We start from the raw sequence: 110,344 nt of genomic DNA, 5'->3' as shown, positions 1-110,344 counted from the left end.
CACCGGCGGTGGGCATTCGGGCAGCAAGGCGAGGGGTGCGGGGCAGCGCCAGCGCCTGGCTGGTACCGAGAGTCCCGCTTGGCCCCCCTCAGGACAAAGCTTTTTCCCGCCGCCGCGTGCTCTGTCACCACAGCTGCATGGGAGTCTTTGGGCTGCTGAGGTGCAAACCTGCATAATTCTGTGGAGCTGACCCGATGGGCATGTTTAGTAGCGAACTAATGAATAAGGACATCCTTGGGCTGGTATATTTCTTGTCCAATGAAAAATACAGTGTTGCAAGGTGTGTTAGATTGGTATAGAGGGTGATGCGGTTATGATACACAGCAAATGTAAAAAAAATAGGGTAGGAGGCTGCTAATAAGTAAGATCCCAGCTCAGAGCTTGCTGGTATCAGGGGAGAGCTCTTGGGCAGGATGGGGCTTCAGCCGGGGTCCTGGTGCTCTGAGTGCACCAGGAGTACGGGGCAGGAGGAGACTGCTGCTGGGTTTGTTGCCCGTATTAGGGAGGCATTCTGCAAGGCTGAGCAGCAAAAAACCGGCATGACTTAGCTGCACCGCTAACTTCGGCAACAGTCTTTTGTAAAATTCACATCTCTGGGTATCTAAAGAGAGGGTAAGGCATGCTCTGTGCTTCGCAGTTGTTTACAGGCTTCCTCCCCGAGCTCCGCGGCACAGCCAGGTTTTATTTACCTAATTGCTGTCTGCGGGGACAGGCTGTGGAGCTGATACACTTAAGGCAGGAGCGTGTACCTGTAGTCAGGCTGCAGAGTCAGCTGCAGGAGTATGGATTTGGGCTAGGACGGTTAACACAATGCTGGTTACACACACCTACCCAAATAAAAAGATAAGGAGCAGCTGAAAACAGTGCAGGGGTATGCCTGCCTCTGTAAGACAGGGCAAGGAGTCGGCGGTGCTCAGTGGCTGCTTTTACAAAGTACCTGAAACACCCCCTCCAGCTGAGCCTGTGGGGCGTGAATTTACACTTGGTGCATCTTACATCTGGAGACAAGCGGCGTGTGGCTCGTGTGCTGGATCTGTGCCAGGGTTAAGCCCCCAGTAGTCGAAGCTGGATCCCTGGTAGCACTCATGATGGGAGGTCAGGCGCAATGAAAGAGCCCTAGTAGTTTGAGAAGGAACACACCAGCACCTCTCCTGATGGGAGGTCAGGCACAGTGAGCAGGAGGGCCCCCCTCGTGCTGGCAGCTCCGTTCCAGTGTTTGGCCAGACTCCAGAAGATTAAAATAGAGCCTTAGACTGTCCCCTCGGCAGCACTGCCAGCCAGAGCCCTGACAATTCTGGGGTTGTACTCAAACGTGAGTCCCTCGGGAGCGTGGGCTTTACCCTAACAGCTGAGGCACTGAGTAGGTCGAAGCAGGCAGGGTTATTGCTCCTGTGACTCAGACTCGAGGAAGAGAGGGATCAGGATGGAGCCACCAGAGAGCAGGGGATCAGAACAAAACCACAAGGCACGTAAGGGGGACGGAGCAAGTGTGCCCCAGAAGAAAGCTTGAAAAAATCCTTGTTCTGCTGGGGCTGGGTTCAAAGCACATGCAGCCATGAGAATCGGGCATTAAAACTATTCAAGCCCAAGTTCTGATTTAGCTCCTTTCTGCGACCATTTCAGGAAAAAAGAAGATAAGCAAAAAAAAAAAAAAAGCGCAACATTTTCCTTTCTCAAACATTTAAAAAACCGATATGGGAAAAGGCAAAGGCCACGCAGGTTGTTGTGAAGAACCTCCACGTAGGTGGCAAAATCTTTTGTGGTCCAGAAATGATCACAGCTGAGGGGAACCAGAGCCACGTTCTCATATGTGTGTGACTAATACTGAGTGCTTAAACAAAACGCCTGATTTTCAGAAGTGAGGAGCACTCCCAAGCACCACTAAAATCAACAACAGTGGCAGATGTCGGCATTTCTTACCGAAGGGTGTTTCAACCCAGTCATCTATTAGGGATTTTTTTATCACCACTTAATGAAGGCATCCACACTTGAAATGTTTTGCTTCAGGATTTTCAGAAAGTGATTACAAACAGTGCTGGACAAAACATTTTGGCATTGCCTTTTTTCCACCTGAAAGATGAATTTTAGTTGAAATTTTAAAATAATTTAATTTTAATTTGGAAAAGATCACATCGATTCAGTAAAAAAAAAGCCCGTATCAGCAGTCTGGGGAAGAAAGCAGCAAAGCTTATTAATAAAGTTTTGTTGTCTGTTTGCAAAACAAACAAAAAACCCCGATCAAACCCAAAGCTTTTATTTAAAGACAGACTTAAAAAATAAGTTAATAGTTTGCTCAGAGAGATGACAGTTTATATAAGTTAACACATTCGAATGGAATAGCGAAATGGTTATCTTTTGCTGTCAGAAGAATGAGTCAAAAACATGCCTATAAGAGTTTGTTAACTTCTTTCCGGTCGGTTTAAAAGCATTTCAGTAAAACAGCATAGAACACAGAGGCAATTATAAAACAGCACTGTCCTTCAAGAAACCATGGCAGACTTGTTATAAAGGTCTGTAAGAATTGCACTGTTCCCCTACTTATCTTCTTGTACAAAGAAGAGATCTCAGCTCGGGGCAAGCAAAACATACGAACAACCAGGCCCTAAAAAACGCATGGTACATGCAAAAATGCACCGGAGTAATTTAAGTACATGCACACAAAAATCCTTCTGTTTTGTGGTGGTTTTTCTAGTTAATTTCTTAGGTTACTGTACATGACTAATTACTTGCATTTGTTTTTTTTATTTTTCTTTTACTTACTTACTAAATGTGGTAACAATCTTAATGTTCTGAAATTAAAAATCAAGGAAGCAGAAATGACTGACAGTCACGTTTTATCTTGCATTTTAAGAGTTATTTTGCTCTGCTGCTTAACTCCACTTTGGCTGTGTTTTGGTTAAAATATTTTCCATGTGTGAAAATATCCATGGATACTCCAGTAAGATGCTGTTATTCTGAAGCTTGCAACGAGTTGGCATGTCATGGCTGAAATACAGACATTTGTCAACATTTACATTACCATATATACTTGTGCACAAGCTATGGATAAGTGATGATGTTGTAAGGATGCTAACCAGAAAATTGTGTCCCTGCTCTGTCACAAGCTCTCTGTGTGACCTTGGGCATGTCACTTATTCCAACGATGGCATTATCTGCACAAAAGGGAGAACAGCACATGAAATGTTGAGAGGCTCAGCCAGTATGGTAGTTAAAATTATGAAATAGCAACCTGTCCCTCTTTGAAACAAGGTAAACAGTGACCCAAAGCAGAATCCTTCCAGTTTCACTTCAGCATTCAAAATGGAGTTGTTCTTACTTCTCTTGCGCAAATACAGTAACCCAACTTTATACTACGTTAGAAATGTTCCCATGCTTTTCTTTTGTGTGTACAAGAACATGTGAAAAACAGAGGAATCGCATCAGAAGAGCGTATTTCACGTTTATAAGGTAATTCCCTCAGTAGGGAATGATCTGGGCTGTTTCTCGACTACAAGCAGATTATACATACCCACAATACAGCACGTTTACAACGTGGCTTGAAAGCACGGATTCACACCAGAAATGCACAGTGGATTCTGCCTGGCTGTCATTGTACATGCACAGCTGAAAGCTGCAGAGCCTGCACGACAGCCCCCAGGCCTGGAGAAAGAGGGCTCAGTCCGTCAGCCTGCGAGATCTTCGTGCTGTTCACTGCTTTGATGCAAAGATGCTTGCATGCCAGCAACTTCTGCAGTTGTAACACACAGGTTAGAAGGTGCCACTTCAAATCTGACTGCCCAGATATCACTTCTGTATTAAGGCATTCACATTTACGTAAATTACGTTTCAATTTCTGTTGAGTTTGATGGGAGGTTATTTTTGCCCACTAACTCTGGAAGCCATGCCTATTTCATTTAGGTTCCTGAATATGTAGACCAAAAAGAAATTTGGAGACCATATTTGAAAGCCTGGCCTTAGAAAAAAGTCACTGTCCATAAAAATAAAAGAATTCAGAGAAAAACACAAACTACATTCAGATTTCCATGGATTGGAAAGCTTACATACATGGGTACCTGATGATGGTCAGATAGAACATATTTCAAAAAATTACAGTGTGAAGTCATTATACACAGGTACACATGGTGTTTAGGATTCTGGGAATGTACACACTAGCATGTTTTTGTTAATGAGGGAGAAGACTTGAAGGGCATAATTTTAGAAGATCACAGGAGTTGTAAGAATGCAAGAGCACTTCAAGTCTTCCAAATCTTAAAAGAGCTAGGTTTCTATGATATTAGATCAAACAAAAAAATCTATGTTAAGAACATTTTTATGACAATGATTCACTTGAATAAACCTAAGATTTCTTTTACCAACCAATCTTTTTTCCAAAATAGTATTTAATATCTGAAGTTATAAAAAATATTTGTAGTCTTGAAAATTATTTTTATTGTCTATTTTATGTACTATACATGCCTCTTTCAGGAATTATTAAAGAAGCATGAGTCATACGGCACTCATTTACTCTTGGCTCATGGCCATCCTCAATATATATTTTGCTATTTTCAAACCATTTTCAGGTACATATGCATGAAAATATTGTTGTGTCAAGTCCCAAGATCACAGTTAGCACAGCATACATTGTTCATCTATATATTTACAAAGTTTTAAAGCACATAAAATTGTGCATTATTACGTACCAAAGTTTAAACTTTAACATACGCTTGGTTGCATATATAGCAACAAGTTACAATAAAAATCTGAACAAAGACAACCAATAAACAGCCAAATTGCTATGTACAAACAAGGCAGGAAGCAATTAAACACTGCCTTGCACATTTCACTTAAATTACTTTTTCTCTGAGGGGAAAAAAACAAACAACCCCTCTTCCCCTCCCCCAAGTCCCCAATAACCCTAAACAGTCTTCATTTTTATCAGCGAAATAACTGGAACTGCCATTGCATTCAGTAGGGGATTCATTTGCATAATATGGGAGAGAAATTTGGTCCCTGTTCTAAAATGTAGCAATACATTACGCAGCCTGTATTTCCCCCCGGTAACACAGCAGCATGGTGGGCTCGCTCTCTGAGCCCAGCTCTGACAATGGTCCCCATGACCTCTAGGGGAATATTCCATGAGATAAACCCCCTTTTGTCTTCCTTACACGTAGCGTTTTTCACAGGAGCATAAATGTGTGGTTTTCAGGATGACTCTACTAATCCAGATCCTCAGCTGGTTTGAGCCAGCCTTACGAGCGAGCGGAGGTATGCTGATTTATACACGGTGATACCTGACTCAGCTTCAGTGGAACTACTCTTCATTTACACTGGTGCAAAAGAACCTGGAATGAGGTCCCAAGGCAGCAGGATTGGGCTCAAACTGACCTTTGTATAAAGTAAAACACGAGAAGTCTGTGCGTTTAGCTTAAAATCTGCTTAATAAATTACTACAGTTCACAGTAATAAGGTAGATTAGTGCTACACCAATCACTTTCTCCAATGTTAGATCAATTTCACACAGCTTTTCCAAGAGAAAAAATGAAAATAACAATAAACATGAAAAATCTATTCGTATTATTTGACCGGCAAAATAGGAGGTTTTCTGTAGCCTAGTGACAGACATGCTTAGTGACACATTACCCTATTACAGGATGACTGGTTTAAAGGCTAAATCTTGCCCAAGATGCTGTGGTACGAGAAGGCTGAGGAAGGCATTCTAGCGTGGCTCTTGTTTCACCCCAAGAGCCCAGTATGAGGGACAGCTTGCTGGGTCGGAGCTCATAGATGGCAGTACGGAGGCGGGGTGATCTCTGAGCTAGTAGGGTCTGCACCGCTTGCAGCAATACATGGGGCCTGCTCCAAAGCCCTGTCAAATCCACAAAATCACTCCTAGTGACTTTGCCAGTGCTGACTGGGCAGAAGAGAGGGCTGTAGCTGGGGCCTGCACAGAGGAGGAGAGCCACTGGCCAAAGCACGCTTCCAGGGTACAGCTCTCAGCCCACCCTGGGGAACATTGCCCTTCATTTTTGCAAAGAATATACTGGGCCAACAGCTCTGCTTCTCACTTCTGGGCATGATTTAGCCTTATGAATTCTACTTCATGGAATCAAAAGATAAATTATACTTACAAATAAAGTATTCTAGCTATTTAATATTTTTCTGGAGTGGAAAAATCAGAGACCCAACCTGATGAAATCTCCGTTGTCTGAAAATTCAAGGCCTCTTTACTAAATATACTTTTTGCTGATGGCAAAGTTCAACACCTCAGAGAAACTCAGAGTAAGTTTCCAAGCTGTATACCATATTTTCAAATACACTATACCCTTGTTGTAAGGCTGTATTGAAGTTTTACATAACAGTCATGAGCCATGCATTTAAACACCTTAAAAGAGTTGACCAGCAACTTAATGCATTTCTTTATACCATATAGAATTTAAAGATGCACCATCTCTTTCCTAAACACTCTAAACAAAAATGTTCAGGGTAAAATATTCCATCTTCCCCCTCCCCCTTTAATGTCTATATTTAAAAATATTAATTTACATAGATTTCTCTGTGTGTGCTCTTACTGTATAGAAAATCCAATTGTTATTCAATATCTAAAGGCAAAGAAAAAAATTAATACAAGGATGGGAAATAAATGCTTGAGCCACAGGTTTCTTGAGGCAAACTGTCCATGGGCAGACAGCCTTCTTGCAGATGCAAGGAATTTTGAGTGTAAACCTTGGAGTTCACCTATATCTCACTTCCTACCAGCAGAAACAGGAAAGTTTTAGATCATAGAGTTATGGTGTCCTGTCGTCCCCCCCCGTCCTCCCCCCCTTTTTTTTGTGGAGTCATAATATTAAAGTACTATATTCTTTTCTAGCCAGCCCAAGTCATGCCTAGAAACAGGAAGGACTGGGTTCAGCCCAGGTGAAAATGTACTCCCCCAAAAATGCAGGACAAAGGTTCTGTGGCAAGATATATGAGTAAGAGAGAGAGATACCCAGAAGTTTGCAAAGCCGGAGTACCGATTTCAGAGCAGAGCTTCAGCTGATACAAAGTGGGTACAGACTCCTTTGAACGAGCTGCCTGCTGGCTAATGAAGTTGTAGTATGCTGTGGGCTCTGAGCCACAGTGTTTCCCATTTCTGTACAAGAATCCTTGGAGGGACACTAGCTCAACCTGGAGAAAGGGTTCCTAGTAATTCAAGCAAAGGTCTGAGTTCCTAATTTTAATTTGATTCTTGACTGTGAGCCTTTACTCTAAGCTCTACTCAGAAGAGTCACTCGTGCCTTTATGGAGTGGGGATAACAGTGCTGTATTTTGCAGGATTCTTCTGAATTGCTGTAGTTGCTTGTGAAATGTTTGAGTGCTCTTCCTAAGAGAACCGCAGAAGTATTATGACTAGTATTATGACAGTACTTGAAAGGCACCACTTTCTACTGCTTATTTATCTCTGTGTGTTCATTACTATTTTTTTAAGGAGCTGCTTTACTCAGTCACCCATTGAATAGGCAGGGATAGCAATTTTGAACAAAGAACACACATTTCTACCAAAAGATAACTCAGTGCTTTATAACCAGAAGTATTTAAAGTCAGAACTACTGAAAAAAAAAATCAGTATTAAAGTATGTGGAAGAACCTCAGTCTGGAGGTAATAGGATCAGGGAAGTATGCCCTTTGGACATCAAGCAAACCCTACTTCCCTGTAAAAATCAGATGGGGTAGACTGTGGCTGGCATTTGCACTCCCAGAGTCAAATTCCATTTTAGCACAGAAGATTACGAGAAGTCAAGCCCTTTCTACCAGTAAAGAATCCATCTCTTTATTAGATACATGACTACTTCTGGAAAAGTCCAGCAGCAGGAGTAGGTAACGGAGATTTTTACATCCTTATCTAACCAGCAGTGTGTACCTGTTCTGTTGTAGATTTTGCTACTTCTTGCCCTCGCTGTTCCTGGAGAGCCAAAGCAAAGCAAGGTGGGTTTAATTTAGGAACATCTTCTTGTATCTCGTCACTTCCTGCAAAAACATATGGCCTCAGCATATCGTTATTTTTATTATTTAATAGACAGGTTTATGGTAGTTTTACTTAGTGACTAAACAGATTAGGGGAGCCTGGGCTAGGTGCTGTATACTAGAAAACAATGTAAATTATTTTGACTTCTGAATACGAGCATTACGTTGTTTTGGCTCTCCCTGGTAAAAAGCCTTCTGCTAATGAACATAATCTAATGTGACAAGCTGTACTGCCTTCAATGACAGTAAAACATCACTGTTTGGTTCTATGGTGTGTGAGTCAGGTTTTCCCCGTGCAGTTCCATGTGGCATAAAACACACAATGTATGTCCTTCTAGCTGCAAATTGGCACTGACACTTCTGCTCCCCCCTGCATCTTCTCACCCACAGGAATTTTCAGTATGGGTCTCATGCAAAGCCTGTGGAAGTGAATGGAAATCTTTCCATCCTCATTGAGCTTTGGATCAGGTAATGAATGAATATTTTTGGTGCAAAAAGTTAACTTCCCTCTCCCCAAAAGAGAAGTTACAAATGTAAATCCCTTATAGAAATTTTTTGCCCTTATATCACTGCAAAGGCTCTTCTTGGCTTCCACACACTGACCAAGCATAAAATAGTGAATAACATTTATTTTTGAATTTATGGATTGAGTTCACAGGGATTTTAATAGCACTGGGGTTATGGAAGTGCTATTTTAATAAGGACCACAGATCATGGGCCCAAATCCTTACCTTTACCTCAAGGACTTGTAAACTCAACTATTTAACTCAAATATCTTTATTGGAGGCCTTAGACTGTATCCACCTGGAGGCTGAAAAATTGAAAGGTAGAAGGCTGCGCAAACATGGAGTGAGGGAATTTAACCAGCAGGAATGTGGCCTATAAAATTAAACTTCAAGAACTGTTTAAGAAAAATTAAAGCTTGTGCAACAGCTGGGTTTTCTCTCCACATTAGTTCATTTCTTAGTGACTCAAATGTTATGCTTCTCATTAATATAGATTTCATTTTTGAGATCATCTTCTGAAGTACTGTAAGTCTTATTCTGGTTGCAAAGGACAAAATCATGACTCACTGTGATCTGCCGTTAGACAAAGACAGCATGCTAAAGCACCTCCCGCCCTCCTTCTAATATTAATATTTATTGGTGGCCCAAATAAAAAAATCTTAGATTCAAACCGTGCTCCAAATTTCCCTAATCTGAATTGCCAGAATATCTCCATTTCAGACATGCCCCTGAAGTTTACAGTGAATATTCAGGAACAAAAGTAGGGGCATTTCTTTCTAATGGGTGTTTGGGAGTGCCTCCATCATAAAGAAATGCACTCTTGTGTGGTGGGCAGAAGAAAAGACCAAGCTTTGCTTCAATCTCACTTAGACCCTTCATATTATTCCTTCAGAACTTGGCCTCATTCTGCCTGCTCTTGGCCTCAAAGGTTCACCTCCTAAGCTTTTAAAATAACTCGATACTTACATAACTTGAAATCTAAGCTCCTGAAAAAAAACCATTGTGATAATTACGTCCGGCTCTGACAGCATTCAGAGATGGTGTTGACTGCATTTTCTAGACATTGAAAGAATTTTCATTTCTCTGTAAGTGGTCAGAGACTCTGGGTTAACCGTGTTGCTAGACCAGTTAGCACTTTAGTTACATGCAACCTAAATCCATTCAAGAAGGCTGAGAAGTAGAAAAATTTATAGGAAATGGTGGAAAACAGGTTAATAGAAGTTCAGGACACAGTCCTAACAGGAGGACACCAAGGATGTTGGAGTTTCTGCTAACTTGCAGGCAGACCCAGTCATGCTTAAAATTTTGCATGCTCAGAGATACAAGGAAATCAAGAGAACTGCAAAAACCTGATTACTAGATTTGCAGCCGCAGATTGTTCTGTTATGTGGTGACCATGATGACTCTACCTGCAAAACTGCAGATGCCAATAATAATGCTTGCATGATGACAGATACCCCTGTAAGACCAGAAATCTGGTGATGAAGTCAAAAGATTAGCATTCTTTTGAGTGGCACAAGATGCCATTTCAGGAGCTGGATTTTTACAAGTAGTTTTGAAAGTATGGCCCTGGATGCATAATGCTCACTATCTCATTGTGGAGTGATGGGAAGCAATGCAGAAGTCTGGGGTTAAAGTGTGCTGCTGAAGACTTCTGAGACAGCAGAGCCCGCCTGGTCATCTGGACCCATTATCTGTTGCATAGCATTGTGCACATCCCTATGTTCTACAGATTGTGTGCTTGTTGCCCAGGACTTGCCCTCTTCACCCAGAAATGTTGTTTTATAAGGCTCCACAAGTATCCTATGGACATTCTGCCTTGATTCCTCATATTTGCCTTTCCCATCTTCTGGAAGGCTGGATGCGTGAGGTAAGAAAGTGCTCCGAGACCCATCGATGGGAATCTTTAACTGCTCACTGGAGGTAGGTTCCTGAGACAAATCTGAAGATCTCATGAGATGCTGAGTATACACGCCTTCAGACAGAGAGCCAGACTGTGTCTCACTGTGTACACGCAGCCAACGATGATGCCGGCTGAAGTAGCTGTAATGTTGATGTTTCCCTAGCTTTTTTTTTCCTAAAAAGCTCAGTGGCTGCTTGGAACTAGAGGACTTGTCCATGCTTTTCGATGTAAGCCCCGACATTGTTAGATTGCTCATATACTCTGTGCAACATTCAGCATTAGTATCAAAGGCACTACGCTCTGTCAGGCCTTCTTTCAATGTTAGGCAAGGCTTCATGTCATGGACTTGGAGAACGTCAGGTGCACTGCCACCGAGGCCACTGCCTGCCTGCTGGGATATGTCATGTGAGGAGGAGTAAATCAGGTCTAATTCTCTGGGGCTTAATGCATCACTGGAGTCATAGTCACTGTCTGTTGGAAGGAATACTTCAGAGCAGCCTTCTTCATCTGAGCAGGGCTGGGAATCTGCAAAGAGAACTGATTAACACTAAGAAGACAAGCACGGGGGAGAAATCACTTAACTGTCAGTTATGCATTTTTTTTCTTAATTTAGAATCAAATCTACAGTACTGAAAATGTATGTGTGTTTCCTCTGTGGAATTGTCCATGGGCCTAGGTGACAGCAAAGACAGTAGTCAGGGTGGATTTACAGATGTGTTAGAGAGGTGGTGGTAGAATTAGGAAAACCAAAAAGGATTCATTTATTATATTAAGTATAGGGAACAATTTGAATTTTAATTGGGACTAAGTTCTGAAAAGATCTGTTTTCTTTTATCTTGTCACCAAATTTCATAGAGGTGGAGATTTGGGAGAGAGGGAAACTCTAATCCAGGTTCTGCTTCTACTAAAGATGGCAGTTGAGTTACTCCAGATTTATATCTCTGTGAGTAAGGTGTAACTGTATGTGTGTGTAAGAGGCTTGAGGCAAGACATGGAGGTAGATGAACCATCAGGTGCATTATGTGTGTTCAAATACAAAGCAGACACACTTAATTCAAAAGTGAATTTGTTGCCCAAAACTCACACTGGCACTGAAATCACTGCTGTCTTTTGGCTACAGAAGGATCAATAACATAATAAATAGTGGCATCTGTGATAGAATGGATTGATGCTACACTGCCCTGGGTAGTTTGTATTAGATGCAAGGAAAAAAATGCAGATTTTATGCAGTGCTGACTGTTCACTTTGACCTAGTGTAAATTACCACATAGCACAGCAATAATGAATCAAGCCCATGCAGGACAAGATAATGCTCTAGGTTACATGGTGCCAGAGCTAAGGATTATTCTGCCTTCATGGACTGTAATATAGGGAAAAAATTAGCTTAGGGAGAGATGCTGAGAAAAAATGCCACTGTGTAATGGAGCGAATCAAAGCACCATCATCTTTGGGTTTCTTTTCTTTTAACCTAATCTAATCAGAGTAGATTTATTCATTTTTCTTAACTGTATAAAACTGCCAGTTTGAAAAAACAAATTATTATTACCAAAATGGTCGTGACAGTTGTTTGACACAGCATCTGTTGCTTTTGTTTCTACTGTTTCATTTACTCGTTGCTTAAAAACAGCTCAGCAGAATGATGGTTTACATTTTTCTCTAAAGTCCTTATTCTGTTAGTAAATTAGGTGTTACTGTTTAATTTGCTTCATCTGTATTTGCTGTGATCTGTTGCTTTCATCAGTTTAATTTTCCAGCTGTTCAGAGAAGCAATAATGGTCAATGAGGTGGGTACTTACTTGTGTAATTCTGTGTTTTAAAGTGCTTGTCTATAACACTGAGAACACTGAGGTATGTGAAAACGACTGTTAAATCACACTGGACTATTGGCACTAAAATTTGCTCTATCAAAACAAAGCAAGAGGAGCATAAGAGAATTGCTGCAAAGCAGAGGAACAGTCAAAGCATGGAAAGAAAATGGCTGTAATATCAGAGAAACAGGTGACAAATGGAGACTATGGAAAAATCTGACTTAGATGCTGGACAACTTACTGGAAACTGTGGTGAAGAATAGATAGATACATGAGTGATGAGAAAGGGTCAATAGCTTTTGCTTAGTATTTAATTTCTCACCAGTCTAATACAACTCTGAACACGTGCACAATTAATACACAGGCATCCTTAGATTTCTGAAGAGCTTTTGACAAGGTTCTTTACCACAGGATCTGAAGAAACGAAGCTGTAATTGAGATAAAGGGAACGTTCCCTCCATATATTAATAGTAGATTGTTGGTGTAGATAACAAATGAAGTAGTCAGCTTTCACTGTGGATGGATTTTACTAATTCTGGACATCATGGAGGAGTCAGTGATAGCACTTGTCTCTTCCAACCTGTTCATTAAATGATCTGGGACAGTGAGGTGACAAAGTTGGCTGATGATGAGTGATTATTCTGAGTAGTTGAAACTAAAAAATTATTGTAAAGATTGTAGAAGAATCTCAGCGTATTGAGTGGCAAATAATTGGCAAAATGATTCTTAGATTACCTTGGAAGGTATGGGAAAAAATGTACTGTTATAAAAAGATATATAAGAACTGTTACAATTAAAAGTGAGCTCAAAGATTTTGCTTGATGAACAAAGAAAAATTCTCTTACCACTCACAGCTTTTCTCCTCTGGATTCTAGCCTCAGGTGAAGGGGGAGGTGAAGGAAGACAATCTAGGTGTGAAGAGGTTGAACTGATTTTCTTTTGTGAGTGTTCTTCTGAAAGATCGACGAGCTTCTTTATGGGTAGGCCAGCTGCTGGCTGCTTGTATCTTGCATACTGCAGTGCTTCTGTGATCCATCTCATTTCTCTCCAGATCTCATCAATTTGCTGTACAGAAAAAAATGGTGAAAAGGTACAGTTAAGTCCGTGCATTAATTTTACCGAAGTGTGTATTTTCTTCAAGTGCCCAAGTAGGTGTGTAGTCACTGCCAACAGAGAGAAGCAGGATCCCCTGACAGGACACTTCAGATTTAGGTGGTCTGAATTGCCTTTGGTTAGGTGCTTATTCTCCTCCACCACTGCAGAGGCTGCTTGGGGCCACCAGATTCTCAGATTAGGTGCCTCAGTTAAGAACCTGTAGTTAGGGGTGAATCCAGGCCTAAACTCTGATATGGAAAGAAGATGAAAATTGTCTTTTGATGGAATAAGAAAATTGTCAATTTTGTAGCACACTTGAAAGTGGTTTCATTCTGTACTGGAATGAAAGCAAGACTTCTTGAGCATCCTTGCAAACCCAGGATTATGTTCAAAAGCAGAGTGCTCAGATCAAGCCTAGTTTTTAACTGAAGAAGAATATACATACATGTGGAAGAGTATATACAAATGGAGGGTTGAAGCACAGCTATGAGCCAAACTGCAGGTTTTTTCCCTTATCATAATTTTGGTCTGCATGCATTTTACTAGTATAAATCTACACTAAGACAGTTCTAACACATGCCTGTTGATGGCAATAAGAGACAAGTGCCTAAATCAATAGCAGGGTATAGCTTTAAGTATCTATGCAGAGAGGAAAGATGCTGTTTAATGTGGGCCTTGAGAGTCTTTTGATAATGGAACACTTTTAATATCTTCAAGCAATTCAAGACCTTTGATGACTGAGCAAATGTTGCTGCAACCAGCAAATGACAGTAGCTGTGAGTATAATATCCTTCCGCTGCAATATCCTTTCTAGAGCTTCCCTTGTACTTCTTTTCCTACAGAAGACTCTTCATTTAAAGAAGTGAGCCTTCATATTAATATTGCAGTGTTTAAGGGAAACTGCAGTTACACAAGCTACATTCTGCAAGAATGCAGAATGAGAGCCCTGGGTCAGTAAATGGATAGATGAAAGTGGGTGGTACTTTGTGAACTGAGTAGTATTAAATAGGGAAGCAACAGAGGGACCAGTGAAAAGGAGACTGCAGACTGATACATTCTAAAATGAGTTCTCCAGCAAATACTCTTAGCTAGAGATACTTCTTCACAAAATGCACATTCAAAGTGTGAAATTTATTACAACAGGATACTGCAGTTGCCAGATTAGCTAGGGTAGTTCTTGATGAGCCATGTTAGAGACAGGATAGCTGGGTACATGAATTTTGTTTTGACCTAGTATGGCCATTTTTATGTAAAGGTGAAATCCCGACTCCAATGATGTCAGTGCAAGCCTTGCCACTGAGTTAATTTGAGCTAAGAATATACACTGATAAGAATAGTAAATGGTTGAGAGATTAATTCATAATCCTACATCATTTCAGGACTTCAGTGTAGCTCCATGAAGAGAATGCCAGTTAGCAAACGTCTCACCTATTTGATTTTAGAGAATTTATATTTCCTTTCTGTGATCCTTCCTCAACACCAAACAAAAATCATACTGCATGCAGTTTAGTAAAATGCAAATCCTGTCGTTTTTCTCTGTGATGCCATTCTGCAGTGTCTCCTGGGATAATGGACCAGTCATTTTAATGAACTGTGGTTCTTTTACAATTTAGGAACGTTTGAAGCATTATGCTATATAAATTACAGCTTCAGTTTTAGTTTCAGAGTTTCAGTGTCTGTAGATTTCTTTTCTTGCTGTGTAATGTTCTGGTAAAGACTCCAAGTACCTTATCTGCCGGGTTGTTTTTTTTTTTATTTTTACTTTTCAGTTGCCCTCTGACTCCTTTTCAGAACTGCATTTATATAGACTCCCTTGCTCTTTACAATGTTTGGTTTGTGTAGTGACTTCAACACTGTCTTAGATCTAGGATCACACAAATGCTCTTGCGGTTTTGTGGTCACCACTGAAGATTGCGGTATGTGGTGGGCTGAGATATTTTTGCCAATAGGTGGAATACAGCTGGTTTTCATTTGAGAGGAAACCTAACAAGGCTAATACACTGTCACAATAATTCAGCACAAAACACTGAAGTATAAAATGCTCTCCCATATTTTCCCAGCGTATATATGTGACTCAAACACTTTGGAGAAGAGGAACACAGAACTGTCTATACTGTGCATGCATATTAATATACATATACTTATTTTTGATGTGAAGGATAAAAATTTTCCAAATGCTCCTGCATGCTGGGAAAAAGCTAGATTTTCTGAGCGTGAGAAGGGGAAGATGAGAAGGAAGGAGATGACTGATTGGTGAAAGTACAATGGAACATTCCTCTCTGCTGCCCTGCAGGTTGCCAAAAACTCCGAAGTGGACAAGGCAAAAGGGAATCTGAATTCAGAGCAAAGAGGAACAGAAATATTATCATCTTGTTCATAATGATGGAGGGCCAAACATATTATCAATGGGATAAAGGTTGTCTTGGCCCCTATTCCAACAGAAGGTCGCTTAAATATTAAGAATATAGAGCTGTAAACTTATCTGCACCTCACTTGGAGAAAGACAGATCAACCATGTCCATAGAGGCACTCTGCAAAGGTCATGAGTTTTATCTATGAATAACCAATTGCCCAAATGGTTTGCAAAAGGGCAGGCCTTGCTATGCTGCACAGTGGGGTGTAGTTTGAAGATCTCTAAGCTGAGTAGATAAAGTCCTGATCTGGGAATAGTATAGGAAAATCAGTGTGAGAGACAGAAAATAAGCAAGATAGACAAGTGTGATAACACTTGTGATCCTTCTTCATTGGGGGACTGAAGCAGTTTTACTGCATGGTGCTGGACAGACTTACAGATACTTTTAGGGCTAGCCTGCCATCTTAAATGCGGAGCTGCTTTCTTCACTGTGATATTGTTGATGAATATTGTCTCCACAACCTAGTCTGAATTTTCATTTTATTTTTTTTTTAATTGGCAATTTATCATAGTGAAAAATGTCCTCAGTTCACAAAGACAGAGAAAAACTATTACACAAACGAATGCCCAAGCATGGTACCAACTTACCTCACATTAGATGGGAGTGAGTTTTACAAGCAGACTGACACATTTCTTTATAACAGTCTAGTATAACTGTCATTTGATTTTACCCATAAAAATCCTTGTATAAAAGCAACAACTAAGGAAATCATGTTCTGGGTTTGAATTTCATAAAAACAGAATTGCACTTTTGATACAACTGCTCTTTTTATGATGTCTGTGAATAATTCTCCATTTAGATTTCAAATTACAGCCCTATGCAATTTTTAAGAAAGCCACCTTAAAATCTCCTTGGAATAGTCAGAAACAGACTATTACCTGTATGTAGTCTATAACTTGCTGGTGTCTTTGTTTGGCTGCAGCGACTTCACTGTCTGAAATTGCTTCCCTTAGGGATTGCTGGGTTTTCAGAGAGTCCAGCTCTATGACAGCAGAAAGGCGGCAATACAGGCTTATAAATTTTTCCTTGTAACAGCAAAAATGAACTGTGAAAAGACCAAGTGCAAAGGAAACACTGTTATATTCTGGTTATGAAATATGAAATCCTTAGGTTTCAGAACACAAATTTTATTAAATACAATTACTAACTCTCTGGATGGGTTACTTTAAGCTAGAAATAAATAACACAGGCTCTAATTCTCCTCTCCTTTACACTGGATTTACTCTGTAACTTCACTGATTTCAAAAGCGTCATTTCTAATTTATATCTAAGTGAAGGGATAATCAGGTCCTTAGTATGCAGCTCCAGAGGCTATTTTGCCCTTGATAGCTTTAATCAGAAAGGCTGTTTCTGAGGCTTTTATAGCTCATCACTTCTTTTATCAAGAAAGTAGTGACATGACTGTAAAACAGAACTCATCTTTTATTTTTTTAATTGAGTGTTTCAGAAGGAAAGTTTCATTTTGAGGAATGATAACTTTCTTTTGGGCTAGGCTAACAAATCAGTAAGTTAAATGTAAATGACTTAGCAGTAAAAGCATTTCAGTGGTATCACAGTTTGTGTGAAACAATTAGAACTCTTCGGTGTTATCACACATCACCCTCTGAGCTCTCATGCAGAACGGTAACACAAAGTTCAGAAATGACCTCTTGCTTTGTGCAATTTGACTTCAGAGTAGCACCAAAGTGAGCTACCTGTGAAAGAGGTAACTAGATAACAGCGACAGGGACACTGCAGCGCCATGGAGCTTCACAAATGTTTATTTATCTGGCCTCCTAAAGCTGCCTTCTTCCAGAACCTGCAATTGCTCAGGCAAAGTTTACCAGTTACCTCTGCAGACTGTAGTACAGACATACCAAAACTTGCTGAGGGAGAACAGGTTTCAGAAATACTTCCCCATTCATTGGTGCTTCAATAAATGCAAGCATACAGCATGATCTTGTTATAGCAGCGAGTGCCAGTTGCCTTACTACGGCTACCTTTCTGGATTGTGGCATGATATTTTTCAGGGTGTCTCAGTGTAAATTGCATATATTATTCTTATCATAAATATTAAAACAGAAACGAAAAGTGTCACGTATCTACTTATCCCTTGAAAACACCATGATAAGAATAACTGAGAAGAATTACTCAAAGTAAGAAATCCAATCACAGAAACATCATTAGCGTAACAATAAAGGCCTAATCTGAACACAGAAATGCCACAAAAAAGAGTGAAAGGAAGAATTCTACCTTCTGGTTTCCCAATGATGCCTAGATATTGCAGGGATCTAGTCTGAATAGTGTGTGGTCTTACAGTATATATGCCATATGTGGTGGACTCTTGAGTGAATTACAGCCGCGGTTTCAGCTTCAGTGCTGAAGTTTCTAGCCTTTGTGGTTTTAAGTCAGACCCTTTAATGTTACTTTAACAAATGTTACTTCAACATAGTCTTTTGTGGTTATGCAATTATATAGTTGGTAGCCACCAGCTAATGGGGAATGGAAGCTTCTAATATTTGAGATGTGAATCACAGTCACTTTATAGAACATCAGGGATACATATATAATAAGTCATATAGAAATGTCATCTGCCTTTGGCCAGATGCTTGCTTACTTAAAAAAAATACTCAAAAGTAAAATTCAGCTTTCCATACTGTTTTGTCCACCTTGAACTGCTTTCCCAATGCAGCAACTTTGCTAAACAGAGGTCTGCACCCAGAATGCCTTTTGAGCGATTACTCTGTTGCATGTTTATCTGCACCACATCATCCTGTTCAGTGTCTATTGCTTTGTCAGCCCATTGCAATCTATGTTGCACAAGTGAGAATGACTCCTGCCCCCGGCCTGTGTGCCACATAACCTGCAAAACCACTAGTGCAGAGATTAATTTCACATATGCTTCATGTGTTAATTTGCACAGTGAATACCGCAGTCGCCTCTCATATGGAGAAATCTTATGCTCGATACACAGAGTCTAACTGTAGACTTCAGGGTTGTGTGTCAAGAAGCCAGTAAGTCAGGCTTTAGGGCACTATAGCCATGGCCATATGACCCGAAGCACTGAACTAACTCTTCTAGTTCAATTATGTTAGTTTTCTCTTGAAGGGCTAACTTTTCCTTTGCAGACTACACCGGCTCATTTATTGTCTGTCTGTGCCACTCATAATTTTATGGCAGCTCAGCTGTTATCTGTCCTCCTGCAACCGGCATAAAAACCTAAAGTTGTCACTGGCACCAGTTTCTGTGCTCTGGCTGATGTGGCATAAACACAATTGCATATTCCTGCCTGATCCAAATGAAGTTTGTGTTGCTGGATGATGGTAGGTCATTGATCTATTGTGACTGCGGAAATGTAGTCTCAGTAAGACCCTCCATCAACATCTAATATATCTAATACATCTACCAGCTCCTACATTAGTGACTCTAATGGCACTTAGCAATGATATATATAGGAGATAGGATGGTGCTGGTAACGGTGTCGCATAATCACCTGCGAGAGATACCACTGAGGACACAGTTACTGCTAGAGACCTATTCTGTAGTCGCTTCTTGTGTACTGACCATCAGTTTTGGCTCATATCTTTCTCTCTTCTCCAAGGCAGAGGAAAGAAAGATATCCAGTTTTACAGGCCAGAAGGAAACAGAGCAGGCTAATGTGTAAAGCTCAGCAGTCTCCATACTTACAATACACTTTCTAAAAAGAACTGTTAAGTCTTTATGAGCTGCTTTTATGTGGAACCTTTCTCTTTGTGGACCAAAGAAGAAATGAGAAATAGAGGACCTTGAAGCTAAAGCATCTTATGCTTTCTGTAAGACAGCTGGAAAACTCTGTTTTGGGGAATTCTTACCCAGTCAGCAATGCAGTGGAACAAGAGGGCTGAATCTGCTACAGCACAGGTTTGCTCCCTAAAGAAATAGATTAAAGTCCAGTGCTTTGGCATTTTTCACAATAAAAGGCTTTTCCTGCACTTTTCTGTGAATTAGAAGGAAAAAGATGACCTTCATGTGGGAAACTCCACTCAGACCTTTCACAACGTTGTGAGGGAGTCAAATCTTGAGCAGGACTGTCTGCAGTCAGGAACTGCAAAAATTCTCCCCTACAAAACTGGTGATTATTCTTGTGACAATTTAGAGGGATTTTTTTTTTTTTTATTTGCATCGTCTTTCACACTCCAGCCTTGCTATGTTGTGTGTAATTTTTTGGTTCTGTTTTTTAAAGAACATCGTCTTCCAAATAAGCTTATAGACACATACTGGATAACTGTGGGCTTTGCTCTATGCTTTGCATTTCAATAACGATTGCTACAGTATATGCTTTAACCGCTCTGCTCCCTCTATAACTTGTACACAGTTATAGGTAGTGTTGTTGCCAAAGCCATCATGTGATTTATTGACTCTCCACTGGGACAAGGGGGAAAACAGATACAACTTTGTGATTTTATTATAAGGAGACTGGGTTAATATTTCTAGGTGAAGCAAGCTACTATACCAAGTTCAAACATCTGAAGAGGGAGGTTAAGAAATCCTGAGTGTGGGGTGTAAGGATTATTCTGTCCTGGGGCAGTGCAGACGTCGTCTGAGGCGGGGAGCAGGAGAAGAAAGGAGACATTGTGACCCAGTTCCAACACCTCCTGTGTATACAGACGGAAGTGCTTAGCCTGTAGAGGGACACGCGCGGGGGAAGAAATAGGAGAGAATTACAACATGGCACTTATATAAACAACACCCCAAATGATATAAAACATTAAAGAAAATTTGCACAACATCAAGCTTGGAATTTTTATAAAACATAAATATTTGGGGGGGGGGGCTAAATGTGGGTTCATGTCACTACATAAAATAAAGATTTAAAGCTGCAATGTTCCACATTAAAACAACACACACAGGCACAACCCCCCTGAAAACAACATTTATGTTTCTTATTAGGCAGAAAATGATCACATGCCATGTGCTTTTCAAGATTATGATTGCATAATTATGTGAAAACATGAAAATGGATTCAATTAAAAACCTTTAAGATTCAATTTAGGGTTGGTTAAGAGAAATATGCAGCTCTCCCTCAACACAGCACCGAAAAGATTTAACAAGTGCTGCAGCAAGAGAAAATGGCACACACAGGAGCTGGCCTGAGGCTGCTATAGAGCTGCTGTGTGCGGCACTGCATTTTACCCTGGGTATGCACCAGTGCCACTGTCCGTGATTCTGTTTACCACACGAATAATAAAAATACATAAATATTTCTTTGGAATTAAAAATTCAATTCATTAACATAGAAGTTTGGTCCTGAGTCATCAAAACATTTACAACTGTCTTTAACTGCAAGGTTATGTTTATGTCTATCCGCACAATAGGTGAGCTTAAATGCTTGGCTGAACTGCAGCCCAAGGAACATACTGCACAGCAATTTAAATATTTTAGTCCCTAGCTCAAAAAAAAAAAAAAAAAAAAGAAAAAGATGCACAAAAGCTATAACCTCCAAGAAAATACACTAGCATAGAGACCCTATTGAATTAGAGTGACTGACCACAAGGCAGCACACCATCTGTCTTAATTTTGGATTTACTTGAGTCTTACTTGGCTCTTCCCAGGCTAGAAGGTGCAGCACTGATGGATTCCTTTTTAAAAGCAAAGCCTAAACCTTTCAAAATCAAGAAGTGTAGAACCAGATTCATTTATTTTAAGGCCACATCTTTCTAGCTGCACAAACAGACGTTCAAGTGAATATAAAGATGATTTACTTCTACTTTAAGCCCTCTTTACCCTTGTAGACCAAAATAAAATGGAATTCATGTAAACAAGAAACAAACTCCTTAGCTTATTTTTTCATGGATCTTTCACATCATAGATTATCCTCCCTGACTTCTTTATTTATTCATATACGCATTTCTTGTACCTAAATGTAAAGCCAGAAGCCAGATACCTCTCCTCACCCACAGCAATCTGGAGGTCTGGAACTATGTGTTTTAGAAGTGCAACGTTTATCTGTGTGTAAAAGAATAGCAAAACACTGTGTCTTCAGCAGGCCTTTCATACACCCTCACTATTACGCAGTAAGTTGCCCTGCTTGCCTGGAAAAATACCTACTTTTCCTTGCCAGATGGGTAAAGGTGCTTGCGACTATTAATTTTGTGCAAAAGTGCTTATTTGCACCTGCCTGAAGTTGCACAAATATCCTAGTAGACGCAAAAATAGGAGCTAATTGAAAATTCGTCTCTTATCCTTGTATGTTCAAATATCCAGGAAAATAACTGTTTTATTGTAGATGTGTCCCCCCCCCTTAGAATAAATGACTACAAAACTTCTCTGATTTGCTTTTCTTATGACCGTAACATTTAATCCCTACTTGCAAGTTACACAGTTTGTAGCTTTTTGTTGTGTTCTTAAGAATCAGTGTTTAAAAAGGCGATAAATACCACAGAGGAAAATACCTGATGCAGAGGTAGATTGATCTGTTTAAGGAGAGCTTTCACTGCCATCTGGAGCTCATACAAGAACAATTGAGTAGGGCAGTCTGAAGTATGATCCATACTTTCCACAGATTCTGAGCCAGAAAGTGTTTGGATCCATTCCCACTCATCTCTGTATGTTGAGTCAAGTTAAAATTAGAAATATAACAAAAGTTCAGTGCACAAGCAGGAATTCAGTGTATGTGCATTTGGGATCTGTTGATAGTTTAATCCTCATATAGCAAAACATTCTAAACTTGTGCAATCCTGATTGTTTGTGGTAAAAAATCTTACTTTGAAAAGTTTAATTTTTCTAGCACATGTCCATCAGGCTAAACATTCCTTGCAAACCTCTGAAAGTCCAACTGCCTTTGAAATACTTCACTAAGGCTTCTCACTCCAGGGTTTGCTTGTTTTTTTTTTTTCCCCCCACATACTTCATTCCCTATCTACCACAATATTTAAAAAAGCATGCATTGAAAATGACAACAGTGACAACAGCAGGAAGTGTAATTTCTGTGACAGACTCTTTTGCACTCACTGGAGCCAAAGAACTTCCAGGTTTGCTCAACATATATCCATTCTAGACCTGATATACATGGGAATCATCTTTCTGGATCAAATCCTTAATTCACCCTGCCCAGTATTCAGTCTTGAAAAGCAGCCAGCACCAAACATTCAAGAAAAAAAAAGTACAGGAAACCCCACTACAAGATGAGTAATAGATGTGGTACAATTTGCTCCTAAATAAGGATCTGATCTTAAACTTCAAGAGTCAGAGATTGTTATAAACCCTGAAGCATTAGGCTTCATATTCCTTCCAAAATTTTGTTAGTATTAACTACTACATTCCGGATATCCTTGTTATCCATGTAGATATCCAGTTCCTCTTTCCTCATGCAAAATTATCAGCTGGTTGCTGAAATGACATGAGATTATAAACTCCAGAAAAAAGGCAATAAAATGTATTGCCCACTAGGCAAGGACTAGGAAGTGCAAATAAGTGCACTTGCCCGATAGATAAGGGAAGCAATGACAAAGGGGGAAATGGATTTCCCAGAGCACAGCAGTTCAATGGCTGATAGCATTTGTCTGAATATGTGTTTTCAATTGCTGTATGTAATCCATCTGTGGATTAGAGTGAGAAACCAGATATTACACAGGAGAACACACAGAAAAATCACCAGCACCCCATGGTCAGTGAAAATCAATAGAAAGGGTGACACTGAATTCACTGAAGGCTGAGTCAGGGCTGTGGACTATGATCTTCCTAACAGATATGTGGAAGATCATTACCACTGTGCAGAATTTGGGTGACCACAGACTACTATCCTTAGAAACCAATGGGCTCATATGAATGTGTTCTGGATAGGCCTTCAGACTGCTGGAAACACAGAGGTGCACCTGTTTAGTGCAGCACTGATCTCTGGGATGGTACACACCTGAGCCAAACTTTGCTGGCAGGTACAATTCTGCAATGGCAAAATTGCCTTCGCATTTAAACTTGATCAGTTGTTTCAAATGTAAACACTCTCTCTATATATGTGTGAGTAGATATGTATATATTCACTTACTTGGAGACATTGCTGTTGTCTCGGATTTTGACATGACACAGGACATTAGGCAACTTCTGCAACACAAGCACTTTGATTTGATCCACAGAACTGCAGAGTTTAAGGTAACCCAGATACAAGCCAGGAGGGAGGCGTTGCTGACTTCGTTTGTGATAGGAAAGTATGTCCTGTTTTAAGAGAAACAGTCCTACATTAAAATCTCATTTTTTTTCCACATAAGCGGAAGAGTTTGGGATCAAAAAGCAACAAATGTTTTTACAGCCGTCTTTTTGTTTCAAGAGTGTTCCCAATTCGCAAAGCATTTAAGCACATGCTTAAGCATATAAATAATCTCTGGTAGTTTGGATGCACTTGGACAACTTCTTATTTAAAGCTATACACAGGTTCTCTATGCTTTCCACATCATGCAGGAATTGGCTCTAAAACCCTGAGGTTTCAATCTTCTACAACTGTAGTATTTAAAGTAGCTTAAATAACACCCACCTCTGCACTCCTGTCCGAGCATTTCAGCAGTGAGCTGGGTCAGGGAACTGATTCAGCTGAAAAACAACTCAGGAATAGGAGCAGTCATTTTTCTGCCAGAGCAGTTCCCTGGTTCACGTCTGGTGCGTAGCTACACAGATGGAGCAGGGCAGCATTGGGAAAAAGCCATCATCGGGGCTGCATACACCAGTGCTGTCACCAAGTGCTGTTTTGCAAAGTTTTATTAATGGCTGTGTATTCTAAGCAAATACCTTTATCAACAAATAGAGCTTAGAAGGCATTAATAATGATGGTGTATTTGCTGAAGCCAGGAGACGTTTTTAAGGCTATGTATAGCAGTCCTCCAAAACTACCCTAAAAATGATGGCTGCTGCCATCCTGAGAAATGTGTGCTTCTGAAATGGGTGAGGATTAAGACACCTGGCCTTATGCCTTTACTCTTGGAACCATCAAATTATCTGCCAGTGCTATGCTTGGCTCTGACCAATGCAATTAGACCCTCATTTTCACAAGCACTTCACGGACAAAATACCCATTCGATGATTAAACAAGTAATACAAGAAAGGGTGGGCATTAGATAGGAATGTGTAAACCATTAGGGGAACATTTTTTCCACTAGGATCTCTGTGGAAATCTGATCAGGCCTGTATTTTGGGTTTCCTAATATAAAACTTTTGCCCAGATTGACATTTTTCTACACCTTTAACACATTTTAATGCATTAAGTCTAACATAGATCAGGTAAGTTTTATTGTCTTTTGGAAATTTTTTAATGTTTCTAAAACCTGGTAATGTATATTTTGATTGCCTGTCAGTTTCCGGTACGAAAAGTACAGTCTCTGCCCAAGAAAGTGCCTCTAATTCAAAAATTAACCACAGCAGTCGTCATCTAGTTGAGGTTACTAAAGAAGGGACTAAGACAATGATTTGTCTTGCAGTATTTTGGGTAACCATGCAACTGAGTTTTAGAGAGATTGTCTGCTGACATTTTGTGAGAAATAGGTTGCTGTTACCTACAGAAAACACGCATTAATCTTATGTATTAATCTTTATGTGAACTATCTGTGTTTGATATGAGTTGACAGATAACCTGATTCTTGAAGGGCTGAAAAGCTATGGCTCTCAAAGATGTTAACTGAACTGACTATGCAAAGTAACTTCTAAGATCAATCCTTACTTTGGTATTTTTCAAATTGTGAAGTCTAGAGGCATGTTATGCAGAAATTAAAGGAGGGTTATGGTCAGTAAAGAATTCTTTAGCAACTATACCGGGCTCCAAGGAACTCTGAACCCCACAGAACAAGTTTATTAAGTATAACAGTAAAGTTTTAAACCTAGATTTAGTGTTCAAGGTTGGATGGAAAAAATCTTATGGAGTGTAGAAATTGTGTCTGTATAGGTGCTTAAGAACATCCCAGAGAATTTTAGAGGTTGTTATATCCCTTGCTACAGAATTCTATAGCATGGTTTCCCGAAACTGATAGAAATTGTACTATTCTCTGCTAGGACTTTGAAATAATTTCTTTAGAATCTCATGGATATTTTACATATTAAGGATCTGATCCCAGACTCACTGGAAGTAATATAAGTCTTTGCTTTCAATGGGAGCCTTGCCATTAATTTTATTGGCCACTGGATTAAGGCCTAAAATTCTACAAGACTCTTCCAAAAATCAGGGCTCTGGCACAGGCTTTACAAAAGCAAATAACATACAGTAAGAGAAGCAAAGCGCTACCTGGATTGTTATAAGCAGGATGTCTAATGCTGTTGGCTCCTCTGGAGTTGAAAGGGATTTCCTCTGGCTTTGTAGTTTGGATACCTGCATCCATTTGCCATTAAAAAATGAATAAAGACTCTCTACTTCTCTTATAGTAACTATCAGCATATTGCCATGTCGATCCTTGATCGGCTCATAAAAGACTCTGCCCAAGTTGTGAGTTCCCAGCAAATTCTAGAAAACAAGCAAATTATAAAATGAAAGTTATTTATTGCCTATCAGGAGAGTGGTATTTTTTGAAACTTAACTTTGTGCTCACTGTCATCAGTCCTATTGACTTCAATAAAAACTATACACACAATGTTTCTCAAACCCTTGCCCTACAGTCATATCATTCATTGACAAAAGGAAAGGTTTTCCCTACGTTGTGTTTGTGGGTTGAATTATGGATGTATTTGGCCCAGCAGTGTTTGGTCCAACATTTAATGGAGAACATCAGAAAGACTATTATGACCCAATGCCATTGTAAAAGGAAACACCTCAAAGTAATTCACTTATTTGGACAGAACCTCCTATTTTTGCCCAGTCATGTAAAGATAAAGGATACAGTTTTCAAAATCACTCAGTCTTGGTCTAGTGGTGATTCCTTTGGTATCAGTGAAGCCCTTCTGATTTGAACTTACTGAAGAGCTAGGTGCTTATCTTAACCTCCCCATAACCAAATGTCAGAGATGATACAAAATTCTTCTTCTGCCCCCAAATCATTCATATTGGATGCTTCAAATGTTTGCTGTTAGGGTCATCAACTATAATCTCAATTTTCTGTTCATTTAAAAATTATTCAGATTATTTTCAGCAACAAAAGCAAGAGGCACTCATATCTGTGTTGAATGTAAATAATTCTGGAGCTGAACTGTGCGGTGTGTTTGTGAAGGAACACAGAGGAATTTGAAGAGATGGGGACCCTTTTCCTTTTACTTCAGATACCAAGAATGTGCTAGACAAAACCAGCAGAAACTAACAAACTACTGGGGCAAAGCTCTCCAGGAAAATATGTGAGGATTAAAGAAAAGTAATTTTAAAAGCCTCCACATAAAATACATATTTTGGTCAAAATCCCTTTCCTCACACAGTAAGGCATCTGCTTATAGGTGCAAACACACTCAATCCAGTGACCAGCCACTGAAGAGATTCCCAGATGTCTTAAAGAAAAATGCCTAACATTTAAAATATGCTCATTACTTTGCGACTTTGCAAGAGATCTACAGTAAGCTGGGTAGGGATGGGGGTAGTTTAAAATGAAAACTTCAATTCACAATGTGGTACATTGTGTGTTCAGGGAAGTGCTGTACATTAACTTAATGACATAGTAAATGGATAGATTATCATGAATTTATTTATCTGTACTTAGCTGGCAATATTTACTTATAAACTGTATTATTAAATTGTTTATAAAGTCTAGGTAGTCAGCACAGCAACTGCCCTTCATGTGGCACATAACTTCGCTATTTCAGCTGTATGTGTCCCTCGCCAGGGCATGCTGGTGATGTTTGTATAGCACCTCCCCTCTTCTTTTTTTAACTGTTCCAACTTTTGAGGTTAGCCTCCATAACTGATAAACATGGAGGGTTCTGAGTACACATTTTGTATTAATCCATGTGTCCACAGGTGGGACAAATCATTGCAGGTAAGTGTTACCCATCTAGTTGTCATAATAATCACCGTAATATATGAATGTGCCTAGGTGAAAACAAACTTCTTTACTGTCACTGAGTTTATATTCTGTGTGGCATTCCAGCACAGAGAATGGGGGTACCTACTAATATGAATACGTGACTAATTCATATGCTAAAAAAGTTTTGTGTATGCTTAGCTTGGCACCCCGCCACTTGCGTTTTGTTTGCTTTAGTTGTCTAGTGGTAACAACAAGCAAAATTACTGTCTCTGTTGTCTCTGAATCTACTGATCTAGTCCCTTAGCAGTTGTGTTGTCACTGATCTTTTCCATTCTGTCCTAAATTCCTGTGGAGTCAGTCTATTAACTGCCTCAATAAAATGTATTCAACCGTATAAAATTTATTGAGATCCTTCCATTGGTGGATCTCATTAGGCCACACACCGTTAGAGGTTGGCAGATCAGTGACAATCCTTGTGTTCATAGGGGACCAAGCTAAAAGAACAAACGTTAAGGACAATAAATTTGCCAGAAATTCAACAGAGCAATATACCACATGGACACATTTGCTATAGCTCTGCTCTTAACATCTCTGGTAGCAAATAATAACACAATGTACTAGGAATCTTGGTTATCCTGAAGTGCAGTCCATGCATACTAGCAACGCTCTGTTAAAGGCAATCTGCACAGAGGGAATGAAACAAAGCTAACCAAAGGAATACGTGCTACCTAAGCTGAGCTAACCACACCAGAGGGAACACTCAGCAGATATAGTTAAAACCTTCTCTAGTGACAGCTCAAAGGATTGACAAGCAGCTGCTGCTTAACACAGGTGGTCCTCCAATAAAGGTACAGCAGACTGGCATTCCATATATTTCGGGATACTTTGGGGAAATCAGTCAAGACAGGTGGTTGCCCAGGAAGGCTAGTCTCCTGTACAGCGTGCTTTGCCAAAAGATGTAAAACAAACCCCACGTGGATTTTCTTAATAATGGCCACAAAGTATCTGGCTCTCATAGCTGCTATAAAAGCCAGCTTATTGCATTGACTGGCAATAAGAAGAGGGATGGCTGTGTGGCTAATACATGAGGCAAGCAATATGAAGATCTCCATTAATTCTGTGGCTGTACCATAGATTTTTTTCTGGGAAGCTTTGGTGACTTCATTCAAACAATGCCATTCTGTGATTCTGTGAAAGGTAGGAGAAGGTGAGGACTGGATATACTTTTTCTGTGAGAAGCATGCACACATCTTTTTGAAAATGTATTTTCCCACAAAAGTAAATATTTTCTGAAAGTGTCTGCCTTCCAGCTAGAGATTTCATGTTATCATTAAACCCATTCTTCAAAAGCTTTACAATAAATGTCAACATTTTCTGCTGGAGAAAGTGTAATTACTATTTGCATAACAAACAGTGGACCAAGACACAGAAGTTCAGTACCGCTCAGGTTGTGTCTGCAGCATAGGTTGGAATGGAACCATCCTAAGAGTCACTGCTGTGCCTTAACATCATGATATGAATAGTGCATGTAGTGCTGTTGTCCCTACCTCTGTGCTGAGGGGTCAGCACAAGATCTAGGCATCACTTAATCTCTCCTGGTCTCTGTTTTTAAGGTTCTAAATAGATCTCTGACTGGCTTTCTGCACAAAGGTGTATTTCACGTCAAAAAATTTGGTGGCTCAATTATGAACTTAATGAAAGATTCATTTTTATTTCCCCGCTGACAATCCACAACAGCATAGCTACCTTGTTTGTCAAACAGTGTAGTTCTGCCCTAGAAGCTGTACTTGATCAATCTGTAAGCCATGGGTGACTAAAGAGTGCTATTCTGGCAACTTCAGCAGTCTTCTTGTCCTCGCTGTCGGGGACAGAAGCTACCTACTGCTGCAGGTTCCCATATAGCACAAGGGAGTGCTAAATCTTACCCAGAGTTTAAATGCTTCATTAATATATTAATAATGAATAGGCCTTCTAAGAGGCTTTTGAGCAGCAAATATTAGGATTATAACTCTTGAATTCCCAATCTGCAAACCCAGAGGCTTATCTGTGGTCATTATTTACTGGTTCATATCTGTTTGTTTCTTTGTCTGCCACAATTGTTTCTTTCCTTTCTGTTTCCTACTCTTTACTTTTAATGTAACTCCTTCCTTCCAGCTGGCAAGAGAGGCTCAGTAGCTCATTTCATTGTAGATGATAACGCTGCTCCAAAGAACAGGCCAGTGGGGAGTGGTGAACCATAGGACAGCTGGCAGTACTATCCCTTAGAGATCGGAATCTCACTAAGCTAATAGCTAGAAATATGCAATGCAACAAACCTGTAGCTGCGCTGCTGCTGAAAGCATCTTTTGCCTGGCTTGAAGTGCTGTTGATGAGGACACGGATATAGACATATTCTGCCTTAGCCATCTGATATCATCCCACATGCAAGACAACTGCAAAAATATATCCAGTTCAATCAGTTTTTGTTCTCAGCATTTACAAAAGCAGAAATGAAACTAAAAGCATTTTGGACTTGGAAAAATCTGTAGACAGTGCTCATTTTGAGTTTCTGTGGCTGGCAATGAGTTGCCTAGATAAACATGAAACAGGTATTCAATCAGACACAGAAGTTCTGTAAACAGCATGCACCTATTTCAATTGCTTTTTGGACTGTTGTGTAAAACTGATTTACTGTTCTTTGGGGTATAAAAAAATAAGTGTGAAGATATCTTAAATGATGGCATAACCATAATACCAACTCTAAAACTTCTAGTTATTTCTTTAGGCTCTTCCTCTAAGTGTTCATGAAGCCTTTATGTACCCAAGTAGCAATCATTTATGTAGGATTATACATTTAAAAGAGCTAATTGTGCCACTGTCAGCAACCTAGTCAGAATTTAACCCATATAAATGGTTTGTGAAAATCACATTTTAACATGGGTGAAAGGTAAAAACATCATTTAGCTTTTTAATAATGTCATTTCAGATATTCAGAATGATAAGCTAAGGCCTGTGCACTGTTAACAACAAATTTGTAGAAGCAATATATGAAATTTGGCTCCCATTACCTTTGTGAACCACAGGAAATCCTGCATAACTGAACTACTGTGAGAGTCATCAATTTCCACAATTGGGATTTGATCTTCATTGGTTACTAATAAATTGTCTTTGTAAAAAAATATAACAGATAAGTAGAGTCCCCTAAAGAAAAAAGGAAACATTGTCAAACACCTTTCATGTCTGTTCATATCCATGCCAAAGTTTAGTCAAAAAATCATTGATAGTAAGTTCTGAGAAGACAAATTGAATCATCTGGTCTTAACTTCTGTGTTACATAGATCATGCAACTTCAGCCAGTGAATTCTGAAAAATACTTGGGAAGCTTATCATTTTAGATGATGTAAGACTACAGGAATCTAAGAAATTATGAATCTGTGCAAGCCACTGACATAGTTCTAGTAAGAATTTTGCCAGAGTAAACAGTAAGCAATGGAGGCTTTATGCCCTTTAGAAATCAGAAATTTGACCAAAACTTTTTATTATAAATGGGCTTAGTTCTGCCCTCGTTTGCTTCAGAGTAAATCTGAAGAAACTCAATTGAAATCAGGTGGGTTATTATGGATTTACATTAGTGTAATTGAGTGTAATTTGGCCAGCATATCTGCAAAACTGTTTATAGAGATCATTCCTTTCAGTATTTACCCTTGCAATTAGTTACATACGTTAAGTAGGTGCCTTAGGGAACTTAAAGACTCTGGAGAGCTCTTCTGAAAGAATCAAACCCTTATCAAAATACAAAGCAAAAAAAGAAAACTGAACACTCCTGGCAATGAAAGAAGAAATAATCCAGCATAAGCAACTTCTGTTTGCTAAAACAAATTATCAAGGCTGAGGGTTGTTTGGGTCACGCTGGGTTGCAAACCTAGCTAAAGATGTTAGAGAATTCTGGATGTGTTGCCTGTTGCCAGTGGACTATTAAAACATGTTATCTGAGCCCTGCATTTCATATTGGGAATGAAATCAATACCGTAGTTTCATTACTGAGCAGCAACAGAGTCAGTACTTCCAAAATACCTCAGTAACTGCACTTTGTGTTTGCACAGAATATTTCACTCTGTTACAATTCAAATAGCATTATTTTCCTTTCTGCTGCACCAGGCTTACATGTATGTGATTTTATCGGGTTCATTCTGATTGATTGCTGTTTCACTGGTACTGGAATCTTTTATTTCTAAGGTGCTTTTCACTATTACATAAAAGCAACAGCTGCTAGCTAAAACTGAGAATGTTTGGGAGATAAAATGAATGACAAACCGTTTCAGAGTCTTCACAAACTTGTTCGATGAATGGAAAAGGTGCTTCAGGCTTCTGGAAACAGATTGCTTGCGACCAGCATTCTGTAATTTAGAACTTTCTAAAATGCAAAATAAAAAGAAAACCAAAGCCAGCACTTAAATTTCAGTTAGTACCTCATAAAGAAACTTTCTCTCTTGAATCACAATACTACATTTCAGTCAGTGCCCACTATATTCCTTTAAAAAGAATATTTAAAAACATGCTCAAATACAACCTTGTGCTTATATTTTCATTATCTTAGTGATATGCAACAGCAAACAATTTCCTCACTTGCAGCAAACTCAGACTTGGAAAAATGTTTTGCTCCTAGGCAAAGTACAGCTTGAACCAGTACCACGTATTCTTAATGTTCCAAATGGATAAGAATTTTGCAAGTGGTCTCAAAACCCCAAGATGACAGTCGAACCGTTAGTCAACATTTTAGGGTATTGTAATTCCTCAGTTTCTGTCCATATATACCTTAAGCTTCTAAGAACTGAATAATTGGTGCCCCGGCAGTCAGTAACATGACAGCATCACCAGTCTAATCTAAGTAAAAGCTTTAAGGAAACAAGTAGATTGACCCTCATCTTTCTCTCTATCACATTAAGTGCATGTGCTTTTGCTTGGATTTTTTTTCCCCCATCACAACAATTTTCAGTCACCTGCATTGCTTCAGAGCTTCAACAGTTACATTTGCTCCATAGTAATCTGGAATCCAAGGAAGAGGTGTTTAACTTATTTGTTCGCTTCTTGTCAAAGCTGAGACCTGCTGTGTGCCTGCAAGGATCTCTGGACCAGCTCTCTCAATAGAAGAATTGTATAAATTAAAATATTTGCCCAATGTTCTAAAAAATGTGGTTAAATTTTTATACATTGTATTATTTTTCACTTTCATGAATGTGACGATGTCTTTTCTTCTCTCATGCATGGCCTGTGTTTCCTTGTAACCCAAAGAAAAATCATCCAGTGGGAACTGAAACTCACAAGCTGTGAAACAGCTGTGTCCACCTGTACACCTGTAAGCATATTTTAGAGGGTATGCCAATAGATGGCGGTCAGGAACATGCAGGATTGTATAATGTAGAATGCATTATCAGTTGTTGTTGTCCACATATGGCATTTAAAAGGAATGGGAGCTTAAAAGTGAGGTTTTTTTGCATTGTGTTTTGCGATGTCCTTCGTGTTTAATGCTGTTGTAAGAGGAACAGCAGAAACATTTAATTTAAAAAAAGAGTTAGTTCTTCAGATATTTACTGTGATCTGAAAAGAATGACAAAAAGAAAAATGTAACTGTGAAACTACATCCCAGTTTTCCAGGATCTGACTGTTAATTTGAATGAAGCATGGATACCCATCCAGACTGAAGTGTGAAACATTTTGAGGGACACCCTTCTCCAGTGGAGAAAAAAAATGACTTGTGAAGAACTATTTGCTGAAAGCTGCTAATCGGTCTGCTTAGGTGTTTTCAGAGTAACGTATTTCCCACATACCTCCAATGCAAAATAGGAGTTGTCTATCTGTGTCTCCCTAGTGGGTTCTAAGTTTGAACATTTAAAGAACATCTAAATTTGCGCTTGTCAAAACCCCATCTGTGGAAGTGCTCAACATATTTTAAAATGATGAATAAATTTGCACCATAATTTTCACATTGAAAACCACAGAAAGAAGACACATTGTTAGCAATAATTACCACTCTGCTGAACAGCAGGAACAAAGAGAACAAGGTTCTATTGGGGGTGAAATCATACAATTCAGATGTATGAGACTTATTAGATCATCAAATCCATTGTCTTTCCAGTGCAAACTTGTTCTCCGTCGCATATTCTCCAATGTGCTGTTCAGTTTAGTTTTAACAGACTCATCCAAAGCCATGACTGCTCCTTTGATGCAAGTGATCTTGGTTTTCTTTTCCTTTTAGAAAAAAATAATTTGTCTTTCTATCCATATCTCCTCAGATAATTTTTATTTTACTGTGAACTTTTTTCCAGTATATCACAGTAATGTAAACCAAATGCTACATGAAAACTCCTGTCTTACTGTTTCCTTCTTCCAAGGTTAAGACCAATTTATGAATATAGATTTAATTCTAATTATGCAATTTTTATTTTCTTCTATATTAAGGATGGAGGGAATGGAGGAGGAAATTGCTGAAGGCAAAGCAGCATAATTCTGTATGAAACACCCAGAGACTGCAGCATTAAAATAAGAGGGCACATTACAAGTGAAATATATCTTACTGGGCTATTCAGTGGTTTGGGTTTAGTCCACAGCTTTGCAGAAGCCAATACCAAAAGAAATAATGTAAAACTAGATGGAGACTGTAAACTCTCCTACATTGCTATTTGTTTTTGTTTTACAGTATAGTGTGTCTAGAAGCCAAAGAACATGAAGCTGAGATTAGAGGATAATTTGGATCTACAGGAAATGGAACTTTGTCTGTTATTTAATTAACTAATAAATAACATAGAGTAACCTTTATAGAAAAGCATCAGTAACCATAGAATAAGTTTATATTAATAAATGATACAGCAATAGAATTGTGAGTTCTTTTAATAGAAGCTCAGGAGCGAAGAAATAGTGGCCGAGATTAGAGAATTTCCAGTGATTAGATTTGGATCAGAAGCATTCAAACCTGGACTGAAGTAGGTAATTAACTACGAAGGTATATGTGCAACATGAGCCGTTTTTCTCTTCTCAGGTAGGAAATATAAATGTTTCTTTGCAGTTCGCTTAAATACAACAGATACTTAAAAGCAACATAAGTCGGTTGTGGAAGAATGAGAACAAAGTTGCATACTCAGGCTGCTTGTGTGCATCTGGGGTCTCTGCTCTAGAGGAATGTCTGTTATGCTGTGCCGTTTCTCTGAGGAGGAAGATCATCTGGAATTCTTTGTCCTATCACTAGACAAGCGGGTGCCTCTCCTCAAGTGGGGCAGATGTGAAGTAGATAGAATTATCTCAGTGCAAAATTATCGGAGATCTTAGGCTCACAAATCAGACAGCCTGTGGAACAGCTAAATATAATTTAGGGTGACCCTGAATAAGGAAGAAAATTAGCGCAAGATGAGCTAGATCCCACTGAAATCCTAGTGGAGGGCATAAAATGGGGTTTAGAGTTTTCACCAACTGTGTAACCATATGAAAATACATCAAATAGCTGAAGACTTCCAGACAAATTCAAACTCAATTTAAAGCTGCACATTTTTAGCAGTGCAGACAACTGACACTAGGGCAATGTGCATGGAGACATAACTCCAAGCAGAAGTTAAAGGTGTAAGCAGTGGCCAGACACCTTGATAGCTTGAGACCATGATAAATTCTGTATTACCTCACCTCCAGGTGGGATGTCTTTCAAAAGAAAATTCTGTATCTCATGAAGAAGCTAATGGCATGACAATCATATTACTGGGTGGTATATTTTGGATTACAAAGTCAGGCTCAAGAGCTGAAATTGTAACATCTTAAATTCCCTACCTGAACTTCTCAGTCTGTGGCTTGGCTCTCAAGCCTGCTTTTGTATAGTCTCACAGATAATTACAATCTGAACATTTTAAATGCCCTGTGGAATCAGAGATCCTTCTCTTTGTTAAATGCAATAAAACTATGCACTCTGCTTGTGAATCAAATTACAGTTAGAACTTTTTTATCTCACCTCTGTCTTGTCTAGTAAAATACATTTCAACCAAATTTCAGAAAGAAAATATCTGGTAAGCATTTTACTGAAAAGTTGGGTTCCTTTCTTAATGAAGCATCACACAATTACTTAATCCACTCAGAATTGTTTAGAAAGAATGGTCTACAAGAAAAAAAATACTTAAAAAATACATTTGAAGTGTTGCCAGGACATACAATTGTAGTAACACAGTTATGTTATAGTCGTAGCATGGTATTATGAAGACAAATGGATGACTGTTGTTTGTAATCATCAGGGTTTTCCAGAAGATTAAACAGATGAAAGCAAAGCTTCCTGAGTAATTCCCTAGGAGATTTCATCATATCACAGAGCAGGTTCAAAAGCAACAGCTGATCTAATTCCAAAAGCTCTTAAACTCACTGTACATTCCAAAGTATTCTTCCTTGTATTTTGGTAAGCTTGTTTTCCAGCCCCTAAAATGCAAAGCATAATAGGGCAAAAGGCAGGCTGCAGTGCAAAGCCTGAGTGAACAGACTAGGGCAAGACATCTGCCTGGAATCTGGGCAATTTAACCCTCCCAGATCATGCTGGAGCAACAGCACACAGCCTTACTCTTCTAGCTCCTCTATATTCTGAGGCTTTTGCCTATGTTATCCAAGTAATCTCAGACCTTTTAGATCAATTAGCCTCCCTTGCACTTGTCCTGCACTCTCCTTCAGCCGGCCTGAGCATCATGAGTGTGATATCCTGCAGAGGAATCACTTAGTAAAAAGTCAAGGTGCCAAGACCCCAGGTTTGAGTCCTGTCTCTTGTCTTCACCTAGCTTTAATTCATGCAGAGCTTGACTCTGCTCTCATTTATAAACCACAGCAAATCAGTGGTTGTAAGCAGATTCAAGGATGCTCTACAAATAATGTCCAGCTATTTACTGACAGTTCTAAAACAAATGAGGAAGACAGAGGTTACAATATTAACATATAATCAAAGAAGAGTGTGGTAAAGAGAAGCACGGTAAAGAATGGATAAATGCCTGGGCAGGTCCTCAGCTTATGTATAACAGCATATCCATGCTGACTTCTATCCATGTCAGTCGAATCATGCTAATTTACATTGATTAAGAATCTAGCTCAGGCTTTTGTATTATGTGAAATGAAAGCCATTATTTGTGCTTTTCAGTCATGTACAGTAGATTATCTTGGATCCTTGATCAAACTCCTGAGATTTCACTACGATTGATAAATACCAGAACCAAATTTCAGAGTCAAAGTGATGTCGTAATTCTTACATTTTCTGCAAACTCTTTCTCTTGATTCTTTACCAAATTACTGAAATACTGAAGTAGGGATTGGCATCAGTCATATATTTAAGGCAAGTTCCAAAGGCTTTCCTATTATGTTACAATCCTGATTTATCCAAAATATACTACTGTGCAATGCTAGCATTACAAGCAATTATGAGATTTTTTATTTGGTTGGAGGCAAGGGTGTTGCTCAAGCTGACTCCACAGTGTGGTACTGCCACATGTAAGCTCCCACATCCTCTTTCAGACATGCAAGAAAATGTTCTGAGCTGAACAGATTTTCTGTATTGTTGTTATTTATTATTTAAGGAAAAGTAGTTAGGAAATCAACAACAGAGTTGTCTGTGCTTTGCTTTGAGACTGGCATTAATTTCTGGAGCAGTGGAATTTTATAAGAACCAGGCACTGGTGTCAGATTCTCAGAAGGAGTGATTTTCTGCATGTTTATAACTGCTTCTGTTCTGGGATGGTATGTCAGTAAAACAATTTATACTAAGAATATTCTCAGATATTCCATCACTTATTCCCTGTTGACCAGGAAGGTGGCCTTAAAGACCTGAGATATGCACTAACTTCTGAAAGGAAAAACTGTACCATGGAAAAAAGACTTCTTTAATAGCATGAAAAAGCTAAGTGAGAGATAGAATACATCATCTGTATTTTCAGTACCAAGACCACCTGCAAGTGATAATGCTTGTATGAATTTTAATTAGAGAAACAACATTTTCTTGCAATATCTCCCTTCCCTTTCCAAGCAACATAGCTGAATAGTTTAAGTTGCTATGGTTACAATGGGTTGTGGCAGACTGTGGATCATCGTGATAGTGACATATTTGCACGTAAAGAACAAAGGCCGCATCTTTCCATTTCATCCAGATGATTTTAGCCTTAAGTATTGCTATGATTTTAAATCAATTGATGCAGCTTGACATAACAGTCATACTAGGTGAAGAAAAATGAAAACTTCATGGTAGTTCAACTTTTCAGTTTAAAATAAGTTCCTTTGCAATGGAGCATTATTACAGTTAGAAGTTTATTTTAAGAAAATAAATAGTACTTTTCAACAACCCGTATAGAACAGGAGTTTTTATATATGCTTTAAAAAGAATGCCAAGCTGTTGCCTTGGCTCTTGAGCTATTAAAGGCACAGTCTGTTTCTCATGAATGACGAGCAAAGAGCTGGCTGAGATTCGAAGTCTCTCCTAGTTTGATCCATTCTATTTGAAAATGTAGCAATCTTATCTTCCCACTGCATTGTGCAAGTATTTTTCATTATAGATTGGCATCACATCCACTAGAGTACTTAGTGTCTTCCATTTGGAGGCAGCCAAGTCCCCTCATTTGATCCAAAACAGTTGTTAACTCTCTAAAGTATTTCTTTATATGAAAAAATAAAAGAGAGGTCCTTGAAACATTTCAGTGGAATCCTCTGTGAAACTAATTTGTAGGAAAAAACAAATCAATAGGTGTGTAGGGTACAGAGGGAGAAAGGGTGTGTCTGTGCTTGTGCGCATTCTAGCTTTCAGATGTTTTCATCCAACTAATTTCAAGGGTTAAGAGCAAGATAGTGCGCTAAAGTGATTCCAGATGGGCCAATATTAATATCTTTCTTTTCCTGATGAATGAGAAGGTATGACCTAGTTAGAAAACTGCTAAAATTACAGGCGCCACAGAGGCTTCAGCTGGTGCCCTACCACATAGATATTTATCCTTACCTCTGCAATTATAATGCTGATGAGCTGCTCGAACCTGCTGAAGGAGACGTTCCAGGGCCTCAGTGTGTCCCCTGTGCCGAGGTTCTCTTCCACTGCAGTCTTTCCAGTCTATTGAACAAAGGAAATAAACAGAAATGAAACACAAAGGAGCAGCAGAAGGTTTTAAAATATTTCCTTGCCTCTGATACTTGGCTTTAGAGGAATTTTACATCTGGGCATGCTGGAAAAAATGGCAGTTGTTTTTAAGTGTGCTGTTGCTACTTGTATAATAAGTTTCCTTTGCCTTGTGCCAGCTAGGTAATTAATCATAATGATTATTAACAAAGAGCTCACAATCAGCTCCTAGAAGCTCCTGTAGTGACTGACTAGACAATGGCTATTTCTCTTCAGTACATAAACGGCCTCTGTTGCTGTAGTGTCAGAGCTGCTCGCAGCCTGTGCCGTACTGACACTCTCAGTACCTCACTAAAATCACACTATGCTCTCTGCATTTTGTTGAGACACCAGGAGGCTAACTGACTCTCCTACAGCTGTATAGGAAACCGATTGCAAAGCAGAGAATTAACATCTTCCTACACCCAGAGTTGGCTCTGTAGCCACAGAAACATGCTCTGAGTAAAATCACTTCTGAAAATCTGCTCCCAGCAGAGAAGCCTGAGCAAACGCTGGCAATTCCTGCCCTAGAGTCTACGGTCTGCTCAGCACTGCACTCGTGAGGCAAGAAGCTGCGGTTTCTGTCCCACATACCTTCAACCTACAAAAGACATTGTTTTCACTCATTTGCTGCTAGCTACAATCTCAGTCTTGATTTTAAAAACCAGACAATCTCATCACAAGTAGGAGGATGAAACTGTGTGTCAGAGAGAAGCTTTTTAATTCCAGACTTGACTAGTTTCATACTTTCATTATAATAAGAAAAAAGAATTGCACCAGTTTCCTGACTCAAGGTAATGGTGGATCAAGGTATTAAGAGATCTGTCAGCAAGGGAGACATGCTTCCATCTTGCTGGCAGGGAGGCCATGTACGTATTCACAGCTACCAACAGTTTGCTCACTCACTAAATATACAGATCTAGTTTCTAGTGCAAATTTGGAGTCAAGCATTCCTTCCAATGGGCTCACTATGCCAGGGATATAAATATGTGTTTGCTGCCATTTACTATAGCAGCTACAGTAAGCCTCATGAAAGGGTGGAAAGAGAAGAAGACATTTGCTATCCTTATAGCCTGTGGGCAGCTCTAACAGCTGCAGAGTGGCTATCCTGCACATTGTGTGCTATTGCAGAGATCAAGGGCCAGCTGCATTTATAGCTCTGTGTGGGGAGGCCAGTTCTTAGATTGCCTGCGAGCAGCTCAGAGGAACTGACTGGAACTCACCAATCTCAAAGTGCTTTGGTGTAATCTGGTAGAGTTTTGAACAACCTCATGATTTCTCTGTCCCAGTGGTTTTCAAACTTTTTGAGCCTCCAGATTGCTGACTACCTTAAAAATGACATGGAAATCAGACCAGCTTCCCTCATTGTCCATCACCCTCATTGTCCATCACTCACATGATAATGAATAAGCCTAGAGGTGTTACTATCTACTACGATTTCACAGACCAGCTGCACAACACTGGCCACCACTTTCCAGGCGGTTACTGTGTATGTGGGGGAAACAGGAGGACAGTGGCAAGCATTCACTGTCATGCTACACAGATGCATCTCTAAGGATGTCACTAACCTTTGATGCTCTGGAATTGGAATGGATCAGGATTAAGCCCTGAAGCTTTCATTTCCCTTGCATATTCTTCTGGCTGCTGTTACAGACAACTTTGTATAGTATTAATGTATTCACGTTTAATTTTTAGCTTAGGGCCATATTTTGTTATGCAACACTGGTGTAATTTCAGGTTGCTGCGTTCTTGCCAAGCACAAATCTGCTCGTTTTCAAAAGCAGTGGTGAAGGCAGTCACATGGATAAAGTTCTGCCCCCAGTAACTGCTGTGGTAAATAGCATCTTGTCTCTCAAGCTAAAATTCTGATGTTAGTATTACCTAATGAAATAATTTAAATTTAGGCTCTGATGGCCTCACTGGCTGTGTCACTAAGGATACTTAATGAAAATACCACATTCTTGCCAGCTATCTATCTACAGTGAACTGAGTCTACCTAGTGCTTCTGTGTTCATCAACAAAGAAAACATACATATATAGCCACAAAGAAACATTTCTCTTTGCCATAAATCCACAAATCACCCCATATATATCAAGTGATGCTCCTGCTCTCCTACAGGGAAATCCAAAAGATTCCTTTTGTTACCTTGGCTTCCTTTCAGAGAAACACCCCCACAATGATTGCCCCAGGCACTTTGGTAGTAGTGCCGTGGATGGTACTGCTCTCCCTGGTGGAAGCAGGGACTTCACTGAGTTCTGAGCAGCTGCACTCAACAACATGGCCCTAACGCCAGCAAGTCTAGGACTTTCTGCTATTCTAAAGCTCAGAATCCCTGAGATGCTAAACACGGGAAATGAACTTAATTCTCTGCATAGTTTTTGTGTTGATCCACTGAAATCTGCAGGAAAACTTCCCTTACATCCCAAAGCTTTGCAACTGGCACATGTTGTCATATTTCAGAAGGTTAGAAACAGTGGACAAGAAATAGACAGGGAAGGCAATGCAGTATGCTCGAAGCACAAGTTTGTACATACAAAGCTACGGTCTTAAATGCCACCTATCTGGCCAGGAGTGCCCTGTTCTTTGGGGATATTTAGCTGACTAACTAGCAGCTACTGTAAAGGAGTCTGTTTCTCAGCTGATGTAAATTTTTTGTTTGTGGGGCCAAATCCTGTGTAGTTATACCTGGTTATAGTCAAGGTAATTGCATGTCACTAAGTTATTTAAAACAACTCCATAGAAGTGAGTTATTCACATAGCCGAGAGTAGAATTTTATCCCACAATTGGAGCACATTTTTGTTCTCAAACAGAATATTTCTTTAGCCTAGTTCTGGTTTTATTCTGAGGTAAACAAGAGCAAAATTGAAGCAAAATAGGACAATGGCACTGCAAGAATGTCATTTATCCAACCTTCTTCATTATGACTACGGAGAGTAGGTATAGCTTGCTTTATTTTCTCACATTAGCATGCAAGGTTATTAAATTGTTACATTAGCCTAATAAAAACAAGTGCTAATGCAATAAAATGAAAAGTCCTGCTTTACTGCATTAATCAATACAAGGGGAGCTGTAATATGCTGAGCCAGTTTGGCAGTGAACACTAAGTCTGGAAAAGCAACTAACAATAAAATGTGATTATAATAGATTAAAAATTACAAATGAAAAATCATGGTCCTAATGGAGTCTGAGAAAACCTGTCACAGGTATGAAAAGGAAGAAAGGCTTTTGGACATGTCTGGAACATTTTAGTACTTACAGGCTAGATCCTATCAGCATACATGTCTGCAGTAGAGTATTTTACATACAGGGTGCTATAAGAATGGTCCAGTGAATGGGATCTCTAAGGCTACAAGGCAGAATTCAAAATTACATATGATACATGTAAGTTGTTTTGTTCTAGCAGTTCTGATTCAGGTTTTGATCCATTCATGTTCTGACAAATGAGGTTCCATATAACAGAACTCTATTAAGAGAAATGAAGGTCAAAATATTTCACATTTTTAAGTGTTAGTGACTAGATGACAGTATTCTGTCAAAGGACTGGAGAAGAATAAAATATAAGACAAATAAATATACATACATGATTATTTTTTGGGGGTAGAAGGAGTGGAGTTTTTTATTTCACTCCTAGATGACATGGTAATTAAATCATGAACTCCAGAATATTTGTCTTTTTCTGTTCGTTGAAGAGGGAGAAATTCTTACAAAGCAACATCACTAACCAAATGAGGAGGGTAGACGAACTCAACCTACTTGAAGGAGAAGCATATTCAGGAGTAGATTTGCGTGGAGGTCCCCATCCTCTCATGTTGTATGCTGAAACATGGACATAATACCTCTGGCCCTGCAAACAGAAACAACTGGAGTCAAAACTATCGCTTGACTCAAAATCTTGGCTCTAATAACTGGAAAGCAGTCCCTCCGAAAGATGTTTTCTTTGAAAAACTTAAATAGCTTTCAGTGGCACCAACTGATACACCATGACAGATTGAAACACAGTACAAAGATTTCAAGACAGGTGATCTGCTGAGGGTTAACAGAACACGCCTGTTCCAGCTGACAAACCGCAATCTCTTCTACCAAAGCCGAACCCTGGGAACTCTTACAATCAGACTTCAGGAATAGGGCCTCCCCCTTTTCCTGTTGTATTTAACAGTCTCTCTGCCTGCGCAGCAGTGGAAGAAGTTTTGTTTGGCTGCCACTGAAATCAGTCAGACCTTTATCACTGATTTTGATGCATAGATTGAGGCTAATGGGGAGTACTTCTGAAAGTCTAATTTTTAATTTAAATATGTTATATACTTTAGAGAGTATAGACAAACACACAGTAAGCAATGTTAAGATGTGACTATGGAAGTGACTCTGCAAGCTTGCTTGATTTTAACTTAAGAACAGTTACTCTGCTTTGTTGTTAGAAAATGATAAACAGAGTAAATGCATATTGTGGCTCAGCTCCCTGGAAGACAGTTTGCTTCAGAACAAAGATTTCTTCAGATAAAAGACTAGAAAAAACCCAATTTTTATGTTTTTCTATTCTATGTAGAGAGTTTTATATTGTGCCCATTGCCTACTCTTTAAAGCTAATGCTCTCATTTTGAGAGCCCATGTTTTGGGGCACTGGCCAAGGGTCACATGCATACCTCCCCCTACTATAACTTTGTAGGCCTGATTCGGTGTGCAGTGAATTCAGTGGAAAGGCTCCAGCTCAGTGGATGCTGGGCTGGACCCCTCTAATGATGTTTCCAGTGGAAATAGATGTATTTTGAGCAAGTTTTATTTCCATCAAGTATTTAGCGAATCAACATTTGGTTGCACAAATGGCCTGTAGGAAAAATACTTTCAGACACATGGTCAAAATTATTCTGCTTGAGAATCCATATTAATATTAATCAATTTTCTCCATTGCTGACCCAGTTGTTATCAGTGTAAAATATCTATACAAAAATAAGTAACAAAAAGGAAAATTATTGCCATCAACGTGTGTGTTCCTGGAAGAAGCAGAAGAGAAAGAACTGTTATTTTAGCTATTGGCCATCAGAGTCAGGACTAGATATTTCGTGAGCCTTTGATCTGCACTAAGATTATCCTGTGATCCAGAGAACAGCAGCTTTCACTCCAGGCTTTTCTGATCTCCACTAAGCATGACAACTTCTAAAACAGGTCATGCTGTCTGTCTATTCCTTTATGACTTTCAGATTATGGATACTAGACATGCTATGCTTAATGACTGGAACTTGTTGCTAGAAGAAACGCATTCTACAGTTATTACCAACAGGCATGGATGCAAATTATCAGTGTCTTTGTACCAGTGGGGCGGCAGGGGGCATCAAGATTTAAATGAGTCATTTAGCACTTACTGTTCTAAGACCTGTGATGGTGCACCTCAAAGACTGAAGATTATCCATAATTATTTCACCAGCCAGAGGAGAAAAGTCTTCTGAAGAGCTCCATTCCACTAGGAAACAAATAGCAGAAAATCAAATCAGATACCAGTCCAAGCAAAGAAATTGAAGTACTTGAATCACTCACAGGTTAACTTTGCTCCTAGCAGTTTTCCATTCCATGTGGATACCAAAAGTCATTTTTAACAATAATGTTTAGCAAAACTTCACACAATAATTAAATTATATCTCTGTGTATGAGAGAGAAGAGCAAAATATTGCTCTAAAGCTTTTCAGGAAAGAATGCTTAAAAACACACTGCAATATAAATTACACTCAGTCAACATTTGCCCTCATTTAAACAATTTCCTTTTAAAGAAAGAGAAGTAGTGGAAAAGAGTAGGTAGAAGATTTGGAGCTCCTATTGCCATTTGGCAGTTTATACGTCCAAACTAAGGAAAAGTACAGTTTTGCAATTGGATCTGCATAGGTAAGCATGGGCAGAGAGTTCTTTTGGCTCCACAGATCCACAAAACTCTCATCACCTAGCCTGGGCTAATTTGTATGGAAATACCCTCCTTGGACTAGATCTGACACTCACTAGAGTCTCTGAATTGGTTCCAGTGGGTCCTGGCTCTCTTGTCCAAGCCTAATGCTGCTGTGGTCACTGAAATTACAGAGCTCCACAAGGACCTATTAAGTTGTATTAATTTTTGAAGTGAATTAAGTGGCACTGGGATGACACATCACTCCCAACCCGTCTTGCCTTCACCAAAGTGCTCCCATCAACTTGTACAGATGACTGTATTCCTGTTTAATGGGGTTATGAAATTAGTAGTCCTGATATCAGTACTCTTCCTTGGTACTTGCAAAAATGAATGTGCATGTAAAATAGTATCAAACAGGCCATGAAAAACTACTAGATGATTTAAAAAAAAATATATATGTAAGTGGGGAACCGATGGCTTCAGGTAGGAAAACAGCCTTTTTCTTAAATTATACGTTATTAATGACAGGTACCATGATTAGAGTTAAGGTTAATCCTGGAGTCATACATCTGGGATTTTTTAGTCATTTGTACTTCAGACTCAACTTCCAGGAAAACGTATCAAAAACATAGTGAAATTAATCTCTTAAATAATTTTACTGTAGACATGGGAAAATCCCATTAATTTTCTGGATTTACACCAAAGCGGAGAATTCAAATCAAGGTTTTCCTTTAAGATTCACAAAATATTTTATAGCTACTTTATTTGCATATTTATTAGTATTGGAGTCAATAGTGTAGAATCAATCAGAGAGTATAGGTATTTTAATATTAACATGTGGAATTTTCATCTTCTGGCTGTGCCATACTGGTATTTTCATGTCAAAAGTAAAAGGCTTCATGGGATTTTTTGCTCAGCATATACAACATTTAACTGCCAACATATTTTTCTAAAATAGCCAAGTATCAATAGCACAACTGATATTTCCTTTCTCTCCAAATTGCTCCTTTTCTGTGACTGCAGTTTGTGAATGCACGGCATGTTCTGCAACGTTTTTGTATTTATTTGCTGCAATGAAAAGAATATTGGATTTGTCTACTGTCTTTGAACTTTTTCAGTGTGTATTTTTCTAGTTTTCCATGCATTTTAAATAACTAATTACTGCCACCTTTAGCTCAAGCTATCTCTGTACATTAGTATGAAAATGTAAAGACTGTCACAGTACTATATTGCAGATTTTTGTTGACAACTTAATTATAGGAATACTTACAAGTACCATTGAACTTGATAGCCTGTCAGTTTCCATTGTAAACCATGATTTTCAGGGTTTATAACTCCACTGTATTAAATCACTGAGGACATTGTATACATGCTGCAAACTTAGACACATTGTCTGTTTTCCAGAAGGATAAATTGGGGAAACCCTGTTTGTACTGCTGAACGTGTTATCAATAGGCTTGCAGTCACTTCAGACACTGTTTTTCTTTTCAAAGATTCATGTAAAGCAAGACAGTGTCGTCCAAGACAGATTCTGCCAAAAATCCTGTCTTCATTGAAATCCCCAGGCATGACTGAGTGTGCTTCTCAGCATGAGGAGCAACGGTAAGGTTGTACTTTAGGCAGCACAAAACAAAAGCCAATGGTGAAATAAGCAGCTTTAAGCTACTTTTGAGCTTCCCAAAATTTTAGCTGTTCTAATGGACTGGAGACTGCCCAAACAGAAACTGGCAGTTCAAGAGGCATATTTAAATTTGGGAAGCTTGCGCAAATAAACATTGCAGCCCTATTCTTGATGTGGGTCTGCTGCTCAACCCTTCCACTTGTATTCTGGCATTTAGAAAATGCTTCTAATATTTAAGAGATCCTAACACACTGCCTGAAGAGGAATTAACTGCCTTAATCTAAACAGGGTTGCAATCCTACATGTTTGCAAGCATGTGTATGGCAGGACCATCATGATACTGGTATTATGACTAGCAACAGCGTGGCAGTTTGTTCTCAGAAATAATCAAGGACCATTGAGTTCAGAGAAAGAAGCTGAGTTACCAAGGGGAGAAAAGGCTGACATTGCCTTTAAAGCGGTCTCAGGAACAGCTGTGGGAGTGGGGTTTGAAATAATAAATCACAGCCTTGCTCTGATGTTCTAGGGCAAACTGTTGCCCCTACTCGCGTGGTTAGTGAAACCCCATGTGCAGGGCAAAAACCCTCATCCACCCTGGTCCCATCAACCAGCCGAGTCTTCACCGGCTGCTAGGCTGAGGCTCAGCTGTGCTTCTCATTACACAGCCAAGTCATGCCAGCATTTTGCACTTATTTTTTTAGCTTACCCTGTGGTGGCTGAGACCCGTGAAATTGAAGACATAAGAATATGATATCAGCTTGTGGATCAGGTTATGGTTATCATTATGACTGAGAACCCCCCTTTTAAAGCATATTTACCCAAGAAGATGGTGTATACAAAATTACTCAAAATTCAATTTTCAAATACATGTATTTTAAAAGCTCGCATTTGGAAAAAAATCTGCCCCCCAGTTTCAATCAAAATTCTGTAACTGAAAAATAAGTATTTTTTGAACAGCTGTGTTGGAATAGCGCCTTCTTTTCCCCCTTGTTTCAAAGTACTGCTGAAAACGTATCAACAGGATACACTGAAGCATTGCTATTTTTGACAGAATGTCATTCTCTGACTCATGATATCTGTCATAAACTCATAACAATTTTTGGAATTTTTTATTTACTCTTGGTTTTAACAAACTTTTTTTCCCCATTATTTTACTGATTCAAGTGAGAAGAGGATGACATGATATACTTTTAAAGAAATGCAAATCAACTTAAGTCATTTATCACTTAAGTTTATATCTCCTGTTATACATTGCTGGATTTCAGCTTTCTACCATAACTGTAATCTAAAAATAATACACAATATTCTACTATACTCATTCACTGGGTTTTAAACCTTTTAGAAAGATGCGAATACCTGTGTCTGTATTTTATAGATGGGGAAATGAAGACAAGGAGAGATAGAGTGTCTTGTTCACTCAGCAGGTCCCAAAACAACAAGGGACAAACTCCTATGACCTATATTACATTTATTAGGCCAGTGTTGCTCACACTTTCTGGCTATGTGGGATGCATATAGCTCTTTCTGGTACCAATACAAATCTATACATCCATGGTCTTATCCTTGTGATTAACCTGGCTCTAAAAATTATGTAACTTTGTGCATGAGCAACCCGTCATGAAGATTTTGCTAAATCTTTGCCTAGTTTCTAAGGGAGAGTGCTGGGAGAGACTGCTCTGGTAGTAAACAAAAAATATCAACCATTTGTGTAACTCTGAAATACTTGGGACTTTAAGAAAGAACAAAAGGCTAGCTAACCTCAGCACTTTAAAAGTTGAATATAAAAATGCTCAAGTATAAAAACCTGAAGATGAAGAGGGTCCTTTATAAGAGCTCAGGAACAAGAGCTGGTCTTGTAGACTGTACCAACTGTGCTGTAAGGACCTGAAAGCTGTTGGGTGAATTAAGGATGGAGCATGTTCCAGTCCTGTTCTGAACACCCCAAAGGGCTGCTTTGTTGTGAACGCTGAATGTCTTTGCTGTTGCGGCTTTCCATCTGACACTTCACGTTATGTCAGAGCAGGGTTTTTTTGTGTGTTTAATATATTGGTGACTATGTGTTTTAATGAAGGTGCCCTGTATTCCAGACCTAGCAAATGCATGATGTGTTGCTGCGGTCGCCAAGATAAGTAGTAATTTTTAAATAAACAGCAGTATAAACAGTTACATAAAACTCATGTAAATTGCTGGCACGTAATTTTAGACTGGCTTAAGTTATGTAACTTACTTGTGGCCAAGTTGGTTTTTTTTTTTTTTTTAATACTCAATTCATGCACTTTAAAATAAAGGGAGAAGTTTATTTTCACCTGTTTCTTTTCCACTCTCTATCTTTCTAATATACTGAGCATGCCTTAAACAGCTTATCAGAAAGGTTGACAGACAAGAAACAAAGTGAAGGCACAAAACATCTCCTGACCCTATTGTAGATTCATCCAGGGAAGCACCTTCTCCTGAGTCAAGCAAATAGCACAAGCCACAGTAGAATTTGTCACTTCTCTTGGTGTTTGTTTTTGCTTGCACTTAAATTACTCACTGAATTGCTGAGTAGATTAATTAGACCGAGGGGCATGAGTCCTGTTGCTAAGTTGATGGGGTCTACAGAATACTGTACTGAGCCAGGATTCTGGGTTTTATTCTTGCATTTGCTACTGACTTGCTGTGTGACCTTGGGTAAAGCGTTATGCCACTATGGCTTTTAACCCAGACTTAAGCAGCAATGATTCTCTCTCCTTCCCTTCCTTCCCATGTTCAGGGCCTAGGCTGAAGGACACTGTGATCTTAGCTTGTGTTTCCAAGGGCCTCCAAACAAATAATTGCATTGTTCAATAGCTTCCTTTGAAATGTAAAACTGAAAAAAAGCACTAACACTAGAAACAACTTCACACCATCTTTTTCTGCCTGCTGATCTTTATGAAATAATTTTAATAATTTACACTCATAATGTCTTAGAAGCTTGATTAAATGCTGCCATTCATGTGAATAAAATCAGGATGAAAGTACCTAAACAAACATTTAGAAGCATAACACAAGTGCATAGAATTGAACACCAGTGAAAAACAGGAGTCAGGGTTTGTTGGTGTAGACAGCATCACCAGCTCAGATAGAAAACATTGTTTGCAGTGTTTGGCCAGCTCCTCCTAGCTGCCTTGAACTGTTCTTGCCAGCCTGAGTTAAGAAAGGAAGCCAATTTTTGCAGATTTGGGTTTAGGCTCTGTTCATGCCTCTCTTTTGGAAATTCTGCACAGAATGATAGGAGAAAGACAAGTCATACCAGCTGCAGGGAGTACTTATAGAGAGCCCAGCATAGTGCTTCCATTAGGAAAAACCAAATGTTTGGCACAGAGGAGTTTGTATTTGTTCCCATGGATTTGTTTTTTTTGCGTGAAGGGTATAATCCATCCATAAATGCACACTAACTTGGAATGTCTGGAATTGGTTGCATTCTGCTCAATAGGAGTATAGATGAGCCACAGCATGTACAAAAGGGACAGGTGAGTTTTTCATTTGTTTGTTTGTTTAGAGACTCTAACTGGGATTTACTACAATGCCTAAGGGACTTAGGCATATTGCCGTGCAAACACAGAACTTAAAACAGTGTAGTCATGGCCTGGGACTAGGATTTCTAGGTACTACTTAAATTAAAACCTGAGCTCCTGTAACAGCTCTAAATACTAGGGTTCATTATTTTGGATCTTATCTATTATTTTGGTTATTTCTGTAAACTTATTGAAGGCTCTTTGTACAGGGTCAATAGAAACATCAATAAGGCTGAAGAGGAATGAAAAATGCAAACAACACTGTGTCTACCTGAAGTAAATAAAGCAGTGCTGTGTTTTAGTGTGAAAGAGCTATGGGTGGGTTTAAGGGCCTCCAATCAGAACAGTACCAAGAGCATTCCTAGATTATTCCTAGAGAGCACATCTTCCTTTGAAACTTCTGTGGCTATAAATCTTCATGATACTTGTTTCAGAGAATTTTTTTAATAATCAAATACTTTATTTGTAGTTTCTTACCAAACAGCTGTGGGCTCCTTTACTTTTTACACCTGCTAATAATAACAGATGATGTTAAATAACCTTTCTCGTGGCCCTGTTTCTGTATGTTCCTTTGACCCAGGCCAGAATACTCTATTTTATGTCTTGATATTTATGGGAAGCATTATGACAGCAGGCTGGGTGCCAAAGACACATCTTTGCTTGATCATGGTTTCACTAGTTCATCTTATAGGAAATCTACATTATATAAATTATTTATAGGATACTATTTTTATTGCATTGTAATAAAATTCTCACCAATAGAAAATGAAAAAAAAATACTGACTGTTTTTTCTCAAGTATTTAATTAGTGTTTTCTAAGTACTAACAATTCTTTATCCATTTGTAATAAGGTCAGCTATTCCAGTACAAGAAGGAACATTTTTCCTTTCTGTTAGTGAAAATGACATTTCTTACTAACATTTTTATAAATAACTAAGAAAATGTGCCATGTGGATGCATATTGCCTTCCAGTGTGGGCCAGTGGTTAAAAAGCTACAATGGATTATAGTAACAGCCAAGATTTGTGTCTCAGCCCTGCAATGACAAACATATCCAACTTTGGCTGTGGAAAGAAAAGTGGGAGAAAATCTGTGTTAGAACAGTGAAAAGGGATTGGAGAATAAATGAGGTTCTTATGCAAAGGCTTCACATCCTAGAGAGGTATAACACTCTTGACTCTGATTCTGTGACTTTCCACTCCCAGTGGGTATGTTTTACTCAGTAATCTGTGTAACCAAAACCAGTGGGGAAGCTTATGCATGTAAGGACTACTGATTTGTGTGAAGCATGCATGGGTTAGGCTCAGCTTCTTCCCCGAACATAATACATTAAAATCTAATTAATAATGAGCAGTTGGGAAAATGCAAACAAAAATTAATCTATCACAACATACAAGACAAATCAGAACACTGCACAGCACTGTTAACAAAGAAAGTAAATACACAAATGCTAATTCAACTAATCTGTTTAATGGGATTCCACTGCTTTTCCTCTAGTTCTCCTGTAATATATTTTTAAAGAGGGACTTAGCTGCATAGGTATTAATTAATTATATTTAAGGCCTTATTTCTTTATAAACTAATCCCTGCAGTAACTTAAAGAGCTTTCACCTTTTCCTAGCACTGCAGCCAGGTGTTGCAGGCAAAACAGTCTTGATTTGGGGAATTTTTACTTAACTTAATTTACTGCCAGTTAACACAAACTTCTAATCACTCATTCAGAGTGAGAAGAAAGAAAATATAAACAATTAAACAAACATTTAAGTGAACACCTTTCCCCCACATTTCCCAGGCTCAACTTAAGCCAAACACCTATCCTCCTCCTTTCCTACTGTCAACTTCCCTTGTCTTCGCCACGGGGTTACGCTCAGCGATGGGGTTTTCCATCACGTTTAGAGCTAGCTGGGCCAGTGGTGACCAGCAACTAGCATCTCCTGACCTCCTCCCACACCTGTGGCCCCTGGCTACTGAAACCTGTGCCCAACACTGTACTCAGGCGTGAGCTAAGTGGGTGCTCATGTGTGAACTCATTGGGTGCTGAGACATGAGTTAATAGGGCGCTCATGTGTGAACCAGCTGGGCGTTCATTAGCAAATTAAATGGTTGCTCATGCATGAACTTATTGGGTGCTCATGCATAAATTGATTGGGTGTTCATGCGTGAACTAATTGGGCACTCATGCATGAAAACAGTAAACCCTGCAATTTATGCTCAATACCTGAGGTTGAAGGAGATCCAAAGGCCTGATTCCAAATGTATGGTCATTTATCAGTTCTGTGGGTCAGATCTAATTACTAGAACAGTATCGGGTTTTGGTTGGAGAGGCAAACTGACTATGTTTTAGACCATTTATGGTTGTAAAAGGTCCAAAAAAGTCCACGATGGACCAGAGGTCTTCAGACAAAGCAGTGAGCAGGGAAACTTTGCCACAGTCCCTTTGAAGACATTCTGGTTTTGTCTAAGTCTCTAGTGAGGAAGCATTCCCAAACCCATGAATCAAAAGATCTGCTAAATCAGGAACCTCCTTCAAGACAGAAGCTGAAAGTCTTAATTCCTGTCCTGCCACTCACTATAAGAAATTCTCCCCTTCTGTGCAATACCTATGAACTGGAAACTATAATGCTTAGCCACATGCAAATAATTTTTAAAAATACTTACTAATTTTGGTAAGACAAAGCAAATATAAAAGGTAAAGCAATGTCTAAAATTCAGCAACATCATGATATGAGCCTTTTTTCTTAGCGAAGGCAGACAAAACCAGAGCCTGTATGTCTGGGTTTTCTCATAGCCATTCACTTTGAGCTGCTGTTCAAAATCCTTATAAAACACAAAGCAGGAGGAAAGAATGCTTGAATTGAGTAACTGGTGTCTGATAAACTACATTAGTTAATTACACCATCACTTAATACGTGATCCATGATCAAAGGTGGTTTTAAATACATAGCAAACTTAAAAAATAGAAGTTCTTAAATTTTATGTTAAGTCCAACACATACTAAAGACATTGAAGGAGCTAGAAATAGAAAGGTTTGTTTTAACATTTATACATTTCTGTACTTGCTAGGCATAAAAATAGAAGTCAAATTGCACAGTGCTGTTAGCTACCAAAATGTAATGTGCAAATAAAGTGCCCAGGAGACCTAATAAAATGCCATAAACGAACTACTGTAGGATAAATTGAAATGTTTTACAAAGAAATGTATTCTCTTCCCTTTTTATGGAGTAAGAACTGTTTTGGGGAAAGAAAGAATGAGTTTCAAAATATACAAAGAAACTTTGAATAATAAGTGAAAAATGTTTCAAGATCAAGTTGAATGGAGAATGCTACTGAATTCCACTATAGACTGGAACAGCATCAAGCAGTGACAGCATCTACTTTAGAAAAATGCATGGGTATTAATATTAAAGCACCACATTTTCATACCTAAGATTCACTTCTACAAGCATTCGTTTCTATAACCAGGGTTCTTCCAGAAAACAAAGAAAGCACAGGCTTGCTGTTTTCTACACTGACATTGCTATGTGCAAAGTTAGTTGCCACCAAGGTGGGGAAAAAAGCTGGAGATGTCAAATGTATATATGTATTTAGGTGTTTGTTTAAGCTCTACTATTACACTAGCCAAATCAGTCTGGAGTCAAACCCACTGTACAGTACTCAAAGAATCACTGCAGGAAGCCTGCTATGGAACAAATCCAAACTTGATTAAACATGGAAACTCAACTATTGATAGACAAATCAAATACATAGTTACAAAACATATGGTATATGCTGTTTTTATGTGCTCACAGGGACAAGCAGAAGGCCATGCAAAATTATAAGATTATTTGTTGGTGAAAGGATTACCCTGAGAGTAACACAAGCAGAATCACACAAAATTTGTAGATAGTTTTTGTAAAATCTTTGAGGCTTTTCACACTGAAATTTTAAATGAAAAATTTCCATTGACACAGTGAGATGACAACGGAGAATCTCAAATACAGATTTTTTTTGAGCTACAGAACATATGTCATACAGGCCCAACCTGGCAGGCTTCCTCATCCCATGACCTCAGGTGCTGACCCTTAATGAAAAGGTAGCTCTGTTCATCCTTTAGCTGAGACCTCCAGTGATAACACCAAATTGCACCAGCTTCTCCTGGACAAAGGTACTTGCCTATAATCAACCCATTTCATGCAGCCATACGACAGCAACATACGGTGGCTACTGCATATCTAATCTTACCAGGACTGAACCAGTGATTTAAAGACAATTTAAATTATTCTTATGCAAAAAATTCTGAAATGAACCACAAATTGCCTTGGAAGAAGGGAGGCAGGGAACAACTTTTTGTCAAAATTTAAGCAAGACATAACTCCTTCTTTCCTGATCTAAGCTGACATGTTTGGGTTTTGTTTGTTTTTTTTTTTTTTTAAGAGCTACACTGACATAGACAATAAAAAAAACTTCTCTCTATCCAACAGAAATCCTAGAAGGCAACATGTCAGTCCTGACAAACATGAAATAGTCTGCTAAAATAACAAACTAAACAAAAAATAACAAAGGTTAAAGTGGCCTAGACAGCTTAGCATCACTATCTGGAAAATAACTTGGCATCCAAATCCACAGCTACATCTAAACAGAAAGAAGATCAGCTCTGTTTGCTACATCAAACATGGCTCATTTTTTTCTCTCTTCCTCTCTCTTCAAACATAAATAGTTCCAGGCTCTTAAATAAATTAGCTCAACTTTAGTTATACAAACTGTTTCATTTTTTCTCCAAAAGGGAATATAGATGTTTGTTTAAAATTGTAAATAAAATACAAATGGATATTTTTCATTGCATAGTGATCCTTTCCAGTAGGTAATGATCAGCTCTGTGTCCAGATTTCTTCCTTATCCTATACTTGGGGATCACAGCATTATCATGACTACTTCTGATGGGAAATGGATGAAAAAACATAATGCTTTAAGAGGAGGATTACCTGTACTTATTCACCCTAAAAGCAAAATAATGATCGGGTTTAAAATGCACAGAAAATAAGTGCAACAAAATTACATACCATTACTTATAATTTTGTTCTTTAAATAAAACTGCTTTCTTTATGTGTATGTGCTGTGTGGAACATGTGGACCCTAGAAAGGCTAATTAGTGAAAGACAACAGTTCTTAAAAGCCCTACAAGCACTTACCACTCAGCTCTACTGGGACTGTTCCTAGGAGTCAAGTGGTGCCTATCTGGATTTTGTTGCTGCTGGGATTTTTTGCATCAAGATAGTTATGGTAGTGTAGCTCTAGGATAAAAATGTATCATGCAGAAACAATATGACAGTGTAAACAGAAGGTTCACCTTAGCTTCAAACCGTGGCCAGTTATTATGTATAAGTGTGGAACGCTTTGATTGTGTTTTCAAAGACGTAAAACTAAAGCAAGTCTTAAGTACTTCCACGATGGGATGTGAAGTTTGGCTTTAGCCAAGGGCAGGGGTTTTTCTTCTCAATATTACAGTGATGCTTCACATCCTTCCTAAAACTGGCTGGAGTGAGGTGTCTCTGGCTTTGAATCTTTCTCTAGCATGGAGCAGGTTATTACTGTTATTATTGATTTATGTCATGCCTGTCTGCTTCCAGCCTCAAAACACTTTACTAAGTTACAATATACATAGGAATCATTTCACGTCAGCCACCACCGCGCTGTAGCCTTCTCTGGAGGGAAACTGAAGGGAGCCATTAGGATGGTGCCTGCAACATTAAACAACAATCCAGGAGAGGAAGTAAAGAATATTCTGGCTCCTTAAAGCAATGGCTCAACAGAATGCAGTCACTGAACTGCCATCCAGCTGGGACACCAAAGTCAATACCCATTCACCGTGTGTGGTTAAAATTAAATCTCCTAATGAAGTGAGATGGTTTCAGTGGTTAGAGAGTGAGTGCAAAGTATTATTCTCCTGTATTATTATTTGTAAGTTATACAGCTAACAAGGGAAAAGATCACACAGAGGAAAATAGCAGACAGTTAGATAATGTTCCAAGCCCAGTTTCTAAATGACATTTGGGCAAATAAAGCTTTGGAAAAATATGTTAAAAAAAAGATGACACAGAAAAAAGGAATTGGCAGTTTTGCACTGTTTTTAGGGAACCAAACTAAACTGAACAGAAGTGATGTCATTTTTTATCCCCTATAATTCAAGTCTGAAGAAAAGAACGTTATTAGCTTCTGTTAATGAGCAGGTATTCCCTAAACAGTGCTGCAAATGCTCCTGAATTTTAATTTGCTTAGAAAAAGAAATGGTAAAGTACTGAGGGGAAAAAAACCCTAACAGCTTATTTTTGTCCCTGAATTAGCAAAACGCTTAGATGGTTTTCTGCATAGGAGGTTTATATATCTGACTAAAAAGATCCTCACACAATGTTATCAAGCTCTCCTTTCAGGGCTAGTAATTGCTAGCTGGTTCTAATCATTCTTGCAAGTGATCATTTGAAAGGTTCATTTTATGACCTCTCAAACTAGCACAAAGAATCTCACTCCATAATGTAATAAACAATTCTACAACCAGTGCTTAATTAATTCCCGAAAGTCACCAAAAGGAGCTATTAATGATCTTGCTTTTTATCTAACCATAAATATGCAAATCTCCTGGGATAAAGGATTTAAAAAGAACAATCTGGCAAAACTAACTGTCAAGTTGATAAAGCATAAAATGATCACCAGTGAGGGTAATTCAAAATGCGACGGCAATGCTACCTAGTCTGCTTAGAAAGTTAGGTCAGGTTGGATTAAATTTCTCTGACTGTTGCGCTTACCAAAAAGAGGACAGAATTGGCACAGTGCAAAACAGACTCAATCCAAATGAATACACAAGAGAAAAATACTACAACATTTAGAAAACTATTTTTAAAAATCAGTGCTATTTGGGAATTTGCTTTACTGTGAAAATATCAACAACCATTATAATTAGAGTGTGGACGATATTTCAGGGTTGTTTAAATTATGCATATTACAAAGAGCAGGCTGATATTTTCAAGAGAGCTTAAGTGTTTTAGGAGCCCAAGTATCATTTTCACAAGTAAATCAGGCAGTAGGAAGCCCTTAAATGAAATTTAGTTTTCTGGCAACCCAAGCCTTTGCTGAAAATTAGATTTAGGCTTCTAAAGGGCTTTGATGTTTTTGAAAATCACACTTCCTGCAGCACTGCACGTCTGACTAGGTGTAAATACAGTAATTTGCCCTTCTGCTGAGGCTATCAGGAATTAAATCACTTTGATGGCTTTAGTGATGTCTGGGAAGTTGTTTTCTTTTCTTACACTGTAAAAAAATTTTTTACTGGGCATAGCCACTGATGACTGGAATCTCTGACCAGAAGCAGGGGGAGGAAAGAAAGAGAGAATCTGTCTCTAAAACAAAGTCCTTTGGGTGCTTGTGGTTGATGCTGGTGGAGCCTGTGCACTGGCATGCCCTGCCTTCAGAAGAGCTCCGTGAACTATTGGACCCTCAATGGACTGGGGCTTTCTGATTCTCTCCTGTTGAAGCGATCCCTGTGACACCCACAAGATGGAAACATGAAATAGACTGCCCCACAACAGAGCCATTATGGTTCTTACTATGTGTATGGAAATCCAAGGTTCAAGAACCTCTCAAATGAGTTTTTAATTATTAATACAAAGAAACAAACAAAACAAGAAACATTAAGAGAGACATGGTGACAGATAACTAAGAGGACTTTCAGGATCCTCACTCCTTGACTCCCCTGGGCTGAGCAAAGAAGGCCTCAGATCTTCAGAACAGTGCTTTTCAGTCCCTTGACCTGTAGAAGGACTCAGGGTCCCACTGGAAGATAGAGGCTGTGGACTGCTGCACTTAAAACTGAAGAACTTACTGTTCCAAACATTTTAGAAAACCTGGAAGTTCCTTTAAACAGGAAATTTTAAAATTTCTCATTTTTGTTCTAATCTTCAGCAAAACTTTTTTTTAAAATGTTGGAATTTCCTGTGGAACAGAAATTCTGGTTTAAAACTATTTCTATTAAACAGTGCTATTCAGATGGAAGCATTTTCCTATTCATTCCACTTTGCAACTAACTGGTGCCACCCCAAATGTATTGCTTTTCCAAGAATGATGTGGCAGCCCTGGAATAGCTAATTAGTTGGGCTGTATGATGCCCATGCCAAAAATTTCAGCTTCCAGAGGCATTCCTTTAAGGAATGGTGGTTTGGGTTTGGCATTTACAAGGATACACATGGTTTCAGGAGCCCACAGGCACCAAAAGTTAGCTTGTGTTTTATAACTGCTCATCTCAACCCAGTCATTGAGCCGATGTCCTAACCACAGTGAGTCAAGCAAACGTCTTCAAAGCACTCATGGAGAAAGCTTTTGGTTAATTTATTTTTCTTTTTTAATAAAATTTTTGTCTTTGGGGAATCTTTTAAGAAAATTCCACTTCTACAGCTATTAACTAGGAAAATAATTAATTCAGACATTACTAGCATTGTAATATAATCTCTTGTAGATAAATACCCTTGTCACTTAGCCCTCAAATTTTTGTACATTGTTAAGGTAAATGAAAGATGTCTAAATCCAGTACCTTTATACTTGGTCACCACAGCTGAGTTGACACTCAGAGGTTCTTGGAAGGTGACAGTGAGTGATGTACTGCTTGTTACCATGAGACAGACATTGGTTGGCGCCTCAGGGGCTCCTGGGAGAGAAGAGAAAACATCAGCTCTTCAGCACAACAAATCCTATTCAAACAATGTTTCTGAGTCTTCAAAGAACCCACTGAAAATCACCCTGCAATTGTGAGCTTTGGGTTGTAGGTGTTTGTGTTCTCTGCCTTTTGAGCATTTTAATTAGTGCCCCTGCTAACAATATCCTGCAGACACCATTTGTTTCTATCATGGTTTTTGGCTCCTTTTGGTTAAAAATATCTTCCTGGATATATGTAACCCAATAAAACAGATTCATGCTAATTATGTCAATGAAAAGCCCCTATAAATCTCTTGGGGTAGGTAGGAGGAGAGAGAAAGGACAAAACCACAAAGAGCTAATTAAACCTTTATGGTTTCACTAACAAACTCAAATTTATCAAATAACAGAAAACATTTTTACATTATTGTGATTCAGAAATTGCAAATTCCACAAATGTTCAGTGTAATAGCTCCAAAATACAGTTGTCAGTTGAGGCCTAACATCTTTTTTTTTTTTTTTTAAAAAAAAGCTTAATTCACAGCATATCAATCAGACTCAATTCAGAAATCAAACACAAAATGTCATGACTTACTGCTGGGATTGATTTAAAAAATTATTATATTAACTTACACTATTGCTTTATTTCCTGTATTTAGTATCTAATACAAGGAGCACTGCATCTGTATTGAAGAAGTAAACTTAGAATACAACACATTTGAGAAAATTATTTGTAAGTATTTATATAAAGATGGTTGTTAAAATGTTAATGGCAATGATTGTATTTCATTGAATAGGATACGGCTAAAAGATCTACATGTGAAACAATTCACCCCTGTTTACTCCTTCCCATGGGCCCAAATTCACATTTACTTTGGGTATAGACTCATACAACTGTTTAGAATGACCTGATCTGTAAGTATACTGATGAAATGCTACACATAGATGCCAAAATTAAGATTAAGTTTTCACAATTTTATATGCAAAATGAAATTCCATTGTTTGATCAAATGTTTAGGACAACTCCATTCTTCTAAAACGGAATACATTTTTTTAAAAAAATCAAATTACAGCAGAAAAAAGGCCAATATTCCCATCCCTCTTCCTCCCTATTCCTATATTCTTTTCTAGTCATCCTGTTTTAAACTCTGAGCACATTAAATGACATCCAGGAGTAAATGTAAAGAGAAATAAGCAGGACAGAATCATTAGATCCTCAACCAAGAGTTTGGAAGTCTCATCAATTTTATGCAGCCCGCTCCAAAAGGAGCTATATGCTTGTTACTCTCAGATATTTGGTCCTCTATTGTTCTAACATCAATTTCCTTCTCATTCTTGGGAAGGCCATTTAGTCGTATGCCTCAGTTTTCCCACCCTAACATTCATCTTCTTCACAGCAGTGCTGCGAGGATCAGTTAGTGAGAGCATCTTTGCTCCACAAAGTCTCAGTTGTAGACTTCTCTTGAATTTTGCAAGTATTTTCTTCTACTTACTAGCATGCTCGTAGCCTGCTTTCATGCGCTTGTATAGCCTGTATCTCCATTCCCATGCTTTTAGTTGCTTCTCTTTTTCTGTGCTGTCTGTACCAAGGCCTTCATTCATCACTTGGGCAGACAATTCAGTAACTCGCTGCTGTGCTTCCTGGACCAATGTACTCAGATGCACTGACCTGCTTTCCATGTTAACAACTACCAAGAAAAAAGAAAAGTAATTGCTTGGTGGACTTGTGTGACAAAATTCTGTCCTTACGCATTCTGGTATAACACATATAAGATCAAATCCTTGAACACTCTGCCTTCCAGTAGTTACCTTGTCATCAAGTGGATTAGAGCATGCCAATTTATACCACTTAAGGATCTGGCCACTTAAATGGGATTAACAACATGAATAAATTGAGCAAATTTTATCTTCCAATGTTTCTCATATGCTTAAAAATGTCTTAATTAGACTGAAATTGCATATATGTTTTAAGTTGGTGGAATGTTAAAAATTAACTAAAATAATAAAGCATTTGGCTTCTATCCAACCCCTACTTTCCCATATTATCATAAGCTTTTATAGAAATAAAGGTTGTACCAGTTATAAACACATACAACATATATCTCTGCACGAGAAGAGAGATCTAATTGGCAAACTTACTTAAGAATGAGAGTTTTGTGTCTAAGGGCCATGGCTGGCATAGAATGGATCTCTTTCCAGGTTTTCTTTTTGCCACAGTTTTGCCCATGTAATATCTAATTAGTCCTCTGACAGACTGGACAGATAGCAAACAGCCTGACACATGGAAACTTTGTTTTTCTCCAGAGCTCAGAATAATTTTAATTTGACGTTTAGCAGGTCAGATTGCCTGCATGGAGTGCTACATGCTAATAAAGGTGAAAATGAAGATTGCATAAGTTACAAACTAAAATAGTTTTGATTTTACCCCAAGTCCACAAGACTACCCTAAGCCAGCCCCTTGATTATACAGTGAAATGTGGTGAATCAAGCCCTATTTTCATCAATGCTGTTAGTCTGAAATTGTTCAAATTATTTGCAGTTTAGAAAACAGGACTTGTAAATGTGTTTAATCTGAAAAGAAATACAACCACTGTTCAATACGCAGGAAATAGTGTACAAGAGAAGGTATTCTGAAATCGCAGAAAATAACCGTTCTCTGTTGTCTGGTATTTTTGCTGAAGAGTTCTGAGATAGTCTTAATTTAAAAGCCCCCTATTTACTGAAAACACTGCATTAGTGCAAGCAGCTACTCTTAGCAACGATGGGGAGTTGCTCTGTAGGGACAGCCAGGGTCTTGGTTTCCCTAAGGTTTTTACAGGAATGGCATGAATCTTGCACAGGATGCACTGATCATTCACTTGCATAAGCCATGAGCAGTAGATATTTCTGAAAACATCAAACTGTAGCAGATAAGGGACCAAAACTCTGTCAGATTTTTGACATCAAAACACCACATCAGCAAAGACGTCTGCGTGTATGAGTGTGTTATTCCTAACCTGGAACCATAGGATTATGGGACAAATAAAAAATAAATTATGGGACAAATAAAAAAGAAAGATGTTGCATTGCTGGACCATGTCCAGAGGAGAGCCACAAAACTGGTGAGGGGTCTAGAGCACAAGTCTTACGAGGAGCGGCTGAGGGAACTGGGGTTGTTTAGCCTGGAAAAGAGGAGGCTGAGGGGAGACCTGATCGCCCTCTACAACTACCTGAAAGGAGGCTGTAGCGAGGTGGGGGTCAGCCTCTTCTTCCTGGTAATGGACAATAGGACGAGGGGGAATGGTTTGAAGCTGCGCCAGGGCAGGTTTAGGCTAGACATTAGGAAAAACTTCTTCACCGAAAGGGTTGTCAGGCTCTGAAATGGGCTGCCCAGGGAGGTGGTCGAGTCCCCATCCCTGGAGGTATTTAAAAGAAGGATAGATGAGGTGCTTAGGGACATGGTTTAGTGGTGGGATGGCAGGGTTAGGTTAAAGGTTGGACTCAATGATCTCAAAGGTCTTTTCCAACCAAAGCGATTCTATGATTCTATAAATCAGATTGGAAAGGACCTTCTCTAGTCCAACCTTCCTGTAAAAAACAGGGTCAACTGTGAGGTCAGACCAAGTTACTGAGGGCATTATCCAGTCTGGTCTTGAAAACTTCTCAGGATGGAGGCTTTACAATGACTCTAGACAACCTATTCCACTCCTTTACTGTCCTTATGGTGAAAAAGGTGTCTCTTTTATCCAGTCTGAACCCCCTGTCTCTCATAATAATATCCCAATTGAAGTTCAGCAGAGTCTAAGAATAACCCTACATACGGATGTGAAAAGTGCCATGGGATATTTAAAGCCACAGGAGGAGAGCAAAAAATTACTCAACACCTCTGACATCCAAAAGGTTGTTTTTGAAGAATGTTTATCTCTAAGACTTTGCTTTCAGAAGCTGGCTTGAAGCCATCCTTGAAGTTTGATCATTCTTCATATGGACATCAGAGACATATGGCCAGGCTTACTGGAATCTGCTGGCATCCTCAGAACTGCCTGTTTACTGGGAGGCCAGAGGTGATATGGTTTCCTGGATCCATGCCTACAATAAGCATGCAACACATCTGATAGCGCAACAGGACTGAAGAAGGAGGTTTTATGTGCCAGAACTTCAGGTGATTGAGAATTGGCATTGGTTCAAGTTCTTACTAAGGATCTGGCTCTATCTGTTTAAACAAGATTCTGATCCACAACTGTCTTGCAAATATGTCCAATCAGCCACTGGAAATTTTAACCTTATTTTCATTTGGGTTCACATGAACAAGACAAGCCAAACCATGCGTATATGATGAATAAGAGTAACTGAAAAGATAACACAGTGGACTTTGTCTTCTCCCTAAACTAAATTAATATTTTTAAATGCTGTACTCTGATCTTGTTTTGTGTTTAAGAGTTGTTGAGTTCCTGTTAAGGTTTATACAATCTGAGCTCCATGTGGAAATGAAGATCATAGGTTTACTTTCTATTGCTTTATCTGCTGTTGTTCCTATTCCAGGCAGAAATCCAGGTGATACAGATGGAAGCTGTCTGTCCTCCAGATCCTTTTTTCTACAGCATTAGGTTAGGGTGAGATTTCAGCTGGATCACTACGGCTAAGAGCAAGAGTTTTCTCTGTAGGAAGCTTTCTGTGTGCACTTGGAACGGGGAATTCCTCTACCTTGCAGCCTTCCAGATCTGTTCATCTGTCCTATACACTTCCAATCAGACCAAGGGATGTTTGTGTCCTGTCCCAAAATTGGGGTGAGTCAGAATTTTACCTTGAAAACTCCTCCCCTCCCACTCATCCTGAGGAAGCCTTGCTCAGCTGCCCACCATAGAGAAATGAAAATGCTCCTGCTGGGTGCTGGATCATGTTCTTGCAGCCCTGAGATCATACAGACAGAACTGATTTCATGCTAACAGGGTTAGTGAAGTACAGAAAGCAAAGCAGAAAGACTAGAGAAAATAGAAAGTGACTGCTATCAATTCCACAAGAATGAAGCCACATGCAAAGATGCTGTGAACCTTTGTTTCGAGTGCTGAAAATAACTTTTTGCATTTTACTCTCAAGTAGCAACTGTAAACCCTTAAGGTAAAAAAAAAATCAAAATAAACAATCATTTGCTTTTTATTGAGAATGCTTCATCCATTATTTCAATCAGAAAAACTGAAAATCAAGATAAGTGAAGTGGAAATTTGGTGGGTATATTTTGAAATGGAAATGAGGTGGTTATATATTCATATTCTCTGTGTTCATAGGCATGTTTGCATTAATTACAGGAAATGAATACTAATTTATGATTGCCCCTGCTCGCCATCAGACTGCATTTATTTACAGATGAGGTCAATGAAAAATTAGTTTAGTCTTTTTTACTGCTGTTTAGAACACTCAAGACTGTGTTTTCCTCTAGATTTGTCATGGTTAATGAATGTTGCTTCAGCAGTCAATCATGTACTCTAAATGCTGTCACACTTTTTTTTAAAGCCTCAGTCATGAACCATGACAGAAAAATAAACAAATAAATATAAAACTAAAAAACTCTTTTCACTGAGCAGCTACACTATGCAAAAATCTCCAGGGAAGGTTAAAGGAGGCCAGAATAAATGATAATATAAGTGCTGTGGACATAGAAAAGCAATAAAGGTGTACCAACACTGAGGGTCTGGCAAAAAAACTCAACACACACACGCACATGCACACACACTCTCCAGTGAAAAAACTGGCAATGTTAGTAGCCTCAAGGTGCAATTTCCTGGAGCACTGAGATTGACATGCCAGCACTAAATGTTGTTAATTTAACTAACTTCAAATTAATGGCAGAGTCTGCAGTGGCCGAACCCCTCAAACACAGTCTCATTATAGCCTTGCTGGGAATGTCCTAAATATAGGCATTGACAGTTTAAAACAAATTCGCATACATTGGTGTATTTTTAGACACAAGTAAGGCGTCAGAGTTTGTGTCATGGTATACAGTTGATTAATTGGGTTGGTAAGTCACCCTCCAACCCACAAATTGTGCATAAAAATGTCCATGAAGGAATACAAAGGAGTTTTATAACTACAATATGTAGTTATAAGCAATATTGGTATTCCAGTAAAGTGAGAAGGTCTGTTTTGTGTTTAGATTTTCTCTGGTTCTGTAGAACTTTGAAATTCTCATTTAAGTGGGATTTTAGGCCATTTGAAGACTAGGAGTGAGGAGTCTGTGGGTAATGGAAATGATAGATTTCAACACAACCTGTCTCCTGAAGGCAGCATAGCCAAAAGCAAAAGGATAATAAAAATAAACCAAAGTCTAGACAACCCATCGTCCTTTCATTTTTGATGACAAACTTCATATTTCAGACCATGATCTTTGAATCACTCACTCAGTTCCTGCTTCCATATTTTTAAAGATTATTTTCTCAGTATTGATGTTAACTCAGCTGCCCCACTGTTAATCACATTAGAAGCTCAACCTGATTCATCAGTTCGTGTATCTGACATAGAGAACAAAAAAGATCTACCGAGCACACATTCAACAAGCTGATATTGCTGCAAATGTCCTCCACCACTGTGGTACTATTGCTGGCATGATCATCTTTACGATAAAACCAGTCCATTTTCATGTGTAATGCAATTAATTTCCCAAAACAGCAGCAAACCTAACCTCCTACAAACAATAATCTAAGTCAATTTGATTTGTGATCTTTACTTACAGTGTGGGCTTTCCTTTGCCCCAACGTGTAGAAGGGTCCTAGCAATAGGGATGTTGTTTGTCAAAATGGCAATATCCAAAGGAGTTAATCCCTCACTGTTTGGTGTGTTCAGGTCCAGTTCCTCCAGTGTGTATTGATAAAGAAGAATCTGAACAGCGTCCAGATCTTGCTGTTCTACAGCCTCAAACATAGCTTCATTGCACTGGAAATTCTGTGTATCAATAAAAACAGAAATTCAGTAAAAGTTTTCAAATGTCAGTGTTTTAAAGATAAGTTGAGAAAATTTGTGGTTTGTGAGGTTGCTATAAAATGTTGATCCTCCAGCCCAGCTTAGGTTCAGCTAGAAACATAGAAATTGTTTGTGCTCTGCCTCTGCACTTGTGTGCATGAACTTGCTTCAGGTCTATGGGAAGATTCAAGTGAGATTCAAACTCATACAAAACAAACCCATACTTATTTAGACATCTGTCCTGTAATCAAACTATATGAGCAACTACATGACTGTCTTCGATTACTGAGCTTTTCAAACTGAAAGTTTAAACTAAAAATCTACAAACTCAGGTGATCAAAATCCAAATCAAACAAGCTATTCTGGAGAAAAACCTTCACAGCTCCAGTGTGAGCTACTAATAGGTACTGTTCAATCAAACACTTTGGTCATTTCTAGGTGCTTATATTTTTGCATTAGCTTGTAACTAGAAGCAGCTTTGAAATGTATACTCTGTAAATAAAGAAGTAGAAATGAGACTGAAAAAATCAACCATCCAGTGTCCATGTCCAGAAAGTGATGTGTCTGAACAGCCGAGAACACAAGGAGCCAAAACCAAGAACATACATGGCACTGACTCTCAAGCAGGGAGAACCACTGAACCTTTTCCTTACCAATGTCAAGATAAAAGAATGGTATAATACAAAGAAATCTGTTGTTTCTTAATGGAGCTGTGGAGAAGCAGGTGCAGGAGAGTAGCATGGTTTCTGTTATGAGAACATCCTTCTGGAGCCTACAGTAATGACATGATATTTGCCAAGCTTCTTTAAATTCTCTCCCAGTGTCCCATTGCCATAATTTCCCAATAGGGTTTTTTCCTCTTAAGAATGAATTAGTAGAATCAAGAGGCCCAGCTAAACAAGGAGGGCTCAGCATGTGGTCACATAAAGGAACTGAGATCTATGTAGACATACTGTGCCAATGGGCATACTGGAGACATGCATACATAACAGAGCAAGCGATCCAGATACATGATGTAAACTAGCTTCCTGTGTCCTGAAACCTACATGGAGGAAACACAGAGAAAATTCCTAGGTAGTAATGTATTATTTATTATATCAAATAAATATTTAATTGAAACAGTCTGCTACTGTGATTAGAAGTTAACATTTCAGCCACATCAAAACTTCATTTTCTTTTTTAAATTGATGTAGTTTTATTTGGCATATCCCTGTCCAAGTTTTGCTCTCAGTGAAACAACACTTCCTGAAAGAGCAGTGATGTGCTGAAACATCTTTTGTCACCTCCTAAAACAAATGGTTTGCAAGCAGTTCTGAAAACTAGAGTCTGCAGCTACACCTTGGGATTTGATCAGTTCTACAGGGTTTTTTTTCAGTTGTGCTTGAAGTTAAAAACATCTTCTGAAATTCTCAGGCCTGACAGAGATCTTCTGGTCTACTGCTTTGCAAATCTAGGAGAATAGTGCCGACTTGGGAATCCACCTCTCAGACACTTAAGTACAAAAGATAGCAAGTTCAAGGCAAAAAATTATCTTTAAGGACATATACTGTCATTAGAGAGGGTGCATCTCCACAAAATGTTAGAAGAGAGGCCAGCACATATTTCTGTTATTGTAAGCTAAAACTTAAAAGTGTCAGAAATTTTTACTGCAATGCAGCAATATTTCTTTTCATTCCAGTAGCTCCACACATCTGCTGTCTTGCTTATATAATATCTTATCATCCTGAAATCAGAGATCTTACTCTTATTCTGGCATTTTGCCCCTACCCTGAAGGGATGAAGTGCTCTGGCTACAAGTTAAAATAATTTTAATTAATTGTAATTATAATTACAAAATACGTTAATTAATGGTATGATTCTGATACATGCTATATGTCATCAACTCCCACTCAAGTCAATGATGTGCATTTAACAGCTGTATGTCACTGTACTATGTACTCAAAATTAACATAAATAGGCCATTAATGTTCCACATAAAAAGGAAAAAAAAAAAAAAGCTGTGCTCTTCCACTCTTTGAAACTTCATTATTATGAATGAGGACTGTGAACTGATAGACTGCTTTATCATATAAATTATTAGAAAAGCAAAATATATTTACCAATTCTCCAAAAAGATATATCAACATTCTAAAAAGCATGAATTTAATCACAGTTTACACCCATTCCAAATTCTTTTTCTACTGATTTTGGAGCTTCCTCTGTGCTGTTTTCTGTGGAAATAAAGGGTAATTACACTTCAGAAGCATCTGCATTTTGATCCAATCAGAAAACAAGCAAAATCATATTACTCTTGTAACTCATCACAGCTAGGAAAAGCTACTTAACGATAAATTCATAAAGAGCTTACTACAATGGGAATTGGTTGAAGAAAACTGAATAACTACATTAGTTTCCATTTCTTTTAGTTAAGTTCATTTTAGGAAATACCAGCTAACAGTCTGAGAGCAGAATATAAAGGTACGGCTGATGATATTACTCAATGACAGCATTGTGGTGCTCACTTAGGACAGGAAACTAGATATTTTTCGGTTCACATTTCCACTGCTGTGGCACTGGGTACATACATGTTTTTCCCATTTTTTGAAATCAGAATATTAATTCTCTTTTAATTGACTTCATGTATATGCATAAAAGTTAAGTGAGTTAGCATTTGTAGAGTGCTACCCTACCTGTTCAATACCATTATTTGGCTTTAATTCCAATATTGTGTGAAACTCAATCAATCTTGTACTACATCTCAGGAATTTCTTGTGTTATATAAAAAAAAAAAAATCCCTGTTACATGATAAAAAAAGATGGCTAACTTCAGTATTATAGCTGAAATTAACCCAATGACATGGCTGACAAAAGCATTTGGCCCTTTTCAAATATATATACATACTTTAACAACAGAATTACCTACCTGAATGATTATTGTAGAACTATTTTTAAAACTTTGATTTGAATTGTTATTTTTGGAGTCAGTTATCAAGATTTAGAACTGCCTTTGAAAACGTATCTTTGGATTTTTGCTTGCCACATGAAATACCTAAAATATTTGTGAAATTTTGGCCTTAAGTACATTGCTGAACAGAATCTAAGCACATGCTTAGGTTAATTCCTCATAAACGCTCTTGCCAGCTAACCTGTTGGCAAGAATTTTTCACCAAAAGGTAAAAAATAAAAGCAAATTTCTATTTCTTCAGTTCATTAGAAATCTGATTGAAAAAGCTGCACTGATTTAAAGAAGAAACAAAGCACAAATTTTGTAAGCTATTTCATCCAATCCAAACAATTATGAGACCAAATTGCAAATACCAGGTTTTCCAAATGAACAATTCAGACACAAGCAATAGACTGGAATATGTTGGAAAGTCTCATAACTTTAAAGAGTGCAAAAACATGGGAACTGTGATATGGCCTTTCTAACTGGGCATGTATGCCTGCCTCATCCACACAACACTGCGCATCTAACCATGCTATACCTATTTCAGTCAAAAAATAACCTGGTGAGACAGCAAAATGTCTACCACATTTTCAGCCATGCCAGTAAATTGCCCCATTTGGAAGTCTGCATCGAGCCCAGCTCTCCAAGTCCAGAAAAACATTCTTTTCTATACACCTGACCAACTTTCCCCCAAGTATTTGCTTCCATGCAGAAGACAGAAATAGATTTGAAGATTATATAGTTTTCTGCAAAAAGCTGTTCATATTCTATGTAAAGACTTGCTAGTATCACAGGGTTATTCAGACACCTGCAGCCCAGGGGTAAGAAATTCAAACAGGGGTAAGAGGCAGTATCTTTAGAGCCATGTGCTCAGTTTTAGTCCAGCTGGTATTGTCACAAATACTAACAAGAACCTTCTGATTTCTGCCTTCATTTACATTTACTAGATAACTTTCTTCTGCTCTGAAAAAACAAAACTGTTGAATTCAAAGAGAAACTGAATTGCATTTACAAGTGATCAGGTAAAGTTTAGGGCAGTTTTTACATTGCTTTTTTCTTGACTCAGTCCTGCAGCCTCTAATCATTACCTAGACAGCTGTGCTATGTGATTAATTTATTTAGGTGTTACTCTGATGCACAAATGTATATACTGAAAAGGACTACAGTATTGCTTTGCAGTAAGTAATAACTGTGTTCCAGTAAGTGATTCAGTGCTGGTGTGTTTAGAAATGCAATCTTATGTAGCTTAATTAAAATGAAGTGCCCCTTTCAAGATATTTGCTCTAGGTTTGACTGAAAAAGTCCACTATGTGCTACTGGAGTTGGAAAAAACATTAAAGTAGTTTCTGCAAAGGGTTGTTTTGATAAACATGAGTTCAAGAATAAAGCTATTTTGGGACATTGCTATGTCTGCAGCAAGACAACAATTTACTGAATGGAAAGTGTTGCACAGCAAGAGAGAATGGAAAGAAAACTCTTCACTAGCCAAAGCTGAAAGAAAACAAATTCTAAAAAATGTTGTTCACTTGTCTGGAGACATGATTTTCGTCACTGACTTAGCTCTCTAGCACAGAAACTCAATGATTATAAAATACATCAGCTAGCAACTTGACCTGGAATATTTCCACCCCTTCACTGACGGTTTTCTTGCTATTTATTTCTAGGGAAAACTGTGAAAACAACAGGCAGAATGGCTAGAATGGGATCCAAAGCCTTTTGAGTTCAGTGGGAGCCTATTCACTGACTGTTGTGGGCACCATCTCAGACCCCAGACTGTAATACGTAGAGGTACCTGTGCTGACTGTAGGTCAGCAGTGACAAAAGCTATGTCACTCCCATGACAGTGGAGTGAGTCGGGGGAAACAAAGTTAGAACAAGTATATATCCCATTAGACCACCATCCACATCACAATGTAAAATTGAGTCTCTTAATTATGACTACTGATTGATTAGACACTCCCACCACCTGACAGATCTGGACTGAAAAGGGAGAGAAGTGAGATTGTAAGTAATTAGCTCTGTGGATAGCAGAGGACTTGAGCCTCATAAGCAGTACGCTGCTCCTCAATCTTTGGGCTATGCTCATTTGCCATTTCTCTTCTCATTAGGTAAGTAAGACAGAAGACCCCATATTTGAAGGAATATGTAATTTGAAGAGTATATTTAGAGAAGCACCGGTCAGAAGATATGCTAACAGACTGGCATTCATTCAGTCTACATGTCAGTCTGCTCTGGCATGGTCCCCAGCACTAGTTTATCCTCCTCTCTTTCACTCGCTTAGTCACACATAAGCTTGCAATTGGAAAGAAAAAGGTGAGAAAAGATAGTGGCTAAAATATTCATCTAAAGAATCTTTTCCCACAGTTCATACCTAGAAGCCCAAATTCAAATGATCCCTACAAACCGAAAGCATCTGGAAACCCACTGCCTCAAAAGCACAGCTATTGGCTACTGTACAAAGGCTGTTCTCAAACTATCAAGCTCTGTTTGTGTTTCTGGCTTCTCGTTCTGTAAACCAAAATCTATCGGCTCTGGCAGAGCTGGGAGGAAGGAGCCATGATCCCCTGCTTCCTTCAGGTCATCGTCTTTCTTCACAGGAGAGAGACAACAGTCTCTTGACTTTCTAATGCACTAGAGCTACATTTCAGCTTAGCTCTTCCATTGGGTATGCATGGGTCCTCTGACTTCAAGAAAGGAGCAATCCTAGGGGAGAGGATCATTGAATTGATTTTAAAATTATTTTCAATTCTTGCATGGATTCATATAATATCTCATACATAACAAAGATTTGCAAGTGTTAAAGGACTCCAGAGTGTGATTTTTCTTCTGACAAAATGTAATATTTTTATTATCTGGCCCAACCATATTCAGAGTTTAGCCCTGCACTGCACTAAGCATCTGCTTTGGGGCAGCAGAGTAATGGTTCCAAGAGGTGTCTCATGACATATTCACAGACACTGTCATAAGTCATTGCTCTTCAGAAGTGCAAAATAATTCAGAGCACAAGTTGAAGGATGTGTCTGTTCTTTCTACTTATGGAAAAATGGAATTTATTTTGTTTTGGCAATATTAACAACAGGTTCATCTTCCTCCAGCAAATATAAAAGATTCTGTTGTGCACTGAACTTACACTGTGCTATTATTTCAGGGACATAGTCTATTCTTCAAAATGTATGTGCTGGAGGTTGTGTAACTTTACCGGCACTGGCATAAATAGGAGCACTTGTGAGTGTTAAGTCGAGCAGGTGCTTATATGCTTTCCTGTACTGACACCAGAGTGCTTGGCTGTGTTCTGCGACTAGGGTCACATGTGTGATCTCCTTTTTCCATGGTCTGATCTAGTGACCATCACCACAGTCTGTGAACAACCTTGCGTTTATCTGTCACAGCATGTAAGTTCCACTTGCTCTGTTGTTTGGAAAAATGGGAACTTCTATTAAAGTCATCTTCAGTTTTCTCAAAATACTATTTCTTCATTTCTCGTAAAGGAAACACTTGTATGTGTATATTTAATCCACATTTTGTCAAGTTAATGCCAAGATAAGACCTTACTCCTAAAATAAAGCATCATTACTTAGGTAAAGTAGCTTTTCTTTAGCCTTCAAGGTGGTCAGACTTTATTTTGACACAGGATCATAAATATTAAGTCTGGGAAGAATGTACAGCACTGGTCAGGGAACAGACAAAGTGAGATGGTGAAAATTATACATATTAGAAGCAAACCAATTAAGGAAGATTAGTAAGACAGTAAATTGGCAATTTGATAAATATCAAGTAATTACCATTGAGGTCTTACGGAGACTGAGCCGGTCAGATCGAGCTCTGAAATATGCTTCATCAAAGGATGTATGACTCCCCTTAAGCTTCTCTGACAGGTTCCGATACAACCGCTTTGCAGCATTTGGAGAGGATGGCATGCTGTTCTTTTTAGTCTGGAGGAGACTTAAGTTATGCATTTGCTGTGTCATTTTCAGCTAGTAGTTTCTAGAAGAAAAACAACAGCTGTTTAACAAGGTTTTGCTACACTAACATCATTGATCAGAACTGTGTCATCGAAACGCACATTGCAAGACTTCTACGGCAAAAATCACTTTCACACACAGTTTTTGAACACTCAGAAGCACATTTTGGGCTTTTTCAAAGGCAAATTGCTCTTTATGGAATTAGTCCCATGGATATCTATGGCTATGGAGAATTAAGCATGAAAAAATAAAATAGACCATTTCAGAACTATTTGCTAATTTGTATACAGATAAAGGGTTTCATTTAATGGGGGAAATGGCCTTTTGACAGAGTGAGTTCTGGTAATACGTGTGTCAAAAAAATTACACCCAAACGTAAATGTTACTATACAGTTTGGATAACATGTACATAATATGCATTTTGTCAGTGCAATGATTTCTTAAAACAAAACTGAAGCAACCGAGAGGAAAAAAAAATCTAACTGAATACAGAACACAATGCAGGACTGAATTTTTTAACTGGTCAAGTGACTTAAGTTTGACACACGCTCAACTGTGGCAAGCCTTGTGCTTTATGTCCCACATTACTATCTGCTAGTCAACTGTGTGCTCCAAAAGCATGTGACATTTTCAGCTGGGTGGGTAGATTCTCTTTAGATACGCAAAGCAATGTTTCTCTCAGGAAGTATGGCTGGATTCAAAATACTTTTTCATCTCTGAACCCACCACAAACTACTACAGAAATAGCGCATGAACTTACATTTAACTTACATTAAATGCTGACATGTTACCATCCAAATGAAAGTCCTTTGCTGCAGAGAATGTTTTTTTGTTAAGAGTTTTGAGGAGCATTTGGCAGGGAGGGAACCTGCTCTGTGACCAAGACTCCTAAGGTATTATGTTTTAGCAAATAACAGCTGAAACACAGAAAACCTATTTAGGCTCTGTTGTAGGCATAGTGAGGCATATGTGCATTTTCAGTTTAAACTACCTACAGCCAACTAGTGTCCAGGTTATTGCTAAGACCTTACACTAATTTTTACAGTTAAAATAATCTGTGATTCTAACTGTTACTGTTTACCATTTCATATTGAGTAGTTTCTTCCCTCAGTTAGTGGCCAGGCACTGGTTTTGCCTAAATATTGCATAATTTTATTCTGCTCTGTGTTTGCCCTGTCCATTTAGACTACAAACTCTTCCAAGAGGGACTTCCTCCTCTCTCTAAGACTGCCTAGACTAAAAGGATTATCCATAATATCTCATAATTAAATAATACTTTCTACACTCTATGATTACAGTAATTTTTCCATATTAGGAAAAATTGAATTAATATTTAACCCTGGAAATACTTCGTGTGAATAGTTTTGCCTTTCTGAAGGGAAACTTAGAAACAGGTTTGACCCAACTGCAAGCACAGAGATCCCTGGGGACAGTTTCCTAAGTGAAGAGGTGACGAAAATGCACAATTTCTTCACATTTCCTTTTTCCCCTGCCAAGAGTGTGTGCACATTTATAAGACAGAATGTCTCTCTAGAAGACCTCACAGTTGTAATAGTAAATCTGTCTACCCTTTCAGCCTTTTTTTCCTGGACTTTTCAGATCTTTTCCTGGAAATAAGCTTTGTACTATGATACAAATCCTGTAACTTTCTGGTTTTGTAGTCTCAGCCTGCATCTAAGCAAATCAGGCTGCAGGACCAGGCTCTAATAACTGTTTACAATCATAAAGGCATTCTTTACTGAACACTTGTCCTGCTGTTGAGGCTGCTCTTTGGAATGAATTGGTCCCTAAGATTCAAGCCACCACCCAGGTCTCATAAGCTGTCTACGTCTTCCTTTCTCATTTTTAAGTTGTGGTGAAGCAGACATCCTGAGCACAAAAGTAGCTGATTACAAGTAATCTCACATATTCTGCAAGCTCATGGGGTACTGAAGAGAGACCGAGTCTCTGAATAAAGAGAGGCAGACTCAACATAATTGTCATATGTGACAAGAAGACTTTGTTAAATTAGAACACCAGCGTGTGCAATCAGAAGAAGGGAATTATGTGAGCTGCATCCCTGAAACTAATGTGTGAGAGTGGATGTGATAAGAAGCGAGCTCTCTGGCACTCAAGGAGTGGCAATACTACAACGATTTTGGACTGCTTTTCTCTGAGCTCATGGAAAAAGGGTAGTGAGGCTCACACAAGCAATTCATCCTGCCTTTTAATTATTACATGCATTTCAACAGTGCCTACAAGGACTAACCAAAATCGCTGTCTCTTCAAGTGAAGCATTTTCTTCTCTGCCCCAGACAGTAAACTTGCACAGACTAGATAGAAAGGCTGAGTGCAAACATAGCAAAATATGTTTAATCAAAATGTCTGTCATGAGAAGTTGTTTGTTAATGTCAAACTAGAGCATAACACTAAAGTTATGATCACCGATGCCAACTCACAAATGTTCCAGACATGCCAGAATTATTTGGAACGATGTGGTGGAATCAATGTGGGTTAGGCTTTACTGTATGGAAGTTGCTGGTAAGTGTTGTGTTTTAATATTGGACAAATTTAGAAGACAGCCTTTTTTTGTTTTACCGCTGGATCTGTGGAACCATTTGCGATTATAAACTTGAAATAAAATCTTTAAGATGGTCAAAAGATTTCATTCACACCTCTCTGTTTAGCATAGATTCAATAGTTTAGTTTATTTTCAGGTACTTATTAAAAATAAGCTTAAGAAATAGCTGATTACCCATCTTCCACTGTTCCACGTTATTAGTATTTTAAAGAAAACCAGAAATTTACCAAACATAATAATAATTTAATTCTCAGTTAGAGTAACACTTCCACAGTTTATTAGTATATAGAGCTACAGATTATCCCACGTAAATTTCTCCTCTTACCTCCATTTTCAAGAATTTCTTTCTTTCATCAGTAAAGTATGGGTCAAGAATCAGTGGATAAAAATAGGCCAATAAATGTCATAGGCATGTTTGTAAAGGAAGTTTCAATTTCCCCAAATGATTTGATTCTGAGAGTACAGCCACTGAATACCAAATACTGCATAGTTAGCAGTAAACTCATGAGAGAGAGAACAATTTGCATTTACCACATAAACCTAAACACCACCAAGACAAGAACAGAAAAGAAGAGTAGACCCATCCAATACATAACTCAAAGGTAGCTCAGCATACTCCACTGTGTTTGCTCTGGGATTATATTTTTTTGATATGAAAAGCACCAGGCTCAGCACCTCTTGTGGCACAATTACCAAGCTTCATTAAGCCTGTATGTCCATATGGAAACTTACTGAGAAGCTGTGTAGACATTTCATAAGTTTACATGAAATAAGTTAGGCATGTCTATTTAGTAGGACTTCTCATACCTATTGTGGTATTATTAAAAGCAAACAGGAACACCTGTTATTAAAGCTAACATGGCTTATGTGTTTATCAGTCATCCCCAGGCTGATAAAGTCCTCCCTCCATCTTGCTAGACCAAACTACCTGCTTGTTTATGTCCAGTGCCTAAGTTGTCTGTGGAGAGGACAGCTGTTGAAGAAGAGCTGATCTTGGCTGAAGATTTTTGGTGTTGATGTGAAGAAGCATTTATGTGTATTTAAGGTCATAATTATATAAGCTGTAGTGCTTCCAGTTCATAGAATTAGTATTATGACAATACTCTTGAGGATTAAGGTAATTACTAAAAAAGGAATTTTGCCAGCCTGACTCTTAAAAAACCCAATCTCTTCTCCAGCCTTCACTAATGCAGGAAGTGTATTTGCATCCATCTCCTTAAACTCAGTTGCCCAGGCATCTTTTGCAGAATGTCTTGAAAGTAATCAAATTCAAGCTTTTCTTGAGAAGTAGAGAGGTTATTTTTAGAATTGCAACTTTATACAGAGAATATATTTCAATATATACAGTGTAAAAGAAACTAGGTTCTCTAAATATGTTACAGCACTCTAGGATGCTGGTGTAGTCTCATGACCAAAGCAAATCTAGGTATCATTGGGCTGCTAGCCCGTGTCTCCAACCCAGAAAAGCCTAGCAGCAGTTCAATATCAAGTCTGCTCAGGCCTGTTCCCCATGGCATGGGTTACTGTTCATATTGACTGTATCTAAGCATAGTTTGACTCCAATTATTACAATTCCTAGGGGCTGCTGGAGTCCTTCCCACCCTGATCTGGTCAATGAAGCAAGATTTATACATTCAGAAGAAAACAGTAATCTGTTGCTAATAGTCTAAAGAGTGACTTGTGAGGACAGTAATAATAGGGTGTCCGTATTATGCATACAAGCATTTTCAGTACACAGCCAGAGCAGATCCCCAAGACATTAGAAAAGATTCTGTCCTCTTCTTACATTGATCTCTTGAAAGTTTCTCTTAAGTCACGAGCAGGTGAGTCTATAAAGAAGCTAAGTAAACACTTGCAGCTATTCAACAGTAAAACAGATGGCATCTTTGCTATCCACACAGAATCAGTGCATCACAAATTACTTGAAACATATAAATGTTTCCTCTGTACTAACCATCAATATCCTGAAATAGTGCTTGGAATAAATGCGGACAATAAAGCAATAGCTGGAATAATGTAATGCAAATGAACTGCATTTTTTGCCAGTGTACTGAAACAGTAAGATGCAAAATGCTACTGAAGATTATTATACTTAATATGTTTTCTAGTCACATACAAGAAATGAAAAAAAGGTAAAGGTAAGCTCTGTATTCTAGAAAACTTTCTGGAAATGTGATATTATTAGGCTGTAGAAATGACTCCTGGGAGAGCAATGGAAATGCGATCAGGCAAAATCATGGGTAAAATACATAATAAGAAGTAAGGAAAACAAAGACAGCTCAATTCACATGACTCTGTGATTGAAAACTTACTGTTTTTTACTGGATGTTGGCATTTTCTTTTTACAGACAAACTATTTTGTAAGAGCTGTTTTAGACTCTTTAAAGTAATTCGTTCTGGGTTTTTTGGAACCATGTCCTCACCTCACTGATCAGGTGAAATCCCAAAATGTATATTGTCTTGATTGAAATAACAAACCCCCCAATTGAAATATGCTTAACCTGAGGATATATCATTGTCACAACTAAAATTGTTACAGTATATCAAAGACTAACAGTTTAGCAACAGGTGAAAAAGCAGAACTAGACAGAACAACAGCAGCTACCCTTATAACTAGTTGTAATTAACAGTAGTTTTTATTTCCAAGAATTAAAAACACAAAATTAGAGGCAGATGACAGAGGTTCCAATAACAAATAACCTGAATCTCTGAGGAAACAGTTACTGCACTACCCTGGAAATAACCACTAAAGCAGCCTCATTTGTGTGACTATCACCCTGTTATAGCATGTACCAAACCAGTGATTGAAGTCTTCCAACACACATTTCATGCTGCACATGCTGTAGCTTAACCTTTGTGATCTGATTTCTACTTGGGCTTTTAAGTGCTAAAGTAACCATTTTATTCCCCAATAGCAGGGTGCTTTAAAAGTCAAATTCAAATACAAATGAATATAAATTAGTTACCCTTATAAAGGCTTTTTTTTTTTTATTGGCAAATACTGAGCTAGTATTCACATCCTTTTAAAAACATATTGCAGAGAGAAAAAAGATCTAAATTACAGATCACTGTCTGTTGTATGTGGCACATACATGTTGTATGTGACACATACGTGCTGCATGTATAGACAGGTGCATTAGCAGGACACAGCATAGCTGTAAAAGCATTAACTTCAGATTTTAGGAAAACACAACAGCCAAGAAACCACTCAAGAATATATGTGTTCTTAAATGTGTTTATGGAAAAATTTTATACTTGAAACTAATCATTAAGACTATATGCATTAAAGAGTTAAATTAGACTTACCAGCTTAGGCTATCCAAGGCAAAATGTGAACAAGTTGCTGTCTTCATTCAATGAATCACGTTGGCTTTGCTGTCTCTGCTGGTTCAGCCTCTGGGCAGAATGAGTAAACCTCTTCCTTATACTGCATGAATGACCAGATATGAAAAAGCTTATTACTAGCAATTACCGAAGTCCAAGGTCACTGATCAGATCTCAGAGCAAAACAGCATTTAAAGCAAATAGTATTGTATCACAGGTAAAATGTTCAGTGCCTTAACTCTATACTAGTTACTTGTGCAGCTATAGGAATGACGAATACATAAAGCTCCTGCCTCCGTAGTCAAAGATGCCATGACTTCTGTATGCTTTTAGCTTGTTGAATCCCTTAAAATTGATCAGCAGCACAGCATGCAAGTAGAAAAAATAATTACTGCCAGAGTAAACAAAACTGTGATTGTAATTAATTTGCCATGAAGTATGAGCAAAAAGACAGTAATGCAGCCGTATTAAAGCAGTTAGTCTTATGTTAAACCAATAAAAGGGGGGGGGAAAAAGAGTCAGTCCTACACTCAGTCCAGTAATGAATGCTGCATGTGATGTATTGTTTCTTCTTTCTTCAAACAATCTATCACTACAGCTGTCTGCAATCATAGCAACAAAAGCAGCAACCATATCCATAGCTATGGGACATCTGCAAGATCATTTGAAAGCTCCCGGCCTGAACAGGTTACTCTTAAAAAGATTATTAAATGAATAAGAAAAACATATTTTATTGATGCCTACGTTTCAGCTAAAACAGATCCTGTAATGTCTGCTTTAAGGGCTTCCAAAATAGTAGAATGGTGATATTTCAAAATATATTTCTTTTTTACTATAGGACAAACACAAATGCTGTATCCTACAGAAACCCACAAAGATGCTACAAGGTCAGAATATTGAATAACCATACACAGCCTCAGAATTCTAAAAATACTATAGGCATAAACAAAGATAAATGACAATCTAGAAAATCTTTGTTCCTGGACAGTCCACTGGGTTAAATCCATGTGACCAGAACACTCCTGTGTAACATCTGATAATAGAAAAAAATTAACACATACTAATTCCTGGATCTGTAGTAGCCAATGATCATTCAAATCTACAGAAAAGGTATTTTTTATTGTTTTTTAAGGGATACCAGAGCTACTGTTACAATCTGCTGAAAAATTTCACTGCCTTTATTCAGACATAACACTTGATTTCCAGAAAATGTTGGAAACCTCCCAAAAGCTGGTGACCAGTCTGATTCTCCCACCCTTCAAAACTCAGTTAAGGGTACTGGACCTCACACCAAATAGTGTCCTTTTGCCAAAGTAGCTGAAGCTAAAATCTAGTCCTGGGCCTGAGATTTGTGTGTTGTGGGACTTGAACTCATTCTACACTTTTAAAATCAGTCTGGATATGGACCAAACCATTTTTTAAGAGATTTTCTATATGCACATATGCATGCATATGTGTGTGTGTGTGTGTGTGTGTGTGTATAAACATGCAGATATATGTATTCCAAAGACAAAACAAGAATATCAAATGCAACTACCTGCACATTTTGCTGCAGCAGAGAATTATAAAGTGCTATGACAGTATGCCATGCACAACATTCCTTGTCCTATACTGTGAAAATCACAGGCCACATGTGTATAGGATTCCCTCTTTTGTTCTGCTGCTTCTAAGGATCATTAGTCAGAAGGCTGCAGGACAGCTGACTGAGGTCACTGCTCCTTGCCAACAGGAGGAAGACTGGAAATCTTTTGAAAATACCAAATACCTCTCGAACACTAGGATACTACCTGGAAAAAAAAAGCATGCTGAAAATCTGAAATGTCTAAATTAGCTAAAATTAAAAATTCCATTTTCAGTGATGTGCTGAATAGAGATGATTTCTCTGAGTCAAAATCCATGATTAAGTTTTTTTGGTCTATATAGACCCCATCTATGGAACTCACTTGTAAGGGAATTCTCATTTTCCAGTGGTTTTCAGGGGAAAAAAGCTAAAGTCAGTTTACTGAAACTAGTCTATTTTTAAACATTTTCTAGCAATTTCTCATGCTGGGTCAATACTCCCCCTTCTCTCCTTTGCTTTCTCCCTTCAGGTTGGTGGAAAGCAGACCTTTTGTAGCTGCCATTTCAATTTTTATAATGCTTAGTACTTCTCTATTGCTACCCAGCCATTATTTAATAGAATAGTAAAAGACAAGGTATTTTCTTGCCCAAGGTAGTTCTATGAAAGACAATTAGTTTGTTTATGTCAAGTAAACATACTCCTAATCCTCCTGTCATATGAATTTAAGTTCATTATTAAGCTGATCAAAAGCCAGAAGGCATAACCCAACACTCAGTAAGGTAAAAGAAGTAATCATAAATACACCGAATGATAAAAACATGAAATTAATTACTAAAAGTGATGAATGAATGTGTGTAATAAATGCAAGTGGCACCTACATCTAGTTCTGGAAATAGAGAAGACTAAAAGACTTACAGAAAACAAAAGCCCGGGTTTGTGATAAAACACATGCAAGCAGAGCCGTTAGTCTGATCTTGTACAGAAACCTGTATGTTCTTAGCCTTTAATGATTCCATCTGATGGCTCAAGGGTGTCAGCCATTTATTATTTCACTTGCCTATATTTCATACTTACTAGCTGAACAGAATATTTTGTTTGCTTCAGTCATATAAAGTACTTAACCTGTCACGACAGATTTTCATTCCATGTTTGATCACTCTAAAAGTTTACCTACCTGCAATACACATCATGAGCTGATTCCACAAGCTGCTATTATTATTCCTATTGCCAAAGCTGCGTATTTTTAAGAAGATGTATGTTTAACAGTACATTTTGTTTAAAGAAGCCACCCATATTGGCTGATTAACTGACACATTTACCAAAATGCTTACCCTGTTATTGTTCTCAGAGTATACACCACAGATATTTTTAGCAGCACATTGTACTGGCCATTAATTCCATTTAGCAAATTCTGTTCGTTTCTTCTGGACACTGGCAACATTTCTGGGATAAGGGAGGCTGTTCTCATGTGGAGGATGAGAAACTCACAAAGCTGTTCTGTATAAAATCTGAGTGTAGCTGGGCGACATTCATTTTCATTTCGTCAATCAATAGGTGGCAGTGTCCACCCAGTTCTTCAAAAGCCTGATGTGGTCCATGGAGCAGCAGCCACACACAGGTACTACAGTGTCCCAAGTACACAATGTCCAACACTTAATTGCAGATGATATTTCAGTAGCAAACGTGCCCTCCATATACAGAAAATAACGTTCCTATGTTTTCTATCGCCTTGAGTTTTGGCACTATGTGTACACTGAGCTTGTGAAAAATGCTCGGTAGACCAATAGGCTGGAAACTGGGTGAGAAGTCTGGAGGAAAGAAATTCACTCAAACATTTGGAATTTGAAAACTTTACATGGAGCCTGACTTTACGTCCTAACCAGTCAATGGCAAAGCTGTCATCATCATTAGAGACAAAGCTGTATTTTAGACTGTTCATAATCCCTTTAAAGGAACAAATACTGCTCAAACATCAGATCTGATGTCCTGTACACTGCCATGGCCAGGGTTGGGCAACGTAGCCACCTGGGAATTGGGTCTCCAGCCTCTCCCAAACTAGCATGGTCTGGCCAACTCTGACATCTGTACGCTCTCTCATTTTGGAAATCCGTGACTAGAAAGGTGGGTAAAGTGACTCTGCTCCTTGAAACAAGATATTGGGGTGTTTTTTTCATGTAGCCAAAGGCATAGAATGGAAAGCTAAAAAAAACCCCAAACCCCCCAAAACCCAAGCAAGCCTATGAAAGTGTATCTTTCTTTGTCTTCCCATTTATTATTTCTTACAAACTTTTATACATATGAGCTACTGTAGTAAATTTCAACTATGTTTTTGGCAATTTCTGCCTCTCTGGCTCCTTGTTTACCTATCATCTTTCACACATACCCTTTTGCCAATTTGTTAGTTCTCAGTTCTATTCCCTAGTTTCTTGTGTTTCCTCAAGGACACTGATCTGAGCCTTACTGTTTCACTAGTTCCTTTAGCCAGAGTTCTTGATCCAAATCCATAGCAAATAACCTATTATCCACAGAGACACAGAAATATTCAGTATATTCATAAAAAAGACAAATATTTCCCAGTTCATCAGTCATAGACATGATCAAACTCAAGAAATTCTGAAATTGTGAGTGAAGAAAAAATAATTGTGTTTGGACTAAGTTTAGAAAAATTCCCAGTGAAATAATTTTCCCAAGTGTTTTGAAATATTTGAGACGCCCGTGATGTAAGTGACTAAAAGAAACTGAGTTTGGCAGCCCCAACTCCTCCAGGCTTACTGCCATAGCCGTGGTTCCTAACCTACAGCCCTCTCAGCACAACCTGGATTTCAACACACCCAGGCTCTGATGCAGGGTTGAAGCAAGCAGATGTGCCAGCACCTGGGGCTTGCAGACTCCCGCTTCCACAGGAAGGGATGTGGAGGCCAGGAGTTCTCCAGCTTTGTGGCAGCCTCTATGGCAGCAGTGCCTTGGAGCTGTGGACTCCGGCTGCTTGTATTTCAGAGTATGGTTTTAGATGAACTTTCAGGAAACCAGAACTGTTTGGTCAGAATTCTTTAAAAATGGCATGTTTTCGTACAGTTTGGTTTTTAATTGGAAAATTCCTGACTGCAGTGGAACAGAATCAGGCCTGGCGTGTTTGAGCCACAAAACACTACTTAGTCATTTGGGATCACCTGGAGTGTAAGTTAAGGTAAACAGAAATACCTTTTATATATATATATATATTTATATATATATTTTTATATATGTATGTATATATAAGAAGTTCATCAGATCCTTAAAGCCATTACTGTTTGAAACGAGGAATCAAAGAGCAGCTGCTGTTACCCTAAGTGATCCACATAGATATCAAGAGGTACTCACCAACACTGCTTGATAGAAACGCTGCCCTATTGCAAAAAACAATGTTGAGCAGAATGCTCTTTGCTAATCGTTCCTGCAATTGTTCTCCATATTAGGAGAAAACCTAAACTTGTGCAAACACACCCATCTTCAGGAAGCTTATAAAAGTACGTACAGGCCATTAGACTTATCAGAAGATATTGGTGTTCCTCAGAAACAAATTACCCAGCTGAACATCATAGAAATAATGAAGTTGTCAGCAACAACAGTGCAACTGTGTTGTTTTGTCAGTCTCATTTTGATTATGCTATCCAGTCAGACACTCCATATAGAGATAATTTATGCCATGTATTGTTTGGCCATGACTACTCCCAGCTGCACTGCATTTAATCCAAGTTACAGCAGAACATTTTACAAACAGAAATTAACAAGCTTTTCATAGCTGGCAATTTCTAGATTAGGAAAGAAAAAAGAAAAAATAGGATTTACCAAAATTGAGCATGGAACAAAGTTGAACAGAGGCAGACATGCATGATTCCAGAGAAGCACTTTTTTTTTTTTAAACTATAGCTAGTGATGCTGTCTTCAAAGATCAGAACAATTTTTAGGGTTGTAATATGGTCATTAAAAAGACCAAAAGGAATTTATGAATATATAGGTAGGTGTCATTGCAACTTTTGACTGATTACAGTAATTAGCAACATACCTACTAATATAAGGCCTATTTCTGAAGTTGAATCTCCTTTTTGTTCAAAATTTGATGTGTAAGAGCATCTATTATAAAGCACTAAACAAGTGTCATTATTTTTCATACTGAGCAAAGAAATAACTTGATAACAGAACAACTTTCTACTATTCTGTGAACTCCAAGCAGTGTTTCTTTCACTAAACAGATATTCCTAAAAGAGCAACTTGTTTGCCTTTATAAAAGCAGAAGTCTGTTTAAAGGCAATGATTTCTCTTTAGCAAATATTTTATAGTGATTAAAATCAGGCATTTCAAAAAACAAGAATAAAGTACCATTTCAGGAAAACTTTGATACTGAGGACAAGGAGTAAGAGGACTATTTTCATAGGCTAACATTTACCTACGGAGAGTAATTTTTCCAGATCCTGCTAGAGACAGACTATTCTAGGTAACAATTCAAAACAAGAGCCTATTTGTCTGCATTATCAGAGAAAGAATCACAAGGAGATCTGTCTCACTAGACCAGCTTTTGTGAATAGCCCCATGGGTCATCTCTGTAATAGAGAAACATCACACTTCCTGGCTATGATAGTTTTACGCAGGCTGGAATTCATGCTGCAATCATTTGATCCGATGTGACTGTTCATTTACATTTTAGTTAAAATGAAAATAACTCCGAGGAGTTCCAAACCAGTGTCTCACAGGAGCAATGAAAAAACCTTAACAGAATAGAAGTGATTGCCATGAAGTAACTCCAGGCTTTCCAGTGCAATTCTATTCCACATCGAGTTAAAACACACATTTAAACATTCATTTTTGCTGAGCATTTATGATAGCTTTCAAATCATGAAGATCCAAGGTTTACTACAGAGGCAATGTACACGAACATAAAAGAGTTTTTGTTAAAGCCTTTTTATAATTTGCAGAGATGAGGACATATGATTATGTATACTTTACAAGAGGTATGAGGCACAGCAAAATCAGTGGCAAAACTCAAAATATGTCATTATTCTTTCCTGAAGTCCAACAGTTCACTGAAAGTAAAATTAAAATGCAGGGAATGCAACCAAATCTTTCCTGTGTAGAATATAGGCAATCTGTAACATACTTTGCCAAAAATAATTACTTTTTTGTTGCAGTGGGGGCTTTTAAAATATATAGCATTTAGAACAGCAGTTCACAAAACTATCCTCTCATCACTTTCCTTAAGCCCTAAAACTGATGAATCTGTTTCCTTTCAAATAGTTATGTCAGCCTCTCAGTAAGCAATAAGCATTATTACTAGTCCTCACTTTGTTGCCATGAGTCCCATCACCACCACCACAAACAAGAAAAGAATAGAAAGTGATCATTGCAGCACATATTTTGGGATGGATTTATGTCACAGCTTCTCTTTCCATTCCTCCATCTTCCTCATGTCCTAATGCATTGATCAACGCCAAAGGTGAGAAATTAATCTGAAATAAATCTCTGCTTTTCACAGCAGGTTACAGCAAGCATTACTCTGTTTTCCAACAGGTCAAAGATAATCTGACTCAAACTGTGAGATTCTTGGGGTTTTTTCCCACATTCAAATTCTGACTTAGCAAAGTACTCAGGATGCAGCCTTCAAGCCACTTACTCCTTTCAGGACTGAAAAAAACCCCAATCCCTCTTCATGAGGGATTGTAGTATAGGCCAAATCCTGATACGTTAGCAAGTGTCTGAACTTCCATCTTGTTAATAGGCCACCTGGGACATGCTTTACTCATTCTCACTCATCCTTAAATGAGAAAGAACGATGCTGGTTATCTTGGGGCAGAGGTGCCTACAACACACAACAGCACTCTGGCAAGCGCCCGGATCCACTCTAGGTAGTACAACTGGCGTGGCCTGCTCTAAGTCACACTGAGCTGGTTCAGCCTCCAGCTGGACCAAGTTTCAAAGTACCCTTTGTCTTCAACTCATACTAAAACACTTGTTAGTCCTAGAGTCCAAAAACTTTGGGTAGAAAAGCCTTTGTGATACCAAGCTTGCATACCGTACAAGTTTACTGTATCAAGAGGGTTTGTTACCTACATGTTCACTTATATTTCAGTTACGTGCAGCAAATTGAAAAGAATATTAGAAATTAACTTCAAAAAGTATAAAAAACCCAACACCCCAAAAGCCTATTATAAATAACTAGTACCTGTATTTTTATAAATGAAGTACTCAGAAAATGTACATCACCTTCCAGATATTATGTTCATTGGAACTGTCACAGGAGACAGATGAGGAGAGTAATTTGCTGTTATGTTAACAGATTGAATATTGATTTGAAAACAAGGTCTCATGGTCCAATGAAACAACATTCTCTGCAGCTAGAAGTGCTAATCTTACTTCATATGAATTGAGTTAATAAATATTTGCAAAACCAGGCAGCTTAGGTGGCTTAATTAAGAAAACACTTGCTTTTCACCTTTAGGAATTCATTTCCTCTAGGGTCAGAGTTTGGTGGTCTTACAGCTATCGCACAAACTTCTACACACTTTAGAATGATTAATGATCTCTGTTCAGAAAAAAATACGAGGTGCTATAAAGAAAAATTAACTGAATTCACACAATGTGAAACTTCTCACTGAGTACCTTTCCTCTGCTTTTTTTTTTTTTTTAAAAAAGGGGCATGTTCTGTATGCATGTATTTCATAGATAACTTCTATATGAGAAACCCACAACCTGCACAGAAATATCATATGGCAATGCAGTGAGTCTCTCCTATTGGCAACAAAGTCCAAATGAAATCTTATACATATTAAGTGCTGGCAAAAGAGTTACCTTCAAATATCACTGATTGATATGACACCTGAGGCCTTGTAGAGTAGAAATGCCCATAGGTTTTAATTCAGGTGCTCCTCTTGACCGTAACATCAAAAAAACCCCAAACACAAAACCAAAACTGTGAAGTTTTATCACGCCAATGATTAGTTTTGAATTTCTTTTTTGTGACTTTTTTTCTGATTGGTAAATAATATATTCTGCACTGTTTCACTCAATGCAGATCTTTTGAATGATTACAATTAAGAATATAATTTGCCTCTTTGAAGATACCATTCTGAGCAAACTACTGCCTCTGGGCCTCTATCTACTTTTCTAAATAGGCACTATCGCAACAGATTCCTGACAACATCCAGTGCTGCTACATAGCTAGCAATAAAGCCTTGTATTTGCAATGAAAAGTTTGCTTTGTGATCAGCTTTTGGTTTTGCACTGATTTGAGCAGTACTGGCAAATACGCACACCTGGTCAGAAGCTGAGCACTTACTTTTCCTGTGTTTTGGTGATATGTTGCTGATCTCCCAAAACATGACCACAATCATGTGTTATGGTGCTATCAACCAAAACCACTTCTACCCTGATGATGGTATATTAATTTAGAATTTGATAGCAACAGCTTTTCAGGTAGAATAACCTGTTTCTTAAGAAGAGAAAGGAAGTCCTGAAGATTAATGAACAAGTTGAAGCCTAGACAGAAGTTCCAGTTTTAATAGGAATATGGACACCTCACTATGTCCTAAGTATGTTACAATTTCCTTTCTTCAGATTCTGATCCAGTAAATATACAGCCGATAGGAAACTGTGAGGCTTAAATCACCAATATTTGTCAAGTATGAAGAGATTCTCAGATGGATGATAGTTTATTATATACATTATATATTGTCCTGGTTTCAGCTGGGATAGAGTTAATTTTCTTCATAGTAGCTAGCATAGTGCTGTGTTTTGGATTTAGTACCAGAAGAATGTTGATAACACACTGATGTTTTCAGCTGTTGCCAAGTAGTGCTCAAACTACTCAAGGACTTTTTGAGCTTCTCCTGCTCGCCCAGGTGCATAACAAGCTGGGAGTACAGCACAGCTAGCACAGCTAACCCAAACTGACCAAAGAGCTATTCCACACCATAGAACATCATGCTCGGGGCGGGGGTTAGTTAGTTTGGTCGGTTGGTCGCGGGCAGAGCGATTGCTGCTCGGGGACTGATCGCGGCTCGGGGACTGCTCATGGCTCGGGATGGGCTGGGCATCGGTCGGCGGGTGGTGAGCAATTGCATTGTGCATCATTCGTTTTGTATATTCTCTTTTATTTTCTTTCCGATGCTCGCCCCCATCCCACTGAGGGAGGGGGGAGTGAGCGAGCGGCTGCGTGGTGCTGAGTTGCCAGCCAGGTTAAACCACGACATATATACATTATTATATACATATATATATAATTATTATATAGTCCTCTAACGGAAAATCTTGTGCTCTAGTACTTTGGGAGCACCTGATCTTTTCTATTGCCTGTACTTTGTAATAAAACTATGTATTTTGGTTTTAATTAGGGGCCCCAATTAGAAAGAACTTGAGAATTACTCACTATTCGTATGCAGGATGAGTTTGCTCTTTTGCTTCATCTTTCAGATGAATTTGCTGAAAAACAGAAGGTTGAATTGATTATTCCAGCTGCACTTCATAAGAAGTGGTGTTAAACATGAATCATAAGATTCTTTCTTAGAATTGCTGGTGCAGATGGCTCTGTTGCCTACTATTCAATACAAATAAGGTGAATTTTCTTAAGATAAATATTGAACTACAGAGGGGAGAAAAAGTCAAGCCAGTAAGAACTGTTTCAACCTCGAGTCATAGATAAAGAGTAACCATGAAACAAACATATAAACCCTCCATTTACATTTTTTTAAAAAATGAGCATTCAGTGAAAGAGTAATCCCTTTTACAATATTCTATCAGAAAACTCAGATACATTTTAACACTGACTTCAGTAGAGAAGTGTATATTTTGCACTGGAATGATTGTTGTAATTACCAATACTTAAAAGTTCAATGGATTGCAAATAGGTGGGACAGGAAGACAAAAGTAGGGAGAGTGATTTGTCCAATGGTTACTCAGCGTTCCTGTGGCAGAGCTGGAATTGACATCAATATTGTTCCTATGCCTATTTATACCTCATCATATGGCTTAACAGAAATGCTGGAATTTTGTCCAAGCTTGGCTCATCCAACTTATCCCCCACTTCAAGAAATTACCATGGAACTGAATTTTAAAATAACTGACATTCTACACTGATACTTGTGTTAGAAAAGCCCATAGATTAGATTACATAAAATTAGCATAGAATAAAATTAGTAGGCAAGGAATGATGCCATATATTTCTTTAAATAAGGCTATATTAAAAACCAACTGAACACTAAGAACTTCAGAAACAAGCTAAAGTACCAGTATTTCAGTATTATAGAAAAGTTTGGCTACTGAGCCCATTATTATATCAAAATCTCACAGTTTAAACACGACTTCCTATTTTCTGAAAAACATCCAGACGCTGAAAAAAGCATGTTCAAACAGAAGTTCAGTCCTTAAAGAATGATTCTTTGAAGGGTGAGAAATCTAAGACTGTAAGTATCAGCTTCCTGAAAATACAGTTTGATAGGCAATCTAAAAATTGAATGCTCTGATATATCAGATACATACTGTGTTGGGTGAATACAAAATTGGGGGACACACAAAGACAAGTGAAGCAACTATGTTTTTTAACAGTGGAAGAAATGCAGATACAAGCTTAATAGTACCAGCCCACCACGAAGATTGCCTAGATTTTCCTCTATTTATACCAGAATTTAACTTTTTAATATAAGTAATAGAAAAAAAAATTATTCATAGAATTCCAAATAGGTTGTAATATGAGCTTAAAGAAATAATGCAGTTATAGTTATACACCGTTAGAAACAAAAATTTTGGTCAGAGTTTTTCCAAAAACTTATCCATGAACAACTGAATGTGATTTTGCATGCAACATCTTGTTCAGTAGGCTTTTGAGAATAGTAAGGAGAATAATACAACCAGTTACTTCTAGCCAGAATCATTTATATGGCCCTCATGAAAAGTAAGAAGTTCAGGCTTCAGAGTGAAATGGATCTTCTCTAATTTTAAGTCAAGTGCCACAGCTCCATGCAATATGATCTTCATTTTGTAATGGGGGCTCCTATTTTGTTTGCAAATAATAGCCAAAAGACATTAACTTAGAGGGGTGGCTATCTCCTAAAGATCAGATGATTTGTAAGCTTCCTTAGCTCTTTGATCTTAGGTTTGGATAGGGAGAATGTCTCAATAGGTTACAGATATGAAACCTCATTGCATATGGGAAATATCTACTTTCTTCAACCCTAGATTCAACTATTAAAAACAGATAATCACAACAGAAACACCAATCCTAACAAACTTTGGCAGTACTGAGCTACTGCTGTTTTATGTTGTCAATCAGTTGTCAAAATGTAGAGGAAAGCTGTTTCTAAGTTCAGACAATATTTCCAATTGTGCACATGGTGCTTAGAGTAGATGACAGTGTAAGAATTAAATGCCACTTGCATACCAGAAATACATTTGAAATGTGAAGTGGGAAATAAATGAGTGATCACAAGTATACAAGTAAACAAAATCGTTAGGATTGCAGTGGTAAGTTTTTAATTTGCAGTATGAGTTGTCTGCCTGCAAGACGGGGTTTTGAGAATGCATGCTCCAAAGCAGAGTCAATTCCTTTTAATTTCTTTCATCTATCTGTCTATCCAAAGGAGCACATGAACTCCTTTTTTTCCCAAGCAAACAATAAAATATAACTAGATGACTTCTCAGAGATAACTCATGAACTTTTCCTTTCCTTGAAAATTAATGCAGAAAGTGAATTATTGTACTGAAAATACTATATCAATAAGTGTCCATCTAATAAAAAGCAACCAAGAGAGTTAGAATATATTTTAAAATATTAGATACATGCAATGAGCTTTTTAGACATGATTAGAGAGCAACTGTAGTTCCTCAAGTATAACCACCAGGTAAAAAAATATTCTGTAAATAGTACTTTTGAGAAAATGGCTTGTAGATGATTTCTGAATAAGAATACAGAAAAAATTCACTACAGCATTTGCTTCAAATTATACAAGCAACTAATTATCAGGTAGCATCTTCCAATATGGCATAATTAATACAACTGAATAGCATACACAGATGGGTGAGAAAATTAAGCTTATGAGTGAAATATGAAAGTCAGTGAAGTCTGAAAGTAATTGCAATGAAATTTTATTCTGTTAGTTCTATATAAAGAGATATTAACTCATTTTCACCTCTGTCTCTAAGAAGACAAGGCAGTGTGCTGATATACAATTTCACCTATTTCAAATAACACGGGATTTTGCACTGTTATTAATCCAGGAAAAAATGGAAAAGGGTAAAAAAACCCCACACCTTTCCTTACAATTGACAGGTCATGATTAAAAAAGGTTAAAAAATGGCATTTGCATTAGCTGTGCTGTTCTGAAAATAATACTACATTAAGAATGAATGATGCAAAAAAAGTGTCTTCAAAAAAGCTCAACAAATGACAAATGAAGATGACCAACCATGGATAAGAAATCAGAAAGCTTCTGACCACTATTAACTGAAACAGGATTTGAGCCAATCAAGTCCTTCAAGAGTATGTTTTGATTAGCTTAATTCTTTTGCTGGACAGCACAGATGTGGAAGGCTTTTCTTAACTACAGCTTGAACATTCTGCAACTCATCTGTCTGTTCTTCTATTGGCAACTTTTATGAAATCTGAACACCACAGCTGAAAGTTTCTTTAACTTCCATTGACGTCTGCGTAGCAACAATAAGCAGCTGTCAGGGAATCACTGTGCATCATCCACCTATTTCTGTTTTTTAAAAAGATTTTATTATTTTTTTTTTAATCTTGAAACACATTTAGAAGTTGCAGATGCTTAGAAGCCATATGGGAAATTACTACTGCATCTACAGCATTCTTCCAAGATAAAGACCAAGGCAGGAAGACACGGTGAAAATTAATTCAGTACCAAAAGATAGGCAAAGGATAGATTATAGTAAACCCAAAATCGATGAAAATGTGATTTCAGTGATGGAATAATCCCTTGTCTTGTGAGCAGCTATACCCTTAGATAAATAATTCTCACCAGTTTAAACTGATACGATCTCAGTCAGTAGAAGAAAGCGAGCCATTATTCTGGTAAATCATTTTGAAAGTCCCAATAGATGTGTGCCTGAATCATTCAATGTGAAAACTTTAAAAGAAGAAATGGTCCGGGATGAATTAACACTTATCTTTATAGAATGGATTTGTGACAGCATCTGGGAAAGGAAAACATACATGGGACTTCTAAAGAGAAACTTCTGATCATAGTTTTTCAATTACAATAGCAGTTCGTAAGCAGCTGAAAAAATAGGGCACCTCCCCATTAGGTATATTCTGTGACAAAGGAAATAGGAATTTGCTATCCCTAAAGCTAAATGAAGCACCATTACACAGAATTTAGAGTGTTGCTTTCATTGTTACATAATTTATTGGATCTTGAAAGTATAAGCAAACAACACGGGATCTCCGCTAGACTATGTATATATATCAAGCATTGTGTCTTTCTGGAAACCCTCCAAAGTCTCAGTCATTTGGCTGAAGTATTATACATGGGAATATAAATAATACCAGCTTATTGAAGAGATATACAAAGAGTTTTCCAGTAGCTTTTGAGTAATAAAAGGATATTATAAAATAATAAATCTGTGCAACTGTTCAACTTGCAGTTTTCCATTAAAATTTAGCAACTGTTTATCACAATCTAAAGATGCTCCAGTTATTAACTTCTGTGCTGTCTGCTTGTAAGGTGATAAAAGACTCTTTTAAAAGTCACATCAAACTTCCTAAAGCAATTATCTAGATAACTGTTAGATTGTTTCACTCTTAGAAAATCAGGATCTTTGTTTTCTCACTGCTTTGATAGTCACCTTCATGACAATAATCCCACGCAGCTTCAGTGAGGCATTGGAGATAAACCGCTCTGGTAGCTCTTCCTTTTATTTATGCTTTTTGTGGAAAAATCAGAAGCATGGTACATTCAACAAGCAGTGTCAGTATCTTCAACTCATGGAAACTATTATTCAGAAGAGAAAGCTGACTGTTACCCAGAAAGATATTGTACTGTCAATTCACAACAAGCTAGTTAAAGCAAAACAATCTAATGAAAACTTATACCCAGAAATTTATTGCAATGATGAAATTGCTTTCTCTTATTTGGAATTATAACAAAACATTTTTAGAAACGACAGGAAAACATCAGAAAGTTTTCTTTCACACTAACAGTCTACTATAAAAGCAGTAGTTTGGAGGACTGGCAAAATAGTACTGTGGGATGACAGCTCTGATCAAACTGCAAAGCGGTGGTTAATATCTCATTAACTTTGCTACTGCAGGAATAAACCCATCTGAACAATTTCTAGATAAAAAAAATATTTTTTTACTTGATTAAGTCATAAACAAACCATAACATAGTAATTTTAGAAGCATTGGCACATTTCCCTTCCTTCACAACAAAAAGAAAAACTGCTCTCTTAAGTCCATTCATCACCCTTTAAATGAAAAGGGAAAAGATATTAGTCTGATAAACGTAAGAGCCACATTCATGATAAAATACACAAAATTATCAGCAGAAAGATGTTACACATTAACGGTGCCCTCAAGTAACCTTCTGTAAAGCTTCCTGAATAACTGTGTGACATATCGCTACTTCAAAGATTAGGTAACTGAACATATTTTTGCACTGATTTACATAACAAAACATGTTTCCATGCAATTACAAGCAAGTCTGCTAGATTTTTTTAACTTGAATTTAATAATTAACAGGCACTCTTTTAAGTTTCTAATGTAGCTGAAATTGCTTCCATTGTAGGAAAAAAAATGAATAGAATGAATCCTGCTTTAATCTACATATTCAGGCTTTTATGACTTTAATGCTTTGTTTAAATTCAGATTTCTACAGAGGTTCCTAAGAGCTCCACAAATCACTGCAAAATTTAGAGACATAAATGGCATTTGAGCAGCTAAATGAGTAGGCATTATAAACGTCAAGGCCTACATTCTTCCTGAGCTCTGCACTTGTGTAAATCTGAAATCAACTGAAATAATTCAGGAAGATTTCACATACTGAGACAATCATATATTTACTTATTTGTGAATATTTTTAAAAAAATTAGTTTTCACTCTGTAAATGTATAGGAACTGTGGGAGAGGAAGGCCAAGAGTAAATGTATTGAGCTTGATCCCACAAACTCATGAGCACATGCTTCACTTCACACACATGAACAGAGCTGCTGCAGGAGCAAAGCTTACAGTCACAGCCATCCCGCAGCCGTGCACAGGCCAGAGTAAGATGAAATAAGACCCTCCGAGTTGTGACCCTGCCCTTAACTAAGAGCGGTGGGGACTGCACATTTCTAGAGCTAAAGGGCATGGACAAGAAAAAGGAAAAGGGTAATAGAAAAGATTTCTGAAGATTTTCCTATTTCTGAAGGCTATGAGGACAGTTATCTCAGGAGCTATGAAAGAAGACCAGACAGATGATTAAGACGGTCCGTTCACAGATTGTGAGATGAGTGGCAAATGCCCTCACGATATACTTCTGCTACTTCTTAATGTAGATAAATATTTCTTTAAGCTGCCTCAAGTGTGCAATGACAGGCCACAGACCTACAAGAAGGCCCAATACCGAAATAGTGAAAGGATTTACACACACCAAGGCTAACTGATTTCTAAGGCTAAATTATATTAAAGCACTTAGCCATTAAACCTCATGTTCCTTCACCACAGCTGCTTTACTAGCGATTGTAGGAAGAAACTGTTCTTTGATGAGTTCCATTGTAAATGAGACATTTTAGACTTCTCTCTATGATTACTCTTCTTGTGCCCACCCACTTGCAACCTCAACTATAATAAGGCTATTTATGGTAACTACTACATGATAAATTAAAACCACATTTTTATATGTCTATGCAAACCCAGCACTCCATTTGCTAGAGCAACTGCCTTTGTGCCTCATAAGGGCACTGCCTGGACTTGTGACTGACCTATGTAGTTCTGCCATTTTACTATGCCCCTCTCCAACCTCTTGTTGGGATTCCTGTGCCACACGGCACATGGCATTAATCAGCAATATCATGTGACATAGCTGCTCTTCAGCATCAAGATATATGTTCCTGCTAAACCAGTTAAAGTTGTCTCCTTGGTCATGCAAAGTGATTTCCAAGCATGTGTATGACAACAGGACTCAAGGCATTGGTGCTGGCATACCAGCTATCTCCTAGAGCCAGGTACAACTCCAGCTACATTTATAGTAGAAGTCCTTCTGCTGAATTTAATATTAAAATGCATGCCAATTCACTCAGGCCTCCAGAAGGCAGTTACGTAATTCAACACTGGAGGTGAGATTGGATTAATAAGAATGTGCTTTTAAAAATATTGAGAAAAACTGGTTTGAGGTTACAAGCAGTACCTCAGAAAGTTCTTCTCTGAGACAACAACCAATTGTTTAAAACAAGTGGAGCAGTTCTGACAGGTTGGACTGACTCTTTAATAGTGTTGCAGTTATGTCACTAACCTGGTAAGAGGGAAGCTCATTCCCACTTCTACACACTGGTCTGCAGCCTGCGAGTTTTTAATCACTCCTTGATCTGCCTCTTTCAGGGAACAAATGTAAGTATGGACTGGAAGATCACAAATTCAATGTGCAATGGTCAAAGCTTCCAGTTTTCACAACCCTTAGAAATTCAACCCTGAGCCTTAGAATATTACTCAAGTGTTGATGTCATTCTGTTTTGAGAAAAGCTTCAATTTTTACAAAGAGCTTTCCAGTGAAAACAGTACAGTAAGAATACCCAATTAGCTCCTATTTAGTGTGTTGTGAATGTACCATAATGACCACCCTCCATTTTCTGTATGAAACCAGCTGAAAGAATCTCAATGTATGAAAAACAGAAGCTTGGAATGCTCTGCAATGTGCACAGTAGTTTGAAACATGAAAAAAAAATGCCAAAATCTTTGCAGTATTAAGATACAAATAACAAAGATAAACATATACTACATAGTGAGCAACAAGCATAAAGCTTTCATCTCTCTTCGTGGGAAATCCTATGGAAGGTGAATAAACCCATAGAGACCATTGTGAGAACTCATGCCATATCATTTCAGAAAGCTTTCTTTTATCCCAGTAACTGACAAAGGATATTCATTTACAACAGATTTTTTTTTCCCTGTATATCTGCAGCGAACAGCATTTTTTTAAAGCCATTCAGTTGTTTAACTACCAGGCTCAACATGGAAAGTTGTCACTTAGAAAAATAAAATAAATCAAAATCGGTTAAATTTGGCACCTTCCTTGCTCATTCTTCCCCAACAGTCCTAACCTACGAGTGGTTATTCTCCCTTCTCTTCAGATCCCTTTCTAAGCTCTCTCATCAGGATTTCAAAGTTAGATGATCAAATGTGCAGAGAGGCACCTAATTTCTCACAGGCACTTCTGAAAGCTCCTGACTGGGCCTACAGTGAACAATTTTCTTTCTCTTCCCCTGCCCCCACCCTTTTTCTGGCCTTTGATCTTTAGAAAGCACAAATGCCATTACAGTGAATAAAGTCATAGCCCACAGAGTCAATCCCCTACTATTTACCTCTTTCCTCCCTGCCCCCCCTTCACGACCAAGACTAGCACAGCCAAGCTAGTTAAGTTGGGCTAAGATCATCAGCAGGTATCATCAGCACTGTGACAAATGAGAATGTGTGTCAGGGGAGACTGTTTAAACAAACAGTTGGATGCTTGGGAACGCAGACAGAAGACCTAAGATCTTGCTCTTTTTTCTTTTTCTTTCCCTCTCTGTCTTCAAAACAGAAGATTAAGTTTGCTGTGAACATGAGCTGATGAAAAGAATTCAAATAGTGCTTTGAATAGTGCCACTGGGAGCGTCACAGGAGAATTACAAATTGCTGCTGGAGACACCAGTCTCCCTTTACAGAAAGTTAACATAAAAGTACACATATCTTCTTTCTATAAGGTACTAACTTGTAAATTAACCTTTAATGGAGTATAAATGATGTCCTGAAAGAACTGCTTATGCAGCTATATTTATGATCTAGAAAATTGCAAATATTTACAAGATTATAGGTGTTAATGGTCTGTCAAAAATGTTTGTATATTGTACATACATTAAACCTCAGTTTAAGACCACCCTGCTATAAAGACCACCCCATTTCTTGTCCCATATAGAATTTCACTTTGATTCCACATATTCCATTCCTTATAACGAGGCTAGGCCCCGGCATACACTCAAACCACTCTAGACAAGGAACTTCTCCTCCACAGGATCCATTTATTTTACTCTCTGTTCCCAGATCCCCCATGCAGCTCTCTACTAGCCCCTATTACCATTGTTATTCACCTTCAGTAAGAGATCTGAAGAACATTCCAAGCTGCTCTGCTGCTCATGAGAGACTCTAACGGCAAAGCAAAGCTGGAATGGGTAGTCAGATACAGACTTAGCAGAACCAAACAGTACTTTGCTGCAATGCAAGCAACAACTCCACCATCCAAAATTCCTGCCTCAGTTTCCCCACCCTGGTACAAGCCAGTCACACTTTTTAATGAAGCATCTTTAGCATCACTGTATCCTCCTCCAAGGAACATATTTACTGTTCAAACATAGGTCATCAATAAAGAAAACAGATAAACCAAATCCTGCTGTCTGGCCTCTCTTAAGACCTCTGTTTCCAAGGGCTTCTGCTGCTGTCTACACAGCAGGTGTACCCAGCCCAGCCTTTCATCTAGCTGGTAGAGCAAGCCCCTTTCCCTGACCCAGCACTTCTACAGTAGCCCCCTATTCCCTGCAGCTCTCTCTCAACTAAGCTGCTTGTTGTTCTTTTATCTCACCACCTGGGTGCAGCTAATTAATCACATGTGGGGCTACACACCCAGCTCCTTAATACAATATTCTCTCCCTGGGGCTCAGTGAAATTCAAACTTTTCATTTTCTACATTCAGGACTCAGGTCCGAGCTTTCTTTTTTCACTAAGCTCATTATTTAAACTGTAATTTTCCTTACAAAAATCTTTAATTGAGGTTTTCTACCAGTGCTACAGTGAAATAAAAAGAAAAGAGCCCCTCTTTGAGATAACAGCAAATTCTATATTTGTCTCTGATTTAATTTTTCTTTGGTAAATAATTATTAATATATCTTTTCCAGACATAATTTATAGTAACAATAATTTCAATACAAGCTATTGAATGTGTTTGCTATTCAAAGTGAGAGACTAACTTGTCCTCTGCTCTATTATAGTTTATTTTCTGGAAAACTGAGTAGCTTTCTGTGTCAGAAATTTGATTCAGACTTCTGAATTGAAATTTTTTTCTGCAAATATTGTCAAATAAAACTGTTTGGAATTTGTCAGTTCTGATAGTGAGATTCAAGAAAGGTCAAAGTTTGAATTTTGAAAAAAACCCTTTTTTTTGGAAATGTACATAAATAAATCCAATTTCTTACTCAAAAGATGTTATATTTTCAATACTTCTTTAGAAACATCAGTGTATACACACATAAATACAGCTGGGGACAAATAAATATTTTAGGAACAAATACTTGGGCCTCTGCCCAGGTTTTATTACAACAGATTATTTTCTTTTGTAATTTATCATTTGCTGTACATTACCTTGCTCAGTGACTGAAAAAAAAAGTTCTTTAGGACAAAAAAGTCAAAGGAAAACTTGAAAAGGCTCTGTCCCCACTGACTTCATGCACATTTTTATTGATATCAAATTCCTCATTTTTTTTTGCCTTGCCGTTTTCATTTTTATACCTGCTCAGTCAGATCTTCAAATGATGTAAACTGGCATAGACCTAATGGCTTCAATGAAACTATCAGAGCTGAGGATCTGGCATTAATTATTGGGGATTTTCTGTTATCCAGTGAGATAATGTAAAAGCAGTTCCTCTCCTAACTTTGAAAGAGAACTATCTGTAAGCTAACTATAGAGATATGTCTTAAGTGAACTGCTATTAGGAAAACATTAACTTCTAAGACTTTACATAGGTCTTCAAATTATCTGATTATTTTTATGCCATAATTCGTGTCAAGAAAATAATAAAAGTTATGTTTCTCACAAATTATGAAACACTTGATTTTCTTAAAAATACAGAATTTGCTTGGATAGCTCAGTGAAATGATGCCATTTCAATTTCAGTGTTGTTTTACACAGAATGAGCTGGCTTATATCAGTTTGGCTGCTAATAAGCAGCACAGAACCAACAACACTTATGTATAATTATCAGTTTTCAAGCATTGCATTTGACCTGTTTTTTTGGCTGGCATAACCAGATGCATTACCAGGTTCCCAAGTATTCCTCTCATCTTCGGTGCTTCAATGAGTCTTCTCTAAGTCTTCTTCTAAGGTTAGTCAGTCAAAAGGGCTTTTAATACAATTTCCTAGATAAAATTCATAATTTTATTTTTATAGTCCTACAGGTTACCTTCTGGTTTTGGGGCATCCACTGAGTAGAGACCAGAAGCCCAAGGTCTCTAGCAGCTCAGTGATGGGTTTTGGTGTGAGCAAACATGGCACATGTCATACAGCTTCCGTGCTTCTAATGAGTATTTCCCATGTAAAACAAAAGCCTTATAAACTATGTATTTATAGTTCTGCTATAGAACAAACAAAACCTCCACACAATCATGAGTCCAGATCAATGAACTTTGAAGCCTCTAATGTTAGCTTTCCAGGACAAAGACAAAACTCCAAGATCTCTCTGACTAGGTACCTGAGCCGCCTCTTAATTTTCTCTGATCATCAGAGCACTGAGCTATAAATTTCTGTGAATGTAGTTGGGTTTCTTGCTGCCAGTACTCATACTGAAAGAGTTTTCCACCAAAACATCCTGATTTACCATATGTAAACATATGTATTTGTGGTTAGCTTATATTATTTTGATTTTTTCCCAGTATTTTTATTTGAAAGTCTATATCCAACTTTGGTGTCTTCCCTATTGATACTTATACAGAGAGTGATCATGGACCTTGAATCCATTAGCTGATTTCAACAACAGTTAAATATCTTTGTGGATCTGAGGCTTCATGTTCCTGCATTTAAATTTTTCCTCTGTAAAAGAAGAATAAACAATCCTTCCTTTCCTCTCCTCTGTATGCTCACATTCAGACTGTAAATTCTTCAGGGCAAGAATTCTGTTAATAAATGTTGGTTTAGTGCCTACTACAATGGGTATCTGCTCACAGTGGGGTACTACTATGCTACAAAAAAAAAAAAGTAAATATTACTGACAGTAAAAATACAGCTCATCGACTAAAGGTGCATGAAAAGAATTTTGTCCTGTAGGACATCAAAGTTCTTAAAAATTCATATGTCAAGTATTACCATCTGAACTAAATTAGTTTTGTAGAACTAAGATTTCATGGCAAATAAAAATAGTATATCATCTTAATAAAAGCATCATGTGTAAAGGGAAAATAAAAGCAAGAAAGATATAATTTTATAGTACTTGCACAGTTCTTCTTACTCTGAACTGAAATTCAAAACTACCAAAAGAAGCAGCCATCAACAGCCACATAATCAATCTGCTGCAAAGCTGGTGCTGGTCTCCAGCTTATTTGATACAAAAGACAGTGGAAACAATAGGAAAGTTTGCAGGAGTGTAGTAAATAACTCTAATGCTTTGAATTGCAAAGGGTAAGCAGCCTACCAAAAGTATTTATCAAAGTCATATTGTGGGAAAGAAACATCACCAAACAGAACAGTGCAAGCCAGATGCTTGAGAGATTAAATGGGGTCAAAAATGCAGACCTAATTTTCATAACATCCTCATAAAAATTCACAGGAAACTGCTTTCTGAACCTGTTATGGAAGAGATTTTTTGAAAGTTAAAGGGGAGTTACAGAGTGAAATTCTACTGAATAAGGTCAGAATTACAGAGGAAGGGAGAAATAACCTGTTCATTAAATAAAACTAAGAACATAAAAATCAATACAAAACAATGGCTAAAAGTAGCTGACGGTTATGTCTAGACTTGTGAGATCCGATTTACATCTTTCAATTTGCACTTGTGTTGAAGGTTCAGATCAGAGTTAGATCTTTAACCCCTTCAACGTAGGAACCAGAATTATTGCATACAAAGCAACCAACATACTTGACTTCTGTGAACTCCCCAGACTTGCCCCTAAATACAAATACAAATAAAAATAAAATAAAATAAAATAAAATGGTTTTCTAATATTTGCAGTGCCTTTCAACCCTTGTGTCACTTCCCCTTTATTACTGCACACCATCTGCTCAGCAAACTGAAACCATATAACTGAAAATCAACACTATAGAGATTAAAATGGTTGGTTTTGAGTGTTATTGTTTGAAGCTACTCAGAAGCATGGAAAAATGTTTAGCTGTACTGATGATTTTAATTACCTTTTTCTTTGAAATCTCAAATTTAAATGAAAGTTCTTACAAAAAAATCGTATTTACTTTTTTACTGGTTACACAATGGCTTGAAAATGAAACAAAACCAAACAAAAGATTTTTTCCTCAACTTTCAAATTTAGAAATATTGGACCAAAATGTTTTTGAAATGCTGTGAAAGATTCCAGTTTGGTTGTGGTTTTCTTCTCCATTAAACAAGATTCAATTCAAAATCAATTATTCACCTCTAGAAATTCTTATACCATTCAAGATGACCTGTTGCTTGTGTTCCTCCAGGAATTTTGAAGCAAGTGCTATTATTTTTTTGCTGTATATGTAATAATAGGGGATGTCACTGTTCTTGTTTTCTCACTGGGACTAGAGACCATATGAGTCAGAATACAGAGAATTAGGTCACCTGAATTTTATCAACAAGGGCTCACAATCAGACTGCTTAGTGGTGCACAAAACTCAATTTCTACAAGTAGAAGCACTGGTAGGAGGTTGATACGATATTTAACCTACAAGATTGCAATTGCATTACTGATAACCTATATTCTCATGGATCTGTACACTCTGGTAAATCATAACTGAGTGAGCCAAGAGAGGTGTAATAAATAAGGAACTGGGGGGAGGATGTCGGTAGGAGACTGGATCACACTCAATATATAGATACTGTGCTTCTTGCTCATCCTTCAGTAATGAGTTTCTTCAGCTTCTTTAATCTAATCACAGATGTAAAGAGTAGGAGCAATATATGCACTTACAACATTGCATTTTTTATATATATAAACACAAACCTAAAGTCCATTGAATATAATGGAAGACATCCCAGATTATTTTTATGGAGTACAGACTTTAGCAAAAGAGAGGATTTTACTTTCAAGAAAAAATTGAGATGGAATCCCCCCATGTGCAGCAAAGACCAAGATACCAGAAGCCTCAAAAAAGTAAATCAAGGCCATGTTATTCAATATTTCTTAAATATAATGAATGATAAAGCCCATTAGAAATTAAAGGAAACAGATTTTTTAAGTCCTCATGATGCCTTTTAGCTCCCATTCAAAAAGCCATATGATATTTTCACTTGCCACTAACCGTTCCTGTGCCAGCAGCACTAGGACAATGCCCAAATCAATGACAGGCATATATTTTTCAGGCTTTGATATTGCAAAACAATGCAGCAAAGAGAAATTAAAACTTAACAAATTGGTTGACAATTTTCTTTTAGACTCTTCCCTTTCATTTCTACCATACCAATTTACCTCCTGCTGACTTGCAAAAGAAACACAGCGTAATTAATTTGCTTTAGTGGACAGTGAAGGAATACAGAATGCAAATATGAGAACCATAGCTTTGGTGTATTTTGGCTGACAGTTTAAGATGTAATTATTATCTGCCAACAACTTGCCCCAAAGTGTAATTTCTAATGCAAATGAATTCTTGGAAGAGCAGACAATGAAGTTTTAAACAAGTAAAAACCAGCCACAACTGAACATGCTGGCCATACTCTTTTTGTAAACAGAAAATGTAATGAGTTGATATGTTGATAGGACAGAAGGTATAAATAAATTGTGCATAGGAGTGACTACACAATGCAATTTATTTCCATCAATGATTAAAATAATCTACCATACTTATAAAGGCCATCTTTCATCTGTGGAAATTCAGGAACAAAATTGCTTCTGTATTTCTGAAGAAAAGTAATTTTAAATAAAACTGTTTCTGAAGCACAAGTTGCAACTCTCTCCTAAATATTCGAAGCCACTACAGCTGTAGAGTATGGTTATGTTTTGTGTTCCTACAGCCTATGAATAAGTCTATATGCAGGGCTGCCTTATGCAAATATGATCTGTGTATCACGTATACAGTAAGTCTAACACTTCTGCAAGTCATCAGACCTAGTGCACGCGTGCTGCATAGACTGTCTGTCCATGATCAGGTCACCTCATCTGATGAGGTATGTCAGATTAATATGCCTTCTTGAAGTTAAACATGCACAGAAGGCTAGAGTACCAGAAGCACTTTCTCTGGCAGCAGAGTTGACTTGGGGTGTTTCTACCCTCCCTCATCTCTAGTTCCATCCATGCTTAACAATTCAGTGCCCTGTGTTCTGCCACAGCAACTACTTGTGATTGCAACTGTTTCAGCTAAACATAAGACATAGCCTTCTGGGCTTCTTACAGTAAGTCCAGATTGAAATACTTATACATATGCTATGCAACACCTGTGCAGCCAGCTCAAAACCTTGAAAACATCATGTCAGATCTACTGTATGGGACATAATTGTCCACATGAGGAACAGAGCAAATCCTCTGTGCATGCAGGGAAAAAATATAAAGAGCTTGTGGGAGCAGGTCAGATGCTTCCTGAAAGACTTGACTTACTGAGTGAGTGCAGGCTGAATTGAAAGCACATGTGTGGTAGGGCAGGTCTGTCCAAAACTTCCGGAAAGTGTCAGATCTGTTACAGGCAGACAGCAACTGGGTAGTGCATGTGTACTTACTCAAACATTTCTTGAAAGAACCAGCTTACTACAACTGCTGCATGGGACACAGTCACTGATGCTTCGGTTGGCCTGCTGTGTTACCAGAAATCCTGGATAAATGTTTGAATATGGCAAAATCTTTGAAGCTAAAGTTATTATCCAGAAAGAGGAAGATCTGGAGGTGTGGTGTCCCGTATTTCTTCTTCAGTAAACTCCAGTGTGAAGAATTGTTTCCCAATGGAAATTCTTGGGTCACTGTAACGACTAAAATGTTAAAACATGTCAATTGTAACTAGTCTGACACATGAACAAAGTATAACAAGCTAAACATTCCCATACTGGACTTGTGAGATAATGTACATGTATACAACATGGGCAATGTTTCTTGTAACTGGGATACTTCATCTCTCTCTGTGTATCCTTTGCTACACCCTCACTGCAGCGTAAAGGAAGGAAGCTCACTCCTCCTCCTCTCACTACAGAAGGGATTCAGCCTTGCCATAAAATTGCATGTTTGATTCAGAGCAATATGATTGACTTTCTCATTTTTACAAAAAAGACCGCTTATTATAAGATGAATATGGTGTGCCAGGGAAGAGTCCAGAAAGGTTATGACTTAATCTTAAAAGCTGGTACAAGTTAATTATTCTTCTTGAAGCTAAAACAGCTTGAAAGAGGTTTCCTTTTACAATCATCCTTAAATCTAAAAATTTGGCTGCAGAGACCACTAGTTTACAGTCCTTCCCACACACTACAATTTTGTCTGTGAAGCAACTAGAAAGGCAACTTTGAACCTATCGTATGTACAGAGAAAACAAAGAGATTATAAACTCACTATTTGTGCCAAAGTCGTTTTGCCTAGTGTGCTATTTTGGTGCTAAAATACAACTGGAGACAACTGGTCTCTGCAGATAAAATTAGAAATCTGATACTACACTTGCTAAGTAATTTCCTATACCTGCACATATAACTTACCTACTTAAAACTTTGGTGTTGCTTATTGTCACATCCAGGGTAGGTAGGCTCAGATTTCAAGCAGTGGTTGAGCTTAAGAAATAACTAAGCATACAGATGGAGAGGCAGTGTGGAACACGCTGGGTTTGGGCGTGAGGAGACTTCGTTTCTATTCTTGTTATATGACCGTGACCAAGTTGCTTCCTGTTTCTCTGACCCCTTCCACCCTCATCCATCATCGGTCTGCACAGCAAGCTTGCTTTCTTACATGCAATACCTAATAAACTAGGGCCTGTAGGTGATCCTGTAACACAAATAATACCTGTACAATGCTTCTTGCCTATCTTTATTAAGACATGTTCCCTCCATGATAGTCTTTGTTTATGATTCAAGAGATGCAACATGTAACCGTCAAACTCACAGAAGACATTATTATCATAATTCCCAGTGGCAAAACAGATATGTGAACCATTAATGATGCCAAAGGCTTTTTGTTTCCTTTGTACTCTGTAAATCTTGGTACATATCAGAAACAAATATATTTGAATAAAGTAAATACAGAGAATAAAGAATGATCTAAAAATTGTATTACCGCTTCCTAAAAAATGTGAACAATAAGACAAATGGGGAAAAACAGTATGAAAGAGATTTGGAGCTTTTCCACCATTATCTGAAGACCAAAAATACAGTTTTTATTACACACTTACTTAACTATCGGCTGCCATACAGTCTTTTTTGAGCTAGAAGCCAGGTCTGATCAAACTGTAGAACACCATGGATAACAGCTGGCAAATGTAACACACACTCCCTGGTTAAAGTTCATGTCATCGGCAGAGTAAAATGCATAGCGCTAAACCCTAAAATGTGTTTAGCATTCTGGTCTTAACCCTGGAAAGCATTAAGCACATGATTTTCTTTAACCCCTCAGAAGTCTAAGTAGTTTCACTGAAAACAATGAGACTACTTAAGTACTTAAAAATTAAGTGGAAACTCAGGTAGGCTGCTGAATTGGGACCAACACACTTTGCAGATCCAACCACTAACTCACATCGTTGTTTTCAGCTGAATGCATTTAGATCACCCAGCTCTGTACAGTGCTGGTTACAGCAACCTGCAGGTAACTGCAGAAGCACTAGGTCTGCGAAGGGTAAATAACGTTGCTAGAAGTAGACCGGATAAATTCACATAACAGGGGTCAGACTTCAGTTAGTACTGCTTAGGTCAATCTTGCTTATATCCCTGATACTATAAATATGCAACATTAATAAGAGCCTAACATATAAAATAACATTAAACAGTTTGTAAACCAAAAGTTTTTGTGAGAAGAGCTCAGTTTCTTGAAATATACAGCTTTTAATGGAACTGAGAAAAATTGTCTTTTATCTGATAATAAACATGAGAATAAAAGGATACAAACATAAACCTGGACTAATGAAAAAGCTATGCTGAGTAATAAGGTGATTAGTTTGTATACCCTAAGTACACCAAAATATACAGAGACACTATAATAAATAATCATCAAACATCCATCTTTAAGATGGAATACCTATACCAAAATTACTGCTAAATAGTGAGATGAAGTAGCGTTTTTTAAACAGAAAATGTCTGGGCACTGCCATATTAGTGATAACGTTTCCTGGGAAGAGCTCTGTGTGTGCAGACCTCCCCACTCCAAGTTCTGCACGTCTTCATAGCATCAAGGTATGTATGTATAGGCTGGTGAGCCTATCTGCCTGCATACAGCACCTTTTCTCCAGAGCTTTGAAAGTTCAGAAATCCTGAAAAAATAGTTCAAACTCTCTTTACTCTGCTCCAATAGATTCCCAAGTGGAAATAATCCAGACTCATTAAGTAAGAGTTGTCATAGTTTCGTGTGCTGCCCATAGTGTCTTATGGTTTTTGTTTGGATAAATACATTCTCTCTCTCACTAACCTCATACATGAAATAAAAAAAATAATAATTTATCCTAAAATTTACCACTTAATACCCCATTTAAGCAAATGTCATGATTGGAAAACTCATAACAAAATCTCTTTTTTAAAACATTCTCTTTAGAACTTAAGACTATTTTACATGTTTGCATTTAAGAAGTAGAATATAAAGCTCAGCACAGCCATTTAATGGGAACAATCTTAAGGCTTGTCCTCAAAGGAAGTTAGGCGAAATTAGCTGAAAGGTGTGAATTTAAAGTGCATTAAGGTAAAGTGAACTACAGTCACTTTACTTCTGAATGAGAACATTCACACCAAGCTTTAATGCACTTTAACTAATATACTTTAAAATCATATCTTTAGTTAATTTGTCTTAACTTCCTGTGCAAACAACTCCTCTCTAGCACTTACTGAGAGCTACAATATAGATTGATGTGGGTATATTTATAAATATGCCTATTAACCTTAAGACTCTGAGTCAATAAAATTTGGGATGTTAAATAAAAATAAGAAATATGTCCTTGCATGAACTTCCTAATGCAATGAGAGTGCAAATAGTCCTAGTGTTCCTAGTGCAAACATATAATTAGTTTAGCCCTAATTCATATAAAAGTATATTAACTACTCAGAGCCAGATAGAAAAAAACCACTTCCCTATTGTAACTAAGTATATTATGAATTTATTCCTGAAATGAATGAAATGTAAATAAATAGAAAAGAAAGCTATGTTTTATTTAAATACAGCATGTGTATTGAGATTCACCAAGAAGGGCTAAATATAAAGGACTTATATTTAAATACACTTTAAAAAGAAGGAAGGAAAAAAGGCTCTCAAATTCTTTCTTTTCTGAGGGATGTCTGAAAGTCATGGTTATAAAGGATGCCTCAAATTATCCAGAGAAAGCAAAACAAGACTTTGCCTCAGATAACCTGTGAAATCAATACTGTGTTTTTCCTGCTACTGCTCAAGTTCAAAAAACCTTTTCAGAAGCAGGTCTTATAGAAAGAGAACAGACATGTACTTAACACCCCGTGTATATTTACAGAGTGACTTAGCGCTCTGACAAACCAAGGAACAATGGTCTGGCACAACCACCAGTGTTCGAAGACTGCCGATGTGCTCTACAGACTAACACATTGAGCTCAGCTACCAGGAGACCAGCTTGGAAGAGAAAAGATGCCCTTTGCAAGAGCAGGCGAAAAATGTCTTTTTCCAACCAAGCTGGCAGATGGACACTGCGTGTCAGTAGTACACAGGTAACCCTGGATGCAGCCCTGCATGTTCTCAAGGTTACGTAGAAGCCTCCCGATTCCCCCCTAGCTAGCCTCTAAGTCCTTCCTCTCTTTTCGAAAGCTGATGAATAGCACACATTTAGTTCAAAAGGGAAAATGTAATAATGCTGAGACTTTTTTTTTTTATTGATGACTTAGAGAATGGGGTAGTGGACCATGAAAAAGATTGTCTTTAAAAACATGACTTCTAAAATAACAGCACTGATAGTTGCTAAAGTACAAACTTTTTGTGAAAAAAAAAATGCTATTCAGCATACACTGCCTTTTTTAGTTTAGCAATTCACAAAAATCTTGTCTTGATTCAAGCATTAGATGTTCTGATCAACTAGGCCATAATAGAATAGAGATAAAAAGATATCTAGCAGGTCATATATAAATAAATATTTGTGTCAACCTTCATAATTGTTTTGAAATGGTGAGTATTCCCAGAAAAATTATTTCAGTGCATTAGCAGAAGAACTCTATCAGTTAAAAGCTTCCTTATGTGCACTGATAATTTTGCTCGTACAATTTTACACAGTAACGCAAACTAAGAGTATTGTATTCACACAGGTGGCAAAGCTATAGCCATTTACAGTTCAGAAAAATTTAAGAAACTGTCCTTGCTTGGGAATGCTGGTGCTGTGTACTGTGTATTACAAAATGCTTGGTGATGAGAATATCCAGGTCTGTTTGATAGCTTTTTCTGAGTACAGACTGTTGCTTAGACAACACATAGCCTTATGCTTTGAATCTCAGTTAGAGCTACAATCCTGGTTTAGTTCCTCATGTTTTCTGATTTCACCTAACTGAGCAGCCATGCACTATTCTTGAGCACTCGGTACTAATACACCTTTGGACAGGTTTCCCATAGCTCAACATTCTGCATTTTGTGCTGCTGGAGCTTTTAAATCATGGCTCATTTTCATGACGAAAGCCAGTCACAAACTTAAACTCTCATATATAAAACAGAAAGGCTAACCATTAGGTTAAGAGTTGTGGTCAAAGGCAGTAAGAACGTGTGTGGCAAAATTGAGCTATTTGTCCCATAGCCCCTGTTTGTGTGGTATCTTACTCTTCTCACATCTCACCTTCCCTTAATTTCCAACATGTTCTCTTCAAAGCCCTTAATTCTATTATATGTCATAGAATAAGTCCAGGAGAAAAAGCAGTTGTTGCTTTTGCCAACACTACAGCAAATATAGATTCCCTTTAGGGAGTGGCCTCTTGGCATCTTCCCTGAGAAGTGGGCACTTACCAAGTTGAGCTAATCAGACAATTCAAGACTGTAAGTGAAAATGTATGGTCATTTTCTGTTTGTGCAACAACATTACATAGTCCTAAGCTTTTGGGGTCCCATCATCTTTCTTCTAATTTCCCCCAAATCAGACTCTTAATATGCTTTAAGAATTCTAGTCAATTTGAAATTTGGTCATTTTATACTCTCAGCCCTTTAGAAGCACGCTCATCGCAAGAGCCTCTAAACATGTGTTTCAGTAGTGCCAGAAGCAAGAAACAGCTCCCAGCTGTGATGCTGTTTGCTATGTCCTTCCTTTCCCCTTCTTTGTAGCTTATGGAGCAGAGAAATTTGCATTTAACTTTTTAATTATTCCTCCCTCCCTGAAGTGAACACCAAAACATTGCTCTCTACAAGAACTGAAAAGGGAGAGCTGTATTCTACAGGAGATCCAGACCCTGCTTGGACTAGGCTTGACTCAGTGGAAGAGGGACAGTTTTTGCTTTTGCTCAGCAAAGTAATTCAGGGACATAATGTAATCTACGGAAAGTTGTGCATCAATCTTGATCATCCCAGATCATCGTAGAAATACAGGAAAACCTTAAAACAGCAAAAACATTAAGAGAAAATGCACCTGAGACAGGCAGACGTGTCTAATTCATACCATCAAGCTACGAGGCAAAACTTTAACTTCAGTGATTATGCCTGAGACATTTAAATGGTTTTAAATTATAAGTCTAGCAGAAGTATTTTTCTAATAATAAGCCATTAATTCTGGCAGTTTCAGACTGTCTGAATCTAGATGTATAAACTGTAGCTGCATCAATCAGTGCTGTGTGTCTGGCTATTTCAGGCGTTCCTTGTTAGTGTAAAGAAAGAACAGTTTGTCCACCAAGCACAACAGCAGCTGAGATTCCCGTTGATTGATAACTAAATGTGCCGTAGTGAAAATATATTCGGATAGAGCTGAAGAAGCAGGCACAGCAAAGACGTAATGGGGGCGGAGGAAGGAGAGATGAAATTGGCCACAACAGGAAATTCCTTCTCATGAGTCTTCCAACTAGCTGACAAGATGGATTTCATTCCTGCAGGTAACAGTGCCTTTATATTAAATCTTCTACAGCATCTGTAATCATGCAAATTCTTCACTACTCTATATGCAAGCTCAGTTACTGAAAAGTTGTTCTTGCTCTTCAGGACATTCTCCACTGTATATCACTACTGCTTCACATACAGAATCCACTAATGTCAATGAAATCCGTGTGTAAAAAAAGCATATATATAAAAGGAAGATATCGTGCCATTTGAAGAATCCTTATTGATCACAATTAGGAAGCTGAAAATTCTGAAGTGGTTTATCAAGAGATCTGTAGTACTTATTTCTAGAGAACCAATGATTTTGCTGTTAAAAATTGGCAGAAGTTCACTGATGTCTCAGTATTTAAGCTGAAAAACCTTATTTTAAAATCTTTACATTTCTAGCTAGGGAAAG

At 38.1% G+C, this 110,344-nt stretch overlaps 1 protein-coding gene across 2 annotated transcripts; it reads right to left on the bottom strand.

Moving 5' to 3' along the window:
- Positions 1–10,120: 10,120 nt before the first annotated feature.
- Positions 10,121–78,166, bottom strand: ANKFN1 (ankyrin repeat and fibronectin type III domain containing 1). 2 transcript variants are annotated; one of them, XM_035891634.1, is made up of 17 exons: positions 72,031–72,216; positions 65,094–65,304; positions 59,883–60,077; positions 58,289–58,402; positions 44,064–44,161; positions 42,460–42,550; positions 38,552–38,659; positions 31,879–31,978; positions 30,633–30,765; positions 29,901–30,017; positions 25,929–26,144; positions 23,712–23,878; positions 22,120–22,270; positions 20,181–20,349; positions 16,588–16,754; positions 13,046–13,265; positions 10,121–10,917 (listed from the first exon to the last, which is right to left on the bottom strand). In XM_035891634.1, exons 1-17 carry the CDS (start codon positions 72,214–72,216, stop codon positions 10,121–10,123), a joined length of 3,240 nt encoding a protein of 1,079 aa, XP_035747527.1. The 2 variants fall into 2 exon arrangements, with proteins under 2 accessions (XP_035747527.1, XP_035747528.1); XM_035891635.1 differs by lacking the exons at positions 10,121–10,917; positions 13,046–13,265; positions 16,588–16,754 and adding exons at positions 73,027–73,081; positions 78,115–78,166 and having other exon boundaries at positions 20,158–20,349; positions 72,031–72,232.
- Between the last annotated feature and the right edge of the window lie 32,178 nt (positions 78,167–110,344).

The sequence above is a fragment of the Egretta garzetta genome, unplaced genomic scaffold, assembly GCF_000687185.1.
Source record: "Egretta garzetta isolate BGI_Z169 unplaced genomic scaffold, ASM68718v1 scaffold213, whole genome shotgun sequence".
In the NCBI taxonomy this organism is placed as follows: domain Eukaryota; kingdom Metazoa; phylum Chordata; class Aves; order Pelecaniformes; family Ardeidae; genus Egretta; species Egretta garzetta.
The sequence above is the reverse complement of the archived record's forward strand: the minus strand, read 5'-3'. Positions and strand labels throughout refer to the sequence as shown.

Bases quoted from the DNA above. Each gene is read 5' to 3' on its own strand.
- ANKFN1 (XM_035891634.1), bottom strand. From the start codon at position 72,216: ATGACACAGCAAATGCATAACTTAAGTCTCCTCCAGACTAAAAAGAAC. The intron at 38,660-42,459 runs GTAGGTTGAGTT...TTTGTTCAATAG, and splicing joins TGAATATGCTTCTCCTTCAA to ACTGGAAAGACTGCAGTGGA. The intron at 20,350-22,119 runs GTATTTTCCTCT...GTCCCTCTACAG, and splicing joins TCAATCTACCTCTGCATCAG to GCTAAGCACTTCCGTCTGTA.